At 38.2% G+C, this 144,179-nt stretch overlaps 1 protein-coding gene across 1 annotated transcript; it reads right to left on the bottom strand.

Annotated features, from left to right (window-relative positions):
* Positions 1-56,811: 56,811 nt before the first annotated feature.
* On the bottom strand, positions 56,812-129,781 carry LOC124524331 (uncharacterized). The gene is given in 13 exon segments (XM_047096543.1): positions 56,812-56,921; positions 60,745-60,844; positions 66,546-66,890; positions 67,289-67,532; positions 67,534-68,268; positions 68,270-68,715; positions 68,717-69,321; positions 69,324-71,012; positions 71,099-71,254; positions 78,971-79,090; positions 94,783-94,854; positions 102,216-102,304; positions 129,711-129,781. Coding segments are annotated over 13 exon segments (4,782 nt in total).
* Between the last annotated feature and the right edge of the window lie 14,398 nt (positions 129,782-144,179).

Below are 144,179 nucleotides of genomic sequence, written 5' to 3'. Positions count from 1 at the left end.
ACTGTACTCTTAATCCCCATCACCTATTTCACCATCCCCCCCACATTTGCCCTCTGCTAACCACCAGTTTGTTCTCCATATTTGAGAGTCTGGGATGTTTTTTGTCTATCTTTTTTTTTCTTTGTTCATTTGTTTTGTTTCTTAAATTCCAGGAAATGCAAATCAAAACCATAACGAGATATCACCTCACAACTCTTGGAGTGACAAAAGTTAAAAACAAGATGCTCATCAAGTGTTGATGAGGATATGGAGAAAAAGGAACCCTTGTGCACTGTTGGTGGTAATGCAAACTGATACAGCCAGTGTGGAAAACAGTATGGAGATTATTTGTTTTTATGGTGGCCCTGGGTGCCCTCCATCATAGACACCACCTACAAGTTGACTTTTGATTTCAAAACCCACTCGTGTGTTCTTGGAAAGTCCTCCTTCTGTGCTCCCTTGCAGGGACCTTCACAATGTCTTCCTTGGATGCCTCCCTTTTTCCATCTCTTGTCCTTAGCAGAAAACCTGGAGCATCTTCCTGCCAAAGCCCCTCATCTCATTGGCCAATCATCTTGGGTGAGTTGCTTTTTATTTTAAGGTTTATTTATTTTTGAGAGAGAGAGAGAGAGAGAGAGAGCAAGGAGGGGAAGAGAGAGAAAGAGACCGAGGATCCAAAGTAGGCTCCGTGCTGACAGCAGAGAGCCCGATGCAGGGCTTGAACCCACAAACTGTGAGATCATGATCTGAGCTGAAGTTGAATTCTTAACCAACAAAGCTATCTAGGTGCCCAGAGTGAATTGCATTTAAGATTTCTGGGTCTCAGGAGCTCCTGAGTGGCTCAGTCAATTAAGCATCAGACTTCGTCTAGATCATGATCTCACGGTTTGTGCATTCAAGCCCCATGTTTGGGGTCTGTGCTGACAACTCAGAGCCTGGAGCCTGCTTCAGATTCTGTGTCTCCCTCTCTCTCTGTCTGCCCATCCCTGACTCATGCTCTGTCTCTGTCTCTCACAAATAAATAAACATTAAAAAAATAAAAGTAATAATTTTAAAGATTGCTGGGGCTCCAGATAATACTTAGTCCTTGCTAACTTTTCTTGCCTTATTCTGCCAAAATCAGACAATTCCAGCCAATCTTCTGCCTTCAAAATTATGCATGCAAGAGATAGCCACCAACTTCTTGGTTGGCTTAAAAACTCAAATTGCTGGGAATTAAGAACACTCTTGCATTACTCTTCAGTAGCTGCATGGTAAGGGCTAGGATTTGCTGCTCAACACGCATCCAGTCCAGAAATAGCATGCTTCCCCACTTCTTGCAGGCAGCCCACAGTTGGTGGAGTGATTCTCTTGGGTTTCCTTTCCTTACTTTTAGTAGGTGGAAGAGAGAGAGAACCTCCCCCTTCCTTACCTGGAAGGAAGATAAAATCCCACAAGTTCTTACTCCTATGAGTTTCTCCTGTAGAAATTTTTCTCAGTAAATCTCCAGTCTACTCGAAATATTGTTTGGAGGTAGTGATAGTGCCTACACTGATGGTAGCAGGCTTTAGAACACAGACATTCTTGCTATACATTCTCTCAGCTGAAGTGTTTCAGACAGGAATATGTGTTTGTTTGTTTGTTTGTTTACTTATTTAGAGAGGGAAAGTAGGGGAAGGGTGGAGAGAGGGAGAGAGAGAATGTTAAGCAGCCCCTATGCTCAGCACAGAGCCTGAAGCAGGGCTCAATTGCCCAACTCTGAGATCATGACCTGATCCGAAATCAAGAGTGGGACACTCAACTGTCTAAGCCACCCAGGCTCCCAAAGAAACAACAGGAAAGTAAATAAGAAATAAAAGCGGAATCTATTTTTTTGTTCTTTCTGTTGCTCACTTACTACTACAGCAGCAAAGCCAAAAAGCTTAATATTCTTTTTTCTGCTATGCCCATTTTTCTATTGGCAGAGGAAAAAAAATGTGGACAGAGAAGAGAGAAAACTAAAAGGAATGGGGTACTAAATATATAACAACTTCTATTATCCTACCTCCTGAGATCCAAGACTCCTGGTTTATGAAAGGTTAACCACATTCTGTGATGGCACTATAGAGCACGTGTGAGTACCTTTAATCTAAAAATAGAGTTTTCTGAAGAATGTAGAGCTGCATTCTTAGTTTAATATTTAAGCCTGTGCTCAGTGAGATTCTAAAACCCTGAAAACTTTTTCATCACAGGAAACAAATCAAGAGCCTATATTTAATATCACACAAAGCAGAAATAATCCAACACACACACAAAAGAAAAGAAAGGAGAAAAAGCATTTTACAGATGTAGTACATTAAACAGGTACCCTTGGCTTTTATCTTTAATGAGAGCAATTGAACAGGTGGGAAACATGATTTAATAAGCTTTGTTTTAAATCTACATCAGAAGACACTGGAAGCAAATGTGCACTCTTATCTAATACAGCAACTAAATTTGAACTTACCCACCCAATACTAGAGGTACTGAAATTCATAGCCTATATATAATTCCATTTTGATTATATGCAGAGATAAAATGAATGCAAAATTGTTTTCCATTTATACAGATAAAATAGACTTTCTCTTTAGTGGAACTCATTCTAATGTTGAATAATGTAAAAAAAAAACAGCAAAATATTTAAAGTACTATTTTGTCTGAATAGAGGAACTGAATGCAATTTAACAAATTATTAGTAAGAAACTGGCAATTAAGATAGAAATTTAGTCATCTGAAATGTTTTAAACCACATATGCATTTTAGATATTAGCTGCTTTTAAAAAAATAGTTTGTGTCTCCTGGGAATAGTGCATTCAAGATTTTAATATTTAATTATTTTTTAAGATTGTTGACTTATGACAAGAAAAAAAATATGATTGGTGTTGATATTACAGTGTTGATGAAAATTAAAAATATAGAGATTACTGAAAAACATGCTTTGTTTTTTTGGAGAAATCCATTATTACCCAATGCATTTGAAAAGCAAAGGAAAAAAATCAACAAAAGCGTTTTATTTTTAATTAAGTTTAAGTTTGAAATTACTTTACTTGCTCAGTTTGTAGAATTAAATGGCCCCAGAAATAGAAAAAAGAGTTGAATTATCAGATAATCATAAAAACAAGCTCCAAAAGGATATTATACAGTTAATAGCCTAATCATTTTGACAAAGAACGCTCTTAATTCTTAGCCACCTTTCTATAGTGATGACAACTAATAGAAAAGCAATTACAGTGTTAGAATTATTTTTACACCTGCTGAGCCTGACCCTTTATGTTTCCATAGGGAATCCAATAAGGTTTGTGATGAATTGAGGTGGGATATTACACTAACTTTCTTTGAAGCTAATTGTGTTGCCACATTTACCAGCATCTAGCACAATAATTATCTGACCAAGCATTCTTTGTTATGAGAAATATGTACAAAATGTGGGCAATCAATAATAACTAGAAAATTGAGCTGGCAAAAAGAAATCATTATACATGAGTTGGAGTTACACTCAACTGTATAATAAAGATTTATTCTACAAGAAGACTTGTGTTAGCACAAGACTATGCAAAATATGAAGTTGTACTGTAGTGATAATATTTCAGAACATCAGAAGAAAATGTATCCCTCTTGGTTAATGTTAAATAATAAAGCAACCCTCCACATGTAACAATATGAGCCTTGAAACACATGTGGAATCAATTTCTTTTTAACATGATGTAGTACTTTCTTGAATAGTAACTGTTCTGAAGATGTCCTCATAGGATAGACAGTCAAAACTCAAACGATCATGTACATGGAAGAAAAAAGACTCACTTACTTGCTCTTTTTTCTGCATTTGTGGGGGATTTGAATGGGGATAGGGCTACATATCTAGGAAGCTTGAAAATTAGGAGGGGTTCTGCATAATTCAGGCCCGCCCATGTTATAATAATAGATGTGAGTTTTTGTAAAAAAATTAAAAGTAGGTAGGATAAAGTGATATTTTGTTAGTGTAAGAACATAAACCTTGCCAATGAATGTCATCAAACAGAATGAAAGTTTGGAGGATATTTGACCCTATGATCAAACTGTCCTTTTATCATCCTCCTCATAGAAATTCTAAACTCTACTGAGAAATATTCAAAAATAAGGAATAAAACAAAACAAACACCTAATATAACATAAACGATTGTCAGTCTCAAAAGCCTTAGAGGATAGGAGACAGATTCCAGAGCAAGATGACTAGGGCAGTCTGGGAAGAAAGAGGTGGTTGGAAAGATGGTGATTTCAGGGGTGGCCCCGACAATGGTGAGAGTATATCCGTCAAGCCCACTGAGGAACAACTGGGGTGAGAAATAGCACAGATTCTCCATATTTTCTACCCAAAGGGGACTCTTTAAACTGCACAAAATAATTTGAAACTGGAATAGTGAATAGTCAATGAACACTGAATAACAAAATAGAATAATATATTTTTCTAGAATCTGTGTGTGACAGACACATTAAGAATATCACATTGAAAGATTACCTATGAATGGAAATGTAATTTATTCTTTCTCTCTTTCTGTACCAACAACAAAACTCAAGGTTGTGCTTGCTGGGATTCTTAGGACCAATGTGTAGTGCCTGCTTCTGTGGGGGGCGGGGGGTGCGGAGAGAGAGAGAAGAGGGACAGGATGCCATCAACTATTGTTAGCTCATTTCACAAGAATTATGCATATAGATTCTCTTCTAAATCCACTGGCTTGAGACTTTGCACAGCCTTTATTTTCACCCCTAAAAATGTAATGGAAGTCACATTGCATATTCCTCAGGAAAGTCTCCCTCCAAGATCGGAACCAAAATTTAGTGAAGCATCTGGGGATCTAGATAGTGAATAAACCTCTCATTTTCTAGTGCAGAACATTTTCAATGATTCCATTTGGCCAGCTCCAAATGACACATCAAATTCTATACTTTTGTTCTTACTTTACCTTAGAAACCATTTTTTGTCCATTACTAGTCCATCAGCTCTTTGTGAAATTGTTGGATTAATGTTCTGATTGCTTCACGTATAATTCATTGACATTTCCTAAATGGAGAAGGAAAAAAAAACTACTCAACAAAGGTTATATTGTGTGTGTGTGTGTGTGTGTGTGTGTGTGTGTGTGTGTGTTTTAGTAATTATAGCTTTTACATTGCAGAAGTTCACTATCATCATTCTTGAGTTACACAAAAGAAGTGTTTTTTGTTTGTTTGTTGTGGAGTCTCATTCTTTCATTAAGATTTTTGAAACTCTCAACAGTAATTCATAATGCATAATGAATCTATTCTTAGTGAGTACTGGAACAGTCTTGGAGTATAAGACACAGCCAGCTCTGTCCACTGAAGATTCAGTTACATGCGGTTCTTCAAGTATTCCAAGTACTTTGGAGTCGAGTAAACCTGAATTCAGATGAAAGCTTTACCATTAACTTAAAGTATAATGGTGTGTAAACTCAAAACCTTATTTTTTTTCAGTTCTAGAATGGGAATGCAACATCAAACTCATAAGGATGCTGTAACACTTGCAAGGTCAACCGCTCTCATTGCTCCTGACACTTAGCTCAAAACATTGTAAATAGTAAATTCTCTCTAAAAGTGTGTCTATGAAGGGAGTGAAATTTAGTGCATGAGCTTGAGAAGTTGGTGCATGATTTTGTATATCTTTTGTATTATCAGATCTTTGAATAATTTTTCTTCATTAAAACAGTTTCATTCCCATTATGTTATAAATAATTTCCTTAGAATGTCGAATCCCCCCTTGGCACTTTTTGCTAGCACTTACCACTTTTTTAGATTTATTCCTTTATTGTCCTTTTTTTTTGGTGGAAATTTGTGATGAAGGAAGGAGATAATTGGGTGATAATATTCTATCATGGTGAGCTAAAGGTCTCAATGTTTATTCTAATGTAGGTGGTATCTGTATTTGTCTGGTTTCTTGGATTTGCGAGTATAGTTGTTATTTCAATTATTCTCATTCCTTGAAAGAGAAGGCTTTCAAATTTGGCAAACAAAATGACAATACTTCACAGACAAGAGCCTCTGTAATACGCTCCTAAGTTTTATGAAATTTACCCATCCTTCCAGAAATAAACTGTGGGATTGTTTTCAAAAATAGAATGCATATACAAGGATACACTTTAGTAGTTAAATCTCTAATACATAAAATATAGATATTTGATGATTGAGTTAAATGGTGGTCATGGACACTGACAGAGGATTTACCAGGAAAAGAATAGTTCTTTAATAAGGAACCTTAACAATTTCTGCCTTTAGTACAAAAATGGTATTCTTTCAAGTTCTGGTAAGTAATAAATGTAATGACAGTCCAATTAGTTTGAGTTTACATAAGCGTATTTAATGCCCCATTGTGCTAGGCAATATGAAGAACAGAAAGAGGAAAGGAACAAGCCTTTGTGTATATGGAGTTTGCGGGCAGAGTTGGAGAGCTGTATATACAAATATGTTTTTAAGAAAGAGGAATTAATAAATACTAAATACATTTATTTCCAAATTTGTTTATGCCCAAAGCCAATGTTCTCTATTTTTATGAAGTGAAGATAGGGGAAGTGAAGACAGAGGTTCATGAAAAATTATCCAATTGCAACAGGCATAGAGATGCAAGACACAGAAGTGGGTAGAGAAATAGGTTGAATGAAGGTATCAAGGCATGAGTCTGAAGAACATTATACAATGAGAGGGGCACCTGCTGACTGTTGGACAATCAGGTTGATCTTTTGGCTGTATCTAACTTATAGCTACCTTCCCATGAAAGAGAATGTACACAATTTAGAAGACTAAATGTTACACCTTGAGTGTACATGTATGTAGCATTTGAGCACTAGGAATAATGCCCTAGTATGCCATTTGATGCTGTTAGAGCAAAAAAAAAAAAAATATTTTAAACTTAATTCAGAGGTAAAAAGGCTCTCCAGAGAAGCTTTTAAATACTCAAATCCAAGATATGTTTTTTTTTCTATTTCCAGAAACCAAACCAAAGTTAGGTAATATCATTTTCTTTTTCCTCTCTGACCTTCACTGTCATAGGGATCCTTCCTGTCAAGTCAATCAGTTTTGAGGTGGTCTCATTATCAGGACCTAGCTAGAGTGAGGTTGAGTTGCAGATGTTTTATTTTAGAAGGATAGAATTATGATTCTTAGTTACATCCTTGTAATTAGTTAATTTATTTCTATCCATGATGGGGTAGAGACTACAGCCAATTACATCCAGTGTATTCAACCACCTACTGTACCAACTCAGTTTTGTGTCCAATTTTGTTTTTATTTTATTTTGCTTAATGAGGATCCTCAGAATTGAATAAACTTCATAACCCACAAAACCATGGATGAAGCATAATATCTGAAATGAAGAAATTGATAACTGATTTGGAGGGAAAGAACAGACCCCAAGAAATCAATATGGTATAGAAACCAATGTAACATGAGAGTATTAATATCTCTGGGTTGGAAATGAGAAGACTTAGCTTCTTGTCTCAGAAGTATATAATAGGTGTAGTAATTTAATTTAATGGGCACAATTTCATCTCTTTGAGCTTTGGTTGTGTTATCTATAAAAACAAAAAGGAAATCCAACTTATGATTCCCCAACAGCAGCCCTTAAATTGGCATTCATTCATAACAATGTTTTTAAAGACAATTCATTCATTCACACATGACTGGAATGTTCAGTGAATATCTGCTATATGTCAGGGACTACTAAGTACTAGGGATGCATGGTCTCTGCTTTCCTGCAACTGAGAACCTAGTGTTTTGGGAAGTGGGGTAGGGGTAGAAACATTAAACAAATAATCACCGAAACGCATATACCATTACATACTGTGTTTAAGTACTATGAAGATAAAGTAGAAAGAGTCACAGGAGAGTACAATAATTAACTTTTCTGAAGGAGATCAGATAAAGCTTCTCTAAGAAAGTGTCATTTAAGCTGAGATATGGATAAAAAGGAGGTAAGTAATGATAATGAGAGATTAAAGGAGGAGGCTGAAAGCCTTTCAGGCAAGTGGCAAAGCATGAATAACATCCTGAAGTGGCTGGGAGCAGAGCTCAGGAAAGCAGTGGTCTCCCAATTTCATTTTGATTATGTACAACAATCAGTTAAAAAATTTGACCACACTGTTTATTTGTTTGTTTGTTTATCTAAGAAAAGTGTACACATACTATTGTATTTATATGGTGTGTATACTACAAAAATAACAAAAATATAAACAAACACACAACAAAAACACTGTTGTGAATAGATTATGCGTTTTTATTTTTGAAAATCTTGTTTTAGTACTTTGTGATACAGTGATTAAAAGTCCTTTCTCTGTGACCAGTTTATTTTGATGACTAATTTTAATAGCTATTATAGCTTTAAAACATAATAGTCCACAAAGGAGCATATCTCAATAGGAAAGTTGCATGATTAGCTAAACTCACAAAATTATGACTTTGGTTTTATAATCCATTTGCCCTGGAAACAAAACTTTTGATTAAAGACCATCTAGAAAATTATGATTTCCTGGCTCCAGTCAGTTGTCTGGCAAACTAATCAAAGCATGTTGAATTTTTAATTTTTATAAAATAAATCTAGGGGCGCCTGGGTGGTGCAGTCGGTTGAGCGTCCGACTTCAGCCAGGTCACGATCTCGCGGTCCGTGAGTTCGAGCCCCGCGTCGGGCTCTGGGCTGATGGCTCGGAGCCTGGAGCCTGTTTCCGATTCTGTGTCTCCCTCTCTCTCTGCCCCTCCCTCGTTCATGCTCTGTCTCTCTCTGTCCCAAAAGTAAATAAAAACGTTGAAAAAAAAATTAAAAAAAAATAAAATAAATCTAAAATCCACAGAAATTCTGTATTTAAACATTTTAAGAGATTAGAAAACTTTGCTTCCATGGACATAAGGTGTGTACAGATGAGAATATTTATAGTATACACATACTATATTTTGTGTGCAATCACATAACTTACATTGTCTACATGATAATGATGGAAATGCTATCTTCAAAAGAGCTCCATAACAAGCGTTTCCTTAAAAGAAAGTATTATTAGCTGTTTCACTTATTAAAACATAAAAGTTACCTCAGATAGGTTAAGCAATTTCAGTTTTAAAAAATTATTAATAGGTTTAAAATTAAAGAGAACCATTTGACAGAAATGAGCACTTTTTTTTTTTTTTTTACAAAGAAAACTTGGGAATCCATCATTATGTACAATAATCCTCCGAAGAATTTTGCCATGTGTTAATGAGTGAAGTTTGGACTTCAAGAAAATTTTGATTGTCACTGCCCATCTTATTTCCAAAGATTTAGAAACAATTATATAAAGCATTGTTTTTAAAAAGCCATCTCGATAAAACTTTAGTAAAAGAGAAAACATATTTTTTTAAATATTTATTTATTTTGACAGAAAGAGACAGCAGGGGAGGGGCAGAAAGAGAAGGACAGAGGGAATCCCAAGCAGATTCCAAGCTGTCGGCGCAGAGCCTGATGTGGGCTGGACCCCAGGACCATAAATAAGGTCGTGACCTGAGCTGAAATCAAGATTTGGGCGCTTAACTGACTGAGCCAGCCAGGTGACCCAAGAGTAAACCTAGTTGTTTTTTTGTTTGTTTGTTTGTTTTTACATTTATTCATTTTTGAGAGAGAGAGAGAGAGAGGGAGCACAAGCGGGGGAGGGGCAGAGAGAGAGAGGGAGACACAGAATCCAAAGCCGGCTCCAGGCTCTGAGCTGTCAGCACAGAGCCCAACGCAGGGCTTGAACTCACAAACCATGAGATCATGACCTCAGCCAAAGTCAGACACTTAACCTATTGAGTCACCCAGGCACCCCAACCTATTTTTTTTTAAAGAAAGCCTGTGTTGAATGAACTGTAGTGCTTTAAAATATTCTGGAAATTGACAGAAGAGTATAGTGAAGCCATCTAGCAGTCCAGGTTTTCAAGCACCTGCTCTTTCCCAGAGAGCTCCCCCACCCTGTGTTTGCGCACCCTCTGACCCGAGTACCAGGGCAGTAATCCCTATAGAAAATGTCATTGAAATCTACCTTAACACTTTTGTAGATGAAGGTAAATCAAATCCTAATATTTTCACCATTAACACAATGCAATATTATCTTGTGACCCCCCCTCCCCCCCACACACCCAGTGTTTTCCTTTATCTGTCTTTGTAGACCAAGTAAAGGAAAGTCAGGGAAGTTGGAAGGCAAAAAGCAAGGTGAGTGAGAGATGTGGCTGGTTGAGAAGGCAGGGCAGAATGTGCCCTGGTAGGACCCATTCAAGATTATGTCAGGAGCGATAGGAGCAACAATCAACTTCTGCATTTGGTGAAATTTTTAGAAAATTAACATGTACCTACCAGATTGTCCTTTATTTTGCATTTGTAGTATTATTATTAATATTAGCATTTGGTATTAAATTTTTTGGATCAGTTATAATGTATTTGCTTTTTAATCTTATTGTGGTAAGAACACAAAACATGAGACTACCTCTTTTAAATGTACAATACATTATTGTTGGTGATAGGTATAAAGTTGTACAGCATATCTCTAGAATTTATTTACCTTGTTTAACTGAAACTTGGTACCCATTTCCCCCTTCCTTCAGCTCCTGGCAATCATTATTCCACTCTTTGATTCTATGAATTTGACCATTTTAGACACTCCATATAAGTAAAATCATACAGTATTTGCCTTCTGTGACAGACTTATTTCACTTAGCATAATGTCTTTAAGGTTAATCCATGTTGTTCTATATTACAGAATACTCTTGTCTTTTTAAAGGCTAGGTAGTATTCCATTGTATGTACACACCACATTTTCTTTTTTGTTTGTTTGTTTTTTAAAGTTTATATATTTATTTTGAGAGGAAAAGAGAGAGACAGAGAGACAGAGAGAGAGGGAAAGAGACAGAATCCCAAGCAGGCCCCGTACTGTCAGCACAAAGCCTGACATAGGGGCTGAACCCACCAACTGTGGGATCATGACCTGAGCCAAAGTCAAATGCTTAACTGACTGGGCTACCCGGGCACCCCAACACATTTTCTTTATTCAATCACCTCTGCTTAAAGTGTTTGATTCCATGAAAAACTGACCAGTCTTTGTTCTTTTCCACCTCAAATGTTTTTGCTGTTGTTTTAAAGTTTCAATCTTCGTAATCCAAATGTCTGAGAACCACTAGTCTACATAAAATCTATGATCCCTTTTACTCTCTAAAATTCTGGGTTTATATACTTGACGGAAAAGATTGAAGTCCATTGTGGAATAAACTATAGCATTTTTGCTATGGCTAAGAATAGGAATAAACTTTCCTTGTATAAAATGATTACTTATCATTAAAGATGCCATATAAAGCTATCTGTATGTCCCAAGGGTTTGGACAACCCACAGACTACACAGCTCTTCCTGGTCAGCTTTCTAGCAACTATTACTCTGGATATATTTTTATGTATCCTTCATCAAGTGTGCTGATAATTACTTGAAGCTTTTAGAAAAGTGTAGAGTAACAATATAAAATATTCCAAGAAATTGAAATATTTGTGTACATTTTTCATGTCTCCAAAAATTGATTATTCTAGGAGTTAGAAATCTTGGGAATTGAGTGAAAGCCAGATTTTACTTTTTGCACGTTTATTGTCAGATAGGCATGTCCTAAAAGGTAATGACTCTGAAAAGTGGAAATGTGTTTGTAGAACTCATTCTCTTGCATTATCCATGAGAATAAAACCTCAAACTTGCATAACTTGTTTTCATAGTAACTGATAGTTGTCAAATTGTCAACAAAAGCAAGAAAACCCAAAAACAAAACAAACAAAAAACCAAAATATAATGTTTGATTGGGTTTTGTTTCAACGAATCCATAAATATGATACTTCTTAGAATGAACTTAGATTTTAATATTAGCATTAGTATTTGGTGTTAAATATTTCAGGTTAGTTATAGTAGTGTAGTAACATAATAATCTCAGGTAGGAAGATTTCATTTACACATAGCTAGAATGAGGTCTCATGCAACAAAGACCTCATTATTTTTTCCAACTTATCTGTGACAGGTCCTTATCTAAATGATATCAGAGATAATTAAAAGTAAACTTCACTTGTCAAAAAAAGATATTCAGAGTATAGTGTGTCATAGGAACAAATATAGGAACCACTGTGAATTGTATTTTTTACAGGTGCTTATGTTTATCTTAAACTGCCTTTCACCAAGCTTTTGCAGTTCCCGGCAAAGATTGTCCAGAAACTGTGCCATGACTAAAATATAAACACTCAAATTTTTAAAAGGAGCACAAATTTGTGGTACAAAGAAATCTTAAAAACAATAAATGCATGTATTATTATTAGGTACAATAATAAGATATAATAGGGCTATATCTGGACAAATAGGTAAAAACACAGAGTAAGCTGTGAGCCTTATTGATGCTTTCCATTTCAAATATCACTTTTTTAAAAAGTTACCAAAGAAAAAGTAATTTTTCCTTCTATATAATTATGGACTCAGAAGACATTGCTTTATTAGCTTGGAGTAATAAAATACTTTAAATATACTAAATAAGAATTCCTTTAAAATATCAAGCATTGTAGAAGTAGTGATGCATGTTTTATTGCTGGAGTCCATTCTTCAAAGCATACAGTTGGAAATCTTAAATTCTGTTATGAAAAAGCCCTTGAATATTCTAACTTTTCTAATGGAGAAGTCAATAGAGCCAACAGTTTCTACTGGAAAATGAATAGATTTTATTCATAATTTCATTAATGCAACTGAATTTATAATTACCCAGTTCATGGGCTATACTCACTGTTATAGGTTCCATTTCCCAGGGAGATGAACTATTAGTCTACTCATTGGCAAACTCAATAGTTCCCTTTCACCTAAATTTCACTTTTAAAGTTTTTGTTTTTAATTTGAGAAAGAGAGAGAGAGAGCCCATGAGCAGGGGAGAGGGACACAGAGAGAGAGAGAGAGAGAAAATCTTAAGCAGACTCCACACTCAGCACAGAACCCAATGTGGGGCTCAATCCTCTGACCCCCAGATCATGACCTGAGCCAAAATCAAGAGTTCAATGCTCAACAGAGCCACCCATGCACCCCTAAATTTCCCTTTTAAATTGAATATTTCAACATATTATAAACTTAGGTAAGTATGTGGTTACGGATAAGAATACCTGTGAAAAAGTATTTTAATAAGCAAATCTCAAATTCTACAGCATTTGAGTCATTAGATTTTTTAAAAATTAATATCCACAATAGCAAAGGTCACTTTTTCTGAGGTTGGGTCTCGCCCTAACGAGGTTATGGAAACTAAGGAGCGGAAGTACATTCTACTAAGGAGAATGGACATTTAAATGCTGAGTTTTTAAATGTTCTTCTATAGTCTTAATATAAAATTGGTCTTGCCCTTGGATCATTGTATTTTTCCAAAATTTTAGGTACATTCTCCATCTAGTTCCACACAATACTGAAATTGTCCTTCTGTTTGGTCATATTCATCTTTGCATCTTCTTAGTACAGTATTTTGAAGGACAATTGAGGGACCAATGCTGCTTGAGGACCAGAAGATTGCTTAGTAGTAAATTAGGTCTTTTTCAAAGTCAACAAAATATTAGCCATGAATAGGTTAAATTTCCACTCTTTTTTTAAAAAAAAATTGTTAGGTTTATTTGTTTTTGAGAGAGACAGAGCATGAGTTGGAGAGGGGCAGAGAGAGAAGGAGACACAGAATCTGAAGGAGGCTTCAGGCTCTGAGCTGTCAGCACAGAGCCCATTGTGGAGCCCAAACCCACAAATCATGAGGTCATGACCTGAGTCAAAGTCGGATGCTTAACCAACTGAGCCACACCCAGGTGCCCCTAAATTTCCATTCTTGATGATGCAGGCATTTGAACCAGTCAACTCTGATGTTTGTAAATATAGTATATCACCAGTAATTGTAAATTAAGGTGGACACGGAGTCTGTATAATTTATAATATAATCTGGGAATTCAGTCCCCACAGAGAAATACTTAGGGCTCTTAACACCAGATATATGATACTCCCCTGGTTCTGAAATATAAGAGCTTCTTAACTTTTGTCCATGTTTTAAGAAATAAATGTCATTGCTCAAATTGAACTGCCTTCTCTGGATTTTCTATTCTTTTCCATTGATCTCTGTATTTATTTTTGGGCCAGTGCCATCCTATTTTGATCACTACAGCTTTGTAGTATAGCTTGAAGTCTGAAATTGTGATACCTCTAGTTTTGTTCTTTTTCAAAAATGTTTTGTGGCAGTATTATTTACAATAGCCATATTATGAAAGCAACCAAAGTGTCCATCAATTGATGAATGGATAAAGAAGATTTGGTATATATATACAAGAGAATTTTATTCCGCCATAAAAAAGTATGCGACCTTGCCATTTACAATAAAATGGAAGGACCTAGAGATCATAATGCTAAATGAAATAAGTCAGTCAGAGAAAGAAAAATACCATATGATTTCATTCATATGTGGAATTTGGGAAATAAAATAGATGATCAAAAAGAAAGAAAAAGAGAGAAAATCAAATCAAGAAACAGATTCTTAATTATAGAGAACAAACTGATGATTACCAGAGGGGAGTTAGACGGGGGGATGGGTTAAATAGGTGACAGGGATTAAGGAGGGCACTTGTTGTGATGAGCACTGGATGATATATGGAAGTGTTGAATCACTATATCATACACCTGGAGATAATATAGCAGTTTATGTTAACTAACTAAAATAAAAACAAAGGCTTAATAATTTTTTTAAAGTAACTGTCTTCTCAAAATTGAAAACAATTTTTTGATGGTTAAACTTAGTAACTTCTTATCAACATTCCTCTTTCTTGGTCTCTCTGAAGGCTCTGGCATTATTGATCACCTCGTCTTTTGGAAACTCTCTTGGCTTACAGGATGTTACCGTCTTCTATTCCTTTTTCTTTTTTGAACATTCTTCCTTACTTTCCTCTATTATCACCTTATTCTCTATATATCTATTGAATTATATTTTCCCCATTTTTCTGCATTGGGCCTTAGTTTCTGCTAGCCCCATACATTCTCTCTGGGTGTGTACATAAATGCTGACAACTTTAAGTTATAGGTACACACATTTTATAGAATATACTACTTGAATATATTATAGGCACTTGTAATTCAATAGAACACAGACTTGGCACATTATTCTCTTTCTCAAAAGCTCTTCTTTCTGAAAATTCTTTGAAGACATTATCAAGCATCTAGCAGGTTATCATGATCTTTTTTTTTTTCTGGTCAATACAAAAAAAAATTACATGCTGTCTGTATCTCTAATCCTCCCAGAGAATCTTATTCTCTGCAACCAGGGGGATTTTTCTAAAATATAAATCTAATCTTGTCACACATCTGCTTAAAATTTTCAATTGGTCATCAGAATATAAAGATTTCTGAAATCTTTAGCATGGAATTCAAGGCTTTCATGATGAAGCTCTACTTCTCTTGATCACATTCATTCACTCATTCATTCATCAGTTTGGTTGCACCTGTCAATCTATTAGGCACTAAGAATATGAGGTCAAAAACATTACACAGAGTTCTTTTCCCCCTAGATCTTTTAGGCTTATCCACTTCCACTGTACCTATATGGACTTTTCTACCTCTAAGAATGTCTTGATCTTTTGTGCATCAGACCTTTGCCCCTGGAATTTTCACTTACTTGATTGTCTTTGTATTCTTTGGTCATCTCACAGTGTCCCACCCATCCTTGAAGTAACTGAAACTGCAACATCTTTCTTCAAGTTTTAAATAATTTCTCCTGTTGGAGACAACTCCTGTCCAATAGAATGTTCTCCAAACTGTCCATTAATTATAATTGTAATTATTTAATACTACACAGAAACTAATATATAATATTAAATTGATGTACAGAACTATGTATTACAGGGACTAAAAGAAGGGATTTGGAGTTAGTAAAATTCAGTCTCAAGAACCGATTCCGTCATCTATTATCTGTGTGATTTATTCTAGGAAAATTACTTAGGCTGCCTGTGCTTCCCTTTCTTGGTATATGAAAAAGGCTTAATAGATCTAGTTATATATCTTAATCTAGATACCTAAATTTATGTCTCTCTCTCTAAAAACCCATTTACTGCTGTAATGTGTCTTTGATCAATGCATTTTATTTAAGGGCAGCGATTCTGATATGTAGATAATATATACACAGTTGATTCAATGCATCTTATAAAATGCATACCAATATCCACATATGAATATGCCCAAGTGCCTGTGCTCAACATTGTCCACTTTTCTTGATTAAGGTGCAGACATTAATAGGAATGGTTGTGTTAAATAAACAGCAGTGTTTATAACTAAACAGAACATGTGCTTATGTGGCATTTTAAGCAATGCCTATATGACATTAGGCAAGTCATTTAGCTACTCTGAACTTCAGTGTCTGAATTTATAGAATGACAAGGTAGTAGTATAGTTCTTTTTAGTTCTATATTCTCATTCTGATACTTAATTCCCTAATCTATGGAACTCTGGTTCTAAAAGTACTGTAATAATGATACCAGAAACTCTGTGCTTCATTGATTTAAATTTTTATGTGATTTACCTATTTTATTCTAACAATTTTGTGAGATGAGCAAGTTGTTACTATTATCTTTTAAGATGAGAAAACCAATGATAGCGCTCAAATGATGCAGACACATCAGATAGCTAGTTAAAATTATTTCTTTTGTAGGGGTGCCTGGGTGGCTCAGTTCGTTAAGCGTCCGACTTCAGCCCAGGTCATGATCTCATGGTCCGTGTGTTTGAGCCCCGCATCGGGCTCTGTGCTGACCGCTCAGAGCCTGGAGCCTGTTTCAGATTCTGTGTCTCCCTCTCTTTCTGACCCTCCCCCATTCATACTCTGTCTCTCTCTGTCTCAAAAATAAATAAACGTTAAAAAAATTATTTCTTTTGTTTTCCCCCTGTCATGCTAGCAGTTTCCCATAGGTGAACTCGGGACCCATTGGAGGTCTCAGGGATCTAAATTTTAGATTTCATAAGCCTTAGTAAAAGCAGTCTTTGCATTCATGCTTCTGGGACTTTTTTTTAACACATTGGTTTATTCAATCATAAGAAAAATCTACCTATTCATCTATCTATCTACCACTGACATTTGCTTTATAATTTTATGACAAGTGACACAATGTAGTTTGAAAATGTAGAAAGAAAATCAACAGATGAAGCATCCAAGCCTTTGAGTTTCCATCTCTGTTCTTCCTCCTACTTACATAGTCTGCCTTTTATCTACATCAAATTCCCCATGTGTAGAACAGAAAATAGCAACCACTCAATGAATTCTCCATGATGATACATACATACATAACAGGAAATTAGAGCAATCCCAAAGTCCTATTTTGCCATTAATTTCAATCTTCTAACTTTTTTCCAAGCCTTTTCTTAAGCAGCTTACAAGCAGTAAAGATGCTAATTTATTATGTAAATTAAGGTTCTTACCAATTCTGAAAATGCGAAACTAGACAAGGAACTACAGAGAAAAGCTGTGGCAGGAAATGGAGCAGCCTGGATTACAAACTGCAGAATGTGGCTGTGCCACCAGCACATCTAGTAGAGACATGGATGTCCTCATAAACAGGAGATTTCTGAGTTGTTGTTCCAATAGACCGTGATTTCCTTAAGTAAGAATCTTCTTTTAATTCATCTTTATGTCCACAATATTCCATTCTAGGAAACAGAATAGGTACCTAATTAATATTTTGTAAAAGTGGAAAGAATATGGGATGTGTGAACTTGGGTGAAATACTTAATTGTATCCATTGTAACATGGTACTAATAATAGTTAATTCACAGGATTATTTTAACTTTTAAATGTGCTTGGCATTTGTCTAATGCTCAGTAAATGTTAATTTCCCTTCCACTAATCTTTAATGAGTTAAAGAATAATTGCTATTTTAGTTAGGACATTTTTGAGCAAAGGCCGTAATCTATTAGTGTGCACAGAATATACTGGAAATAGCAAAAAAATGTTTGTGATTACAGTGCAAAATAATTTAAAAGGGTCATTGATGTAAAGAAATAGACTGAGGATAAAACTACATGAATTGAGTGAGGTCATGCTGTTAAAGACTTCAAATTCTGTACTCAATAATTTCAACTTTTCCTTTTAAAAAACGGGAAAGTATTGTAGTTGGCCAGTGCCATACTTAAATTTATGATTCAGAAATAATCCATGAGCAACAGTTTAAAGTTAGACTTCAGGGCTGTCTATGCTCAAACAGGTCCAGACAAGAAACGATGAGCTTTCTTGATGGAAGCACTGGCATTGGGGACGGAGCAGGTAAAGCAAATTTAGGTACTATTCTGGTAGGACTTGGTAGGACTTACAGATTAGATGTAAGGAATGCAAGCGACAGATCTGAGGATGGCTCCAATATTTCCAATTTTAAAATTAGGTGAACAACTGTTGTTGATATTCTCCAAGATAGGAATAACCTCTATGACCATATAACTGGAAGAAGGGTCATTGGAAAACAGTGACAATAATTGCTGAAATACAACTGTCATTTATTAAGCACCTAAACTGTCTCATGCTTTATCTTATTTAACCTTCATACTGCTTCTTTGAGATAGATATTATATTCAACATTCAACATGAAAGAAAAATGAGGCTCACACATACCAAGTGACTTGTCCAAATTCACCAAACTGCACAAGAATTTGAGTACATGTCTGATTCTAAAGATTATGTCTGTAAACTATATGCTACTTTGTGTGTCATTAAAGATTTGGAAAACTAGTTTAAAGAGGAAAAAGCAAAGCATTTGGCATTTTTTAGCCCAGAGAAGTAAGGACATGTTAATAGCAGGAAACCTTTTTAAAGGGAAGATGGAAAACTGCCTTTTTTTTTATAGAACACCAAAAAAAAAAAATCCACAAAAAAAACAAAACAAAACAGAAAAACAGTTCTTTGTTGTTAGATTGAGGCCAAAGCAACACAGATAAGTTATTTAAAAGAATTCACTAAGTCAAAGAAATCTAAGACATTAGAATTGAAATGATAATTAAAAAGGTTGAAAATCACATCTTTGGGGAATGGTGTATACCAGTGTATGAAATGTCCTACTAGATTCACATCCTGAGAATAGTACTGTAGAAAATATCTCAAGAAACGTTTGGCTATTTTTGTTTTGGAAATTGTTTAACATTGTATACATTTTGCTTAAAAACATGCCAGCAGTGATTGTCCTATTTGACAGGAAATAAGCAGCTGTTACACAGATTAATAAGTAAATTAAAAATTGCAGCAGCAAGGAGCACCTGGGTGGCTCAGTCAGTTAAGCGTCCAACTTCGGGTCAGGTCATGATCTCACGGTTGGTGGGTTCGAGCCCCACTTCAGGCTCTGTGCTGATAGCTCATAGCCTGGAGCCTGCTTCAGATTCTGTGTCTTCTTCTGTCTCTGCCACACCCCCACTCATGCTCTGTCTCTCTCTTTCTCTCTCTCTCAAAAATAAACATTTTAAAACATAGCTACAGCAAAATAAGCCAAATAAACCAAGAGAACTTGTGACCAAGCAAGGCATAGGGAAAGAATACAAATGGCTAATACCCATATGGTAAACACCTTACTATTATTAATCAAATAAAGGAAAATTAAAAAATAATAATACAACATTATTCATGAAATTTTCAAACGTATTTCTGATACTATTTTCATATAGTGTAAGGGAAAATAGCTTTTGATGGGAATGTTCATTGGAAATAATAATGACAATAATAATACTAAACACTTCTAAGAGTTTCCTCTTTGGCAGATATTCTTATGATTATTTTGCCTACTTTATATATTAAATCTTCATAGCCATCATATGGAGTATGATGATAAGGTATCCCACTGCACAGATAAGAAAACTCAGCCACAGAGAATCAGCCTGTTGTTACACAGGCAGCTTGACCTCAGAGCCTGCATTCTACTCTCCAAAAGGCTACATTCTAACTGAAGTTACTTTAAATAATTAGTTAAATGTGCAAACCCTTTAACTCAGCAATTCAAGAATTTCTTTTAAAGAAATTATTAAGGCTTTGACAAAAATTGATGTTCAAGAGTAGACAGTATAGCATTTTATATAATAGTAAGAAATCAGAAACAATCCAGTGCCCAGCAATTGAATTGAGAATGAATAATTATAAATCAATACTGCAGATGCAGGGTATTATAATACTTAGAAGATTATTTAGTTTCATGGAAGATGATTGTAATATGTTTAGTAAGCAAATTGCAGAAGAGTCTATATACTATAATTACAATCTTTAAGAACACAAACCTATATAAACACACACACACACACACACCCCTGAAATATTGGTATGTTTCCTCATAGAAATGTTAACATGTTTTACCCTGAATAGTTAGTGATTTTTAATTGCATGTCTGTATATTCTAACTTTTCCATGGTATGTTAAAACAGTCTCTTTTCACAATAACAAGCTCAACACACGTGACTCTTCATGATACACGGGAACTGAACAAATCCAGCAGAAACAGGAAGGGCAAAAAAAATCCGTAACTCAATCAACAGAATCAAAATCTGCATCTTTCAACAAACATCTGAAACGTATCTCAAGGACAAAGGAGACTTCCTCTAAGTTGTACTGACGGGAGTAAACAATGGAAAGGCCACTGTCTTCATTTCCCACTAATGTATCTGCTAACGTTTGCTTTTAGTGGTTCTGAGAGTCTGCCTAATCCCTGTGTCCTAAATGATGGCACTTTCACAGCTTCCTGTGGTAGATAGATTATTCTAAAAACTTACAGTTTTTGTAGTCAGAGGACTCTTTCCTGAGAATCCATTCTAAAGGTTCTCTCCCTCAATTTCCTCTTGCTCAGTCTTCCTTGCCTCTTAGTAATTATTGATTGTTTCTAACTTCTGCACCCTGGCTCATCCTTCAGGTGTTTATGGCAGAAAACCTGTATTGTCAGATATTTCCTTTGTAGTATCACTCATTTGTATCCTCATCACCTTAGTGTGACTTCTCTGTATTTCCTACAATTGGAGTCAAAGCCATATGGTTTTCCATCGTGCTGAAAACTCATTTGTGGTGTCAAGAATTAAAAATATCATTTTAGAAAACATAATAGCTAGTCAGACTATGATTTACACACTCCTAACTTTTTGGCACAGAGAAAATTTATCCAAAATATGAATATAATGAGTTAGCCTTCACTTTGTATAGTAAGCAGAAATATGAGCAATTTATTTTCCGTGGATGATTAGAATGCTTTACTGTGAAGCTTATTGACCTTTTAAGCTGATGTTCTGGCAGACACTGTGACATTCTGCCCAAGCCCTTGATCCATGAGTTTTTCCCCATAGGTTGCTGTTAGGAGGAGGAGGAAGGATAATGTGCTGATGGCACCCAGGGATTGTTTTGCCTACTTTTTGCTGGACTATGTGAAATCTGTCTTATTAGGAAATACAGCACAGGCTTTGGAACCAGACAAGCCTGGTGATAAAGCCAAATCTGCCCTTCAGAAGCTGTATGATCATAGGGGTGTTGGGTAAAGTCTCAAACCTTTGTTTCTTTATTTATAAGGAAAGGATACTAATATATACCATATAGTATTTCTCTGAAGATTAAAGTAATAAAGTATTTTTTTATTCAGAAGATCTTCCATGAAAGTTTTTTGAATAAATTAAGGATGTAATTAGCTTTTGCACTTCATAGTCTTTTGAAGGGTAAAATGACAGCCCTTAAACCTGGATTCAGATCCTCTTGATAAGTGTTCCAGTGATGCTCAGTTTCTTTTTCAATTTTCCATGACTTTAAATGTTCACTTCAATCCAAACGAACAGTATTTCTCAACCAGAAATTACTTCATTTGTTACTAGAATTCGTCATGACAACAGCTGCCATTCAATAAATCTTACTAAGAAAATGATTTCTTATAAACAAAAATAGAAGTACACCTGGGGACTCAGCTATCTCTCTTAATTAGTGGGCACATGTCCCTGTTTATAGACCTGCCACCTGATATTCTCCCACTGTCCTTTAACACAGATTCATCTGTTTGCTTTCTAAATGTTGTCATTAATAAGTCAAATTATACAGAAGTATCTAACTTGACAGTATTCCTTCACTTTCCCTAGACTTTCTTTTTTTAAGTTTATTTATTTTGACAGAAAGAGAAAGAGACAGCGAGAGAGAGAGCACAAGTAGAGGAGGGGCAGAGAGAGAGGAAGAGTCCCAAGTAGGCTCCACGCTGCCAATGCAGAGCCCGATTTGGCGCTCAAACTGAAGAACCATGAGATCATGACCTGAGCCAAAACCAAGAGTCAGATGCTTAATGACGGAGTCACCTGGGCGCCCCTTCCTAGATCATTGTTGACCATTTTGTAACTTTTTATAATATTTTATTCTAGTTACATCCATGGACTTTGTGTTAGGAATACTGGGGTATTTATTCCTAGAGTTATCATATATGTCGTACACATGGATAAGTTACTTAACCTGTCTATATTTAAATTCTTTATCCATAATAATAATCTCTAAGTGATTATTTGAAGTATTTGTTTAGATAATGTTGAAAAAGCATTTAGTACAAACCTTGCCATATTTTAAGTACTCAATTTAACTGTTGTAATATTATTAAAATTCAATTTAAAAAGTCATTTTATATGTATATATATATATATATATATATATATATATATATATAGTTTTGAGACTATGTCACTAAAAGCTCAGGAAATCCTGCCAATTGTGACAGTATCAATGGACCTGAAAGACATTATGCTAAGTAAAATAAGCCAGACATAGAAGGGCACATACTATATGATTGCACTTCTTTTTGGACTCTAAAATAGTCCAACTAAAAGAAACAGTAAAATGGTGGCTCCCAAGGGCTCGGAGGAAGTGGGTACGGGAGATAATGATCAAAGGATACATGGTTTCAGTAATCTGGAGAGCTATTATAGAGCATAGTGCCTATAGCTAATGATAAGCTATTACACACTTAAAAGTTGCTTTACTCATGGGCCTCCTTAACAAAGCCTTAGCAGTGCCGATGTAATCTGCTAACCATACCAGTGTTTTTGCCAACTCTACAACATTCTCCACCTTAGACTGTCCCTCTTTCGCTTGTCTGCAATACAGGTTCCCAGCCTGATAGCATTTCCTCTCCCACTTTCTTTCTATTTGCTCTGAGTTTCAGCTGCAGAGGTTTTTTTAATGGGAAAAAAAATGCAAACCATTTTTATTCCCAGTGATCTATTCAAGATTTTCATGAATAGCAGTTGCTCCCATAAATATGAGACAATCCCGTCCCAGGTTCTCTTTTCCTTTCTTACCAGCTATTTGTCACAAATATTGACACATTCTCTTTTGTTGTGCATTTAGTTTTCTCTTCTCTCAGCAAATAATCTTGATTTTATGTAACAAAAGTGACAGTAGATAGCCAATCCAGGAAACAAAATTTTTTACCCTTGGAATCCTGGATAGGCTTGAAGAGACTGTATATATCCACTAATTAAAAATAGATATGTGTTATTTCTTGTCACATATACATCCATTCTGCTATGGGTGCTTTCCACTATCTTGTAATGATATCATTCCTCATGGAGGATCTTGCCCAGTGTCTCCTTCCTCCTCAAGCCTTCACTCTTCTCAAGTCTTCCGTCACTTACTGATTAACAGAGAGTAATGCTATTTAATATGATACTGTAATTTAATTTGTACATATTCTGACATATGATTACATGTATTTTTCAGTGCTTTCTCTAGCCTTAGAGAAAATGTATTTTCTTTAAACTTACATCCTCCCATAAATTATCTCTCAGCCTTAGCCTGAACCAAAAAGATGATTGCAAAGAGAAATAGAGAATTAACAGGATGAAGATGAAGAAGTCATCTTAAAGGATGAGCAAAAGTTAGCCAGGTTGCCTTAGTTTTAGATCCATCAAAAGCAGAGCCTGAGACTGAGGTTATTTTCAGGTAGTTTGTTTGGGAACTGACCCTAAGCAGCACAGGTAAGGGACAGTAGGAACAAAGCAGAGAAGGTAGGAAAGCCATATGTTATAAGCATTTGTTATTGGGTTGGACACAAAGACAAGTGACTCGTGTTTGATTATGCGGAACTTTCTCAGGAACTTTTCATAATATTCTCAAAACTATCCACCCAGTGGGTGAAAGAGGAAACATTTATTTTTGTCCCCTATTAATCAATAATGGCTATTTACCCAAAATATACAAAAACACTAATTTAAAGGGATACATGCACCCCATGTTTATTGCAGCTTTATTTATGATAGCCAAGATACGGAAGCAGCCCAGGTGTCCATCAATTAATGAATGGATAAAGAATATATATTTTCATCAATTGATGAATGGATAAATGAACATATATTAGTTAGTCATAGTAAAGAATGAAATTTTGACATCTGTGATGGCATGGACGGAGCTAGAGACTATTATGCTAAGCAAAATAAGTCAGTCGGAGAAAGACAGATATCATATGTTTTCACTCATATGTGGAATATGAGAAACTTAACAGAAGACCATGGGAAGGGAAGGGGAAAAAGTAGTTTCAGAGAGGGAGGCAAACCATAAAAGACTTAAATACAGAGAACACTTCAGGAGGGCACTTATTGGGATGAACACTGGGTGTTGTATGTAAACAATGAATCATGGGAATCTACTCCCAAAGCCAAGAGCACTGTATATACACTGTATGTTACCTAACTTGACAATAAATTTTTTTTAAAAATTAGAGGAAAAAGAGAAATAGAGAAACAAAAACACAAAGCAGCTGCTTAATTGTAGGGAACAAACTAATGGTTAGCAGAGGGGAGAAGATAGGGGCATGGGTTAAATAGGTGACAGGTATTAAGGAGGGCATTTGTCTTGATGAGCACTGGGTGTTGTACTGAATTGTTGAATCTCTATAGTTTACACCTGAAACTAATATAATACTGTGTGTTGACTAAGTGGAATTAAAAAAAAAACTTAAGAAGCCAAAAAATGATGAAAAAGGAAAAAAAGAAAAAAAAAGAATGGTCTCATAGGCATCGATTTCTCCTGTACTAATTCATTACCATCAAGCAAATTTCCACAAGCATCTCACATGGTGGTGACATCAGAGAAACCCATGGTAGGATATGAAAGGTACACAAACAACCCCACATTGGAGTCAAACTCCTTGAAGTCACAACAAAACTATTGGCACACAGTGTCTCAAGTCAGAAGTGGAGCCAACAGGGTTTGAAGAGACACATAAGAAATATCTAATTCACAGGTCAAGGGAAGAAAGGTAGCAGAGACATAATGAAAAACAATACAGTGCTGTGGGCCAAGATTGATAAAAACAAACAAACAAAAAAGTAATGCAGAAAGAATACTCATCTGAAACAAGGTAAGGTGAAACAAGAAACTGGAGGGGTACATGGAGTTTTTATGCCATGCTAAGAAACTAAGAAATAATTCTATAATTAATGGGAAATAAATGAAAGATTTAAAGGGATGTAATCATTGCAAGTGTTTCATTCTATAATAAAGCAGTTGGTTGGGGCGCCTGGGTGGCGCAGTCGGTTGAGCGTCCGACTTCAGCCAGGTCACGATCTCGCGGTCCGTGGGTTCGAGCCCCGCGTCGGGCTCTGTGCTGATGGCTCGGAGCCTGGAGCCTGTTTCCGATTCTGTGTCTCCCTCTCTCTCTGCCCCTCCCCCGTTCGTGCTCTGTCTCTCTCTGTCCCAAAAATAAATAAACGTTGAAAAAAAAAATTTAATAAAGCAGTTGGCAAGAATCAAGATAAAAAATAAAGTTTAAAAACAATAAATGGAATGACAGGAAGAAAAATATTTGAGAACTTGGGGTTTTTTGCTTCAACAAATGATATGTCAGGTCAGTGTTTTTAAACTGGGGGAACTTTTGCTTTGTGAGGGACAGTTAGCAATGACTAGACATTCTTGTTTGTCACAACTTGGAGGTTGCTGCCATCTGTATGGAAGATAAGGACCCTGATACATATTCAACACACAGAACGGCCTCCAAAATCAAAGAATTACCCAGCCCCAGTGTCAATAGTACCAAGGTGGAGAAGCCTTAGTGTAGGTATTTTATTTTAGCACAGCCAAAGGATTTAAGTATACATATACATATACATACACATATACATATACATAGCTTGATGGCATTGAAGAAATAACAAAGTAATAAGGAATTATTAGAGCAAGATCCAATGGCAGAAGAAAAACCAAAGAAGGTAAGTTTTTGTTTTTCTTTTTATGATGCCGTTGAAGTAAATTTGGTGAGAACATGTATCTTAATAATATGAGTTTCTTCACCCAATGAACATGATAGATTTCTAACTTATTTATGCTTTTTGAAATCTCTGTTAAGAAATTATTTGCAGCTTTCAAGAGAGAAGGGTTTCATGTCTTTTACAAAATGTAGTCCTAAATATTTTGGGTTTTATGATGCTCTTATAAATACTTTTTTTTATTTCATCTTCCAATTGTTTGTTATTCACATGTGAATAAAATTGACTTTTTGTATTGACCTTAGTAAATTCACCTATTAATTGTAGAATTAAAAACCTTATAAATTTAATTTTCTTCAGTAGATTATTTTTATAATTTTATAATTGGATAATTGAAAGCACTCTGTTGCATCATAAAATTACTTATTCTGATTGTCCAGTTATTTTCAGACATTTTCAGCAGCAAAAACCTTTATTCAAATGAAATTTTAACTGGTGCCCAAACAAACATATCAGATGCATCACAGTTTCTCTGGCTGAAATTGGTTTAAAGAGTTTTTGTGAGATGAGGGAAGGAATATCTTGCCCGCTGAGCCCAGCAACCACCAATGTGGATTATGTGGGAACTTGTCAGAGCCCCCAAGGGATCCACAGAACATAGCTAGGAAAGCAATGCATTTTCTGGGGCCCTTACATATATAATAAGAATTTAAACTTGAGGAAACAGTTCAAATTTATTGAATAATACATTTTTATTGAAAGACAATGTAACATAAACAGAGAAAGAGAAGCATAACTCTGCATATGGGACTACTTTAAAAACTTGGAAAGTGGGGTAACTTTGAGTATAGGCAAGCTCAGAATGGGAATCAGAGATCCAGAGATAGTCTGTTTCTGTTATCCCTAGAAAATCCAAATGTCAAATTAAAGGCATGGAAAAGCAAAGAAAATAAGAAGGGAATACACCACACACACACACACACACACACACACACACACACACACCTCTGTCCCTAGACAGACAGAATAGTGGAAGGTTTTGAGCCCAGTGGTAAAAATTTGAATCCTTGCTCAAATTGATACTACTGTCTGGCCTTGGCCAAGCTCCTTCGACTCTCTAACACTTAATTGGTTTATCTATAAAATAAGCTTTTTTGAAGTGATGGAAGTAAAGTACTTTTCACCAGCAAGAGCTTAATTATGGATTTCTTAAAAAAGAAAAGTCTTCCCCCACCCGCCCTCCATTCAACACCATTCTATATCAGGCTACCTCTTCCAAAAGTGTACATGTATAAACTAAATAGTAATGGTGACCTTGTGCACATTTGATTTTTAGAAATTATGGCATAATAGCAAGAGCATTCATGCCAAATAAAAAAATCGATTCCAGGTAGATTAAAAACCTAAAGGTGAAAGGGAAAACCATAAAGCTCTTAGCAGATAATACTGAAGAATATATTAATATATTTGGTAGAATAGAATTTCTTAAACAAAACACAAAAAGCAGTAAGCATGAAGAAAAAGATTAATAAATTCAACTGTGTTAAAATTACGATCATAATTTCACCTTCTTCAAAAAGATGTCATTTTTAAAAAATGAAGAAGCACCATAGAATGGAAAAAGGTATTTGCAATAAATATAGCTGATAAAGGAATTTTATCCAGATTATTTATGATAAGGAAGAAAACTCTAAAAAGTCAAACGACCAGAGAGAAAAACAAGTAAAAGACTTAAAAGGGCATTTCACAAAAGAGGGAACCAAATTACTAATAAGCATGTATAAAGGCACTAAACTTCAGAAGTCAAGGAAATGCTAAATAATTTCATTTCGTTTAATATTAATCTATGTTAAGGATATAGAGCTACAAGAATTCTCATACATGACTGGAGGGAATGTAATTTGGCACCTCTTTGGTAAAGTTCTTTGTTTACCTCTTTGATAAACAGTATACTATAATCTAGAAATGTTGAAGGTATTATTCCTGGTAGTCAGACATTTCACCCCTGGAACCTGAGGGAGGAGCCAAGATGGCAGAGCAGCATGGAAAGTGTCTGTTTCTTTCATCCCTGAAATGCATCTAAATCAGCCCAAAACCATTTTGCACACCTAGAAAATTTATCTGAGGACTGACACAACAATCTGCATAACTTAAGCCTCAGAACTCAGCAGGTCTGCATGGAGAAGTGTACTGGGAGAGACAGAAGGAACTGAATAAGAAAGGGAGAAAGGAGAAAGGAGAGAGTTCAATACCATTATAAAAACGGGAGCACAGAGTCAGAAACTTCATAGCTTTGAACCTGGCAGACCTCTGGTGGGAAGGGCAAATCCCCAGGTGCAGAGAGCAAGGTCCTCAGGGTCCGCAGGCCACACAGGGAGAGGGGGTTCCACTGCTGGGAGGACATTTGATAGAGGCCATGCAGCCTACACACAAGCAAAGGTCCCAGTGGGCCCCAGATAACAGCCACATTTGCTGGCCTTGGAACAAAGACTCTAGGGTGAGGTGAAGCCTGGCACGAGATGTGTGTTGTGATTTACCATAGTCCCTGAACCCCTGCTGACACACGATCGGGCAAAATTTTTCTGGGGTGGCCTGGCTGCCTGCCTCAGTCTCCAGGCCTTTGCAGCATAAGCATTCCCAGGGGAAGACGGGTACCCAGCCACTGCTCAGAAAGATACTCCCCCGAAGGATCTGAGTGGGTTCAAGTCACAGGGCCCTCAGAAGCGAGGGGTTTGGAAATAACCCTATCTGAGATAAATATTCAGGAGGGAGGTGCCATTTGGCAGGCTGACAGCTTAGTTGCTGACAGTGTAGAAGTGGGGGGTTGATGGAAGCTAGAGACAAAGGAAGGGTACTGATTGTCAGTTGGCAAGAGCAGAGTTCTGAAGCTAGAGACTGGAAAGGTGGGTGATGCCATTTTCACCTCTCTTGTGCATGCATATACACATGCACTCACCACACCGATCCATCACAGTAAGCTAAGCAGAACCAACTAGTGGAGAATGGAACCATTACACCAAGTCTCATCCAACTGCACAAACCAAGCCCTAAAGGATAACCATAAATCTCCCACCGCCCTCACATCTGGTTAGTGTACAGATATAAAGTGATTCATATTTTGACTTCTAGAGTAAATTGGATGTAATTTCTGTTCACTGGTCCATCTGTCCATTTTTTTATTGTCTTATTCTTGGATACAGAAAGAGAAAAAATTATTTTTATTTTTTCTGTTTTTATAAAAAAGATTTTTCTTTAATTTTTTCTACTGTATTTTTTGTTACTTTTCATAAATTTTTTGAGTCTATCTTACTTTCTTCATTTCATTTTATTCTATTTTATTATATACTTTTTTAAATTTTAAACATTTTCTTAAATTTTTTTATCTTTTCTTTTTATTTTTCTTTTCTTTCCCTTTTTTCTGTATTCTATCAATTTTATTTCAACAACCAGACCAAACCACACCTAGGATCTAGCTTCCTTTATCTGAATTTTTTGTGTTACTTTTAATTTTTAAAATTTTATTTTTTAGTTATTATCCTTCTTCCTCCAAAATGGTGAAATGAAGGAATTCACCCCAAAAGAAAGAACAGGAAGAAATGACATCCAGGGACTTAATCAACACAGATATAAGCAACATGTCTGAACCAGAATTTAGAATCACCATAATAAGAATACTAACTGGGGTTGAAAAAAAAAATCGAACCCCTTTCTGTGGAGATAAAAGAGGTAAAATCTAGTCAGGACGAAATTAAAAATGCAATAACTGAGATGCAATCTAGAATGGATGCCATGGAGACAAGGATGTATGAAGTAGAGCAGTGAATCAGCAATATAGAAGACAAAATTATGAAGAATAATGAAGCAGAAAAAAAAAGAGGGAAACTAAGGTAAAAGAGCATGATATAAGAATTAGAGGACTCAGTGACTCATTAAAAATTTGTAGATCACAAATTGGGACACAAATCAATCATCAACAAGTACAAAAAGATCCATATCATACAGCACATATTTTCAGACCACAACACTATGAAACTCTAAATCAACCACAAGAAAACATTTGGAAAGACATCAAACACTTGGAGACTAAAGAATGAATGGATTAACTAAGAAGGTAAAGAGGAAATTAAAAAGTATATGGAATCCAATGAAAATGATAACACCAAATCGCAAAACCTCTGGGATGCAGCAAAGGTGGTCATAGGAGGGAAGTATATAGCAATCCAGGCCTTCCAAAAGAATGAAAAAGTTCTCAGATACACAACCTAACCTTATACCTTAAACAGCTAGAGAAAGAACAGCAAAGAAAGCCCAAAACCAGCAGAAGAAGGGAAATAAAAGATTAGAATGGAAATCAATGCTATCGAAACAAAAGAAAGAAAAATAATAGAACAGATCAATGAAACCAGGAGCTGGTTATTTGAAAGAATTAACAAAACTGAAAACCCCCTTGCCAGTTTGATCAAAAAGAAAAAGGAAAGAACCCAAGTAAATAAAACCAAGAATGAAAGAGGAGAGATCACAACCAACACAGCAGAAATAAAAACAATAATAAGAGAATATCATGAGCAATTATACACCAATAAAATGGGCAATCTGGAAGAAAGGGACAAATTCCTAGAAACATATACACTACCAAAACTGAAGCAGGGAGAAATCAAAAATTTGAACAGACCCATAACAGTAAACAAATGGAATTAGTAATCAAAAGTCTTCCAAAAAACAATAGTCCAGGGCCAGATGGCTTTCCAGGGGAATTCTACCAAACATTTAAAGAAGAGTTAACACCCATTCTTTCAAAGCATTTCCAAAAAATAGAAGTGGAAGGAAAACTTCTAAACTCATTCTATAAGGCCAACATTACCTTGACTCCAAAACCAGATGAAGACCTCCCCCCACTAAAAAAGGAGAACTACAGAACAATTTCTCTGATGAACATGGATGCAAAAATTCTCAACAAGATACTAGCCAACCAGATCCAACAGTACATTAAAAGAATTATTCACCATGACCAAGAGGGATTTATACCCGGGATGCAGGGCTGGTTCATATCTGCAAAACAATCAGTGTCATACATCACATCAATAAAAGAAGGGACAAGAAACACATAATCCACTCAATAGATGCAGACAAAACGTGTGACAAAATACAGCATCTTTTCTTGAAAAAAACCCTCAAGAAAGCAGGGATAGAAGGATCATACCTCAAGATCATAAAAGCCATATATGAAAGACCCACCACTAATATCATCTTCAATGGGGAAAAACTGAGAGCTTTTCCCCCTAAGGTCAAGAGCACGACAAGGATGTCCATTCTCACCACTGTTATGTAACATAGTATTGGAAGTCTTAGCCTCAGCAATCAGACAACACAAAGAAATAAAAGGCACCCAGATCATTCATGAGGATTCACTCTTTCACTCTTCACAGATGAAATGATACTCTATATGGAAAACTCAAAAGATTCCACCAAAAAACTTCTAGAACTGATACATGAATTCAGCAAAGTCACAGGATATAAAATCAATGCACAGAAATCAGTTGCCTTTCTATACTCCAATAATGAAGACACATAAAGAGAAATCAAGGAATTGATCTGCTTACATTTGCACCAAAAACCATAAAATACCTAGGAATAAACCTAACCAATGAGGTGAAAATCTATACACAGAAAACTAAAGAAAGCTTATGAAAGAAATTGAAGAAGTCACAAAAAAAAGGAAAAATATCTCATGCTCCTGGACTGAAAGAACAAATATTGTTAAAATGTCTATACTACCTGAAGCAATCTACGTATTCAATGAAATCCCTGTCAGAATAACACCAGCACTCTTCACAGAGCTGGAACAAACAGTCCTAAAATTTGTATGGACCCAGAAAAGACCCCAAATAGCCAAAGCAATCCTGAAAAAGAAAACCAAACCTGGAGGCATCACAATTCTGGGCTTCAAGTTGCATTGTAAAGCTGTAATCATCAAGACAGTATGGTGCTGTCACAAAAACAGACACTCAGATCAATGGAACAGAATAGAGAACCCAGAAATGGACCCACAAATGTATGGCCAACTAATCTTTGACAGTGCAGGAAAGAATATCCAATGGAATAAAATAATCTCCAGCAAACGGTGTTGGGAAAACTGGAGAGCAACATGCAGAAGAATGAACCGGCCCACTTTCTTACACCATACAAAAATATAAATTCAAAATGGATGAAAGACCTAAACGTAAGACAGGATGCCTTCAAACTCCTACAGGAGAAAATAGGCAAAAACCTCTTTGATCTCAGCCTCAGCAACTTCTTACTCAACACGTCTCTGGAGGCAAGGGGAAAAAAAAGCAAAAAGTGGACTCTTGGGATCTCATCTAAATAAAAAGCTTCTGCACAGTGAATGAAACAATCAGCAAAACTAAAAGGCAGCTAACAGAATGGGAGAAGATATTTACAAATGACATATCAGAAGAAGGGTTAGGATCCAAAATCTATAAAGAACTTACCAAACTCAACACCCGAAAAACAAATAATCCAGTGAAGAAATGGGCAGAAGACATGAATATACACTTTTTCAAAGAAGACATCCATATGGCCAATAGACACATGAAAAGATGCTCAACATCATTCATCATCAGGGAAATGCAAATCAAAACCACACTGATATACCGCCTCATACCAGTCAGAGTGTATAAAATTAATAATTCAGGGAACAACAGATGTTGGTGAGGATGTGGAGAAAAGGGAACACTCTTGCACTGTAGGTGGGAATGCAAACTAGTACATCTTCTCTGGAAAACATTGTGGAGGTTCCTCAAAAAATTGAAAATAGAACTACCCTACGACCCAGTAGTTTCAGTACTAGGTATTTATCTAAAGGATGGAGGTGCTGGTTCAAAGGGATACATGCACCCCGATGTTTATAACAGTGCTATCGATATCCAAATTATGGAAAGGGCCCAAATGTCCATCAACAGATGAATGGATAAAGAAGATGTGGTATATATATACGATGAAGTATTACGCGGCAATCACAAATAATGAAATCTTGCCATTTGCAACAACATGGATGTTACTAGAGTATATTACGCTAAGTGAAATTAGTCAGTCAGAGAAAGACAAGTATCATATGACTTCACCCATAAGTGGAATCTAAGATACAAAACAAGTGAACATAGGGGAAGGGAAGCAAAAATCATATAAAAACAGGGAAGGGGATGAAACATAAGAGACTCCTAAATATGGAGAACAAACTGAGGGTTGCTAGAGGGGCTGTGGTTGGAAGGATGGGCTAAATGAGCAAAGGACATGAAGGAGACATTTGTTGGGATGAGCACTGGATATTTTACATAGGGGATGAATCACTGTATTCTACTCCTGAAATCATTATTGTACTATATGCTAACTAACTGAGATATAAATTAAAAAATAAAAGTAAATAATAAAAAAAGTTTTAAACACAGAAAAAAAATAAATAAAAGAACCTGTGTAAACAAATAAACAAAAAAACAAAAAACAAAAATAAAAACTTGTGCTAGGGACTATTGACATTGGCCAAATTATGGAAAGAGCCCAAATGTTCATTGACTGATGAATGGATAAAGAAGATTTGCTATATATACACAATGGAATATTACTCAGTGATCAAAAAGGATGAAATCTTGCCATTTGCAACAACATGGGTGGAACTAGAGTGTATTTAATCCTAAGTAAAATAAGTGAGAGAAATATAAATATTCTATGATTTCACTCATATGTGGAATTTAAGAAACAAAACAGATGAAAATAGGGGAAAGAAGCAAACCATAAGAGACTTTTAAATATAGAAAACAAACTGAGGGTTCCTAAAGGGGTGTTGGGTGGAGAGATGGGCTAAATGGGTGATGGGCCTCCTTAATAGGAGGGCACTTGTTGGGATTAGTACTGGATGTTATATGTAAGTGATGATTCGCTAAATTGTATTCCTGAAATCATTATTACCCTATATGTTAACTAACTTGGATTTAAATTTAAAAAAAAAAAAGATAAATTTCACCCCTGTGTATAGTCCATAGAGATAAACATACTTACTTGCAATAGATACAAGAATGTGAGAGTGTGATTGTTCATAATCGCCAAATATTAGAAACCATTCAAATACCAAGAAACTTTAGATTGGGAAACACACTAAGGATATATAAATGAAGCAGACCATAGGCATAGCAACATTAGTGTCTTTAAAAGACGTCTTTAAAAAAAATATTATTTAATCTTGAGAGAGTGAAAGCTGGAGATGGGCAGAGAGAGGGAGAGAGAGAATCCCAAGGAGGCTATGCGCTGTCAGCATGGAGCCAGACGTGGGGCTTAAACTCGAAAACCATGAGATCATGACCTGAGCCCAAATTAAGAGTCCAATGCTTAACAGACTGAGCCACCCAGGCACCCCTAAAAGGCATCGTTTTGAATAAAAGAGAGCACGTAACAAATGATTATAGACACTGTGTTTACATAAAGTTCTAAAAAATGAAACTATGTTTAAAAATGTGATGAAATCCAACACCCAGCCATCCCCACCAAGAGAAAGGAAACTCCTCACCTCACTATGCCTCAGCTGGAGCCAAAAGTCTTTCCAGCTTAGGAGCTAGAGCTCCCTCTATAGAGATCCTCCTTGCTCCCATTCAGCCACACACCTGCACATACAGACACGTGTGCACAGTTACAACAAGGAAACGCACCCATACCACACCGCAGTACATGTGACCCCTAACAGTGCACGTATAGGCAAGCTCAGTTGCCCTCTGTTCTGCAGGTGTCTACTCATGTGTAAACACATGTTCATTACCAGCATTGCCCATATGCATCCCTCCCACCCACTTGTACTGGCAGAGAATTTTTCAAACTTGTTCATCATTAAAAAAAAGTGTATACATGAGTAAAATTATAAAAGAACTCCAGGTAATCATTTAAAATGAATTAGGAGATGGGGTGCATGGATGGCTCAGTGGGTTAATGATTGGACATCGGTTTAGGTCACAATCTCAGGGTCTGTGAGTTCAAACCGTATGTCAGGCTCTGTGCTGACAGCTCAGAGTCTGGAGCTTGCTTCAGATTCTGTGTCACTCCAAGCTCTCTGCCCCTCCCCCACTCACGCTCTGTCTCTCAAAAATAATAAATGTGAAAAAGAAATTTAATAATAAAATAAAATGAATTAGAAGAGGAGCGCCTAGATGGCCTAGTCAGTTGAAGGTCCAACTCGTGATTCTGGCTCAGGTCAGGATTTCATGGTTCATGAGTTCAAGTCCCAAGTTGGGCTCCTTGCTGACAGTGCAGACCTGGATTGGGATTCTCTCTCTTTCCCTCTCTCTGTGCCCCTCCCCTGTTCGTGCTCTCTCGTGCTCTCTCTCTCAAAAGAAATAAATAAACTAAAAAAAAAAAATAAGATCAGTTTGCAGAGTAGCTGCCTCTGAGGAGAAGTGAGAAATCTCTGATTTGTAAGGTGTTTCACTCCCAGTCCCAAACAGAGAAATTGCAAACAGCATCACAAAGTTCACTTGGTTATCCTGGCCAAAGCTGGGTCACAGTCACTGGACAAGCAGGAAACATCTCTCCGGGGTGCAGGAGGGTGAAGGTTGACTGATAGACACAGATACAGTTAGGACATCACCTCGTTGAGAATCCTGCATCAGCAATGGGACACATACTTACAGATCATACATGCCAAAGGCAACACACTGGAATAAGAGAACCCCTTCCTCTTGCAAAATCCCTCTATACGCCCCCTACTGACAACACTTAATACTGCATTGACAGAAAAAAAAAAAAAAGGTGAGTTTCAAGGTGAGAGGCAATCAACTGATAACTGGCACAGAGGAGATAGAGAGCCTTCTGTGATGCCAGTAATGTTTTAATACTTCATGGCTGTGACAATCACACAGGTGTTCTCATTACAACTATTTTTAAACTGAACAAATATTATGCATGTTTCTATATGTATATTTCACAATAAGATGTTGATTTTAAAAATCGAATAAACATATATGATTAGCATTTAGCTAACTTAAATTGTACTATATCTCCTGCTGTTAGCTAACCACAACAATTTTGCTAAGCCATCTAATTTTTCTTCATATTGAATCGTTGTCCTTAAAATGGAGATGGTAACACTTGTCCAGTTATATCAAGTGATTCCCATTTTCTAACAAAAGACAAAAAAAAGGAAAAAAGTAAGGTAATATGTACAAAAGTGTTTTGAAAGACATGTAAACATGTATAATTAAAAATAAGAACTTTTAATTTGTCAATAATTTTGGAAACTCTACTTTTTGAAAAGGAAAGTGTATTGCTCAGGATTCTCCAGAAAAACAGAACCCATGAAATATATACCTGAAATAAGTGATTGGCTCACATGACTATGGAGGCTGAGGATTCCAATAACCTGTCTTCTTCAGGCTGGATACCCGTGAAAGCCAGCAGGGTAATTTTAGTCCAAATCTGAAAGCCCGAGAGCCAGGAAAACCAATGGTGTAATCCCAGTTTAAGGGCAGGAAAGGACCACCGTGTCACCTCAATAGCCAAGCAAAGAGAGTTCTCCTTTCCGCCACCTCTTTGTTCTATACATTCCCTCAACTGATTAGGTGATGCCCACTACATTGGTGAGGACCATCTACTTTAGTCTGTTCACAAAGTCAAGTGCTAATCACTTCCAGAAGTTGCATCAATACCATAGCAGACACACCTAGAAATGTTTATCCAAATATCTGAGCACCTCAGTCAAGTTGGCACATAATATAAACCATCATAAAAAGCACATATTTATTTTAAAAGTGATATTACTACCAAAAAGACCAAGAAAAATTCTATTGCTATTCTTCTGATTGAGAATCAAGAGCATATAGACAATTATTTACACAAAAAGTAAATGTTTCTTATTGTCGGAAACATATTTTTCAAGCTGAAAGTGGAGTACAAATTATCTAGTCCATTCCTTAGTTTGTAGAAATGAAAACATCAGTGTCCAAAATATTCATGTTTTCAGTTAATGAATTCCAGAGTTAGAATTAGAATCCAGTCTCCTAACATACAATTTATGTTCATCCCAGAATATTACACTGAGGATCTTAACAAATCACCTAAAGTTGCAGAAAATCTATGAGTATGAAAGGAAACAGCAGCTATGGTCTACTTCCTTCTTTACTCATTTGATTTCTCCTCTTTTGAGTAGGTTTGAAGCTGAGATTTATTACCAATAAGTAGCCTCCGGCGGTGTGAGGAGAAGATGAGCCCGCCATAATGGAATAAAAAATGAAAAGTGTGATAAGATGTGATGAAGTGAAATAGAATCTCTGCTCAATGCCCAAATAAGACCATCACTGTTTGGGTCCTGTAGCCTGTTGGGCTGTGCTTAGGTGGGCACACGTGAAATCAGGACTATGCTGAGTGAACATGCTGTCATTTGAGTCTCTGGAATCACACACTTCTATGAGTTGGTATGAAGAATGAATGGCAAAGCAATGTACATGTTACTATGATATTTAATCTTGGTGAAAATCCAGTTCAAAGAAAATCATTGAAGCAAAGTTGGGCTCTGCCTTGTAATGACTGAGATATTTAAACAATAAGTTCTGAACCAATTCTACCACAGAGTTCATTAATTGGTTATAAAATACACCCACAGTTCTCATTGCAGAGGGGAGGCTGGCTATGGGGGGGGAACTGGGGCAGAGAAAGCGTTTCTTGCCTACAATCAGAAACCCTGAGTTTTTGTTAAGTTTTCACTTGTGTAAGAGTTGAAATAGCTCTGACATCCTCCATTACCTGTGGAATGTAAACTGCAGCCATTCTGCAGCCGGATGACAGTGATAAAGTGCAAACTAATGGTGTTCACCCTCTGCCCAGACCCTGATGTACCTGGCCTTTTCAAAACAGGGAGGCTAATGTCTAACAAGTCATGTAAAAGTCACAGTGAATGAACCCTAAAGTAAATGCAACATAACACCCCTTTGCATTTCAGTTTTCCTTGAAATATCATCACTTTCAGTTCAGAGTCAAAGCCAAAAGCCAACGATTCTGGGCGAGTTTTGAAATGTGTGTTAACTTAACCAGAAAACAATCCAGGAAAAAGAAGGTTGAATCACATGCTGTTGCTTGACAGTTTTAGCACTCACTTTTTGCTTTGGTAATCAAGGTGCTGGAATTGGATTCAAGATACTTTCCCTGAAATTAGAATTCAATCATTTTTTAGTCAAAACCTAAAACAGCGATTTATGAAAGTATAAATTAGTTTCATCATAGAAAATACTGGAAACAGAGGATTGCTTTTTGAATTCCTACTATTTGGAATTGTTTTTGCATATGTTATATGCAAAATAAATATACATAACCTTCTGAGTATATATATATATATATATATATACATATATATTGACGTGGCAACTGACTTCAGAAAGGTAAAAGAATTGTTCAGTCATGAATTCAGTAGGTGACAGATCATAATAAAGCCCCAGATTTGTTCACAATTTTTTTGTTTGTTTTAAATATATAACACAACTCCTGATGAAAATGAGATATTGTGTTAATCACTATATTTAGAGCCATAAGAACTGCATAGGATGTGTTTGGTTGATTAGTTTAACCTGTATGCATCCCCTTGTGTAGTAACATACTGGGCTTACATCACCCTTCTAAGACTAGATCAGGGATAGGAAGCAAGGATATCAGAGAGGAGGTATGAGAGAAGAAAAAGTGATTGAAAAAAATGGCGCACACGACCAGTGAAGTAGAAACTAAGGTGATTTGACTTCCAAGGCACACTACCATAAGAAAATAAAATTAAGAAAAAAAGATTAAACCTTCAGAAAGAAAATAAAATGCTTCCTCAGCTCTGACCTAATCAGCCTAGGGGTTTTATAGTTTTGATTTGTGTCTCTCCACTTCCTCCTTTTAGAGATGTCTTAAATATTTAAAGGCTTGGTGCATTCTCCTTTAAGCAGAAACCTCAATAGAGAAAAGGCTATGGCTTGATCCTTCAATAATTATGAGTTACAGTTTGTGGCCCACATATTTTTCAAACTTTATTGAAATATGATTGACTCATAAAAATCACATATATTGAAGGTGTACGTGATACTTTAGTATGCATGTACATTGTGGAGTGATTAACACAATCAAGCTACATAACATATTCAACACCCCACTTCATTACTTTGTGTGTGTGTGTGTGTGTGTGTGTGTAGCTAGAACACTTAAAATCTAAGAAGATAAGATCTAAGAAGTTCTAATAAGAAAGATAAACCTGCAGGCTTCTACTCCTGACTGGCACTGAGATTCAGCAAAAGCAAGAACAACTGAGAAGGTAATTGGTGTAATATAGATACAGATTGTTGTCACAAGGTATACACCTGCCCTGACCAACTCATGGTCAAATTGAGATCGTATAAATTCAGAATGAAGGCTCCAATTTAATTTCAGGATGAGAGTGTTTTAGAAAGCTGCCTTCATCTTGCTACTTCTCTAACATGAAAAATAAAGCAATATTATCTTCTCATTGGAAGTACTCTGTGCAATAAATAGGTAGTCTAATTTGTATAAATATACACTTTCCCCTTGGGATTCAATAAAGTAAAATAGGATGAATGTGTTTTTGTTACCTGTTAAATGACACTCTACTCTGGGTGTTAGTCATATTTTATTTAATTGTTTGGTGAGTTAAAATAACCATTTATCACCTTCTTAAAGATATATATTTTCAAAACTTTGTATTAAAAGTCAAAAAGTTAGGGGAGTCTGGGTGGCTCAGTCAGTTAAGCATCTGACTCTTGATTTCAGCTCAGGTCATGATCTCAGGGTGGTGAGATGCCCATGTCAGGCTCCTCATGGAACATGGAACCTGCTTAAAATTCTCTCTCTCTCCCACTACTGATTGGGCTCTCTCTCTCTCTCTCTCTCTCTCTCTGTGTATATATATATATATAGAGAGAGAGAGAGAGATTTAGTGACTTTATATATATATATATATTTCCATAAATCGGTTCGCATGCAAAATAAAAATACTAAGTAAGTGGGCACCTGGGTGGCTCAGTCGGTTGAGTGTCTGACTTCGGCTCATATCATGATCTCACAGTTTGTGAGTTCAAGCCCCACGTCAGGCTCTGTGCTGACAGCTCAGAGCCTGAAGCCTGCTTCAGATTCTGTGTTTCCTTCTCTTTCTGTCCCTCCCCCACTTGTGCTCTGTCTCTCTCAAATAAATAAATAAACAAATGTAAAAAAAAAAAATTTAAATACTAAATAAGAGTATAAATAATTAAGTGGGCTATTTAGGAGGGTGGGCCACTCCAGATCTGGATAATAAATTAATCCAGTTTAGTGATAGTCATAAATTAGCATTTCCTGGAAAGTTCCAACATCTTCATAGCATTTTTGTAATGTTTCCTAACTTTTGGTCAATGCTATTTTTCTTTAGAATTACAGATACTGCTATGGAGGAACAGTTTCAGGTTATATCATGATGCAAAGTACATATTCCAAGGTGGTTTTATTTCAGAGAGAAGTGTTTGAATTGTTCTGTTTAGTTAGCTTAGTTTAGTTGAGTTTTATTTGTTTTCAATTGAAGAGAAAGAAAATATATAGATTGCTGTTCCAAAACAGCACAGGGAAAAAAATACAGAGAGATAGTAAGAAGTGCTTGTCAATGGAGGTTTGAGGGATCCAAGTGAATCACCAGCCGCAGCCACAGCCTAGCACATTTTCTACTGCTTTGAAGGGATAGACAAAGCATTAGTGAAAAGGATAGCACAGTTACACTCAGGGTTGTTGATACCTCTTCAAGAAATAAAAATAAACTTATTATTTCTTTCCTCGGTTAATCATTTTCAGTTTGATGTATTGGTTTCCAAACACATACAGGTCCACTGAGAATCTGTTTCTACAGGTTGTTTTCTAGAGTAAAGAGGATCTTGAATCCAGCCTATCGTAGGTAGAAAATTAGGTTTTCAAAGCTCAGAACAAAACTGAATTTGACAATTACAATTGTCAAATGTTGATTTCTTACTTTGGGATAAGTGCCTTGTATTATTTCATTTAATACCGTAAGCATATTAAAACCTATTAGATTTGTACTGTTGCTATTATTTTGTTGATTTTACATAAGAGGAAGCCAAGACATAGAAAATTTAGGCTACTTGCTTCACACCAAATAGCTACTACGTTACAGAGCTAGAATATGAACCCAGGCCCACCTGATTCCTAAACTCACACCTTCCAATGTTTGCTTTCTACTACTTCTCAAGCAACAAGCATGACCATGGATTTCAGTACAAGAAAATAGTCTGGATGATATCTAACAGCTAATGAATTCATTGGAGCAGTAGTTTAGTTTTAATCCTTATTAATCAATTCTATCAAAGAAATTACAGTGATTGCTATGTGAAATTCTTAGGAAATGATGTCTATATAATTGTATTATCAGAGAAGCAAACAATTTCAAGTTAAAACTGGGTTCTGTGTATATTAGGGCAAATTTATCTGCTACAAAAAGCTTTAGGCAAAGCTAGAATCAAAGATTATCTATCTAAATTGTTAGATAAATAAATGGAATCTAACGAGTGAAAGTTAGTTACATTAATTGACATTCTGACTTTTTTCTGCTTTGGCCCTTTGGTATACCAAACTTTCTGCTTTACCCTGGATTCTGACAAAGTGAACATCAGGGGGAAGAATAAAGAATATCCTGTCCCTTCAAAATCCTTTTGGCTGGACCAACCATCAGACTGACTGAGACAGATTAACAGGAGAAAATCAAATGTAATAGTATATATACAGGGAATCCACACAGACATGGAAATTCCAAAGACAGACAGCAAAATGAAGAATGAAGTACGAGAATGAAGTAGGGGTCTGGGACATTAAAGGGAAAGATTGCAATTCACAGGAAGATGAAAAATACTAAATGCTTGATAAACAAATGTTGGCAGGGACACTCAGAAACAATGGGACAGAGGCGTGCCTGGGTGGCTCAGTCTGTTAAGCATCCGACTTCGGCTCAGGTCATGATCTTACAGTTTGTGGGTTCGAGCCCCGCATCAGGCTGTGTGCTGACAGCTCCGAGCCTGGAGCCTGCTTCGGATTCTATGTCTCCCTCTCTCTCTGCTTCTCCCCCACTCATGCTCTGTCTCTCTCTGTCTCTCAAAAATAAATAAACATGAAGAAAGAAAGAAGAAAGAAAGAAAGAAAGAAAGAAAGAAAGAAAGAAAGAAAGAGGATTTTGATCAAACAGACCTTGCTAGGTTCCTCTCTGTCTGTCATGCTTACTATCATAATGTAGTTACCTATGGTGATACTTCTCTTCCTGGAGCAAATCTTTCATCTAAAGAGCTTTTTCTGATTCTGCTGGGTTTTTATTGCTTTTTAACTCAAAATAATCTTCATGCGAAGAGGCCCATTTTGGGCAGCCTGACCCTGTCCCCTACAAGAATATCTGTTCCTACTCTGCACTTCTTTCTTCCTCCACCCCTTAGTCTGTCTTAGAACCCCCAGAAACTACAAACAGATATTACTCCTATCTGCAAGCATCCCCATGTACACCATGAAAATTCCAGATTATCTGTTATTTTCTCACTATGTATTAACAGTAAATAGCAGGCAAAAAGTCACATAAATCTCTTTATATGTCTGATAAACTTTCACATATCATGGCAATAGTAATGCATGTCTCCACTGAAAATATTATAAACACACACTAGTGTTAGGACATGCCAATAAACTTCATCTAGATTTTGTAGGAGGCATAGAGCCTTAGCATAGAAAGACATGTGACTTTTGAAATTTTAAATGATATCAAGGGATCAGACATGAATAGATCATCATCCATCTGGTCTGCTTTTGTGTATTGTCTAAATTTATGTGCCTGGATTGTATGTTTACTTTAATTTAATAAACATATGTGAATATATCACTCAAAATGAAAGCCAGATTCTTTTTTAAAAAAATTTTTTGGGGGCGCCTGGGTGGCTCAGTCGGTTAAGCGTCCGACTTCAGCTCAGGTCATGATCTTGAGGTTTGTGAGTTCCAACCCCGCGTTGGACTCTATGCTGACAGCTCAGAGTCTGGAGGCTGCTCCCGATTCTGTGTCTCCCTTTTTCTCTCTCCCTCCCCTGTTCACGCTCTGTATCTCTAATAAATAAACATGAAAAAAATTTTTTCTTTAATTTTTTTGCCAATTTTATTGAGGTATGTTTTATACAAAATAAAGTGTATCCACTCTAAACATACAGTTGGATAAATTTTGACAAACACATGGTCTTGGGTAACTACCTCCACAATCTAGAAATAGAACACAGCCTCAAACCTGAATAGTTCCTTAGAGCTCCTTTGCAAGATAAAACACTTTGCTCAACCCACCCTGCGCTATGACTTATCTGCTTCTCTCACTACAGTTTAGACTCTTTTAAGAGTTTCATGTAAATGGAATCACATACTAGGTACTTTTTCCCATTTTTTTGAGTTTATTTATTTATTGTGTGTGTGTGTGTGTGTGTGTGAGAGAGAGAGAGAGAGAGAGAGAGAGAGAGAGAGAGAGAGAGCATACATGAGTGGAAGGAGCAGAGGGGCAGAGAGAGAGAATCCCAAGCAGGCTCCATGCTGTCAGCACAGAGACTGACACAGAGGCTTGAACTCACGAACCAGGAGCTCATGACCTGAGTTGAAATCAACAGTCAGATGCTTGGATGCTCAACTGACTGAGCCACCCAGGAGCCCCTCTAGGAACTTTTTTTTCTTATTTATTTCCTGTACCGCAATTTTTTTCTACATCTAATCATTCTGTTACAGGTATCAGTGATTCTAGGTTTCACACCCCTACCAGCAATATATAAGAGATATAAGGTGTGTGTCACTTCCAACACTGGGCACAAACTGTCTTAAAATTTTGCCAGTTTTGCTTTACATGACCCTGACAATAAATGAGATCAAACATCTTCTAATATATTGACTAGCTATATGTATTTGTTTCATTGTGGAATGCATTTCCATGTGCATTGCTGCATTGTTTTCTTTAAGTTGTTGTTACTACCTACTAATTTTAAAGGAGTTTGTTAGCTAATCTTGATAAAAATTTTTTTGACTGGGTCTACTACTGATAACATTTTCCCTTTTACAACACATGATTTCACTTAGGAGTATTTTTTTGCTGAACCAAGAATTAAATTTTTATATTGTCAAATATTGTTAATTTTTGTGCCTAAAATATGTTCACCAATATGTTCTACTAAGATGTTCACAGCTTTTTGGTTCTTTTGTTTTTTGTTTTTTTTTTAATATATGAAATTTATTATCAAATTGGTTTCTATACAACACCCAGTGCACGTCCCAAAGGATGCCCTCTTCGATACCCATCACCTGCCATCTCCACCCTCCCACCCCCCATCAACCCTCAATTTGTTCTCAGTTTTTAAGAGTCTCTTATGCTTTGGCTCTCTTCCACTCTAACCTCTTTTTGTTTTCTTTCCCCTCCCCCATGGGTTTCTGTTAAGTTTCTCAGGATCCACATAAGAGTGAAAACATATGCTATCTGTCTTTCTCTGTATGGCTTATTTCACTTAGCATCACACTCTCCACTTCCATCCACGTTGCTACAAAAGGCCATATTTCTTTCTTTCTCATTGCCATGTAGTACTCCATTGTGTATATAAACCAAAACTTATTTATCCATTTATCAGTTGATGGACATTTAGGTTCTTTCCATAATTTGGCTATTGTTGACAGTGCTGCTATAAACATTGGGGTACAAGTGCCCCTATGCATCAGTACTCCTGTATCCCTTGGGTAAATTATTAGAAGTGCTACTGCTGGGTCATAGGTTAGGTCTATTTTTAATTTTTTGAGGAAACTCCACACTGTTTTCCAGAGCGGCTGTACCAGTTCGCATTCCCACCAACAGTGCAAGAGGGTTCCCGTTTCTCCACATCCTCTCCAGCATCTATAGTCTCCTGATTTGTTCATTTTGGCCTCTCTGACTGGCGTGAGGTGATATCTGAGTGTGGTTTTGATTTGTATTTCCCTGATGAGGAGCGACGTTGAGCATCTTTTCATGTGCCTGTTGGCATCTGCATGTCTTCTTTAGAGAAGTGTCTATTCGTGTTTTCTGCCCATTTCTTCACTGGGTTAATTGTTTTTAATGTATGGAGTTTGGTGAGCTCTTTATAGATTTTAGATACTAGCCCTTTGTCCGATATGTCATTTGCAAATATCTTTTCCCATTCCGTTGGTTGCCTTTTAGTTTTGTTGCTTGTTTCCTTTGCTGTGTGAAAGCTTTTTATCTTCATGAGGTCCCAATAGTTCATTTTTGCTTTTAATTCCCTTGCCTTTGGGGATGTGTCAAGTAAGAAATTGCTACGGCTGAGGTCAGAGAGGCCTTTTCCTGCTTTCTCCTCTAGGACTTCGATGGTTTCCTGTCTCACATTCAGGTCCTTTATCCATTTTGATTTTATTTTTGTGAATGGTGTAAGAAAGTGGTCTAGTTTCATTCTTCTCCAGTTCTCCCAGCACCATTTGTTAAAGAGACTGTCTTTTTCCCACTGGATATTCTTTCCTGCTTTGTCAAAGATGAGTTGGCCATACTTTTGTGGGTCTAGTTCTGGGGTTTCTATTCTATTCCATTGGTCTACGTGTCTGTGCCATTACCATGCTGTCTTGATGATTACAGCTTTGTAGTAGAGGCTAAAGTCTGGGATTGTGATGCCTCCTGCTTTGTTTTTCTTCTTCAAAATTACTTTGGCTATTCGGGGCTTTTTGTGGTTGCATATGAATTTTAGGATTGCTTGTTCTAGCTTCGAGAAGAATGCTGGTGCAATTTTGGTTGGGATTGCATTGAATGTGTAGATAGCTTTGGGTAGTATTGATATTTTAACAATATTTATTTTTCCAATCCATGAGCATGGAATGTTTTTCCATTTCTTTATATCTTCTTCAATTCCTTCATAAGCTTTCTGTAGTTTTCAGCATACAGATCTTTTACATCTTTGGCCAGGTTTATTCCTAGCTATTTTATGCTTCTTGGTGCAATTGTGAATGGGATCGGTTTCTTTATTTGTCTTTCTGTTGCTTCATTATTAGTGTATAAGAATGCAACAGATTTCTGTACATTGATTTTGTATCCTGCGACTTTGCTGAATTCATGTATCAGTTCTAGCAGACTTTTAGTGGAGTCTATCGGGTTTTCCATGTATAATATCATGTCATCTGCAAAAAGTGAAAGCTTGACTTCATCTTTGCCAATTTTGATGAGTTTGATTTCCCTTTGTTGTCTGATTGCTGATGCTAGCACTTCCAACACTATGTTAAACAACAGCGGTGAGAGTGGACATCCCTGTGGTGTTCCTGATCTCAGGGAGAAAGCTCTCAGTTTTTCCCCATTGAGGATGATGTTAGCTGTGGGCTTTTTATAAATGGCTTTTAGGATGTTTAAGTATGTTCCTTCTATCCCGACTTTCTGGAGGGTTTTTATTAAGAAAGGATGCTGAATTTTGTCAAATGCTTTTTCTGCATCGATTGACAGGATCATATGGTTCTTATATTTTCTTTTATTAGTGTGATATATCACATTGATTGATTTGCAAATGTTGAACCCACCCTGCATCCCAGGAATGAATCCCACTTGATCATGGTGAATAATTCTTTTTATATGCTGTTGAATTCCATTTGCTAGTATCTTATTGAGAATTTTTGCATCCATATTAATCAGGGATATTGGTCTGTAGTTCTCTTTTTTTACTGGGTCTCTGTCTGGTTTAGGAATCAAAGTAATACTGGCTTCATAGAATGAGTCTGAAAGTTTTCCTTCCCTTTCTATTTTTTGGAATAGCTTGAGAAGATTTGGTATTATCTCTGCTATAAATGTCTGGTAGAATTCCCCAGGGAAGCCATGTGGTCCTGGACTCTTATTTGTTGGGAGATTTTTGAAAACTGATTTAATTTCTTTGCTGATTATGGTCTGTTCAAGCTTTCTATTTCCTCCTGTTTGAGTTTTGGAAGTGTGTGGGTATTTAGGAATTTGTCCATTTCTTCCAGGTTGTCCAGTTTGTTGGCATATAATTTTTCATAGTATTCCCTGATAATTGCTTGTATTTCTGAGGGATTGGTTGTAATAATTCCATTTTCGTTCATGATTTCATCTATTTGGGTCATCTCCCTTTTCTTTTTGAGAAGCCTGGCTGGAGGTTTATCAATTTTGTTTATTTTTTCAAAAAACCAACTCTGGGCTTCATTGATCTGCTCTATAGTTTTTTTTAGATTCTATATTGTTTATTTCTGCTCTGATATCTATTATTTCTCTTCTTCTGCTGGGTTTGGGTTGTCTTTGCTGCTCTGCTTCTATTTCCTTTAGGTGTGCTGTTAGATTTTGTATTGGGGATTTTTCTTGTTTCTTGAGATAGGCCTGGATTTCAATGTATTTTCCTCTCAAGACTGCCTTCGCTGCATCCCAAAGTGTTTGGATTGCTGTATTTTCATTTTCATTTGTTTCCATATATTTTTTAATTTCTATTCTAACTGCCTGGTTGACCCATTCATTCTTAAGTAGGGTGTTCTTTAACCTCCATGCTTTTGGAGATTTTCCAGACTTTTTCCTGTGGTTGATTTCAAGCTTCATAGCATTGTGGTCCAAAAGTATGCATGGTATGATCTCAATTCTTGTATACTTATGAAGAGCTGTTTTGTGACCCAGTATGTGATCTATCTTGGAGAATGTTCCATGTGCACTTGAGAAGAAAGTATATTCTGTTGCTTTGGGATGCAGAGTTCTAAATATATCTGTCAAGTCCATCTGATCTAATGTGTCATTCAGGGCCCTTGTTTCTTTATTGACAATGTGTCTAGATGATCTATCCATTGTTGTAAGTGGGATATTAAAGTCCCCTGCAATTACCACATTCTTGTCAATAAGGTTGCTTATGTTTGTGAGTAATGTTTTCTAAATTTGGGGGCTTCTGTATTCGGTGCATAGACATTATAATTATTAGTTCTTCTTGATGGATAGACCCTGTAATTATTATATAATGCCCTTCTTCATCTCTTGTTATAGACTTTAATTTAAAGTCTAGTTTGTCTGATGTAAGTATGGCTACTCCAGCTTTCTTTTGACTTCCAGTGGCATGATAAATAGTTCTCCATCCCCTCACTTTCAATCTGAAAGTGTCCTCAGGTCTAAAATGAGTCTCTTGTAGACAGCAAATAGATGGATCTTGTTTTTTTTTTTATCCATTCTGATACCCTATGTCTTTGGTTGGCGCATTTAGTCCATTTACATTCAGTGTTATTATAGAAAGATATGGGTTTAGAGTCATTGTGATGTCCATAGGTTTCATGCTTGTAGAGATGTCTCAGGTACTTTGTCTCACAGGATCCCCCTTAGGATCTATTGTAAGGCTGGTTTAGTGGTCATGAATTCCTTCAGTTTTTGTTTGTTTGGGAAGACCTTTATCTCTCCTTCTATTCTAAATGACAGATTTGCTGGATAAAGGATTCTCAGCTGCATATTTTTTCTGTTCATCACATTGAAGATGTCCTGCCCTTCCTTTCTGGCCTGCCAAGTTTCAGAAGAGAGATCAGTCACGAGTCTTATCAGTCTCCTTTATATGTTAGAGCACGTTTATCCCTAGCTGCTTTCAGAATTTTGTCTTTATCCTTATATTTTGCCAGTTTCACTATGATATGTCATGCAGATGTTTGATTCAAGTTACGTCTGAAGGAAGTTCTCTGTGCCTCTTGGATTTCAATGCCTTTTTCCTTCCCCAGATCCGGGAAGTTCTCAGCTATGATTTCTTCAAGTACCCCTTCAGTACCTTTCCCTCTCTCTTCCTCCTCTGGAATACCAATTATGCGTAGATTATTTCTCTTTAGTGCATCACTTAGTTCTCTAGTTATCCCCTCATGCTCCTGGATTTTTTTATCTCTCTTTTTCTCAGCTTCTTCTTTTTCCATAATTTTATCTTCTAGTTCACCTATTCTCTCTTCTGCCTCTTCAATCTGAACTGTGGTCATCTCCATTTTGTTTTGCAGCTCATTAATAGCATTTTTTTAGCTCCTCCTGACTGTTCGTTAGTCCTTTGATCTCTGTAGCCATAGGTTCTCTACTGTCCTTTATACTGTTTTCAAGCCCAGCAATTAATTTTATGACTATTATTCTAAATTCACTTTCTGTTATATTGTTTAAATCATTTTTGATCAGTTCACTAGCTGTCGTTATTTCCTGGAGATTTTTTTGAGGGGAATTCTTCTGTTTCGTCATTTTGGATAGTCCCTGGAGTGGTGCGGGACTGCGGGGCACTTCCCTGTGCTGTCTTGAATAACTTTTGTTGGTGGGCTGGGCCGCAGTGACCTGATGTCTGCCCCCAGCCCACCGCTGGGACCACAGTCAGACTGGTGTGTGTCTTCTCTTCCCCTCTCCTAGGGGTGGGATTCACTGTGGGGTGGCGTGGCCCTTCTGGGCTACTTGCACACTGCCAGGCTTGTGGTGCTGGGGATCTAGCTGGGGTGGATCGGCAAGGTGCACAGGGGTGGGAGGGACAGGCTCAGCTCTCTTTTCCTTTGGAGATCTGCTTTGGGAGGGGCCCTGCGGCACCAGGAGGGAGTCAGACCCGCCGGAGGGATGGATCCACAGAAGCACAGCATTGGGTGTTTGTGCATTGCAAGCAAGCTCCCTGGCAGGAACTGGTTCCCTTTGGGATTTTGGCTGGGGGATGGGCGAGGGAGATGGCACTGGCGAGCGCCTTTGTTCCCTGCCAAGCTGAGCTCTGTTGTCCAGGGCTCAACCACTCTCCCTCCCGTTGTCCTCCAGCTCTCCCATTCTCCGAGCAGAAATGTTAGCTTATAACCTTCCAGATGTCAAGTCCCGCTTGCTGTCGGAACATACTCTGTCCAGACCCTCCGCTTTTGCAAGCCAGACTCGGGGGTTCTGCTTTGCCAGCGGGCCGCCCTCCACCCCGTCTCCCTCCCGCCAGTCCGTGGAGCGCGCACCGCCTCTCCACCCTTCCTACCCTCTTCCATGGGCCTCTCATCTGTGCTTGGCTCCGGAGACTCTGTTCTGCTAGTCTTCCGGTGGTTTTCTGGGTTATTTAGGCAGGTAGAGGTGGAATCTAAGTGATCAGCAGGACACGCAGTGAGCCCAGCATCCTCCTACACTGCCATCTTTGGTCAAGACCCACAGTTTTTTCTTTTTTAAATAATAAAATCTTTAATCTATCTGGTGATGATTTTATTTTTGTGGATATCCAATTTTCCAGTTTCACTTATCAAATCTTAACACCTTTCCTTAGTTTTGAGAGAGGCCACCTCTGATGTACCTAAATTTCTATGAATTTATGAGTCTAGTTCTTGGTTCTCTGTTTGATTCCATTGGTTAATTTTCTATCCCTGTGCCAGTTACAGACTGTCTTAATTATTACGGCTTACAAAAAGTCTCAATAATGGATATGAATAAGCAAATAATAAATTTTTTATTTTCAAAGTGAAATATGAAGCAATGGTCAAAATGAATGAATTATAGCTAACTGCAGTAATATGTGTGAACATTAACAATAGATTATTTACAGAAAAAAACCTAAATTATTGCATATAGCATCATATACTTCTTAATAAAGTTAAAAACAATGGAGAAATATGTCTTTATGGGTAAATATAACAATTAAAATAAATTATATAAAAAGAAAATGTGTAAGACTGTTCTCCAGTATTATATCAGAAAATCCATAACTATAATTCACCACATTAAGACATTTAAGAGAAAAACAATATGACTATTCAAATAGACACAGGGAAAGCATCTGATAAAATTCAATCTAAATTCATGATTTAAAAAAAAAAAACTCTTATTAATTCAGAAATGGAGGAGAACACCATTGATCTGATGAAAATATTTTTGAAAGAAAAAAAAAGGAAGAGATTACTAAGCCCCGTCCATCTTCTACCAGCCAGTTTAGACAAAAAGGAAAAAACTTAGGCTGAAATAAAAGCAAAATTGACCAAGTGGACTAAGCAATATAATGACACAGCAGCCTGCATCCTGTCTGTAATTGAGCAAGGAGCTGAATTATCTCCAATGAGGAGAGTAATCTTTTCTCAGTTACTTGTAAAAAATGTTATAAGAAGACATACATCATTTTGGAGAGTCATTTCAAGTCCTGAACTAAAGACAAGATGCTGGGGGGGTGGGGGGAAGATTTTTCATTGTACAGAGAGAAACCAAGCTTAGAGTACATCTGCAATCTCTTTTCGAGAAATTCTTGATCACAGTGCTTCACAAGCATAGAGCAAAGTCTTCTATTTGAAAGTGAATAAAGACTATTATGGTTATGTGGCTGAGGTTTCTGTTGGTGTCTACAGGAGAGGGATTGTGGATCAGTCACCACAAGCATACCAACAAACTTTGAAATCAGCAGAAAGGAAATGTCAGTGGACTCATCCTATCAGATGGAGTCTTGTCCTTAACTTTCTTGTATTCCACTATGAGGTCTGAACTCTTCTGAGCAAGCCTGCTCTCTTACGAAGAAAACATGAAATGAGACTATTGCTGACCTTGAAATACTGAGCGAGGGGTCATACAAAGACATTGGGCTTTGTATGTATGACTAAGAGGCAATTTGACCTTGCAGACAGACATTGGATACCCAAGAAGACAAGCACGAGAAAGGGGGAGGAAACCAACTAGCCTTCCAACTTTCATATACCTCATTCTAAAATTTACACAGTAGACCGTTTGTCATCCATGCTATCCCACAGATTGTTTTTTGTTTATGATTTGCAAAATGTTTATGTTACTTCTATTTGAATTTTTATTTTTCTCAATATTAGAGGAGCAGAACCAGTTAACTTTTAGGGAGTTGTCTCTTTTTGGTTTGTATTTATTTATTTTTAATTAAGTTTTTATTTTAATTCTAGTTTACTTGACATAGGGAGTTCTATCAGTTTCAGGTGTACAATATACTGATTCAACAATTCCATACATCACCCTGGGCTCATCATGACAAGTGTGCTCCTTGGGAGGTATTCGTTTTTATTCTGAGGTGCTCACTATAAGGATGTGCAATTTTTTTATACAACTTATGTTTGCCATAGTATACAGTGACTTCATAGGGGCCAGTGTTAAATCTGCCTCCATTTCTAAACATACTGCCTAGTGGTTTGTTTGCTGACAGATGTTGTGGCTGTCATAGAAATAGATATCTCAAGAGATATTACATGCTGAATGGAGTGTATTTGTGGAATACACAATCTCAGTGTGCACACTCTTCTTGAGTACAGTTGACACACAATGCTACAGTTGTGTCAGGTATACAGCATAGTGACAACTCCAGACATTATACTACGTTCATCACAAGTGTTGCTACCATCTGTTGCCATCCAACTCTATTACAATACCATTGACTATATTCCCCATGCGGTACCTTTTTTTCAATGTGCACACTTTTGACTACAGCTACAGAAGTGTTCCTCTACAGAAAGTTGTGACCCATTTTGCTCTGGATAAGGGCAGAAAAGGTTCATATTTCATACTTTGTAAAGTTACCTGCTGTATACCTTCATTATTTTTGCTACACTTACATGCATCCAAAAATTTTAAACAACCTGAGAACAAATGTAGAAGAAAAGAGGCTGTAAAATTGAATTTCCTGATATCCATTATTTCATGTGTGTCAACCACCAGTAAAACTAACAAACCACGTGTTTAACTTAGGGCTTTTCCTTTTTTGTGCTGTACATGCATGACTATAAAAAATAGTTAAGAGAGAAATAACTTAAGATGATGGATAGGTTTGTTTAATTTTTCATGAAATTTTCCATATCAGTTCAAGCGTAATTGTTAAGAACATGTATATTAAGATGATGTAAGTGGACTAAAAGTTTTATGACTTGACTCTAAAAAAAGAAAGGATGGCCCACCATCATCCCTTTATTCACTTTTTTTTTTTTCAACGTTTATTTATTTTTGGGACAGAGAGAGACAGAGCATGAACGGGGGAGGGGCAGAGAGAGAGGGAGACACAGAATCGGAAACAGGCTCCAGGCTCTGAGCCATCAGCCCAGAGCCCGACGCGGGGCTCGAACTCACGGACGGCGAGATCGTGACCTGGCTGAAGTCGGACGCTTAACCGACTGCGCCACCCAGGCGCCCCCCTTTATTCACTTTTATTTGACATCACAGCCAATATAACAAGATGAATAATTATGGGGATAAGAGAGGAGGATAAAACTGTGTTTCTTTACAAATGATGTTACTGTCACACAAAAAACTCAAAACAATCTAAAAATGATTAGAAAGCAGTAAAGTGTTGTCAAGATAACTGGATAATGGTTAGTATGTAAAAGCCAATTGCATTTCCAAACACCTTCCACAAATAAGTCGGATTGTAATTAAGGTTTCTAACAATAATGTTAAAAATATTTAATAACTTAGAGATAATTTTAATAAAGCCAGGCAGGCCTTTTACTGTGAAAAATACACAGCTTTATTAGGAAATGTCAAAGAAGAGCCTACAAAAATGGAGAGATACAGCATATTCACAGATAGAAAGACAAATTCATTTGTAGATTCAATGTAACTTCAATAATAATCTGATTTTTTTCTTCAGAGAACTTGATACACTTATTCCAACATTTAGTTTGGAAAAGTAACATGCCAAGAACAGCCTGACCACTCATATTCTGCTAGGAAGATTTACTACTTTGTCAGGCAAAAATGATCTGGCTAATAGGGCCAGATTCTACTGTGTGTCAAGCCTGTGAGTTCAAGGATGGCGAAGATAGAGGCGTCCTAGGCTGAAGAGACTGAAGCCCCGAAATCCCCACCAAAAGAATTTTCAGCCCAAGGCTTTACCCTCACCGCCCAGGAGAAGCAGCCTTCACTAAGAGGAGTTGCTTCTTAGGTTGTAATTCACCAGCCACGGGAATTTAGTAGTGGGAAGTAGGAAAGGGACTTTCTGACACTAATTAATCTTTACCTATTTTTCTCCACTCTTTGTTTACTCCTGAAAACATCTAAACCAGCAAATGTGTCACCAGGTGAGGGAGTAGACATTTATTGTCTCAAGACAACTAATGGCAGGAGCACCAGCAGAATTCTAAGGACCCTTTATTTTATCTTGTCCATGCTTCCTTCCCTCCTCAGGATTTGAAAGATAAATAGGTTATGGCTTATGGGCATTTAAGAGATTCCTAAAGCAAGAGGAATAAACATTCTTCATTATGTTCCTAATGGCAAATGATATAGAGTACAATACACAAAATTATGGGGACTTCCTGGAGTGGGAACAATTCCCAATAAATTGCCTGCAACCCTCCTACTTCCTCTCAATCAAGAAGGCTTATCAGAATACAAAAAGAAGAAGAAGAAGAAGAAGAAGAAGAAGAAGAAGAAGAAGAAGAAGAAGAAGGTATTTAAGGGAGAATCTTGATTCCAGTCCATTCTTACAAAGTAACTCACAAAGTCAAGTATTTTAATTATTTTTAGTGTGATAGGGTCATAATATACACACAACTCAGGAGAAAAATTGCTTATTTTCAATCACTGCAATTTCATCTTCATTCTGGAGCTCCCATTCTCATTTGGTAATGAAAAAGAAAACTTAAATTTCCATTTGAGATAACGTCACTTCTTCCAGTTTGAAACACCTCGCTGTTTTACTTAAACAGTCCACCAACAGTAATGGGATTTCGTCTCTTTGACTCTTTTTTCTTATTGTGATATAATACAACAGAAGTGTGAATATGTATGTGAGTGTGTATATAGATAGATATAATATACAGATATATGGATATAGGTATATTCAGATAGATTTAGCCATCGATAATAAAATTGAACCTCAATTTCACCAAACATATACCGCTATGTGGAAAGCACTTGCATATTTTTATGTTATGCTATAGTTAACCCCCAAACTGATTTCAAGAGGCACTAGTATCTTATGACCAGCTGTTTAAAAGACAGTGATAATGAACCCTGATATACAGCAATTTATTTTAATGTAAATTAATTCTGGATTTCTATTTCCCTTTTCTCTCATCTTTTTTTTTTTTCCTGGAATAAATTCACATTCTCAAGATGTGGTAACAGCGAGACATAAGTACTGAGCCTTGTTACAGTTGTTAACAGACTACACCTGAGAAGCGAGGTATTACCCCCAAACTTAGAACTGTACTTCTACCCCTCCATCCCCAAAATTTAACACCAAGGAATGGTGGAAGATCAATTCGCTAAGACACTGGGTCCAGCTACTTGGCACTCTCTCTCATTCTCTCTCCTCTAATTTCTTCCCCCAGCACAAAAAAAGAGCATTCTATTTCCCATTTTTATCCAGGAGAAATTTCCCTTAAGTCTTATCTTTTATCCTATCTTGATAGTATTTGGTCTTCCCATTGCTGAGTCAACAAGTCCTAGGCTCAAAAACCAGTCATCATGGCAGAGACAAAATATTAATAAGGAAAAAATCTTATAATATTTCAAAAGGTGATCCCACTACTGCGAAAATACATTTTTTGCAATACATATAACAACTGCTTATGATATGGTCTATGCAAAAAGCTTATAATTGAAAATCACTAAAATCCAACACCTTCATTTTCTAATGAGTTAATTAGGAGCCTCAGAGGGAGTGATTTTTCCAAGCCTGCTTAATTGATTCTGTATTGTCTACCTTCCCCTCTAAGAGGTGTGTCCAGATATGTGTCTCTGGCCAATTGGAGGCAAAATAATAAGATAGATAAAATAAAATGTAAATATGACCAGTCTTCCCACTCCATCAGCTCTCCATCCCTTCTACTTTTTCATCTCTACCAGTGACTTGTGCTCTCAACCTCTGACAACACTTCCCATCACTTTGCCTTCAAAGCATCACGCTAGGGTTAATTCAGTCTTACCATATCACTCCCACAAACTGGAATATATTTGTCAACACCCCGTATCCTAGAAATGCACATTAAATATCCAGGCCTGGCTTAAAACTGAAGGTAGTGCAAAAATATTTACTGAAGCACAGAGATTTTTGTATTCATTTTCTAGTTGTACTCACTTTTCTAACATGATACATTAGCACCACAGATTCAACATAGCCAATTCTAATAAAATAGGAAGTTTCATAATATATTTAATTACATTAATTAAATTGATACTGCCCCAATTAAAATAATATTATTCTTGAAATATGAGAAAGTTCATTTAGAAAACAAATATGTCTGATTTGGAGATAATAGAAAGTACTGTGAATGCTTATAAATTATCTTTTTAATTAATAAATATCTATAAACAAGAAAGTAAGTGGATCTGATTTTATAATAATTACACTAATGAACAAAGCATCTCTACCCTCTTAGACACCCACATGTTTAGGAAATAATTGTTTTTGTGAATGGCTGTGTGTTAATGAAAGAACTAGAGAGCACATTAAATGTGGTGCCTTATAAACATACATTTTAATTTCTCCTTTTCTCACTTTGTCATGTTAATATGATAATCACCAGAAGGAGTCACATAAAAAGCTTAGTCTAATAGCCAAAGTCAAATCAGGCTAAATCGAATATACCCATAATTCCTTAAAAACCTGATTTATGCTGTCTCATATGTAAAAAAGAAGAGTTAAAAACACTTGCCCATTGCTTTTTCACCCTTCTCTTTCCATCATTAGAAATCAGGACCAGTCACGGTGATTGCACTTGTGATTGCACTTCTGAAAGTTGCAGGGGATAAAAGCACTTGACCTACATTTTCCTTTAGGTTCTTTTTTCTGTAACCTGGAAGAAAAAAAATCAGAGTTCACAGTGAGAACAATAATCTTTCCTGCACCACCTACACCTTTATTCGCAGGGTTCTGTAATCAACTGTGACAGCATTTGAAGACACTAATCAGTCAGACTCTAAGATTATTGATTTCAGAAAAAAAAAGTGCATGAATGACTTCCTTTCCAATTCTTCATATCTGTGAGTAGCTCCAAACAGAAAACTCAATAACATCAATGACTCAAAACCTCCTACAAATCGATGTGCTAAGTCATAATACATAATAAAAGTAAAAGGCATAATGGGATTTGTGTAATACTATTAACATTTACGTTTGCTTTTGAGAGTGGTTCTGCTTCAAGGCTTATTGTGTACAACTGCTCTTCCCTACAAAGGACTAAAGAGAATGGGGACTGGAAAGGGTTTAGCTACAAACACTGCAATGCCTTCTTCTGGTTAGATCCTTCAATATGTCATATCTTGAGCCCTACAAGCACCGATCTTTAGCTCTAAAAAGACAACAGGAATTCATGTTTGATTATGCAAATGAGGATAATGTACCCAAATAAATATAAGATACAAAGAATCCAGATAATGAGGTTTTGTTGCTTCCATATGCATGCTAAAAGCCCAGCTTAATTTCAAACATCGCATCCCCATAAGTAGCTAATAATGTGTTATTCGCATGTCTCATTTATCTGTGTATCTCCAGCCCCTAATATAAGCCTGTCACACTGAAAGGACATTAAAATATGGGCTGAACTGAACAAAATAGAGATGGTTTCACATTCTATTGAACTGTGGAGAGTTAAAAATCACAAATATCTCTGTATTACAAAATGCCACCCAATCAATGAAATTATATTTATAAAACTCAATGTAAAAAATTATTGACACCAGCATCCTCCCTAAGGGCAGAATGGGTTATGATTTTTGAGATACTTGTAAGTTAATATCAAACATGAAACAATAATACATAGTATCTGAGACTAAAGTCTAAAATAGAAAGAAAGGAAACTACATGGAAATTCATAAAGTCTACCATTTTAAGTTAATTTATTTTTGGTTCTTTGACCTTTTCTCTGCACAGAATCTGTGTTCCATTTGGTAGGGTTGTTACCTATCTTTAAGGCAGGAACTTCATGGTGCTTTTAAAAGAAAGATTATCTGTAGGCGTTTCTAGTGCTTGGCTTGCCAAGATGGTTGACCTAATAATAAAAGTCTTGTGAATTACACTCATCATGCATTCAGTCATATAATTTTCTGCATCATCAGGGAGGAAAAATAAGTGTTTTCAGAATGGCTTTTCAAAAAAGTTGTTTCTTTCTACCTAGCATAGTTTTAGCCAGCACAGTTTTGAAATAAAAGGTAATAGGAAGGCTTTGGAATTTCCTTTTTTTAAAGTTTATGTATTTATTTTGAGAGAGAGCAAGAAAGAGAGAGAGAGGGAGAGAGAGAATCCCAAGCACTGATCCAGTGCTTACAGCATGGAGCCCGACAGGAGGCTCGATCTCAGGAACCATTAGATCATGACCTGAAACAAAATCAAGAAACAGATGCTTAACCTACTGAGCCACCCAGGCATTTCTAGAATGTCCTTTATTAAGGCCCTTTAGAGTTAAGATAGTCTCTCATCTATCTGGCTTTATATAAAGATTGAAGAAGAAAAGTGATATTTCCTTTAGAAAAACTTTTCTACCCCCATGGTAGACATGAAACTGTACCACCCGGATACCCCTTCCACATAACATTGCTCAGGTACAGAGTACAGTGTGCAGATGGTTTCCAGGTGTCAGTTCCTTCAGGGTCTACTTTAGCTGCAGTGAGCCACTTCAGCGTGAGGGAGAGCAACTCAAACAGGCTCTACTCAATCCAAAGTTCCCTACTCGATTAGCCAAGTCTTTCCTGGGCACCCCCAATGCAATTCCTCCCTCTGTCCAACACACTTCCTTCCTCCTTCCTTTCACAGGTCTCAATCAACAATAAACTTATACCCTACTTTATCTTAGAATCTACTTCAGAGGAATCCAGACTGAGGCAATACATATTAAGACTAGTCCAAGAATGTGGGAAATTAAATAGAGTTCTGGATTACTTACTGTCCTAGTAGAGGAGGCCTCCATTACTAGGGGTTTGGGTGGGGAGGGCAAGAACACACAAACTGTCCTTGACACAAGTTGGAAGTCCAATTGTTAAGACATGAAGTGGAATGGTATACCAATAGGAGGGGACACACTAATGAGTTTGAATATTGGGTTATTATTGCTGAAGGCCACTGATGCATTACAGAAGGATAAAGAACAGCTAAAGATGAGTATCAGGCAATTGAAAAACAAATGTGAAAAACATGATTTCCTTGGTTTCATTACAAAGCTCTCATCTTCTACAGCAGAAGGACAGAGGAAGTTAAGGAGCAGGCCCATGATTTAATGGTCTGAGTGACTTAACTACAAAGAAAATTAAATGCAAGGCCAAAGCAGGTCTGTTATGCCATAGTCAGGGCCTTAGGTGGGAAAATTTGAGACTGACATCTAGGTGGATGCTCCTGCGTGGGATGATGGTATTTGGGTGGATACTCCTATGTATTCTGACTTGCCACCCTACTCTCAAACTTCTGAGCCTAAAGAAGTGCCCTGTTTTTTATCATACACAACCCTCTATAGACATAGACACACAAAAAACAGTATCTCCTGTTTCCATGGTAAAGAAAAATGCTGAGGGTTCTATCTTAAAAGCTAATAGGTCACTTTATCAGAACTTGACCTCATCTCTTGTCTTGGTCACTATGCCAATAACTGGGATTAATTTACAATGTAATTTTCCTGGGGCATTGCTAGGTCTGATATGAAGAAAGGAGATTATATCTCAAAGTAGTTGCAAGACCTAACCAGCACATAATGGCAGGAGCCAAGAGAGTAAAGACACAGCCAGATTCTGAAGATGCTTGATAACAGTTATTAGAACATACACTTGGGTAGGAAAGAAATTGGGAGTGCGCTCACAGGACAGCAGATTTAGCACTGGCAAAGAGCAGGTGCTGCAACTTGATACTAGGATGATACTTAGAAACTTAAAAGAAGTGGTGCCGGCATTGTAGCAAGTAGAAAGGATAGAATTGCTATGGTAAATGGTGAAAGAAGGGATTAAAAGGTTTGGGGAAGTGGCCATTTGGGAATGGGTATGCAATATATGCCCTAAACATCCTCCAGATGATAACATTCCCCAGGAAAGCCCAGAGGACACACTACCTACCAAGACCATAAGGAATGGTGTGGCTTGTGGCTTAAGCACCAGGGGGCAAGGGGTTGCTATTGTAATGACCTGTAAGTTGGGAGTTGCAGCCAATGGGAGCCTGATCTGTAGAAAGCTACCGACACGATGAAAAGAAAACATTCTACCTAAGAGAAAATCGGTGTGTACCTTTCTCTTCAGAAGAAATAAGGATGGGTGACTGAGTAGCTGATGTCAGTCACCCCAATTAAAAAAAAAAAAGTCATGATTCCTTGTCTTATTTGAGAAGAGAACCAGATTTCAGATGTGGAAATCATTGGCTGAAAATGTATCCAAGTTCCTAGGAAGAAGGACATCATGGCAAGTACACCAGTAATGATTTTTATGATACTTTTCAAAGTGATTTATGGCCATTTGCTCAAGTAACTGTAAAGTCTGAAAAAGAGAGATACTCAGAAATTTTGAGAAATGTTTGACACAGTGTCTGAGTTGGCATTGGTAACCAGAACCCTGTCTATCATTAGGGCTCCTATAATAAAGGTATCATATACAAACCAAACAGTAAACGAAGTCAGCCTTGTGGTCCCATTGGGTCTACAGACCTACCCGGTAGCATTTCCCTGGTCACCGTATGTGTATTTTGGAGTGACATGTTTGGCAGCTGGTACAAGCCCCACATTGATATTACAGAGAATGGAAGATAATCCTATAAAAGTGAAAATCCCAACAACATCTATGCAAATTTTTTAATGTTTATTTATTTTTGAGAGAGACAGAGTGGGAGTGGGAGAGGGAGGGAGACATAGAATCCGAAGCAGGCTCCAGGCTCCAAGCTGTCAGCAAAGAGCTCTACATGGGGCTTGAACCCATGACCCATGAGATCATGACCTGAGTGGAAGATGGCTGCTTAACCAACTGAGCCACCCAGGGGCCCTTCTTGCAACCTTTAAAGACCCAGTGGTCAGGTGCATGCTGGATTATCTCCTTCACAAGTAGGAGACAGATAATTGCATTTTTCATATCCTACCATCTAAAAAAATTACAATGCATTTTTTCAGATTCTGGTAGCATTTCTCTGTATGTTTCTTCAGATTAAGGTAGCAGCATGTTCCACACCTAAGCATATTCCACTAAGAATACTTCTCAGGCCCATATACTGAATAAAGTGAAAAGCTTCCCGCTTTGAAAGAATCCCAGAACAGAAAGGGCTCTGCAGCTGATCCATGTTACAGTGCAAGAAGCTCTGATACTCATGCCACATGATTTTACAGGCCCTATGGTGTTGGAGATATCATGGTTAAAAAAGATGCAATGTACGATATGTGGCAAATCCCAGTGTAAAATTCACAATTCAGGACCCTGGGATTCTGCAACAAGGCCATGCCATTCACCAGACAAAATCATGTTTTCTGAAAAACCCCAAGGGTTCTGGAGCAAGATCATGCTAAATAAGGCAGACAATTATACACCTTAAAAAACAGCCTGTGGAATTCTTGTGGTCTAGTAGAGACAGAACACTTGGCCATGGTCATTAAGTGAGCATGGATCTGGAACTACCCATTCAGAACAGGATCTGTCAGCCAACAAATCATAAGTTTAAGTGGTCTCAGCAGCAATTTGACATAATATAGAAGAGGCACATCCCAAATTGACCATGAAACGGACCAAAGGGCACAAAAAAAGCTGCATAGACAGGAAACCTGGACTACAATGGCATCCATCACTGTTGCACTACTGCCTACCCTTAAGCTTACAACTGTGGTCATATCAGGTTCCCCATATGACCTGCTGAAGGAGAAAAAAGTCCAAACTTGCATCATGAGTATGTTGGCTCAATATATGGGTCCAAGCCCAAATTAAATATTAGTTGCATTATAACCTCACTTAGGATGGCCATGTAAGATTGCTATGAGGAAAAAGTCTTCTAATGGGAAGAGTTTGGGGCAGTACCACTGGTCATCCACTTTGTGTTGAAAATAAATGACATGAGATTAGAATATTTAAAGACTATGGGGTAATAGTAAATGGACTGGACAACTTATTAGGGTTGACAAAGGGGAAAATGCAAGGTTAGGGATAGGCAGATTTTGTGTAGAGGAATGTGATTAAACATAGGGAAATGGACATAAAGCTTGACAATCTTAATATTACATACTGATGCCACCAGAAAACATTCACCATGGAAAAACTAAATAAGCACCTGACATTGCCAATGGTTTCTGTCAACAGCCACCTCAAAGTAGATATGATGGGCATTTCATGAAGTTGCCATCATGGCAGATATAGAAGGCTCCATTCAGGCTGATATAGCAAAAGGCCATGGACCGGGTGACTTACAACAGCAAAAAATTATTTCTCACTGTTCTGGAGACTGAAAGTCTGAGATCAGGGTGCCAAGATTGTCAATTGAGAGCTCTCTTCTATGTCACAGACTTCTCATTGTATTTTCACAGAGCAAGTTAATTCTCTGGAGCCTCTTTTATAAGGGCACTGATCCCATTCATGAGATCTCCACCTTCATTATCCAACCACCATTCAAAGACCCCACTTCTAATGCCATAACATTGGGTGTTATATTTTTAAATTATTAATTTTGAGGGGACACAAACATTCAGAAGGTATGCATACACCCAACAATATAGGCTTCCATTTATCAAGGCTTATCTAGCTATTGCCAGAACCTAATGGTCAACCTACTGGCAATAGAAAACAGCTCAGTTCCCACTATGGCACTATTTTTCAAGGACACCAATTGGGCTCCTTGTACACTGGAAGGCCCAGATATTTGCTCTCAAGGAAACAGATACATATTCTGATTTTTTCTCATTTGTCCCAGAACTTAGCACAACTCTGTAAGGTCTTACAAAGTGTATTTATATTGGCATGGAATCCCACAGCATTTCATCAGACCAGGGAAACATTACAGCAAACAAGGTATGAAAGTGGGTTCGTGACCACAGGATTCACTGGATGTATCATTTACTCCACTCCCCAGAACCTGTTGGCCTGATAGAGCATTGGAATGGCTATGAAGGTAGAGATGAAGAGCCATTATTCTTTAAGGATAAAGTATCTTCCCCCACAAGGCATTGAAAGAAAGAACTGCATATGGCATGATGTCACCAAACAGAATGAATATATAAGCCCAGAAATCAAGTGATAGAAGTATGAGTGGTCTCACTTACCTTCTACTCCCAATAACTCACTGGTGGACTCTGTGCTCTCTGTAACTGTAATTCACACTATGAAGGGTTAAAAATCCCACACTACAAAGAGAGCACACTTTCACCAGCAAATACAGCAAGAGCCCCATTGATTATAAACTAGGTGCTCTGATTCTGTCAATACATTTATTTCTATCAGAGTCTGAAAAGAAGCATACATATTGATCTCTCTGTTTCCAAAGACCACCACTTTCTTCTCAGGAAGAGAAGCTCACAGAAATCCTGGAGAAGCTGTGCTCTGGATGTATATGAAGAAGTGGAACTTAGCACCAGTGAGGAGTATGGTAGATATCGGGGACAACTACCAAAATTCCTATTCAAGGAAGGGCTTGCTGTCCAGCTATAAGGAGACAGTCAATAGGCAGACACCAGCTGTCATCTCCTTCAAGGTCTGCCTCTGCTAGAGAAGACATTTGAGGTCACACCATTTTCACTAGTAGCCATCTGGTAACTAAGCTAGGTGGATATATAAAGACCTAGCAATTCTGACACACTTCTCATATTTCTCCATCAGGACTCTCCATCAAAGCTAGGGCTTTGTCAGACCTGCTTCACAATTCAACTGCTCCCTTGGTCCATTTCTTCTTTCTCTCCCTTCTTTCACAGGCAATGATAACCTAATAGATATATAGCACCCCAAACTCTGTCTCAGCTTCTGCTTACCAAGATTCAATCTTCAAAATGCCAACCCCAATCCTCCATTTCTGGTAACTAGCATTACCATTCTTCCATTTGCTGACTCATCATTTCCCAAAATATCATCCTAAGAAATAATATCTTATCAAGATATTAACTTTCATTCTACCATAGTAGAAACGCATGATCAAATGCTGGGTAAGACTAAGTTAAATGTTTTCTTACTGCATGACCAGACCAGACAGTTTAACCTGCAAAGGAACTTATCAGGAAAAAAAAAAAAAAAAAATATATATATATATATATATATATATATATATATTTTCCATCTTGCGAATCCCTAAGACATCAATCTCCCACCCATTGCCAATAATAAAATCTCTGGAAAATAAGTAGTCATGTGGTGACCTTTTTCATATATTTTTCCAGGAGCAGAAATAAGACATCATAAGTACTATAAATCATCAAACATAAAATTAAAAACACCGTTTGTAACAAGAGTTATAAGATTCCTTATGGCAGCTGTGATTTTTTACCCTTTGGAAACTGAACAGAGAGAATCAATGAGCATACAGAAAGTTTGAAGGATACATGAAAGTTTAGTTTTTCACAATTTTTAATATCATCTATCTTCATTAATATTATTAGATAATTTTTGAAACATGTTTGAGATATTTAATCAAATCTAATTTACTCAAGGATTTTAAAATCACATCTTAAAAAATAAAATCATGTTTGAGAATGTGCGTAACAGTAATTTTTCGGTGGAAGATTACCATTTTTCGTATGCTCATTAAAAAAATGGAAATGAGATAATTTGTATGTTACTTTTTTCTCAAGTGAAATTGACCTCTCCTTTAGCTTTAAAAGAATACAAGATAGAAATTTTTACTTAAAAAAATCTAGCTCTTTGTATACATTTTTCTGCCAAAATGGTCTTGGTTGACTAAATGATTAGTCTAAACCAATTACATTCCCCTTGCCACTATATATTTAGAAAAGGGCATGCAATGGGGGCATCTGGGTTGCTCAGTTGCTTAAGCGTCTTGATCTCAGGGGCCTGAGGTCAAACTCTGCATTGGGCCCTGCATTGAGCTCCACCCTGGGCATGAAGCCTACTTAAAAACAAAACAAACGAAACTAAACGATAGTACATGTAACCAAATCCAGGACAATGAGAAGTGAGAGAAGTTATCTGTGAATCTTCTGTGAGTAGGTTCCTGCTGCTTAGAAGTCACAAGAAAAGATGAACACCTCCTTCCAATGGACACTGCCAACTCTATATACAATGCCTGGAAGTTCTAGAGTTGTCTTTCCACTAATTAGCGTGAGTATAAAGTCAAGACCTGGAGGGTAGAGCCAAGAGAAACTGAGCCAGAGCCTACCTCTGTCACACCTTGATTCCATCCTGCACTTCGACTTGCTTTTATGTGAGATAAAACTTATTAAGATTGTTTGCATTGTTTTAAATTACATGAAGTGTACAACATCCTTACTTATAGAAGATTTCTAATTCCTCTAGAAAAAAAATCATAATAACCAAACGCTATTTAATTTCCCACTATGGGGATCCTGGGAAGATGGCGGCGTAGGAGGACGCTGGGCTCACCGCGCATCCTGCTGATCACTTAGATTCCACCTACACCTGCCTAAATAACCCAGAAAACCACCGGAAGACTAGCAGAACGGAGTCTCCAGAGCCAAGCGCAAGCGAGAGGCCCATGGAAGAGGGTAGGAAGGGCAGAGAGGCGGTGTGCGCTCCACGGACTGGAGGGAGGGAGACGGGGCGGAGGGGCGGCCCTCTGGCAAAGCAGAACCCCTGAGTCTGGCTTGCAAAGCGGAGGGGCTGATGGAGTGTGTTCCGACAGCAAGCAGTGTTATGCCCAGAATTCGTGATCCCCAAAGACCACTAGGGAGCCGAGTCCGATGCAAAAGCAAAAGAGCCTTTATTCGAGCTAGCTGGAGCTCAATCCCCTACCTGCACCGACGCAGCGGTGAGATACCAGGGAGAGAGAGTGAGTTTCAAAAGCACAAAGGTTTTATAGGGGTCTAGGGGCAGTTGGTGAGGTAATGGCTGTGGCCTCAGCCGATTGGCTGGGGAAGGGTCGGAGTCCTGTTACGCAGGTCGCTGGGCGTGTTTTGATCAGGAAGTTTGAATGGGTGAGCAGGAGGTTACTCAAGGGGAGGAGGCGTGGTCTGAGGTTTCTGCGATTTTCCCGGGAAAGGGGTCATGTCGGGGACATAGTCACTCAAGGTGGAGGACACAGAACAAGATGGAGTCGGCTGGCATATGCTCGCCCTTTCATTCCCCCCTTGTCATGTAGCTTACGGACCCAATCATGGGACCGGCTGCATTTATGGTGACAAGGGGAACAGAGTTTGAAGGTTTACGCTAAGTTCTGGGAAGCATGCGTCCCTGGGGTGGCTCTGGGAGGTCTGATTAAGTATTGTCCCCGAGCTGGTGTCTATGATCTGCCAGGTGATGTTTTGGGGGGCGTGGGGACTCCCAGCAGCATGAGCAATGACAAGCAGAGTTAACAGAGTTACCAATATTAGGTGGGTCGAATGCGCTGTAGCTTGAGCTTGAGCAGGTTGTGTTGGTCCCGACTGATGGCCCATCGCGTGATGAAGTCCTTCTGGATCCAGGAGGGGTCTGCTGGCCGAACATGGGTGTGATGGACCCAGGTCGCGATGCCATCTACTTTGAGAGCGGTGGGGGTTGTCAGCACCACGATGTAGGGTCCCTTCTAGCGCGGCTCGAGGGTCTCTCAGTGGTGCCTCTTGACATAGACCCAGTCTCCCAGCCTGTACTGATGAGGTGTCCGGGTCGGGCCAGCCTAGTAGATGGCACGGAGGCGCGGCCAAATGTCCTCGTGCGCCCTCTGGAGCCCTCTCAAGGAAAGAAAAAGTTCTTGATCTTTAAACCCAGCAATAAGTTCAGCTCGAAGGCTGGGAATAACAGGGGGTGGCCTGCCAAACATGATCTCGTAGGGAGTAAAACCCAGAGTGTAAGGAGTGTTTCTAACCCGGTAAAGGGCGTACGGTAGGAGAGTCACCCAGTCCCCGCCAGTCTCCATGGTTAATTTGGTAAGGGTCTCTTTTAGGGTTCTATTCATTCTTTCTACCTGTCCTGAGCTCTGGGGCCTATAAGCACAATGTAATTTCCAGTTTGCCCCCACCGCCTTGGCTACTGCCTGTGTTACCTGCGAGATAAAAGTTGGTCCATTGTCTGATCCTACCATGGCAGGAAAACCATACCTGGGTAAGATGTCTTCTAGTAGCTTCTTAGCCACCGTCTGAGCTGTTTCATGCTTGGTTGGGTATGCCTCCACCCAGCCAGAGAAGGTGTCTGTAAATACTAAAAGATATTTATAACCATACTTTCCTGGTTTGACTTCAGTGAAGTCGACTTCCCATTGGGCTCCCGGTCTGGTGCCTCTGAGCCTGGTTCCTTTTTTATTTGATGTGGCTCTCACGTTGGTGAGTTGGCAGGTCTTGCAGGCAGATACAACTTGCTCTATTTTGGTGTCCTGTTGGTGAATCTTGATTCCGGGCCCCCATGTGAGTAGACCGATGCATGTGCTCTAATATTGAGACTCCGAGCTGGTCTGGCAGCACGAGCTCCTTGTTAGGTGTATACCACCATCCCTTTATCTCCTGGGCCATGGGGAGTTTCTTGATCCACTGTAACTCCTCCTGGGATTACTTGGGCTGGTCTGGTAAAACTGGGTCTCCTGGGTCTGGTAGTTGTATGGTCATGGTGGGGACTGGAGTAAGGGCTACTGCCTTGGCTGCCTGGTCAGCCTTTCGATTACCTCTAGCTACTGGGTTATCAGCTTTTTGGTGCCCTTGGCAGTGGATAATGGCTAGCTTGGCAGGAAGCCATAAGGCCGTAAGCAGGTTAAGTATCTCCTGCTTATTTTTTATAGTCCGTCCTTCTGCTGTCAGTAACCCCCTCTCCTGATAAATTGCCCCATGAATACGAGTTGTGGCAAATGCAAAACGGCTGTCTGTGTAGATGTTAAGCCATTTTCCAGCTCCCAGCGTCAGCGCCTTGGTGAGGGCTATGAGCTCTGCTCGCTGGGCTGACGTTCCGGAGGGTAGAGCCTCCGCCCATACGGTGTCTGTTTCGGTGACCACCGCTGCACCCGCATACCTGTGTCCATCTTGCACAAAACTGCTGCCATCAGTGAACCAAGTAGCCTCGGCATCGGGGAGGGGCCGGTCGGTCAGTTCCATCTGGAATCCATGTACTTGTTCCAGGATTCCCGCAGTCATGTAGTGGAGCACCTAGGTCAGGGTCGGGCAGCAGGGTTGCAGGATTGAGGGCTGCACTGGGGTGGAACCGCACTCATGGAGGGTTGAGTAGGAGGCTCTGGTAATGAGTCATACGTGTATTGCTCATCCATCTATCCGGAGGCTGTTTCAGGACCCCTTCAATGGCGTGTGGGGTCGTGATCCAGATCTCCTGTCCTAGGGTCAGTTTGTCTGCATCCTTGACTAGGAGTGCTGTCGCCGCAATAATTCTTAGGCATGGCGGCCAGCCGGCAGCCACTGGGTCTAGTTTCTTAGACAGGAAAGCCACTGGGCTGTTCCAGGGGCCTAAGGCTTGAGTTAGAACCCCTTTTGCTATTCCCTTATGTTCGTCTACAAAGAGGTGGAAGGGTTTCGTAATGTCTGGTAGGCCCAGGTCTGGGGCACTTAAGAGGGCCTTTTTTTAACTGATTAAAGGCAATTTCTTCTTTTTCAGTCCATTTAAATGTTTTCCCCTCTTTGGTAGCTTCATATAAGGGCTTGGCAATCTCAGCAAAACCTGGAACCCAGAGGCGGCAGTAGCCGGCTGATCCTAGGAATTCCCTCACTTCTCTTCAGGAGGTGGGAGTAGGGGTCTTTAGGACAGTTTCTTTTCTGGCATCTGATAACCGCCGCTGTCCGCCCTCCAGGATATATCCCAGGTAACTTACCCTCTCCCTGCATATCTGAGCCTTCTTCCCGGATGCCCGGTACCCTAAGGTCCCCAGGGTAGCCAGCAGGTCCTGGGTCCCTCGCTCACAGTCTTTGGCCATGTCGGCAGCAATCAGGATGTCATCTACGTACTGTAGGAGGGTGAGGCCAGGGTGCTCCCTTCTGTACTCACCCAGGTCCTCGTGTAGTGCCTCATCGAAGATGGTGGGTGAATTTTTGAATCCCTGAGGTAGCCGTGTCCAGGTGAGTTGCCCACTGTAGCCCTCCTCCGGATCATGCCACTTGAAGGCGAACAAGGGTTGGCTCTGGGGTGCCAGCGGCAGACTGAAGAAGGCATCCTTTAAATCTAGTACAGTTACCAGACCCTGGAGGGTGCCAAGGAGCTCAAGAGAGTATATGGGTTGGGAACAGTTGGGTGTATGTCCGTGACCCTCTTATTTACTTCCCGGAGGTCTTGTACCGGTCGGTAGTCATTTGTGTGAAGCTTTTTGACTGGCAGTAGGGGGCTGTTCCAGGCAGACTGGCAAGGAACTAGTACCCCTAGGCTTCGTAGTCTCCGGATGTGTGGCTGGATCCCCTTCCGGGCCTCCTGAGACATGGGGTATTGTTTGATCCTTACCGGACTCTCTCCTGGCTTGAGCTCTACCAGGACTGGGGTCCTGTGAGCAGCTAGTCCCATCCCCCCTGTCTCTGCCCAAACTGAGGGGAATTCTTGTAGCCATCTGTCTATATTATCCTCTCTCGGGAGCGCCTCCTGGTGGAGGCGGTATTCATCTTCCAGTTTCATGGTCAGTACCTGGATGGGGTGGCCCTTGCCATCGGTGACCTGAGGCCCCCCTTGTCTGAAAGTTATCTGAGCTCCAATCTTGGTCAGTAAGTCCCGTCCTAACAGCGGGTAGGGGCATTCTGGTATTACCATAAAGGAATGGGATACCCGGCCTGTTCCCAAATCTACTGTTCTTCGGGTAGTCCATGAATACTGGCTCATACCAGTTGCCCCTTGTACCCAGGACTTCCTGCTGGCTAGTTTTCCTTGTGGGGTGCAGAGGACCGAATGTTGTGCTCCGGTGTCGACAAGGAAGTCAACAGGGGTCCCCTCCACTTTAAGAGTTACCCTGGGTTCGGGGAGAGGGTCCGAACCCCGACTCCCCTAATCACTTAGTTCATCTAGCTCTAGGACTTTTACTCGATCAGTCTTGCTTCCCTTCCCGCCGGCCCTTTTTGGACAATCTCGGGCCCAATGCCCTATCCCCTTGCAGTATGCTCACTGATCCTTCTGCAGCCTCTGCTTCCCCCCCTTGGTGGTTCCTTTACCTTTTCTTGCGTCGTCTGCCAGCTGCCGGAGATGGTGGTCTCGTTCCTCGGGGAAGTCAGCAATGGTAGCTAGAAGTATTCTGGCCAGGTCTTGAGTCTGCTTACTGCTGGCAGCCGCCATGGCACGAGCCTGCTTGTCCTCAGGAGGCTCCCGGTTATTATATACCTTTTCGGCTACCACCAGTAAGTCCTGCAGACTTTTTTCTCCTAGTCTCTCTATTTTCTGTAATTTTCTCCTAATGTCTATGGCCGATTGGTTTACAAAGGCCATGATAACAGCTGCCTTGCTTTCCAGAGCCTCTGGATCCATGGGGGTATAGGTACGGAATGCCTCCATGATCCGTTCTAAAAAGGCAGCCGGAGATTCATCTTTTTCCTGTTGCACATTTCCTACCTTGGCCAAATTGGTTGGCTTTCTAGCAGCCATTCAGAGACCCCCCATTAGAGTCTGGTGGTAGACCCGGAGCCTCTCCTTACCTTCTGCCGTGTTGAAATCCCACTGGGGCCGAGTTAAGGGGAAGGAGGCATCTATCTGAGCCTGGTTGGTGGTGGGATTCCAGTCTGCACCCAGAACTAGTTTTCGGGCCTCATTGAGGATTCTTTCTCTTTCTTCAGTCGTGAACAGGACCTGCAAAAGCTGCTGGCAATCGTCCCACGTGGGCTGATGGGTAAAAAGAACAGAGTCTAATAAATCAATAAGCCCTGCCGGTTTCTCGGGAAACTTAGGATTCTGAGCTTTCCAATTGTAGAGGTCACTAGTGGCGAAAGGCCAATAGTGATGGGCCTGATTCCCCTCCGCATCTGGGGGTCCGGTGGCTTGCAGGAGCAGAATAGTGGAGTCAGCGGCAGAGGCAGATTGCTCCCTCTGAGCCCTTTGTCTGGTAAAGGGCGGGCTTCCCACTGGAGTGTTTCCGCCTCCCGCTCTCGGAGCAGCGTCTGCCTCCCCCGGAGAGGGAGGATGGTGTTCTTCCGGCATCCTAGAGGGGTTATACGGGGGAGGAAAAATTAATTCTTCTTCAGTACCCCCCTGTAAGACAGGGTAGAGGGGTGCTGAAGGCTGGATAAGACTTTTCTTCTTCTTTGTCCCCTGCAAAGCAAGAATGGGTTTTGGCTCCGGAGGGAGCGGGGCTAGGAAGGGCTTAAGCCAAGAGGGTGGGTAGAGGGGTAGTCTGAGCCTGCCCTGTAACGTCCATCCAGTAAGTCCACAGAGCAAAAGAGAGAAACACAAAAACAGACAAACAGAGGGCCCCTAGAAAGTCTTCCAACTCCATGGAAGCAAAACTGAAAGCTAGCTTAGACCTTTGAGGGGATTCCACGTCCCTCCAAAGACGACGGCCTCACGCCGACCAGTGGGAGTGACCCACCTTGTCTCAGACCTTTGAGGGGATTCCACGTCCCTCCAGAAGGGAGAATCGGAACGTCTTTCGAAACTCCCGGCCCGTGGTCCTCCTGTGCGTCCACTTAGACCGCGTCGGGCACTACCAGAATTCCAGAAATAAGCTCACACAGAAAAGACAGAACAAACAGACAGACACTAACCGTGGCCAGTCAGGCTCTCCGGGTCGGGGGTCCCTCGGGGGTCTTGGGGATCCCAGCCGAGCCCCCAAATGTTATGCCCAGAATTTGTGATCCCCAAAGACCACTAGGGAGCCGAGTCCGATGCAAAAGCAAAAGAGCCTTTATTCGAGCTAGCTCGAGCTCAATCCCCTACCTGCACCGACGCAGCGGTGAGATACCAGGGAGAGAGAGCGAGTTTCAAAAGCACAAAGGTTTTATAGGGGTCTAGGGGCAGTTGGTGAGGTGATGGCTGTGGCCTCAGCTGATTGGCTGGGGAAGGGTCGTGGCCTCGGCCGATTGGCTGGGGAAGGGTCGGAGTCCTGTTACGCAGGTCGCTGGGCATGTTTTGATCAGGAAGTTTGAATGGGTGAGCAGGAGGTTACTCAAAGGGAGGAGGCGCGGTCTGAGGTTTCTGCGATTTTCCCGGGAAAGGGGTCATGTCGGGAACATAGTCACTCAAGGTGGAGGACACGGAACAAGATGGAGTCGGCTGGCATAGGCTCGCCCTTTCAAGCAGGATGTGACATCTGGAAGGTTATAAGCTAACATTTCTGCTCCAAGAATGGGAGGGCTGGAGGACAACATGAGGGAGAGTTGTTGAGCCCTGGACAACAGAGCTCAGCTTGGCGGGGAACAAAGGCGCTCGCCAGCGCCATCTCCCTCGCCCATCCCCCAGCCAAAATCCCAAAGGGAACCGGTTCCTGCCAGGGAGCTTGCTTGCACCGCACAACCACCCAAGGCTGTGCTTCTGCGGATCCATCCCTCCTTGGGTCTGACTCCCTCCTGGTGCTGCAGGGCCCCTCCCAAAGCCGATCTCCAAAGGAAAAGAGAGCTGAGCCTGCCCCTCCCACCCCCGTGCACCTTGCCGATCCACCCCAGCTAATACGCCAGATCCCCAGCACCACAAGCCTGGCAGTGTGCAAGTAGCCCAGATGGGCCACACCACGCCACAGTGAATCCCGCCCCTAGGAGAGGGGAAGAGAAGACACACACCAGTCTGACTGTGACCCCAGCGGTGGGCTGGGGGCAGACATCAGGTCTGACTGCGGCCCCTCCCACCAACGCAAAGTTATTCAAGACAGCACAGGGGAAGTGCCCTGCAGTCTCGCTCCAGGGACTATCCAAAATGACGAAACGGAAGAATTCCCCTCAGAAAAATGTCCAGGAAATAACAACAGCTAGTGAACTGATCAAAAATGATTTAAACAATATAACAGAAAGTAAATTTAGAATAATAGTCATAAAATTAATTGCTGGGCTTGAAAACAGTATAAAGAACAGCAGAGAATCCCTTGCTACAGAGATCAAGGGACTAAGGAACAGCCAGGAGGAGCTAAAAAATGCTATCATTGAACTGCAAAATAAAATGGAGACAACTACGGCTTGGATTGAAGAGGCAGAGGAGGGAATAGGTGAACTAGAAGATAAAATTATGGAAAAAGAAGAAGCTGAGAAAAAGAGAGATAAAAAAAATCCAAGAGTATGAGAAGAAAATTAGGGAACTCAGTGATGCACTAAAGAGAAATAATCTACGCATAAGTCGTATTCCAGAGGAGGAAGAGAGAGGGAAAGGTGCTGAAGGTGTACTTGAAGAAATAATAGCTGAGAACTTCCCGGATCTGGGGAAAGAAAAAGGCATTGAAATCCAAGAGGCACAGAGAATTCTCTTCAGACCCAACTTGAATTGATCTTTTGCATGACATATCATAGTGAAACTGGCAAAATACAAGGATAAAGAGAAAATTCTAAAAGCAGCTAGAGATAAACGTGCTCTAACATATAAAGGGAGACCTATAAGACTTGTGACTGATCTCTCTTCTGAAACTTGGCAGGCCAGAAAGGAATGGCAGGAGATCTTCAATGTGATGAACAGAAAAAATATGCAGCCGAGAATCCTTTATCCAGCAAGTCTGTCATTTAGAATAGAAGGAGAGATAAAGGTCTTCCCAAACAAACAAAAACTGAAGGAATTTGTCACCACTAAACCAGCCCTACAAGAGATCCTAAGGGGGATCCTGTGAGACAAAGTACCAGAGACATCACTACAAGCATGAAACCTACAGACATCACAATGACTCTAAACCCGTATCTTTCTATAATAACACTGAATGTAAATGGACTAAATGCGCCAACCAAAAGACATAGGGTATCAGAATGGATAAAAAAACAAGACCCATCTATTTGCTGTCTACAGGAGACTCATTTTAGACCTGAGGACACTTTCAGATTGAAAGTGAGGGAATGGAGAACTATTTATCATGCCACTGGAAGTTAAAATAAAGCTGGAATAGCCATACTTACATCAGACAAACTGGACTTTAAATTAAAGGCTGTAACAAGAGATGTAGAAGGGCATTATATAATAATTACAGGGTCTATCCGTCAGGAAAAGCTAACAATTATAAATGTCTATGCACCAAATACAGGAGTATTCTTCATAAGTATACAAGAATTGAAATCATACCATGCATACTTTCAGACCACAATGCTATGAAGCTTGAAATCAACCACAGGAAAAAGTCTGGAAAACCTCCAAAAGCATGGAGGTTAAAGAACACCCTACTTAAGAATGAATGGGTCAACCAGGCAATGAGAAGAAATTTAAAAATATATGGAAACAAATGAAAATGAAAATACAACAATCCAAACACTTTGGGATGCAGCGAAGGCAGTCCTGAGAGGAAAATACATTGCAATCCAGGCCTATCTCAAGAAACAAGAAAAATCCCAAATACAAAATCTAACAGCACACCTAAAGGAAATAGAAGCAGAACAGCAAAGACAGCCTAAATCCAGCAGAAGAAGAGAAATAATAAATATCAGAGCAGAAATAAACAATATAGAATCTAAAAAAACTGTAGATGAGATCAACGAAACCAAGGGTTGGTTTTTTGAAAAAATAAACAAAATTGATAAACCTCTAGCCAGGCTTCTCAAAAAGAAAAGGGAGATGACCCAAATAGATGAAATCATGAATGAAAATGGAATTATTACAACCAATCCCTCAGAAATACCAGCAATTATCAGGGAATACTATGAAAAATTATATGCCAACAAACTGGACAACCTGGAAGAAATGGACAAATTCCTAAACAGCCACACTCTTCCAAAACTCAATCAGGAGGAAATAGAAAGCTTGAACAGACCCATAACCAGCGAAGAAATTAAAACAGTTTTCAAAAATCTCCCAACAAATAAGAGTCCAGGACCAGATGGGTTCCCAGGGGAGTTCTAACAGACATTTAAAGCAGAGATAATACCTATCCTTCTCAAGCTATTCCAAAAAATAGAGAAGGAAAACTTCCAGACTCATTCTACGAAGCCAGTATTACTTTGATTCCTAAACCAGACAGAGACCCAGTAAAAAAAGAGAACTACAGGCGAATATCCCTGATGAATATGGATGCAAAAATTCTCAATAAGATACTAGCAAATGGGATTCAACAGCATATAAAAAGAATTATTCACCATGATCAAGTGGGATTCATTCCTGGGATACAGGGCTGGTTCAACATTCGCAAATCAATCAATGTGATACATCACATTAATAAAAGAAAAGATAAGAACCCTATGATCCTGTCAATCGATGCAGAAAAGGCCTTTGACAAAATTCAGCACCCTTTCTTAATAAAAACCCTCGTGAAAGTCGGGATAGAAGGAACATACTTAAAGATCATCAGCTAACATCATCCTCAATGGGGAGAAACTGAGAGCTTTTTCCCTGAGATCAGGAACACGACAGGGATGTCCACTCTCACCACTGTTGTTTAACATAGTGTTGGAAGTGCTAGCACCAGCAATCAGACAACAAAAGGAAATCAAAGGCATCAAAATTGGCAAAGATGAAGTCAACCTTTCGCTTTTTGCAGATGACATGATATTATACATGGAAAATCCAATAGACTCCACCAAAAGTCTGCTAGAACTGATACATGAATTCAGCAAAGTTGCAGGATACAAAATCAATGTACAGAAATCAGTTGCATTCTTATACACTAATAATGAAGCAACAGAAAGACAAATAAAGAAACTGATCCCATTCACAATTGCACCAAGAAGCATAAAATACCTAGGAATAAATGGGCAGAAAACATGAATAGACACTTCTCTAAAGAAGACATCCGGATGGCCAACAGGCACATGAAAAGATGCTCAACGTCGCTCCTCATCAGGGAAATACAAATCAAAACCACACTCAGATATCACCTCACGCCAGTCAGAGAGGCCAAAATGAACAAATCAGGAGACTATAGATGCTGGAGAGGATGTGGATAAATTGGAACCCTCTTGCACTGTTGGTGGGAATGCAAACTGGTACAGCCGCTCTGGAAAACAGTGTGGAGGTTCCTCAAAAAATTAAAAATAGACCTACCCTATGACCCAGCAATAGCACTGCTAGGAATTTACCCAAGGGACACAGGAGTACTGATGCATAGGGGCACTTGTACCCCAATGTTTATAGCAGCACTCTCAACAATAGCCTAATTATGGAAAGAACCTAAATGTCCATCAACTGATGAATGGATAAAGAAATTGTGGCTTATATACACAATGGAGTACTACTTGGCAATGAGAAAGAAAGAAATATGGCCCTTTGTAGCAACGTGGATGGAACGGGAGAGTGTGATGCTACGTGAAATAAGCCATACAGAGAAAGACAGATAGCATATGTTTTCACTCTCATGTGGCTCCTGAGAAACTTAACAGAAACCCATGGAGGAGGGGAAGGAAAAAAAAAAAAGAGGTTAGAGTGGAAGAGAGCCAAAGCATAAGAGACTTCTAAAAACTGAGAACAAACTGAGGGTTGATGGGGGGTGGGAGGGAGGGGAGGGTGGGTGATGGGTATTGAGGTGGGCACCTTTTGGGATGAGCACTGGGTGTTGTATGGAAACCAGTTTGACAATAAACTTCATATATTGAAAAAAAATAAAAAGAAAAAAATAAAAGAAAATAATTTCCCACTATGAAAATTGATACATTCCATTATAAAGAATAGAATTATTGAATTTTGATGTAAACATATGACATAAATTACTGATTAAAAAGTACAGCTTTCATAAGAAGTAATGAAACTTAAATAAGTGACCTGTTGTTGTTCTTCCCTTACAAAAAAAAACAAAAAAACTAGATAGATAGATGAACAGAACAAATTTAGGATTTTTATCATTTTAAGAAGCCCTTGGTGACGTCTTATTTAAAGTGTGCTATTGTCTTGCTTCATGTATGAAGTATATATTTCTTTCATATATCATAAAGGTAGGATTGATCCAGCTTCTGAGCTAGTGTCGTGACAAATTGTGGATGATTTAAAACTAGTGATTGTTACTTGAAGATGACAGAATAGGGTTTTCGAAGTGGTCAGTAGCACCATCCCTGACTTTCTAATACAATTCTGCATCCTATTTCTGAACTACAGATCTTCATTCTGATTCAAGAATATTTTCAAGAAAGAAAAGACAGGGGCACCTGGGTGGCTCAATCGGCTGAGGTCCAATCGGCTCTGGTCATGATCTTGCTGTCCGTGAGTTCAAGCTCCACGTCGGGCTCTGTGCTGACAGCTCAGAGCCTGGAGCCTGTTTCAGATTCTGTGTCTCCCTCTCTCTCTGCCCCTCCCCCACTCATGCTCTGTATCTCTCTCTGTCAATAATAAATAAACATTTAAAAAATAAAAAAAAGAAAGAAAGAAAAGACACAATACAGAACAAAAGGGGAAAATGTTATATATAAAATTTTCTTCTCCAAATGGAAGATTGTGATTTGCCATTGCCCTAGAATACATTTAACCTAGACTCTTTATAGTGGATCTGAATAAAGAGTGTGGATGTTGAAATCTTCAATTAGTAGAAGGCTGTAGGTTCTTTGAGTAGTGAAATGTCAGACTGACTGGTGAAAGTCCTCAAGAGACTGTATAGGTAGTCAGAAGCATTATACTAGAGATAGTTCAAGGTAATGCATTAATATAGAAGTAATCAAAATTTTTATAGGAGAAAATAGTCTTGGTTTATCCACTAAAAACGTGGGAAATAGATTCTACTGTTATTATTTGGCAATGCTCCTTGAAGAGCAGGTAGACAGAGCAATCACTGAGTCTGACATGAATCTAAAAGCCAGCACCTTCAGTAAAAAACAAAAACAAGCAAACAAAAAACAAATAGCAAATAACAACTACTGGAACCGCTTCAGCAGTCCAACAATTGAAATTAACTTTGTAAAGGAGGCAATGAGACCTTCAAAGTAGACATCTCTAAAAGCATCATTATGGCCAGAGATGCATTGTAGATAATTCTACAAATCCAGCTGATTTGTTAAGACAAGAATGTTCTCTATGAGTTTGTATGCTCCAAACATACTCTGAAGTGGGCCTCTGGCATCTCTAGGATGATCAGAGCATGCTGTGTTATCATTAATAAAGAAGGCTTTGCAGTTAAATCAACAGATCCATTCCATCAGTAGTTCTTAGAAATGCTCTTGGTCTAAACCTGTGGTCTTCATTAAGTTCTTATAATTGAATACCCCCTGGAGGGATGTGTGTGTGTGTGTGTGTGTTCATGTGTGTGTGTGTGTTCATGTGTAAGTAATCTTTGAATAAGTATATAGTGTGTTCAGCTAATTTCCATTGTTAGAAATAGCAGTGCTGGATCCAGTTTCATGATTTTTATATTGATTTTGTCTCTTCTCACCTTCTCCTTTGAAAATAAGCTAAGAATGTTAGCCATCAGCCAACACTTATTGGCCACCTATATCAGGACTACATCATGCAAAAGTACAATAGGGCATACTATCATATTTCTTACTCTGTGTACTCCTCCTAAAATGGGGAAGTAAACACCCTCAACTTTGTGTCTGTTGTCCCTGGCATACAGAGGTATTTCACACATGCAGAAACTAATGAAACATTTCCTTTTCTCTGTATGCAGTATAGGTCAATTGAGAAGGACGTATGTGTTCTGTAAGGTTATTATATATATGTCCAGTCATCCAGCTACTAATAAATATCCTTATTGTTCTCCTGCATTGATGTGATCTCACATTCTCTCCTCACTCTTTATTTCTGAAGATGGTTATAGGCACACAGAACAAATAGGCTGCAGAATTTCAAAGGCATACTAGGTTGGTAAGACACAGAAATGGGTGACCTAGGTCCTGAAGGAAGGATGGGATCTTGACCGAGAATATAGGAGCAGAGGCCATTAGGTCTCCTGGAGGTGCCAGCTGATGTTGAATTGGAGAATTACGAGAAATTCGTGGAGGACCAGCTGCAGATGTCAGCAGAAATTATTAAATCTGAAGAAATATCTGGTGAAGATTTTCTTCACTGGACATTTCTGCACTCATGTGTTCCTTCATTTTTGTGAGCAACCTAATAAAAGACATATTCATATTCCAGTTTAAAAGAGTACAAGGAATAAAAATATATATTCCATTTTTCCCCAAATTAGAATTCCCTTGCTAAATTTCATATTAAATTCAGATAATTAAATCTCTATACTTGGAGATAATTAAATCAAATAATTGGAGACTGAAGAACATCCCACTAAAGAATGAATGGGCTAACCAAGAAGTTAAAGAGTAAATTAAAAGTATATGGAAGCCAATGAAAATGATAACACCACAAACCAAAACCTCTGGGACACAGCAAAGGTGGTCGTAAGAGGAAAGTATATAGCAATCCAGGCCTTCCTAAAGAAGGAAGAAAGATCTCAGATATACAACCTAACCTTACACCTTAAGGAGCTGGAAAAGGAACAGCAAATAAAACCCAAAACCAGCAGAAGATAGGGAATAATAAAGATTAGAGCAGAAATTAATGCTATCGAAACCAAAAAACCAGTAGAACAGATCAACGAAACCAGAAGCTGGTTCTTTGAAAAAATTAACAAAATTGATAAACCACTAGCCAGTTCGATCACAATGAAAAAGGAAAGGACCCAAATAAATAAAATCAAGAATGAAAGAGGAAAGATCACAACCAACACAGCAGAAATAAAAACAATAATAAGAGAATATTATAAGCTATTATATGCCAATAAAATGGGCAATCTGGAAAAAAGGGACGAATACCTAGAAACATATACACTACCAAAACTGAAACAGAAAGAAATATAAAATTTGAACAGACCCATAACAAGTAAGGGAATCGAATTAGTAACCAAAAATCTGCCAAAAACAAGAGGCCAGGGCCAGATTGCTTTCCAGGGGAATTCTACCAAACATTTAAGGAAGAGTTAACACCTATTCTCTAGAAGCTGTTCCGAAAAATAGAAATGGAGGGAAAACTTCCAAACTCTTTCTACGAGGCCAGCATTCCAAACCAGACAGAGGCCCCACTGAAAGGGAGAACTATAGATCAATTTCCCTGATGAACATGGATGCAAAAATCCTCAACAAGATATTAGCCAACTGGGTCCAACAATACATTAAAAAAATTATTCACCACGACCAAGTGGGATTTATGCTTGGGATGCAGGGCTGGTTCAATATCCATAAAACAATCAATGTGATTCATCACATCAGTGAAAGAAAGGACAAGAACCATATGATCCTCAATAGATGCGGAGAAAGCATTTGACAAAATACAGCATCCTTTCTTGATAAAAACCCTCAAGAAAGTAGGGTTAGAAGGATCATACCTCACGGTCATAAAAGCCATATGCAAAAGACCCAACGCTAATATCATCCTCAATAGGGAAAAATTGAGAGCTTTCCCCCTAAGGTCAGGAACAAGACAGGGGTGTCCACTCTTGCCACTGTTACTTAACATAGTATTGGAAGTCTTAGCTTCTGCAATCAGACAACACACAGAAATAAAATGCATCTAAATCAGCCAGGAGGAGGTCAAATTTTCACTTTTCGCAGATGCCATGATACTCTTTATGGAAAACCAAAAGATTCCACCAAAAAACTGCTAGAACTGATTCACGATTTCAGCAAAGTTGCAGGATATAAAATCAATGCACAGAAATCGGTTGCATTCCTATACACCAACAATGAAGCAACAGAAAGAGAAATCAAGGAATCAATCCCACTTACAGTTTCACAAAAAAACATAAAATACCTAGGAATAAATCTAACCAAAGAAGTAAAAATCTATACACTGAAAACTATACAAAGCTTATGAAAGAAATTGAAGAAGACACACACAAAAAAAGGAAAAATATTCCATGCTCCTGGATAGGAAGAACAAATATTGTTAAAATGTCAATACTCCCAAAACAATCTACATATTCAATGCAATCCCTATCAAGATAATACCAGCATTCTTCACAGAGCTAGAACAAATAATCCTAAAATTTGTATGGAACCAGAAAAGACCTCGAATAGCCAAAGCAATCTTGAAAAAGAAAACCAAATCAGGAGGCATCACAATCCCAGACTTCAACCTGTACTACAAATCTGTAATCATCAAGACAGTATGCTACTGGCACAAAAACAGACACTCAGATCAATGGAACAAAATAGAGAACCCAAAAATGGACCCATAAACAGATGGCCGACTAATCTTTGACAAACAGGAAAGAATATCCAATGGAATAAAGACAGTCTCTTCAAGTGTTGCTGGGAAAACTGGACAGCGACATGCAGAAAAATGAACCTGGACTACTTTCTTACACCGTACACAAAAATAAACTCAAAATGGATGAAAGCCCTCAAAGTAAGACAGGAAGCCATCAAAATCCTCGAGGAGAAAACAGGCGAAAACCTCTTTGATCTTGGCCGCAGCAACTTCTTACTCAACATGTCTCCGGAGGCAAGGGAAATAAAAGCAAAAATGAACTATTGGGACCTTATTAAAATAAAAAGCTTCTGCACAGTGAAGGAGATAATCAGCAAAACTAAAAGGCAACCAACGGAATAGGAGAGGATATTCACAAACGACACATCAGACAAAGGGTTAGTATCCAAAATCTATAAAGAACTGATCAAACACAACACTCAAAAAACAAATAATCCACTGAAGAAATGGGAAAAAGACATGAATAGACATTTCTCCAAAGAAGACATCCAGACGGCCAACCAACACATGAAAAAATGTTTAACTTCACTCATAATCAGGGAAATACAAATCCTAACCACAATGAGATACCACCTCACCCCTGTCAGAATGGCTAACATTGACAACTCAGGCAAGAACAGATATTGGTGAGGATGCAGAAAAAGAGGATCTCTTTTGCATTGTTGGTGGGAATGCAAGCTGGTATAGCCACTCTGGAAAACGGTATTAATGAAAAAATTAAAAATAGAACTACCCTATGACCCAGCAATTGCACTACTAGGTATTTATCCAAGGGATACAGGGATTCTGTTTCAAAGGGGCACATGCACCCCAATGTTTATAGCAGCACTATCAACAATAGCCACAGTATGGGAAGAGCCCAAATGTCCATCGATAGATGAATGGATAAAGACACACACAATGGAGTATTACTCAGCAATCAAAAAAAAAAGAAATCTTGCCATTTGCAACTACATGGATGGAACTAGAGGGTATTATGCTAAGTGAAATTAGTCAGTCAGAGAAAGACAAATATCATATGACTTCACTCACATGAGGACTTTAAGACACAGAACAAACATAGTGAAGGGAAGCAAAAATAATATAAAAACAGGGAGGAGAACAAAAATAAGAGACTTTTTTTTTTAATTTTTTTTCAACGTTTTTTATTTATTTTGGGACAGAGAGAGACAGAGCATGAACGGGGAGGGGCAGAGAGAGAGGGAGACACAGAATCGGAAACAGGCTCCAGGCTCCGAGCCATCAGCCCAGAGCCTGACGCGGGGCTCAAACTCACGGACCGCGAGATCGCGACCTGGCTGAAGTTGGACGCTCAACCAACTGCGCCACCCAGGCGCCCCAAGAGACTCTTAAATATGGAGAACAAACAGAGGGTTAATGGAGGGGTTGTGGGAGGGGGAATGAGCTAAATGGGTAAGGCACATTAAGGAATCTACTCTTGAAATCATTGTTGCACTATATGCTAGCTAATTTGGATGTAAATTTAAAAAATAAAGTTAAAAAAAATAAATAAACAAACATTAACAAAATAATAAAACTTCTAGTCCTTTCATATTACAACTTTTGGTATCTTTTTTTATTACATGGAGAATCCAATAAATTGCTTCTTAAGAACTTGGAAATGTTATGGTCTACAATACATATTTGGTTAGAACATAAAGATATAGATTCACTTAACACATTTAAATCTGTACTACTAGACTAAAATGTCATTAAATGTATTTTCAGACAATGTAACAATCACAAGGGGATTTTACCATGCAGTGCAGGTCTGACCATCAAAGAGAGAGGCAAGAAAGATTAACAGGAAAATGATCATGCAGGTGTAAGAAAGTTTTGTCCAGGCCAATGAAAGATCTGTCAGAAGAGTCTTTCATGTCATGGAAATTGCCCTAGTATCCTTCACACTGATTCAATGACTCCTCAGAGTGGATTAATATATACAAGGTGATGGAATCAGAGTGTTGCAGCTAGAGTCGTCAGTCAACTACAGTCTCCCAAATAGGAGCTCTGAAAGGTACATTTTCATGGCCACCATGCCAAGTCATGTGGACTTTGAGTATATACATGTGATGTTTGCTTTTCAATTTAAATGAATATATTGGCATTCTTAATACAAAGGAAGAGAATGAATTAGCCATGTACTCCTCAGTAATCTGGTTTTTCTTATATGCATCAATGATAATTAATTAATTTTATATTTGTCATTTGAAATTGTTTAAATGTGTACTTTCAAAAGATCCAGGGGCACCTGCGTGTCTCAGTCAGTTGAGTGTCCGACCGGCTCAGGTCATGATCTCACGGCTTTGAACTCGAGCCCCGCATCAGGCTCTGTGCTGACAGCTCAGAATCTGGAGCTCTTCAGATTCTATGTCTTTCTCTCTCTTTCTCTGCCCCTCCCCTGCTTGCACTCTGTCTCTATTTGTCTCTCAAAAATAAATAAACATTAAAAAAATTAAAAAAAAAATAAAAGATCCATTCTACCTGAACTTTGACAAAATGTAATATCTGGGCGTGAAAAGCTAAGGAATAGATTGTAGATAATGATTTACCAGGATTACTGTTAGTACCCTGTGAGCCCTCCTAGAAGAGATGTTGATGATGATCTTTTAATGGTGCATATCTTTGCTGTGATATTGACCAATTGTGAAGATTGCTTGTTTTTCTTGTTAGAATTTTTATACCCGAGACTGCCATAGAATCATTGTATCAACTTTAGAAAAAGGATATAATTGAGCCTGGCCTTCTAGTTGTAGGGGAGAGACCGAAAGAGCTTCACTTATTAAATCAGTTATATAGTGAATTGGGGCAGAAGTGTCACTAAAACTCATAACTCCTATTTCCTGGCCTGATACCCTTTCTGGTACAGACCTTACCGTAATTCCTTTGTCATTCTAGTTAACCTTCTCAAATTTATGAGTTTTGAATACTGTTTCCTCATAATTCTTATACTTTTATTCTTCATTGATGCATTCATTTAACAAGATTCCCAATTATCAGTTATTTGTGACAGTTCTTTACTGCCACTGAAGCAGTCATAAGCCACGTGTGGTTTTTATGCTTTCAAAACGTGACTCATTAAAATTAAGATGTATTCTAAGTGTTTAATGTTAAGAATGAAGGCTTAGCTCCCCCCAAAATGTAAAATATCTAAAAATACTATAGATTACTCAAATGATAATATTTTTTATATATTGGATTAAACAAAATGGATTCTTAAAATTATGGGGCTCCTAGGTGGCTCAGTTGGCTAACTGTCCGACTTTGGCTCAGGTCACGATCTCACAGTCCATGGGTTTGAGCTCTGCGTCCAGCTCTGTGCTGACAGCTCAGAGCCTGGAGCCTGCTTTGGATTCTGGGTCTCCCTCTCTTTTTGTTCTTCCCCTACTCATGCTCTGTCTCTCTCTGTCTCTCAAAAATAAATAAAAGTTAAAAAAAAATTAAATTAAGTTTACCTGCTTCTTTTTAATGTTTAATGTGACTACTAGAAAATTTAAAAATAAATATGTGGAGCACCTGGGTGGCTCAGTTTGTTGATATCAACTCAGATCTTGATCTCAGGGTCGTGAGTTCAGGCCCCGCATTGGGCTCTGCACTGGGCATGAGGCCCACTTAAAATAATAATAACAATTAATAATAATAATAATGATAAATATGTGCCTCACATTTTTATTGAACAGAGCTAGTATAGAATATTGCCATGGGTCATTTATTCATTGATTCAATGAGTATGCAGTAAAGCCCCCCAAGTTGTTAAGTACTGTGCATACACAAAATGTCTTCTATTGTATAAATGTGATGTTTTGTTCTTCTCATTTTAGGTGAGATGATTTAAGATATTTTGGAATGGGAAAATTATTCTCATCATCATTAATTTTACGTAGTTTTAGATAAGGTTGGAACTCAAAGGCATGCTATCATCCCTCTTGGAGCTAAAGTTATCTGAGAAATAAGATCAGGTTTACACAATACTATTGAACTTCTTTTCTTGAGGAAAGTATGGGTCGGCCAGGTCTACAAATGCCTGACCTTTTATTTGTGGACTAAAAATAGTTTCCTTGCTTCTCTGATACCAAGTCAAGCTATGAGTGCGATTTTGGATTATCATCTTGTTTGTGGCTCCTATGTCACTTGTTCTAGTTCTTTCCTTCCTTTTCAGTGAAGGTTTCCCTCTTCCAGAGACATCACTTTTAGGAAGAGTAAACAGGGATGGATGAACTAAGGACAACTAAGTTGCCCAGATGGAGGAGATAATAGAAAACTGTTCTACTATATTTTTATCATTTGGATTTTTCCATAATATTTTTATGATGGCATATATGAAATCACAGTCATATAGTTATCCTTAGGAGGACATTAAACTTTTAAGAACAGTTAATAAAAAAAATGCCTGATGTAGAAATCCATAATAAACTATGAATTGTTGAAATTAAGCACCTTGCAAAGGGAAAAACGTTGAGGAAAAAAATGAAGAACATATAATGCAATTCTCTCCATAAAATTAGAGAAAAGCCTATTAGATTTTGAAACTGAATTAAAGAAATTGTCACTTCAAGAGGAAAGACCCCTATGTAGCAAGTCTTCTTACTCTTTTTGAACTTATGACATGGAGCTTATAAAAAGCTAGCAGATGACATGACAAAATACTCTATTTACTTGTTTCAAATATATATGGTGATGGAAGAAGAATCCAGAAACTTTGTGCTCCTAAATAGGATAAATCAGAAGACTAAATAAGCTGACCCCAAAAAATGAATATTAAAAAAGTGATTGAGTGCTTTACTTAGTCATATGGCTCACCTCGGTGACACTTGAAGAGACAATCTCACTTTTGAAACAACGGGTTAATTGAATTTCTCTGTTATGAGAGTTTTGTAACTCAAGTAGCTCCCTGTGACAGATAAAACCAAAAGTCATAAGTCTCTTAAGATAAATCCCATGGTTATTCTGTTTATTATGTACCTTAAGGGGTTAGAAATATTTCTCTGTGATAGCTTTACATTTTAAAAAAAAAAGAAGGAAATGGAAAGGTATGCTGCTAGTTTTGTGGTCATAGTAATATGAATCATACAAAGTTTTTTGATTTCCCCTTACTTCTTTGGAAAGTTATTCACGGTGCTACTTTACTTGTAGGCTAGTCTGCCTTATGCTAGAAGATTGTCCCGCAAAAGTGAAAACAGACTAGTTTGTTTGTTCACTGCACATATGGTATTGAGGGCATGTTTTAAGTCTATGAAAATTAATATAGTTTCTTCTTGTCTTACCAGCACTGCTAAGAACAAAACATTGGAATGAGTCACCATGATCAGAGGTGCTGCCACCTAGTGAATGGAGTCTGAAGTGAGGAAGGTCCTATTTCTTGAACAAATGGTGATAGAAATCTGGACAATGATATGCAAAAAATAAAATAAAATAAAATAAAATAAAATAAAATAAAATATCTAGGCGCAGACCCTATACTCTTTCCAAAGTTAACTTAAAATGATTCATAGATCTAACTGCAAAATGCAAACTTTAAAATTCCTACAAAATAATAATGGGGAGCAGAATATACTGCCCCCAAATATGTCATTTTGACATATTGATAATTTTAAATTAAAGTTACCCGAGAAACAGCTGGTGGAAGAAGGACATTCTGACTCCCCTCCTTTGTTCCCTTGAAAGCAGGAAATAAATGTCTGTGAAAGGTGCCCTCTGTAACAGGAGAGTAAAAGGTATTCTTATCGCTAGAGATAGGGAATTCAAGTTTGTGAAGGCTATATAAACAAACCTTGTTACTTCTTCATTAATTTGCTACCCCAAGCCCAAAGCCCTTTGTTCTTTCAATTTTTCATAAGTGTATTCTTTATTTGTCTAAGAAGTATAAAAGCTTCCTGCTTTGGTCACTTCTTTGAGCCTCATATACATATGAAATGAAATTTGTTTTTCTCTTGTTAGTCTGTCTTATGTCAACTTAATAAATAGACCAGCCAAAGAACATAAAAAAGAAGAAAGGAAATGTTTTCCTTCTCTACAGTGACATAGGAGAAAATCTAGATGATTTTGGTATGTTGATGCATTTTTACATACAATACTAAAGACATGCTCCATGAGAGAAATAATTGATAAGCAGGCCACCATTAAAATAAAAAAAACTTCTCTGCAAAAGACAATATTGAGAGAATTTGAAGACAAGTCATAGACAGGGAGAAGATATTTGCAAAACTCGTATCTGAAGAACTGTTACCCAAAATATACAAATAAATCTTAAAACTCAACAATAAGAAAGCAAAAAAATTAATTAAAAAATAAGCCAAAGGCTGTACAGACACCTCATCAAAGAAGATATCTACATGGCAACATGCAGAAGAGAACATGCTCCCCAAAAAATGTCACTAGGAAAATGATAGCTAAAACAATAAGATACCATTATACAGATTTTAGAGTGCCCCAAATCTGGAACACTGACAACACCAAATGCTGGCGAGGATGTACAACAATACAAACTCTCATTCATTGCAGGTGGGAATATGAAATGGTAGAGCCACTTTGGAAAACAGCCTGGGAGTTGTTTTTACAAAACTGAACATACTCTTACCATACATTCCAGCAATCATGCTCTTTGGTATTTACACAAAGGAGCTGAAAGCTTATGCCCACACAAAATCTACACCAGCAGCTTTATTCATTATTGCCAAAACTTGGAAGCAATCAAGATGTCCTTCAGTAAACAAATGGATAAATAAACTGTGGTAACTTCAGACAATGAAATATCATTTAGCACTAAAAATAAATGAGTTATCAAGACATGAAAAGAAGCTTAAACACATATTACTAAGTGAAAGAAATCAATCTGAAAAGGCTACATGCTGTGTGATTCCAACTATATGACATTCTGAGAAAGGCAAAAATATGGAGACAATAAAAATAACAATTGTTGCCAGGGGTAAGGAGGAGGTGAGAGAGATGAACAGGCAGAACACAGAGAATTTTCAGGACAATTAAAATATTCTGTATGATATTATAATAATGAGTGTATGTCATACATTTGTCCAATCCATAGAATGTAGGAGTGAAACATAAGGTAAACTATGGACTTTAGGTGATTATGATGTATCACTGTAGATTCATCATTGGTTAAAAAAAAAATAAAGGCAGTTCTAGGGAGTGATGTTGATAATAGAGGAGATTATGTATATGTGGAGTCAGAGGGCATATGGAAAACCTTTTTACTGCCTTCCCAATTTTGTTGTAAACCTAAAACTACTCTAAAAAATAGTTTGAAAATATAATAAAAATAAAATAACAAATATATAAAATAAGAAGGAACCATCAAAGCCCTAAAGCCCAATTTTCAAAGTTAACCCATTCTGCAACATCAAGCCCATTAAAAAAACTAATAATGAAGATACAGATCTCCCACTGTTAAACTTTCCCTTCAAGTTCCAGAAAAGTCTTTTTAATTTCTGGGGGGCAGGGGGAGGTCATGTTGAGAAAAATCATAAAGAAATATCCTCTAAATTGGCATAGTTAATAAAGATGGACCTTGCTGCAAACTAATGGGGCCCTCCTTTATGAAGAAAATATAAATTCCCTTCTTTTTGCTCATTAATGGAAATTGAGCTATGCCAATTTTTTTTTTTTTGTCAGGGGAATCAAGAGTTTATTATTTCTGTCATACCAAGGATTTATTTCTCCAAAGTATAGGATAGTTTCCTCCAAAGCAACTCATTTCTGAAGTGCTGGGTGTAGCTTGGCAAGGTTTTGGCTTTTGCTCAGAACATATTGCCTCACTGCTCAAATTAAGGCACCAAGGGATGAAAGGGAGGGTTTGAAGTGGGAAGAGAAGCCCAGTTACATGCCATATCCTGTCTGGCACATAAATACTGAAATTCAGTTTGGCTACTGTAGTTAATCTGACCAATACAATAATTTGAACACATAGTTGGTACAATAGCTTTTATGCCCTACTCTTCCAACAATCTGAGATCTTGCCAACAAGCTAAGGGAAACTTTTGGAAAATTCACTTATCTGTAAATTGGGGCCCACCTGTAATCTTAGTATGGACATGCACTATGCTGGCATTGACATAGCTGTGGTGTGGACCCTAGTGTCAAACAGAGCTAACTGGCTTCAAGTCTCAGCAATGCCACTCTAGGATTTGCCAACTAGCCAAGTTTATGTAGCTTCTAAACACTAGTTTGTTCATCTGATAATTAATCATAAGAACAGATACACAATCTAATGAGTCACTTTGAGGACAAAATCAGGTATTTGTTATTTAAGTCCCTCTATAAAAAGTAGTTATCCTGGGGCACCTGGGTGGCTTAGTCAGTTAAGCATCTGACTTTGGTTCAGGTCATGATCTCATAGTTCATGAGTCCGAGCCCCACATTGGGCTCTCTGCTGTCAGCACAGAGCTTGCTTCAGATCCTCTTGCTCCACCTCTCTATGCCCCTCCTCTGCTCGTTCTCTCTCTCTCTCAAAAATAAATGTTAAAAAAGTAGTTTTTCTAAAAGGAAAAGACTGTCTGTTTTTTATTATTATATATCTTGAATATAGCTGTATTCTGTATAAGAGAGATATTCGATGAACATTTGTTTCGTGTCAGCTACTCTTTAATCCATGTATCCACAAAGGCAGTCACAGTAGTCACATCATTGCTCTGAGTTTGAAGAATCTATTTTTGAGGAAATAGGTAGCATGGTCTTCTTCATAGACATGAAAATATCTTAAATTAAATAATCTGGCAGCAACATAAAGCTCACTAATGACAAGTTTATATGGTTATAGTGTCAATATGAGATTGCAAGCAGAAGCATTTAATTTTTGAACTTGTCATCAAAAGAGGTGTTGATGAAAATATTGAATAGTTAGATTTTATAACAATACTTCCCTGATAGAAGACAACCCAAATAAAATGCTTATTGTCCGCCAAAATTTCAAAATAGTTTAGGTGAAAAGAGTGAATAAAATTAAATGCCCTGGGATTGCAGATGCTATTTTTCAAACTGAATGTAGGTCATATTGCCTCTGTCTGTGTTAATGCTGTGATTCTAAGGGCAACTTGGTAATCAGAGATGGAGATAGAGGAAGGTGCTTTTAACTGGTCCCAACTACCTGCCACATTTCAAAAATGCAGTAAGCCTGTTCTGGAACCTACAAGTAATTCGTTCTGCTGAGTTCTCCCACACATCGTTTTGTAAAGCATTTCATGGGAAAACAAAATAAGAATGTTTTTTAATATTGCTTTTTTTTAAAACTGAGGGGGCAAAAAAATAAAAATAAAAATAAATTTTTAAAAAAGGAGAAAAAATTTGGGGCGCCTTGGTGGCGCAGTCGGTTAAGCGTCCGACTTCAGCCAGGTCACGATCTCGCGGTCCGGGAGTTCGAGCCCCGCGTCAGGCTCTGGGCTGATGGCTCAGAGCCTGGACCCTGTTTCTTATTCTGTGTCTCCCTCTCTCTCTGCTCCTCCCCCGTTCATGCTCTGTCTCTCTCTGTCCCAAAAATAAATAAACGTTGAAAAAAAAATAAATTAAAAAAAAGGAGAAAAAATTTAAAAAATAACTGAAAGGGCATAGACAAAATTTTGATATGTTTCATATTTTTTCTTTGTATTCTTAGAGATGAGATGGTCATACTTTTCTCTTGGCTTTTTAGGTACCAAGAACTGTGCCCCCACCAATGGAAAAAAAATGTGAACTTTCTTTCCATATTCCTGATTGAAGTGCAAAGGGCTTTACTGAAGGGATTCCAAGGGATAAATCATGGTCTTAAACTTTATCTAAGGTAATCAATTTGCATGTGTTATCCTAGAAAAAAAGTGCCTGTCGATGGATATAACCATATGCCATCCATCCTTGTGGGGGCATGGGGGTGAAATGCCTAGAAGTCTATCTTGGTAATATAGCAGGCTTTTATAGGTACACTTTAATTGTTTTAGCCTAGAGAAATTTCAGTGCTGCTTTATCTTGAAAGAAAAGATATAATAAAACCTTATACTTTAGAGTGCTTTCTTCTCATAATATTGGATGATATGGCACAAATATGACCTGGTTGTGCTTCACAGAGTCATTGAGCTTTAAGTATCAAATACTTTATTCCCCTATTACAGATGGTGAAAAATCATAACTGTAATAACCTCTCATAAGGGGACACAATAAGTTGATAAAGAAACTTAAAACTGAACTCAGATAAGACCAGACATTCTGACTTTTCTTCCATGTGTCAAAAAATGCCTTAATGTATATTTCAGAATTCAGCTTTAAAAAATTGGTGTTATTGATTCCTTCGCTTTCTTTTGTGAATAAGAGAGAGAAGGGGGGGGGGAGGACAGGGAGAGGGAAAGAGAAATAGACAAAGAGAAATCTAGTTCCATAAGAAATTAAGTACAATTATTATATACATATTTCATCATTCTACAATTGTGCAAATTCTATTTACTTAGATTTTCAATTATGAGAACTGAGTTACCTTAGTTACAAATGCCTCTCATTCCACAAGGCTTTTAATGCGGGGGTGTGTGCAGGGATGGAGAAGAAATACATTCAGTTGAATATAACTGTTAGTTTTGTTTAACTGGTAGTTGCACCGATATCTCATAATTATTATAATAAACTTTGAAATATATGAAAATCACCCTATATAAGGGAATTTCCATTAAATGAGCTCATTTATATTACTGTACCAAACAATCACAAAATTGTGAATGTGTGGGAGAGAGAAAATAATTTTTGTAGGTTTAACACTTAAAACATCATTTATTGTATGTTACTTTGTGTGTAAATATACAAATTCAATTCACACTGTTTAAGTAGGTTTGTCTTCATGAACTTGACCAAATTCTACATATGGCAGTATTTCTGATTCCTGACTTTGGAAAGGAGGTGAGTGTAAGGAAAGTAGCCCAAATCTCTATGATTTAGAGTTAGTCTTGGAATCAGTTTCCAGGGAGGGACTAGGATTAGTTTCTTTAATCCAATGAGCAGCAGGTTATACATTCCTGAAGGCCTCTTGGGAAAAGAGCTGGTTCAGAGAAACTCAAAACTAAGGATTGCTAATGAATTTCTCTTAGTTTTGATGTTCTAAAAGTATTACCTTATTTGTATAATAATGTTGAAAAATAGTCCCCACGCCTGAGTGGCTCAGTCAGTTAAGCGTCCGACTTCAGCTCAGGTCACGATCTCGCGGTCCGTGAGGTCCGTGAGTTCGAGCCCCGTGTGGGGCTCTGGGCTGATGGCTCAGAGCCTGGAGCCTGCTTCCGATTCTGTGTCTCCCTGTCTCTCTGCCCCTCCCCCGTTCACGCTCTGTCTCTGTCTCAAAAATAAATAAAACGTTTAAAAAAATGTTTAAAAAAAAGAAAAATAGTCCCCATTATATTTGATTCATTAAGACCTTGTTAAGTTATAAATGTCTATATTTTCAAATATTATTCCGAATGCAAAGTTTCTGGAGTACAACAGGTAATTATTTACTAACAGTAAATCCTTACTCCAGTTCCTTATGCACCAATTTCCTCCTTCTAGGACACTACAATGAGATCCAGATGAGACATCATGCTACCCGCAATGAGGTTTTTACTGCAGGCAAGGAACTCCAGAAATATAAATTTGGGTGCTTATAAAAGACAGGGGCAGGGAGAGCTATCCCTTCTCCCTTATTGCATCCAATTTGAAAAGTTCAAAGACATAATAAAATACAATTACTAAATGGAGGACACTAAAACCAGTACTTTTTGATAAATTCTAGGTATAACAAAGCATTATCGATTCTTTTTTTCTTTTTTTTATCTTCCTTCCTTCCTTCCTTTTTTCCCTCCTTTCCTTCCTACCTTTTCTCATCCCTTCCTTCCTTCTTTCCTTCCTCCCTTCCTTCTTTTCTTCCTTCCTTTATTTTTCTTTCTTTCCTTCCTACTTACCTTTTTTCCTTCCTTCCTTCCTTCCTTCCTTCCTTCCTTCCTTCCTTCCTTCCTTCCTTCTTTCCTTCTCTCCTCCCTTCTTTTGCTTGCTCTCTCTTTCTCTCTACTTTCTCTCTACCTTTCCTCTCTCTACTCTTTTTTATAGAAGTAAATATGTGTTTACTGCAACTTAAATATTCTCGAATGAAAATTCAGTTATGTCACTAAAGATATGGATAAGCATTCCTGAACATAAACATCATAAGTTTCAAACCAATTTGAGGTGCTATAAAGTAGTTTCAAATATAGTATACCAATTCATAGAAGATATTCATGATATTATTCATCCCTACCATTACCACAAAATATGGAGTCATAGATGAGATCCCAAGTTTTATGCATTAATATTTGTGACCTGAGGAAAATTGAATGTTCCTTGTGATTTTTTATTTTGATCTGAGTTTTCCTGTCTAAACATAACTTCCCCCAAGGTTTTTATTTCATTCACCCAAAGGACCCCGCTGCTTCTCCTGTAGGAACAATTCTCTAAACCAACCAATAAACTGTTCCAATTACACTCTCAATTCCTAGGCTGTTAAAATAGAAACCAATTTATTTGGGGTACAGCAGTCAAACAGTGCAACATAGTCACCTCCTCACTATATTTTTTCCAAAGTAGGATATTTTTAACCAACTAAACAGCATGGGACCCTGGATTCTCTGAAGCAGAAAAGAGCAAATGTGAAGGCATCTGCTCCTTACCAGACACATCCAGGATTTCTGTACTTCCCAAGTCAGCAACTGTTGTCTCAGTGAAGGCACAAAAACCTGACCCCATAACTCTTGTATAGTCTGCAACAGCTCTGTCAGCTGATATGGTGCACTAAATATGTACTTTTAAATATTAGAAATTGAGAAAGTTCAGCACTTGGTCAACTCCCAGCATGATATGACTACATGGTGTAGATTAGCAATGACACTTGGGAAGTTCCTTTCCTTATTCTTTATTAGAACTGTCCTTTGTAGACTGTTTCAGTGAGGATTCGTTTGATATCAGCCATATCAAAGAAGCAGCACTAACATGAGTGATATGAGATAAGGGAGTTATTAAAAGGAATTAAATCTTACTCAACTCATGGAAGTTGCTTGCCTCTGCATACGGTGACCCACCTGAAGTGCCTATGTAGGTTATGAAGAATAGCAATCAGAAAGAGAAAATGAGGGGCGCCTGGGTGGCGCAGTCGGTTAAGCATCCGACTTCAGCTCAGGTCACGATCTCGCGGTCTGTGAGTTCGAGCCCCGCGTCAGGCTCTGGGCTGATGGCTCAGAGCCTGGAGCCTGTTTCCGATTCTGTGTCTCCCTCTCTCTCTGCCCCTCCCCCATTCATGCTTTGTCTCTCTCTGTCTCAAAAATAAATAAACGTTAAAAAAAAATTAGAAAGAGAAAATGAGCATGCAGCAACACAAAGTAATAGCAAAGAGGAAGCCACAAGGACAAACTGAAACCACCTTCAATCTCAATGGCACGGGGTAACCTGTAGAAAATCTAGAAACCTCACCATGGAGCTGCACAGGTACCTGGCCCAGAGATAAAAGATGCTCGAGGAGATCCGGTGGAAGCACAGCATTACCTGAAAAGGGTGAGTCAGTAACACAGTGATAATTTTCATGAGTTGCAGAGTGTCTGGTGTCCTAAACAAACCTTCAGTATTGATGCTTCACTTCCACCTTTCACACTCATGCACATTTTCCTTTGGCCAACCCTAACCTGAGACCATACAGAGAAAGGGACTTTAGAAAAGTTTTGGCTTAGCCAAGCTGATACAGCACAAAACATCTGGAGTCCAACCTGGTCAAATTGACATCCATGCAAACATCTTTTGTCTATATCTAATTCCAAGTAAAGACATTAATATAAACCTTGCTTCTGCCCAACTTGACCCAACCATCCTTATACAATGAAATGTATGACTCTTCACGGTGAGAAATTAAATTCCTTATGTCATTATAAAAAATTCTGGAGGTTGTTCATTTCTCTTCTAGCAAAAGCACACACACCCCTTTTCTTAGTGAAACTTCTTTCTGATCCGTGCTTAATTCCAACATAAGGGCAACTGGGAAGCTGTGAATTCAATTTACTTGAATCAAATCCATTTACCCACAGACTCTGAATTTGGTTTTCATTTTGTTTCAAATTTTGACCCTGCAGCTACAAGAGATAAGAGGTTTGTTTTTATTTTTATTTATTTAGTTTTTTTCCTTAAGGGCAGTCATAGGAGGTTTCTGTTCCTTTCTGTGGACCTTGTTCTGGGAATTGAAAGCATTGAGTTGACCATTTTCTTTCCCCAAGTGCTCCAGCACATTTAGAAATAACTAACTAATGCCATCATTGTTCTATTCTTTACCTGTGGCAGCAAATACTTGGTTACCCAAAGACTTTCCTTTCATAGGCACTTGATTTCAGGTATCTCCAGGTTATAATTTAAGTAACTTTTTTGTCGCTGCATGTCATAAATTCTCAGTGTCCCCCTTGTCAGTGGCAACAGGGCCACTGATGCCTTTAACTCTGATCAGATCAAAAATTCCCATTCCAGATAGCCCAGAATTAATTCACATAACCCACCCATAAATATTCTTTCCCCTGGAACCACTTTGCTTATCAATTTCTGTACCAGCTAAGCTTTGATCAGGGAAGCACAATCATTAGAATGGTAAGGAATAAGCAATTTATTAGAGATTAGATTTTACAAAGTTGTGGGAATTGGTGAAGTATTCTGCAGAATGCTCTTCTTTCGGTGCCTGGGTGTATCCCTAAAACACTAAAGGCCTGCAGGGCCAATTCTCAGGAAGCATACCTAGACAGAAAGCAGGAAGGAGAGAATAAGGACAAAGTAGAACCCATGAAGACAAAGTGACACCCGTGTCTATCTTTCACCAGCTCCAATCTAAATAACACAGATCTGCAAAAGAAGCTGGAGATTTTTGCCACAGAACTTCATTCAAGCCTGGTGCAGGACGCAGGTAAGCTGCAGAAGGAGTCCAGGCAGGAGTTGAATTGTGCTCTCCTTCCTTTCTTCCCTTCTATTTCTGTTGTTTTTCTCTAGGCCATTGCTCTCAGAGGATGACAGCATAAATAGTGAAGAGTCTAAGCTCTTAAACCACCTTACTTTCATTGAAGTTTTCTGTCCTTGTTTCAAATCCAAAATCAAATAGCCTATCTGCCTTTTCTAACATTTGCTAAGAAAACAGGACCTTGCATTCATTTGGATGGTTATGATTTTGAGATTCTAGTATTTACATGCTGAAATCCCAAAGGAATATGAACTAAAGCATGCTTGTGGAGAAATGCTGCCTGTTTCTCACAATGTAAAAAATAGTTTTATCTTTTTCACTATAGAGCACAGGTATGAACTTGAAAGAAAAAGGGGCTTCTGAGGCATTTAAAGAAACTAGTAAAGTTTATTTTCAAAGGATTTTAAGTAATTTGATGGTCTGTAAGGGTCCTGAAAGTAAAGTTGTTAAAACTTCTACACATCAAATTCATCACAAGGGGTCCAGAATGCCAGATTTATCATTGAATGGAATTGTAGGTGTGACATAAAATATAATGAATTGTTATGATTAAATCCATATTTGAAAAATCTACCTACTAAAGGGGAAATAAAGCAAGAAAGTACTTGTCAAGTTTAAATCCATAAACTTAATTAATAAATCAAACAACTAAAGTATTAACTTAGCACTGAAATTACTAATATATGGTATTGTGTGAGAATTTACAAAAGTCCTAGACATAGTTCCTGCCTTCAAGCTGGCTCCAATCCACACAGGAAGCAAGATGCTTCCAGGAAGCAACATAGCAACAAAATACACTGTAATGTGTTCCTTTCTTGAACATCCCAATTTGTTTGCTAGCTGGATGATTCCCTTGTCTGTTTTGGTGCTGATGGAATTTTCACTGAAGACAAGATATCTCTTTTCTATGTCAGAAAAGAGTCTTAGTTTTGTTTGCTCTTTGAAATAAAGCAGTGAGGATTCAACTTTGCAAAAACAACACATACTTGAGCTCATATATATATATATATATATATATATATATATATATATATATAAGATTTTCTTTTTCCTTCAAGGGATGGAAGGACTCAAGATAAAAAGAAGTGGTTTCTGTATAAATAGTTGGGCCGCACAGCCACAGATCAAGACTTGGCCTCTTAGATCTCAGCACTAACAAAGTGACACCACTGGCCTCTCATGATTTGTGACAGTCATTGCATTTAAATTGTCTGAAACCAACACTACCCTCCAGCATCCTCCTCTTAAACATGAAAAGCCATTTATCAGCTCTGGCTGATGAGGCCTGAGATGATGCAAATCTTCCGCTGGCTTGTAGACCTCTTGGCGCCTGGATCTGTTCAGTGCCCCTACTCAGCCAATTTTCAGCACAGTTTAGTGTTAGCTGCACACTCTCATTCTTTGGACAGTTCAGACAATAATTTTTAGTGCATTTATGTTTACATATACCTGGGCCAAACCAATGTTGAATGCAAACTTCTAGTGCAACAGTTCATGTAAGGCCCGTGAGTTTCCCAAGTATTGTACAATAGAGCAGCAGTGGGAAACGGAGAAAGAAAAATGCATTGTGTTAAAATATAAGGATGGTGTCAGAGATAAGAGGCCCGAAGACTCACATAAGTGTTAAAATGTTGTTTTTGTGTGTGCTTAGAGAATAGCAGGTATTATCCTTCAGATTTTTACTGTTTGTACGGGTTGAAGTTAATTTATATTTTATTTTCTTTTTTTCTTTTTTCTTGTTTGACCATAAGAGACTCTTTTTTTTTATATATATATATGAAATTTATTGACAAATTGGTTTCCATACAACACCCAGTGCTCATCCCAAAAGGTGCCCTCCTCAATACCCATCACCCACCCTCCCCTCCCCCCCACCCCCCATCAACCCTCAGTTTGTTCTCAGTTTTTAACAGTCTCTTATGCTTTGGCTCTCTCCCACTCTAACCTCTTTTTTTTTTTTTTCCTTCCCCTCCCCCATGGGTTCCTGTTAAGTTTCTCAGGATCCACATAAGAGTGAAACCATATGGTATCTGTCTTTCTCTGTATGGCTTATTTCACTTAGCATCACACTCTCCAGTTCCATCCACGTTGCTACAAAAGGCCATATTTCATTTTTTCTCATTGCCACGTAGTATTCCATTGTGTATATAAACCACAATTTCTTTATCCATTCATCAGTTGATGGACATTTAGGCTCTTTCCATAATTTGGCTATTGTTGAGAGTGCTGCTATGAACATTGGGGTACAAGTGCCCCTATGCATCAGTACTCCTGTATCCCTTGGGTAAATTCCTAGCAGTGCTATTGCTGGGTCATAGGGTAGGTCTATTTTTAATTTTCTGAGGAACCTCCACACTGCTTTCCAGAGCGGCTGCACCAATTTGCATTCCCACCAACAGTGCAAGAGGGTTCCCGTTTCTCCACATCCTCTCCAGCATCTATAGTCTCCTAATTTGTTCATTTTGGCCACTCTGACTGGCGTGAGGTGATACCTGAGTGTGGTTTTGATTTGTATTTCCCTGATAAGGAGCGACGCTGAACATCTTTTCATGTGCCTGTTGGCCATCTGGATGTCTTCTTTAGAGAAGTGTCTATTCATGTTTTCTGCCCATTTCTTCACTGGGTTATTTGTTTTTCGGGTGTGGAGTTTGGTGAGCTCTTTATAGATTTTAGATACTAGCCCTTTGTCCGATATGTCATTTGCAAATATCTTTTCCCATTCCGTTGGTTGCCTTTTAGTTTTGTTGGTTGTTTCCTTTGCTGTGCAGAAGCTTTTTATCTTCATAAGGTCCCAGTAGTTCACTTTTGCTTTTAATTCCCTTGCCTTTGGGGATGTGTCGAGTAAGAGATTGCTACGGCTGAGGTCAGAGAGGTCTTTTCCTGCTTTCTCCTCTAAGGTTTTGATGGTTTCCTGTCTCACATTTAGGTCCTTTATCCATTTTGAGTTTATTTTTGTAAATGGTGTGAGAAAGTGGTCTAGTTTCAACCTTCTGCATGTTGCTGTCCAGTTCTCCCAGCACCATTTGTTAAAGAGGCTGTCTTTTTTCCATTGGATGTTCTTTCCTGCTTTGTCAAAGATGAGTTGGCCATACGTTTGTGGGTCTAGTTCTGGGGTTTCTATTCTATTCCATTGGTCTGTGTGTCTGTTTTTGTGCCAATACCATGCTGTCTTGATGATGACAGCTTTGTAGTAGAGGCTGAAGTCTGGGATTGTGATGCCTCCTGCTTTGGTCTTCTTCTTCAAAATTCCTTTGGCTATTCGGGGCCTTTTGTGGTTCCATATGAATTTTAGGATTGCTTGTTCTAATTTCGAGAAGAATGCTGGTGCAATTTTGATTGGGATTGCATTGAATGTGTAGATAGCTTTGGGTAGTATTGACATTTTGACAATATTTATTTTTCCAATCCATGAGCAGGGAATGTCTTTCCATTTCTTTAAATCTTCTTCAATTACCTTCATAAGCTTTCTATAGTTTTCAGCATACAGATCCTTTACATCTTTGGTTAGATTTATTCCTAGGTATTTTATGCTTCTTGGTGCAATTGTGAATGGGATCAGTTTCTTTATTTGTCTTTCTGTTGCTTCGTTGTTAGTGTATAAGAATGCAACTGATTTCTGTACATTGATGTTGTATCCTGCAACTTTGCTGAATTCATGTATCAGTTCTAGCAGACTTTTGGTGGAGTCTATCGGATTTTCCATGTATAATATCATGTCATCTGCAAAAAGCGAAAGCTTGACTTCATCTTTGCCAATTTGGATGCCTTTGATTTCCTTTTGTTGTCTGATTGCTGATGCTAGAACTTCCAGCACTATGTTAAACAACAGCGGTGAGAGTGGGCATCCCTGTCGTGTTCCTGATCTCAGGGAAAAAGCTCTCAGTTTTTCCCCGTTGAGGATGATGTTAGCTGTGGGCTTTTCATAAATGGCTTTTATGACCTTTAAGTATGTTCCTTCTATCCCGACTTTCTCAAGGGTTTTTATTAAGAAAGGGTGCTGGATTTTGTCAAAGGCCTTTTCTGCATCGATTGACAGGATCATATGGTTCTTCTCTTTTTTTTTGTTAATGTAATGTATCACGTTGATTGATTTGCGAATGTTGAACCAGCCCTGCATCCCAGGAATGAATCCCACTTGATCATGGTGAATAATTCTTTTTATATGCCGTTGAATTCGATTTGCTAGTATCTTATTGAGAATTTTTGCATCCATATTCATCAGGGATATTGGCCTGTAGTTCTCTTTTTTTACTGGGTCTCTGTCTGGTTTAGGAATCAAAGTAATACTGGCTTCATAGAATGAGTCTGGAAGTTTTCCTTCCCTTTCTATTTCTTGGAATAGCTTGAGAAGGATAGGTATTATCTCTGCTTTAAACGTCTGGTAGAACTCCCCTGGGAAGCCATCTGGTCCTGGACTCTTATTTGTTGGGAGATTTTTGATAACCGATTCAATTTCTTCGCTGGTTATGGGTCTGTTCAAGCTTTCTATTTCCTCCTGATTGAGTTTTGGAAGAGTGTGGGTGTTCAGGAATTTGTCCATTTCTTCCAGGTTGTCCAATTTGTTGGCATATAATTTTTCATAGTATTCCCTGATAATTGTTTGTATCTCTGAGGGATTGGTTGTAATCATTCCATTTTCATTCATGATTTTATCTATTTGGGTCATCTCCCTTTTCTTTTTGAGAAGCCTGGCTAGTGGTTTGTCAATTTTGTTTATTTTTTCAAAAAACCAACTCTTGGTTTCGTTGATCTGCTCTACAGTTTTTTTAGATTCTATATTGTTTATTTCTGCTCTGATCTTTATTATTTCTCTTCTTCTGCTGGGTTTAGGCTGCCTTTGCTGTTCTGCTTCTATTTCCTTTAGGTGTGCTGTTAGATTTTGTATTTGGGATTTTTCTTGTTTCTTGAGATAGGCCTGGATTGCAATGTATTTTCCTCTCAGGACTGCCTTCGCTGCGTCCCAAAGCGTTTGGATTGTTGTATTTTCATTTTCATTTGTTTCCATATATTTTTTGATTTCTTCTCTAATTGCCTGGTTGACCCACTCATTCGTTAGTAGGGTGTTCTTTAACCTCCATGCTTTGGGAGGTTTTCCAGACTTTTTCCTGTGGTTGATTTCAAGCTTCATAGCATTGTGGTCTGAAAGTATGCATGGTATAATTTCAATTCTTGTAAACTTATGAAGGGCTGTTTTGTGACCCAGTATATGATCTATGTTGGAGAATGTTCCATGTGCACTCGAGAAGAAAGTATATTCTGTTGCTTTGGGATGCAGAGTTCTAAATATATCTGTCAAGTCCATCTGATCCAATGTCTCATTCAGGGCCCTTGTTTCTTTATTGACCATGTGTCTAGATGATCTATCCATTTCTGTAAGTGGGGTGTTAAAGTCCCCAGCAATTACCACATTCTTATCAATAAGGTTGCTTCTGTTTATGAGTAATTGTTTTATATATTTGGGGGCTCCGGTATTCGGCACATAGACATTTATAATTGTTAGCTCTTCCTGATGGATAGACCCTGTAACTATTATATAATGTCCTTCTTCATCGCTTGTTACGGCCTTTAATTTAAAGTTAATTTATATTTTGTATGTTACTTCAGTGTGGTTACTTCTGTTTTAAGCAGGGAAGTGGATAAACTCCTGATAGAATCAAAGAAATCAATTTAGCAAGTTTTTTAGATTATATACTATTTTTCCAACACTGTGATAGATTCTAAAGGGGATGTAATCACAGTATATATGTAAAAATCCTCCTGGATTTTAAAAAGCCTATGAACCTGGTAGACACTCAAGGTTAATAAACATCAATGTGCAGAGTTAAAAACAATAAAGGACCAAAATACATGGTTCTGAGAAAATACATGCTTTTCTCAGAGAAGGTTTCCACTAGGACATGGGCCTTGAACTTATACTGACCTGGAAGCTGCAAGGTCAGATCAAGGATGACAAAGGTCCACATGTTACTTCCATTTTGGAGTTGCCATGCCACAGGTATCCAGAGTGAGCTGAGCAGACAAAGAAGCAATCAAGAGAATGCCCCAGCAACAGAATGGAGCATGAGGTGGGGGCATAGGTCTCTTTCATTGCTATGGCTTTCTTTGTTCATGACAACCCCCAACTTTGGGTCTTGTGCTGGACTCATGTCCTCTTAGCACCACCGGTCTCCTCCCTTCAGACATGTGACCAGTCCCTGGAGGTTCCTCCATGAGTGTACTTCCTCAGAAGGCCTCCTCCAGGTTGTGGGCAACTACTATTGTCCATTTTCAATCCCTTTTCTGTCTTCTCCTTAGAAACCCTAAATAGAGAATTCCCTGCCCCCTAGTATTCAGATGGTGCCTAATAAATATTTACTGAACAAGGTGTTTAAAGGAATGATGAGTCTATGGTATTTTTTATTTTATTTTATTTTATTTAAAAAAATTTAATGTTTATTTATTCTTGAGAGAGAGAGAGAGTGGGAGCTGGGGAGGGGCAGAGAAAGAGAAGGAGACACAGAATCCAAAACAAGGGCCAGGGTCTGAACTGCCAGCACAGGAGCTCAAGCTCACAAACTTTGAGATCATGACCTGAGCTGAAGTCGGACGCCCAACCAACCGAGTCATCCAGGCACCCCTTTCTGGTATTCTAATTAAATTTTTATTCTATGTTCTTCCCTTTGGGGCCCACAGTGCTCTAGGCTTAAAAATGTCATTTTGAATTAGGGATCAGAATGCAGTTTGGAAAAGAGGACAGAGCGAAGAAGTAACTGACCTCAGAGTTAGAGTCTTTGATGCCTGGAAGACCTCCTACAACTCTGGATCTAAGATTGTGGCAAAACCTCTTCTATCCACACAAAACCCGTTTGGCAAAATATATGATTGTGCTAGATGTTGCTGATGTCCAGTTACATGCTCTTCACCACATGGATGTGACCATCTCCAGCTCCTAAAAATGTGGGCAATCCACATTTATCCACAGTTGCATATTTCCCTTGAGAATGGTCCATGCATCTCAGCCACCTGTTAGACAAATGCCTGGGAAGCTATGCATTTCTCCCAATAGGAGGTCTGCAAGCAATACTGAGTCACAAAGAGTGCAAACATTGCCCCTATTTCCTGAAAGAGGGCCAGTCTGCAGTGCCTTTCATGCTCCATGGTCTCTGTATGATCAGGTGGAGGCTAGACTTCAGCTGGACCAGTGATGGTCACATTTTAGTGAGTAACAGAATCCCCTGTGGGGCTTGTGAAAACACCAATTACTGGACCCCACACACAGAGTTTCTGATTCTGTAGATCTGGGCCTGAGAGTCTACATTTTAGCAGGTTCTCACATAATGTCAATGTTGTCGATCTGGGGGCCACATTTTGCAAATCGCTGAGCTGAACCTGTATCTTTATCTTCCTCCTTCCCTGGTCTTTACCTGCTTCACTAACTCTCTTCTTGTTTTCTCCTAAGAGCACTTTCTCAGTGATTCAGTAGCATAAAAATCCCTATCTCAGGCTCTACTTTTAAGGAATCTGACCAAAAAAATAATCTATGTTGTATTAGACATGCGAGACTTTAAAACAATGTCCTTTTGCATATGTATGTATGTACCCATGATGAAAAGCAGGATTGGGACCTGGAAAAAATGTGTCACCTAAATTTATTGAAGGCTACATGGGCTCTTTGTACACATGAAGTCACATTAGCAGTAATAGCCAGGTTTCTTTAGCTTAACAGTTCTTCCTGGAATTGCTCCTGTGACTCTTGCTCAGCAGGCATCAGCACCAGTGCACTGAGGCATCTGTAGTTGCTAAAGGACATGAAGCTTAAAGAAAAGTATGGGAAAGAGAGATAGGAGTGAAAGCCTCTCTCCCATTTGTGTTAACCCTGTTAGAAGGATCACAAAGCACTGTTACAGGTGACTCCACGTTTCATAGAGCTTATTGAAACTGTTCTTGCAGAAATGAATGTCAGTCCCCTTTTCCTCAAACCCGAGCTCAATCAATGCAAGAACGTAGAAAAGTCACAGTACTGTTCTCAAAATGCTTCTTGCCTCTCACAAATCAGCCTTCCTTCCTGGGTCATGCTTATTTGACTTCTCTCTTTTTAATCTCAGGTTGTGGTTTCATAGAAGTCCCTCATTGCTCATGTAAACGCATGTGGTGTGGACTTACCCTTATGATTTCTCTAAGTCTCTCTGAGATTCAGGCTGGGAACCACTGTACAAACTTGATTTGTACCAGACATGGGACTTCATAGCTTCTTTTCTGTAAAGTACTGCCTTATGCTGATTGTCCTGATTAAAATATATATCTATATATATCTATATCTATATCTATATCTATATCTATATCGATATAGATATAGATATATCTATATAGATATAGATATAGATATAGATATAGATATAGATAGATACATAGATAGATACGTAGATAAATAGAGCACCTGGGTGGCTCAGTTGGTTAAGCGTCTGACTTTGGCTCAGGTCATAATCTCACAGTTCATGAGTTCAAACCCTGCATCAGTCTCTGTGCTAACGTCTCAGAGCCTGGAGCCCACTTCAGATTCTGTGTCTGCCTCTCTCTCTGCCCCTCCACCACTCACACTGTCTCTCTCTCAAAAATAAATAAACATTAAAAATTTAAAAAAATTATAATAAAATAAAAAAAATCTAGATATAAAGTAACAAGAGAGTAAAACTCATTATATGTATTTGTATGTATATAATTATGTGTGCATACATATATATGAATATATATGTATACATATGGGTATACACTCATGTGTATATGGGTATATAAGTGTGTGTATAGATATATACATATATACATATATAATATAGATATAGAATTATATAGAGTTAGTGAAATGTGAATGAATCAAACCCCACAAGGCACCTCACTATTTCTTTTTCCTTCTTATATGACTACCCAAAGCTCTGAGTCCACTCCAAGGATTCAGTGCTAAGAAAGTAAATCTCCTACTCCTCACATGTCAAGAACTCTTAAAAATTACTGCCCTACATTAAGGAGGGGCACAAAGCAGCAGAAATATGACCTGGGTTCATAGAGGGTATAGAGGAATTATTGAAATCTAAAAATAGAAAGGTAAATCCACACAATGTTAGTATGTTTCTGTTTCATTGTGTGGCTGGTTTTTTAACTTCACTTTTTGCAACTTTCTATAAACTTTCTTCTGGACAAACATTTAGGAACCAGTATACCATCAGTTAATCTCCCAATTAATTCACATATATTTGGTTGCAGAACTTTCAAAGCTGAAAACCATTTCCCCTGGGGGAACCATTCCACTCTAAGAAATCCACTGAAATCACTAAGATAGGCTTGCTACCAGACAAAAGGAGCCTTGGGACTGATGTTTTGGTACAATTCAGAACTTGATTACATATAATTTTGTTGCCATCATTTTTAAGCCTTGGCCAGGATTGGAAGATCCAGGCATTCCGTGATATTTGAAGGCTCTAATCAGGTAACAAAAGACTAACCCTCCTGAATAATCTGCTATATGAATGAGAACAATTTAACTACTTGTGACATTTAGCAAGTTTTTATGTCTTAACCACCAGCAGGAGTCTTGCCCTGTTTAAAAGTAATTTGTGATCACATCCTCCCTTTATAGAGTGAATATTATATCCTGTAATAGGTGACTATGCCCTCACACAGATTATAAACCTCCACAGTTTAGGATCTGGAGGAGCGATGTTAGGGTGTCATGGAGTAGTTTATAAAATAAAAGTAAATATTTGATAAAATATGATACTGACAAATAAGTCTTCTTTCACATCGTCAGAAAGTTTGTGAAAACTTCGGCATCTCCCAAAAACGTGCGTGAACACAAGGGTGTGACTTTAAGTCTTCACAGTCTCAGACTCTTTCCGTATTAAGTACAAATCTAAACCATACTGCACCTGTTACCTAATGTTGTTACTTTATTTTGTCTTTCAGAGACTGTTTTGAAGGGGCCATGCTTTATTTAATTGAATTAAATTCTAAATCGAGCTTCTGTATAAACTGCTGACAGATTATGATGTGCTACCTCATAGGCTTTATCTGAGAAGAAACAGGATTAAATTATGAAAAGTATTAGGAAGTAATTTAACATGTCAACTTAGTTCTAGTTGCTTTGGGAAATATTTTGATGTTTCAGTTTACTGGTTCAGTGAAAACATATTTGATGTTCATCATGACTGTTCATAAGCACAGTGCAGGAAAACATGAATTTTCCCTTTTACGGAACAGGATCAAGGGAAAAGATCTCTGGGCTGGGCAGGTGGTCGTGAGACATTATTATCTCATGGCATGCCATCAGTCTGGTCTGAATATCACCAAATGTGGCAAAAACTATTCCCTAAATTTGGAAACTAGCTTAATTTCGCTTAATGTCATTTTTTTATGTGTTGTTACATAAGATAACGTGACAAAGATTTTTTATTACCTCTCTTCTTCTTTCCATTAGTAAATGGATTTAGGAAATCTCTCAAGTGCATGAAAGGCCCTTCAACTAGTTAATTCCTCTGAGAATTTGCAAGTATAATAAGCAGGATTCTCACCACAAACTTGAGAACACAATAGCTTTTTTACATAGGAATCTATAAAGATTAGTGAGCAATTGTTTGTATCAAAGAAAATGAGAGTCTGTTGGAGTCAAATCAGACATTGACCTGTTACTGGTTGGTCACGTTATTAGTCTTTCAATAAGCCCGGCTATGGTGATACTCTTTTACAAATTGATCTAGTTCATATAGAGGAATTTCAATAGCATCATATTGAACATGACATAATATCTATCAATACTATTCAACAATGTCTGTCTTTTAGACTCACAGTTAATAAAATGGAACATAACAAGCTTGCTCAAAGAAAGCACTTCCTTTTTTAAAATTGTCTAAAACCCTAAACTGCTATTTAGAATGTTAATTTTCAAGCCATATGTAATGCCCAAAATAACTAATTGTGAATCTGATGACTTTATAATGCAGCTCATAACTTTGTTATTTTAGGAGATATTTAAATATTTTCAAGATAACAAATGTATCATCCTTCTGAAAAGATTATAATTTTATAAATAGCGGTATATGTTTTATTTAATTCTAAGGGCAACTTATGACTGATAAAAACAAATACCATTGACATGTATTATTCCCTATCATTGTACTAACTATTTCCTTGGAAATTATAGAACCAAATAGTTAAAGATGATAAATAAATCATACAATTGTTTCAAGGATTGGAGTTCTATTTCTAAAAACATGTAAAATGTTTTCATATATCTGCAAAATGTTTAAAAAAACATATTGAACAGTCATGTATAAAAAAATTGACCATGTACCAAGTACTGATATAGGTATTCATGGTCTCTACTTTCAAGGTTTCAGTTTAGTAAAAAAGAATAAAATAGACTTAAAATGGAACAAGTTAATGAATAAAAGAGACTAATATAAAGTGACATACAGAAGATAGAACCATTACAGATTTTCTGGTAAATTTAGAGAGCACTTCACAAAGGAAAGGAATGGCATTTGCGCTTAGAGAAGCAGTATGCTTTATGGTTATGGTTTTGGCCACTTAGGTTACATTTCCAGCTTTACCACTTATAAGCTATACAGTGAGCCAAGTAACAATCTTTCTGTCACTCAGAAACTCAGATGACATTAATAGCACCTTTCTCGTGGGTTTTGTAGGATTAAATGCATCCAAACACATAAAATACTTAGGACTGTGGTTGACACATAGTGTTATTTAAATGCTTAATAATATGGGGCACCTGGGTGGCACAGTCGGTTAAGCGTCCGACTTCAGCCAGGTCACCATCTCGCGGTCTGTGAGTTCAAGCCCCGCGTCAGGCGCTGGGCGGATGGCTCGGAGCCTGGAGCCTGTTTCCGATTCTGTGTCTCCCTCTCTCTCTGCCCCTCCCCCGTTCATGCTCTGTCTCTCTCTGTCCCAAAAATAAATAAAAACGTTGAAAAAAAAATTTTTTTAAATGCTTAATAATAATATTTGGACAATGAGGAATATTTTTTTTGTGAGATAAACATGGGAAGAATACCTCAAACAAAGTCAACAGTATCAACAAAGGTGAGAAGTTAGGTGGCTCCTTAATTCATGAAGGCTCTTTAATCCATAGGATTTTGAGGATTTTGTCTGATGGGTATATAGGTGTCCAGGAATCATTAAACAATTTTCTGGCATGTTAAGAAGCTTATCCTTGAGCCATTTTGCAGCAAAAATTTGGGGGATGTTTAGATTTCAGGCAGACAGACTAATTTGGAAACTGTTGTGATAGTACAGGGGTTCGAATTAAGGGAGTAAGAAGGATGAAAAATTAAGGAAAGTAAAAGGGAGATTTTATAAGTGGAATAAATTCAAGATGATGACTCTTCAGAGTTAGGGGTAAAAAAAAATATAGGAAATATATATTTATTTCCTGCCTACATTCATTTTAAAAGTATAAACAATGGGATGAAATTTTATTTATTAAAATAATTATGATAAAGGATGGAACTGTGACTTCAAAATGTTTCAAAAGAAAATATTTAAAAGATGGCATATTAGTCAGCCCAAGCTGCTATAAAAAAATACCACAGCCCAGTGGCTTAACAACAGAAACTTATTTATTCATAGTTCTGGGGGCTGAAAATTCCAAGATCAAAGTTCTGGCCAATGTGGTTTCTGCTGAGAAGACTCCTCCTGGCTGGCAGATGCCTGGCTGCCTTCTCAGTGTGTTCTCACTTGCTAGAGTGAGAGGATGCACTGGTCTCTTCTTATAAGGACACCAGTCCTATCAGATTAGAGTTCCACTTTTATGACTTCATTTAACCTTTGCCACCTTTTCACAGGCCATTTTCCCGAGAACAGTGACACTGGAGGTTAGGGCTTCAACCTATAAATTTTGGGGAGACACCATCCAGTCCACAACAAAAAGGTTGGCTGAATTACCTTTTTAAAGTTAAAGTTTCTTTTTTTAGTAGTTAGTGTTTAGGAAAGGAAGAATGCATTGGATGGAAACTTCATCCTGGAATCAGACTGGAGTTTTGTAACTTAATATTTTGTTCATACAGTTCATTAATTTGCATGAGTTCCATCATGTAAGTTGAAAAATTGTACTACTTATCATATTGTACAATTGGGACATTGCAAAGAATGAAAGTTAAAATGTTTCTTTATAAATTCAAAATTTTTTAAGCTAGCCACAAAGAAAGAATTTATAAGTAAATGCCATGATTCATAAATGTAATGCATTTTGAACTGGAAAGGACAATTGGGTGTGTTAATTTAAATTAATGCTGTCTACCATTTTACAAGAGGAGAAAGGGAAGCATAGAGAGATTAGGTCACGATCTAATCACATGGTCAATGGCAGCATGAGATCCAACCCTGGAACCAGAATTCCTTGTCTCCTTGTCCTATGCTTTGGCCAGCACACGTCATGCAGCTCTAGCTAAATTATGGATATTTTGATGTGAAATTCCTATTTCCTGCTAATCAAGCATTTCAAGTACTACCTAAAATATTCATTTTAAATGCTCTTTCCATCTCATTCCATCTGCTGTTTGAATGTTTTAAAAACCAAATAGAGTCATTAGAATGTTGACTTACTTATTTCTTTTAACATCATTACCAGGAGATTCTACATTTCTCTTATAATGGGAGATATTAGGCCTTCTCCACCAATAACATTGACATTAATATGGGTCATATTTATAGGCTTGGGGAAGTAACAAAATATACGGCTTCACACCACTGTCGTCTATCATGGGAATAAAATCAAGATTATGTTTTATGTAGTCCCTACAGTTGCTGACACAACCTGTTGGGAATTAGTGTTCCTCAATAAAGAATCCACTGAGGCAGTCCTCTGTCCTTTATGGTGTTCTTTCTGGACGAATCCTGCAGCTAGAATTACATTCAACTCATTTTCCCCCTCTTTAGAGACAGAGGAAAGAGGCAAATGCATTTTGTTTTAAAGTCATAACCATTTCAACCTGGAAACATTGAATTTTTCATTTTTCCTTCCAAATATAAATGAAAATAAATAGGTGGAATTCATGCTTTAAGTCAAATATTTTACAAGCCTATGGAAATGAAGGCAGAGCATAAGCACTTCTATTTTATGTATTTTCTTAATTGCTTAAACTGACCAGATATCAAAACAAATGCCAATGGTCCATCAGAAGTTTGCTGGAGCCAGTGACTCTCACTGCCTTTGGAGAAATGATTGTTTATCATTTCCTCCCAACCCATCTCTTCCCAAGTGTGCTTTCACTGAAGTCACAGTGGCCCCTGAGATTAGCTGTAGTGGGAGTACTTAGTCCATGGACATCTGCAGTTGCTATAAATTAAGATTGTGTTATTATCATCATCATCATCATCAACATCATCAACATTCTTATTACTTAATTTTAAGGAGAGCTGGTTTACCAGCACACCACTGCCCCCAATCCGTAGTACCTGGCACAATGTGCACATATTCTGTCTCACCTTGACAAAGGGCTCAGAATTCCATCATGTAACACAACATGTGTGTTAAATACATAAAAGAGAAAAGTTTCATCTGCTTATGATGCTATGATAGAAACCAGAGCTGTAGAGGCTTTGCTCTGAGACTCAGCAAACAGTACCAAGATTCTTATCTTACTGCACTGTCTACAGCCATCCATTTTATTGGAACAAGAGGATGAATATGGAAGATAAAGAGCATTTGAACTTTATTTTATTTTTATTTAAAGAAGATATTTTTAAGAAGGTTCATGAGTCCTATTTATACCTATTGTATCTATATTAAGAATAATACCTAATATTTGTAGGTAGCTTTGTTCTCTACAGTAGTTAAGATAAACTTTCCTTGTTTAATACTCAGAGCAGTCTTGTGAGCCAGATATTACTGTTCCCATTTCATATATGAATATATAGAGACTCATAAAATGATATACAACATCCAATTCAGAATTTCTATCTTGATATCCAGTGTTTTTTCCATCACAGCACAATAATCAATTACTTACGTTATGTAAATTATGTTATTCAGGGTGTACAAAAAGATTAGTCAAACTCTTACTAATTGGGTGACTGATTCAGTCGGTTAAGTGTCCAAATCTTGATTTTGGCTTAGGTCATGATCTCACAATTGGTGAGATTGAGCCCCATGTTGGATTCCTTGTGCTGACATCATGGACCCTTCTTGGGATTCTCTCTCTCCCTCTTTTTCTGCCCCTCCCCTATTTGTGTATGCTCTCTCTCTGAAAATAAATTAATTAATTAAAAAAACTCTTACTAATAACTGGCACTATCTTTCCTATTCAACAATGTTCTGCAAGACTAAAACAAAATACATAAAATAAGCAGCCCTTCTCCAAGAGTCCTCATCAGAGTAAAATTTGCTCTTGCTAAAATTTCACAAAGTATTGGCATTGTCAGAGCATAACTGAAATGTGTGTGTGTGTGTGTGTGTAGCAACTGGTGTATAGGCATTTTTTGGACACATTAGAAATAGGACTCATAGTTTCTTCTTCATTTCTAAATTGAAATATTTCAGATCTTTATAGTTTAATCTGTTTTGAGACAAATTTCAAAACTCAACTGACCCTCTGTGTTCTGCCATAAGGCATAATATGATGGATGTATGCCTCTTATACTCCTCCTTGTAACTAACTGTTGTATGTTATTTACAGATTAACCTATGTGACCGAATGTTTGCATTTCTTGGGAATTCAGAAGAAGAAGAAGAAGAAGAAGAAGAAGAAGAAGAAGAAGAGAGGGTGGGGAGGTAGGGGGAGGGGGAGAAGAGAAGAAAGAAAGAAAGAAAGAAAGAAAGAAAGAAAGAAAGAAAGAAAGAAAGAATCAAATAAGGTTATCAAAATTCAAGAGAAATATAAAAATTTCTGACAACAGAAACATCTGTGAATCTATAGTCTCTATAATAGAGAACAATCCTTGCCACTGTACAGTTATGCAAAACAATTTAAACCAGGTATTATGACCCTGGGAATTCTTAGATCATGAAAGAGAGTCTTTGGGAATATAAAAAACTCTGGCATTCAGAAAAGTTTTAGTACACCTGACATTTAATATAGATATTAAAAATGTATAATATTGCCAATTATCTATTATGATGGTTTACATCACAACTTAAGAGTAGACCATTAATGACCTTGGAGGTCACTTGGTCTTTCCTCCAGATTTACAGTGAGAATACTGAGGCAAAGAGTGGCTGAAAGTCATAAAGTTTATTTAGTTAAGTGAGGCTCCATTCTTCCTTAATTCAGTGCTCCTTCTTCATTACCAAATGTGACAAGACTGTCCTATTCATGATGTATCTGATGTAAGAAATGCAGAAAAATTGATTAGTTAGTTGTCAGTTAAGTCAGATAATTTCTCTAGCCAAGAAGAGACTTCTAAAGTTAGTATAATTTTTTGGAATTATAATGAAATTTTATTTAAGTTTATTTATTTTGAGAAAGAGAGTTCTCTATTGTGCTCACACTAGCAAGTAGGGGAGGCTCAGAGAGAAAGGAAGAGAGAGAATCCCAAGCATGCTTGGCACCCTTAGTGCAGAGCCTGACATAGGACTTGATCTCATGAACTGTGGGATCACAACTTGAGCCGAAATCCAGTTGGACGCTTAACCAACTGAGCCATTCAGGCGCTCCTGAACTGTAATGAAATTTGAGAAACATAGGCCTGCCAATCAGAAAATCTGAATTTGGTCTTGGCCTTTCTAATTATAAGCTAGGCTCTGAAGCTGTTGAACAATACTAGCTCTGAGGATTGTGAAAATCCAATAAGAAAATGTATATTATGTTGGAAAATTGTTAAGTGCTATCTAGACAAAGGATTATTGCTGATATGATTGCTTTAAAATGTTAGATATTGGGTAAACATTAACACCTACAAAAATACTTGCTAGAAGTAGTCTCTAGAAGCTTTTCATTAGGAGTGGGAAGCCAGTACTTACTCTCCTTTTAGATCCTTAGACAAGCAATGAATTATTATTGGGAAACCAAACATCAGTCAAAATAAGCTAACAACTAGGAGACTTTTGGAACTTTTGTCTCTTGTATATAGGTATCTAAATATTACATTTATCCAAATCATGCATTTAATTACCATTTATAAAACAAATGCTGCCATACTGTTGCTGTTTCAATCAGTTTTTGAAAGAAACTGGTAAGGGAAGGTGGATAATCTAGGTCCCCAGCTTGAGCTTCCCAGGTGATTGTTCCCAGTCTATATAGAATTTGAATAACTTAAAGTGGGACATAGGACTTCTTGGTCAGAGCACACATGCAGCACTATTTCCTTTCCATTCCCATTAGATGGTGTGAGACCTGATAGGGACATATGCTTTCCATATTTCCATCTGACTGAGCTCTGACGTCACTGGTGCATGGAGCTAGAGTAGCCCAAGGAGCTAACTGTCTCCTGTCAAGTTAATTGGCAAAAGGCAAGGGGAGTCAAGTCCCAGGCCAGGCAAATACTATGTCTCCCAGTGGATGCTAATGTCATCATGTGCCCTTTGCCAATCATTCAGTATGAACTCTCCCATTCCTCTTTTGTTCATATGCTGGCTTATTTCATTGTATTCTTACCTTGAATATATATCCAGCAAAGTTCTGGTTTCTCTAGCAACTAACCTTCCAAGGAGAATGCAGTTTGTATCCTCAAAGTCTAGTAAAGAAAATATTGAAAGAAGAGACATGGTAACAGGGATTAAAAGCACAGACCTGGGAGTAAGACCCCTAATGCTTTATTACTCTGCTTTCTGGGTAGCTCAGTGGTGAGGAGGTCTCTGAGAAAAGTAGAGATTTAACCTCTTGTTGCCTTGGTTTCCTCATGTGAAAGTGTGGTTAATAATAGTTCCTACCACATTAGGTAATAATGCACACAAAGCTCTTTTTGTAAAGTGAGGGACATCTAAACCAATCTCTACAATGTCATTTTGAAACCTTTTAGATTTCATAGTGTAATACACAGTGCATTAGGCAATCTTCTAGATCAAATTGCTAATTTGTATATTGTTCAACTTATGAAATTCTGAAGACAGGGTTTGCAAAATAACTTTGTACTATGAATGGCATACTTATTAATATTTAGGCACGTTAAGTCTTTCATCCTTACAAGGTAATGTCCTTGAAAAGCACCTCCTGTAAATATGTGCTAGGAAGGTTGGTTTCTAGACTAAAGTAATTTACACAATAATGCATCTTACTTAATATGTCTTGTGTGCTGCTTATGGAAAATCTATACAATTATTAAAGTGATGAAATGCTTTAGCCATACTGTAGTTACCTTAGGAACTTGTTGCAATGTAGGTTGTAAATAACTGCCTCTTTTAAATTCTGAAGCAATTAAAAAAAGGATCATAACATATAGGCTACTTTAAAATGACTTGAAGAACCCATGTTTTGGTAGTTTAGCTTCATTATAGTAATATTAAGTTAGCTGTAACATACTGCAATTATGGTAATTTAATAGTTACCTTTTCTAAAAATAATTTTCCTAACTCAATTACTTTTTAAAAAGTAAACTCTTATGTATTCATTTGTTGAAAAATATAATACCTAGCATGCTTTGCTCTACAAAGGCACTACTCTAAGAAAAATAATAAAGTGACAACAAACTCCCTGCCCTCTTGAGTTTAGATTCCATTGGAGGAGGTAGACCAAAAAATATTCCAAATACATATTAAACACAGTGATATAAAATCATAGACAGTGACCTGGGGTTTGGAAGTAGGGATGCAGGAAGGTTTACATGGAGGTTTACAAGGGGAATGATGGGAGGTTTATTTAGAGAATGCATCAGAAAGTCCCCTCTGTAGAGGTGGTATCTGGGCATAGATTTGAACGAGGTGAGCAGGTCATCAGAACATGTTGGGGAAAATTACTTCAGACAGAGGAATAAGATATTACAATCTCAGGAACAAAACGAAGGCCAGGATAGCTAGAGTTACTATAGCTATAGATGTGGCATAATCTGGTGTAGTTTCCAAAATTTGTGCTAGTTGTGTGCATAAAGGATGGAGTAGGATGGGAGCAGTGAAGGAAAGAAAGGCAAGTGTGGAAATTTGAGACCAGTTAGGAAGAAACTGCTAGAATCTAAAGAGATATGCTGGTAATCCAGTCCAGGATCATAACAAAAGTTATAGTAATTAGCCTTTGTCAAGGTATGTTTGGGAAGAAAAATTCACAGGTCTTGAGGACTTCCTTAAATCTAGGAGCATGGGATATCTGGAGATCTCCTTTACAAATGACAGCAGGTAGTGTTTCCTGGAGCAAATATCATCAATTTGAGTGTTGACATTGACTTCAAAATCATATTACCCAATTCATCAGCATCCTACCTGCAGGTGGTTATTCAGTCTTTTTGAATACAGTTGTAAGGATATCTTTTATTCTTCTTATATTAAACCTAAAATTGACTAACTGGTTCTCCCTTGCAAAAAGGGACTGGAACACATTTTCTACTTCTTTACAACCATCATTTCTTCTCACAGTGTTATATTTCTTGGCCAGGGTTTTTTAAAAGGTATTCTGTGAAACACTATGGTCGTATCATTTGGGAAAATACTGCATACATAAACTTCTCCAAAAAAGTCACCAGTCACCTTAGCAAAAATTCGAGATGTTCTTCCGTAAAAAAATCTTTCTATTTTGATTAACACTGCATTCCTAAAACATATTCTACCATGGAACACTTAGATACTTTTCTTTTTAGCATGGGACTCATTCATATTTCAGAAAACTTGTGTATATGTCATATTCTTTGTAATTGACAGTATACATCTAAAAATATGGCAGATAATTTAACAAAACAATTCTGATGTGGTCTCAAGTAGCAGTTTTTTCTCCGTGGCTTTTTTTTTTTTCTCATGTAAACCTGAATCTGTGTTCCTTTTGAAGCAACTGAAGACTATGTTAAATGTGTTGTAACCATATCACATCATCAGTCAGGATAAACACAGATGTCCCCTCTAGTGAAAAGTTGCCAAAGCATTTCTTCCCTATGTAGCTGATGTTTTTAGCATACAGGCTGGCCCTAGAATTCTCATTGGATTTCAACAGGAAAGAAGATATTACCAAATATCTCATTCTTGATTCCAGTTTTTATTGGCAATTTCTTTGTGCCATCTATCTCCTTTATAGGTTTTATATTATCTGCATTCCTTATATATGTTGATCCCAGGAAATGAATGGAATTTGAGCCGGAGGAGGAGGAGGAGGAGGAGGAGGAGGAGGAGGAAGAAGAAGAAGAAGAAGAAGAAGAAGAAGAAGGGGGAGGGGTAGGAGTAAGGGTAGGGGAGGGGGAAGGGGAGGGGGAGGAGGAGGAGGAGGAGGAGAAGGAGAAGAAGGAGAGGAGGAAGGAGGAGGAGGAGGAAGTGGAAGAGGAGGAGGAAGGGTAGGAGAAGGGGAAAAGTTAAAGACAAATGTAAGTCACTTTACTAGAGCCCTCTCCTGATATTGATATTGGGTCATTAACAAATCAGTAACACTGAGCATGGTAACACTACCAGTTTTAAACCCAGACAAAATTTAGCCATGTGACTCCAAATGAGGTAACTGGGATTGCTTTTTTCAAAATATAATATTACCTTATTATGTTTTAACCTGATATGTCAGTCACTCTCTTATTTTAAAATGTTTACTCATTGTTAGACAGTATATATACATATTTAATGCTCTCTACACTTTTCTAAGTTTTCTTTTAAATCATTAAGTAAAATCATTTTTTTCTATGATAGTGACCTCTGTTAACCAACTTGTATTTTTCAGGATTCCCCCCTGCTTCCTTTTACCAAAGCAAAACATTTGCTAATTTTCCTTTTTAATCTCTCTCAGGTCTCTATGATTTCTCAGAGTTTTCCAAGGGTAGCCCTGAAGTCACATTTACAAGTGCTTTGATAATGTAATTCTATGAACTTACAGTTTAAATCCCTTTACAACTGAAGCTGGTATTCTGCATGTTGCTATAGTAGTGGTGGAAGGAACATGCACAGCTAGGCAGAAGTGGAAAGGCAATTAGAAGTGAGTCATAATTAAATGATTGCAAGATGAGAACAAAAGATGGACACTTTAAAAGAAAGAAGAAACTGATTAATGTAACTGTTCAGATTTTCACAATGCCAATTATGAGTGAAATAGGCATATCTCATGAAAAGTCTAATAAGGTTTGAGAAAACTCTGCATAAAAAATACCGTTCTGCCTTACCTGAGCTGTAAGATCACTAGCAGCACATTAAGTGTATTATTTTTAGGCCCTGCCATGTTCTTCATCTAAATGCACAATAAGCAATGAAGGAATAAGAGATTATAAAGAATGGTGTTTGAAGGGAGGTCTTCCCAGTCTGAATGGTATTAGGAACCATTAGAAGATTTACCAATTCATAAATTGCTGCATATAAATGAATGTTAGTCACCCAAATCATGGCATATAAGACTCTTCTAATCATGTGTGGCTCTGACACTTCCTATTAGTATAGGTTAGTGATGTGATTGGATACAATAAAAGAGAGGTTTTGATCATGAGAAATTATCTCTATTAATGTGAATAAATTAAAAATGTCAGCATTTTATGTATTAGAATGCTGAAAACAAATCTACCTATAAAATAGCAGATAAACATCCATTTGGTAGGTTGTTTAAATATTCTCCAAGCCCCTACAAAGTGCCAAGAATTTTTTTGGGAACTGGACAAACAAATGTAGTTTTATCTCTACCTTCACAGAATTCAACAAGCAATCTTGTCTAGGAATCAGACATTTAAGCAAGTGCATTGTAATAGTAAATGGCAAGAATAGCAAGAGATGCCTGGGTAAGATACAGAGGTAGTATTTGTGGAACATGATCAACTCTATCAAGTAAGGCAGGGATATTGTAAGAAAGAATATGCTGCATTTGCATTCCTGTAGGAAAGCATACAATTTCAAACAAAATAAAGCAATAATCTCCTTTTAAATGGGTAGTATTTTAAATAGAGGAGTGATATTATGTTATTATAGTTAAAATAAAAGGAAAATGGGAAAAATTGAGTTTTTAATAAATTAGAAAGTAATCCTTAAGTTAACTGAACCACAAGTATTAAGGCCAGATAAATTAGTGTTTGCTAATCATGAATTTTCATTTAAGAGCATGGAACCGATATTTCACATTTCTCTTTCCTACTTAATGTTTTTTTTTTTTTTTCCAAAAAAGCCCATGACCTCATGGCTTCGTGGATTCAGGCCCTGTATCAGGCTCTGCGCTGGCAGCATGGGGCCTGCTTGGGATTGTCTCTCTTCCACTCTCTCTGCCCGCCCCCCCAACCTGTGCTCTGTCTCTCTCAAAAAATAAACTTTAAAAAATAAATTCCTTCATGAAATTTTAAGATATTGAAAAAGAAAGTTAATATAAATCTTAATGCAGTTTGGATGAGGAAGCTAGAAATTTTATAAGTTGGGATTTCTGATGATCTAGGTAAGTATGAAATCAATGGTAGATGTAAAGATGGGGAAAGAAATCTTAGGTGTGGAAGAAAGTGGAGATGTAGGTAACAGGGAGATTTCCCTGAAATGTACAAACATTTTTTTGAGTAGGATTTTGGCACACTTTTTCAAATTACTTTTCGAAAGACCTATTTAATGGCCCAAGAAGAAATATTTTAAATAGTAGAAGATACATTTCCAAATCCCAAACTAAACCCAAAAGATTTCTTTTCTAATGCTGTGGTTAAGGAAAACAGTACAAAATCATCAGTGCTGTTTGCAAATATTACTGTGTGCAGATGCTATATTTCGGGGGTTCTAATTATCTACAATAAGCAGTAACGTAAGCAATGTTCTACGATAGAAGCAATGAACATATATCCTTTCCAAAGATGTTTTATTTGGAGCAAAACTGTACAGGTTAGCCTAATAGTAGTAACATTCTTAAGCTACTGATACAATCTTAACTTTTAGCATTTATACATGTTTCCTGCTTGAGTCAGCAGCTGGCAATGATTGATTTCTATTTATCATAGCACTAATCGTCCTTTGATCATCTCTCAGGTAAATAAAACATACAATGTCACACTGTATGTTTTACATTTGCTATGTTTTTTTTAAGACTGATAAAACAGATTAGGAGGTGTCCCATTCATAGGAGGTACAATGAATTTAGTGGTTTAGTTACTTTTCAGTAAAGCGTTCATAATTTTATCAAGGACATTTCAGGGTAACAAAAGATTAAACATGAAGAAGAATAAAGTCACAGGTGAAACCTACAAATGAGGAGATTTATTTTTGTGCTGACAAAACAACAATAACAAAAAGCAGATCTAAGAACACATAAAGAACTACAAATCAATAAGAAGAGTACAAACAACCCACTAAAAAAATGATCAAGGTACATAAGTAGGCATTTCACAGAAAAGGGAATACTCATGCTATGAAACACGTAGAGATGATGAGAATCATAATTGATCAAAGGAATGAATTCCATACAAAAATATCATTATATACCATTTTGATTGACAAAAGTGAAACTCTGACAATGCCTCATATTGCAGATGCTGTATATTCACATGATATCTTGTATATCGCTGCTATAAATGCAAATTTGTGCAAACATTTTGGAAAGGAATTCAATAAGTTCTTCTATTGTTGAACAAGCCTATCCTCTATGATTCAACAATCCACTTGTACAAGCATAGCAGCAGATATATACAAGAATATTCATAGAGAAATTATTCATGATAGCAAAAATAGAGAAATCACCTAAATGCATGGGAAAGTAGATAAATTGTAGTATATTCATATAAAACAGCAGTCAAAACAAATGAACTAGAGCCAGACTGCAATATATATACAGTATAATAATACATGAAAAATATAAGCTCCAAAAGCTTAAATACAGCAGGATAATTTTTCCATAAAATTAAACAAATAGATTAAATTATCTTTAGAATAAATATGGATATAGAAAAACAAATAACAAGGAAAGTAAATGATGAACATAATATTTAAGATTATATTTGGGAAAGGTAGGAAGATAGGTTAATTATAGGATGAGATGACAAAGGGTTAGAGGTAAATTATTTCTAAGATCCAAACTTCTGTTATACATAATGGATTTATGGTTGTCTATTACATTCTTAAGGGGAAAAATTGTAATTACATTTTTAAGTACGTCTTTTTTATTTTTTTAAATTTTTTTTTCAACGTTTTTATTTATTTTTGGGACAGAGAGAGACAGAGCATGAACGGGGGAGGGGCAGAGAGAGAGGGAGACACAGAATCGGAAACAGGCTCCAGGCTCCAAGCCATCAGCCCAGAGCCCGACGCGGGGCTCGAACTCACGGACCGTGAGATCGTGACCTGGCTGAAGTCGGACGCTTAACCGACTGCGCCACCCAGGCGCCCCTAATTTTTTTTTTAATGTTTATTTATTTTTGAGACAGAGAGAGACAGAGCATGAATGGGGGAGGGGCAGAGGGAGAGGGAGACACAGAATCGGAAGCAGGCTCCAGGCTCTGAGCCATCAGCCCAGAGCCTGACGCGGGGCTCGAACTCACGGACCGCGAGATCGTGACCTGGCTGAAGTCGGACGCTTAACCGACTGCGCCACCCAGGCGCCCCAAGTACGTCTTTTTTAGAACAATGATAAGGGTATGTCATGAGCCAAGGATTAATATTAATAAAATTATATGAAACTATGATCTTGTGTATATACAGATATGTAATAATGAGAATATATGACGCTGATAAATATTCTAGACCCAGCAAATAAATTTATTTGTTAAATTTCTGCTGTTTGGCTGATTTTCCTCTTTTTGATATTCCTGAATATCAATGTTTGATATTCCTGAATATTACTGAATAATTAATTTATTATTAATTCATTTCTGGATTCATTTCTGGATAATTAATTAATTTCTGGATAATTTATTTATTTATTTATTTTTTAATTTTTTTTTTCAACGTTTATTTATTTTTGGGACAGAGAGAGACAGAGCATGAACGGGGGAGGGGCAGAGAGAGAGGGAGACACAGAATCGGAAACAGGCTCCAGGCTCTGAGCCATCAGCCCAGAGCCCGACGCGGGGCTCGAACTCACGGACCGCAAGATCGTGACCTGGCTGAAGTCGGACGCTTAACCGACTGCGCCACCCAGGCGCCCCAATTTCTGGATAATTTAGATTGTTCTGTATTTCATATATCAACCACTAACCTCTCTCTCACATGTCATACCAATTCTTGATGGAAATTATCTGAGTACTGTTAGAGAGACCGACCGGTCTTATTATTATTTTGATGGATGAAAGAAAGAGTAAACCACAATCTCTTTAGTAATAAGGTCTCCTATCATTTAAAACTTTGTGGATTATGTTGCCATTCAACAATTTGAAGTATTGTGAGAAACAAAGGAAAATAAATGGTCTCTAGGATACTGTTGATCAACTTGGCCATGAAGCTAAAACAAGTATCCTCTCTATATCTATTATTTATACCACAGAAACCCACTCAGCATTCCTTTGAGGAGCTTAGGAAAAAGGAAACTAGTATCCCAGAAAAATAAATAAAAAGCATTCACTGAAATTTTACCATGTGTTCATTTTTACTTCCAAAACAATCACTGGGTCAGGCAAGTGGGTCATTGCTTTCTTGATATTTGTCAACACAGTCAGTAACTGAGTCCATCACTATGTTGCTTTATCTCCCCACTAAGAACACTTGTGAGTTGGCACTCTTTCAGAAAGACTCACATTCATCTTACTGTCAGTACACTTCTTGGAATAGAAGCTATCCTTTGTCTTCCTGATGTTTGCAAAGCTTTAGAAAACCCAGCGTCCACAGGCAGAAGGTTAAGGCACGTTATACAACATTCAATTTAATGGTGAAATTTTTCATTGATGCTTTACGCTAAGTTACTGGTTTTAGGACAAAATTTTAGCAACAATTTCTTCAGAATTATATTCCACTAAGAGACCTAATTCTGTGGACATAGGAATATGAAGAGAGAAGTCAGTTAGAATATTTTAGAAACTACAAATTTTTAAAGGTGACAAAACCTCACTTTTGTACCCCTTTGTAACATTATCACCTGTTCTATGCGGCATTGCCACATGAAGATTTCATTATTTTAGACTTCAGATTATATTGTTCATATAATCATACTTTATCGATGAAAACATTTCAAAATCTATTTTTTTGCACTTACATGTATGCAAAACCAAAATACTCTAGTATATTAACATTGGGTACCAGTTAGGAAAGATAAAATTTAAGGACAAAAATGTTTATAATCTGAGACAAAAGAACACAAAAAGTAAAAAAGAAAAAAATCTGGGAAAATTTAAGAACAATAATAAGAAAATGCCTCTTCTATTATTCTGTAAAAATGAACTCAAGCAAAAAATAACCAGTGGCCCAGAATGGATATCTAACTTGAATATTCATTCTCTCTTTAGCTTTCTGTAAGTGATCTCCAATTAACTAGGCATGTTGCCACGCGGCTGAAAGGGAACATTTCCCTTACTCTGCCTTATTGTTTTGGTGACCGAGTGGCTAAAATCTGGGTGAAGATATGTCAGCCAAAGTATTGTGCGGGAACATCCTTGGAGTTGCCTTTTCACCTTTCTCCATCCTACTCTATTTGATGACCGGAGTTTCAGCTGACTTCTTAGATCACAAAATGACCTTAAGAATGGAAGCTAGGTATAGCAGAACAACCACCATAGGGCACACAGTGGAGACACTGCAAAGACCGTGACTGCACACAGACTTCTTTCCTACAAGAGAAATAAAGTATTATATTGCTTAAGAATGATGTTATTCACAACTGAGGCTAGCCATTACTAATGCATGGCCCAATGACAATAACTTATGCGTCCCCAATATAAACAGGATAAAATAATCCCCATATTCATCCCCAAATTCAAAACTCCTTATAGTGTCATTCACATGTAGTTCCAAAAACACTTCCAATTATATTCCTTCACTAATTGTTTTGTCCAACCTCTGTTTCACTTCCTGTGCATGAGTAACCATTGTATGGTCTCACCATATCTTGGTTCATCTAATCTTTGCTCATTTTCTCTATCTCTCCCTTCACTTTCATATTCTTAAATACCACATCCTTGAGAAACCAGTTGCAATCACTTCTCTAAAGTGATTTTATGAGAATGGGCTTATTAATAATACCCCAAGACTTTGAAAATAATGTATCCATGATTTTTGCAATATGTTGTTCTTATCACCTAATTGCAGCTAGCAAGTCTTATCAATAGCCAGCTTCAAGCTGACATTTCTAATCCCACGTCTTTGATGATCTTCCCTTCTGTATTAGCTTGTTGGGGCTTCCATAACAAAATACCACAGACTGGGTATCTTAAACTATAGAAATGCTTTTTTTTCTTTCTTGTTCTTCAGGCTAAAAATCCAAGATCAAAATCGTTTTTGTTTTTGTTGTTTTTCTGAGACCTTGTTCCTTCCTTGCCTTGAAAATGGTTGCAATCTTGTGATTCCGTGCATATGAGCCCCCGATGTCTCTCTCTGTGTCATGATCTCCACTTCTTACATGGGTATCAGAGAGATTGGATCACGTTCTGCCCTACCAGCTTCATTTTAACTTAATTACTTTTATCTTCAAATGTAGCAACATTCTGAGGTACTCGGGGATAGTTGTTGCTTAAGCGTAAGTTTAGACATTTGTCTGTAGTTACCCCAAAGGTAACAAACTCTCTCTCCTTCCTGTGTCTTTTCCTACCTCCTTTCAGCCCTCAATCGATTTTTGAAAACTTTGCATAGGTTAGTGCCTCTCAGTTCATATTTGGGCTACTGCCAAAACTTGTCCTTTATGCTTCTGCTTAGGATGATATTCCTCTGTGTAGGAGCCCCTGACCTTTCCTGACCTTTTCTGTTCCTGTGTTTCCTAAAATGATTTACAGTGTCCTCCTATGTGCCCCCGTGGGACCCTTGATTTTCCTTGGAAGACTCTGAACAACTAGCAAGTCTCAGAGCCAGAAATCAAACCCAAGAGGTTTAACTGCAGACTCTGCAGATTTAACCACTACACACAAATGCATGAACCCAGAGACAAACTGTTTATAAGATGACCATTACTGTCAGGGTTAATTTCAAACTCCTTGGCCTGGTATATGTGCCCCACCGGCAGCTGGTCTCTGGGCAACAACTCTGGCTCATCTCTCAACTCCCATTCCAAGCACTGCTTTATGTTTAGGATTTAGGGAAAAGACAAATTTGAATTAGGGTAGAAATAAAAGTTCTCTATCGGTTATTTCCTTTTTCTGATGTGCAATGGAGAATGCCATTTTGACATTGGCTTTATGAATCCACTGACAGACCAAGAGACAGCGTAGGAAAATAAACACTGCTTCTGTGTAAGAAATAACATGGGCAAAAGTTGTGCAAAGAGAGGACTTTATTTTCCTGACCACATTCCCTTGTCTGATTTCCTCCCTTTTCAAAAATAAAATAAAATAAATTAAAGTCACAAGGGTACCTGTTTATCTTCAGAGGATGGCAAGTGGCAAATCACTGACTGTTAGGTAGTTTCATCAGCAAAACACTCCAAATGCTTAGAGAAACATTTATTCCAAGTCTGTTTTTAGTTTCTGTTTTATTGTTGCATGTGTTTTGAATTAGAAAAGCTAGAATGGTTATTCAATTTTAAGCAAGTGACTTTGTTGCAAACAGAGCATTGTAGTTTAAAATAATGACATTAAGTTAAAGGCAATGTGACACAATGGTTGAAAGCAATAGGTCTGGGTTAAATCCTGGACCTATACTTAATGGGTGTGAGACTTTGAGGAATTGATTAGCTTAGCATTGATTATTAGGAAAACAGTAATATTGCCCAATGTATGTTTCTTTTTCTGAAAATTTAATAGGATAATGTATATTATGTAACTAGCACAGGGCATGGCACACAGAGGATATTTGGTTAATGTTATTGCCATTTGTACAGCTCTCTCTTCTGCATTTTTTTCCCCAATCAAGAGTCATGTACAATTTGTGGCCCAAGAGTCTATGATGAACAGTATATCCGAGTCCTGCTCTAACAGACCTTACAGCCTATACCGAACATTCTAGTGCACTTTAAGGAGCTGGGCTCCAAATCAAGACAGTCAAGGTTCAAACCTTGCACGCACTACTTAATCAGCAGTGTAACCATGGCAAGGTCACTTGCCCTCTTTGTGACTGTTTTCTCATCTGTAGAATGGAGATGATAATAACTAATACTTTTGCTGTTAGTATGAAATGAAGCCATAAATTTAGTTCCTTTAGGATCGTGCCCGGTACATAAAAGATGTTCAGTAAAGTTGGATATAATTTGAATTAAGCCCACAACTTTTTGAGCAATTCATAGGACTGGACTTTTCAAATCAGACTGCTATGAATCAGAGACCATAAGCAGTATCAACCTAAACTAAATAATTTCAAGGATATGAATAAGAGGTTCACCAAGAATGGCTTGCTCTCCAGGTCTTTCCTTCCTATAACAGTTGCTTTACTCTAGTCCAGAATAGAGAAGTAAGGTGTGCATGGCTTCTCACACTGTGGGCAGCATTTAAATTATGAAACATCTCTATTTTATATTTCAGAGTTAGATAGCCGATATGACATTCTCCAGGGAGCCATGCCTTGGTTCTATTCATTATAGGTAATTCATAGTCAGAGCAATCCAACTAAAGACACTTCACTGATAGACCTCTGCTTCCTAGCAAATATCATCAGTCTATTTATTCAGAGGATGTCCAATTGACAAGGAGATTAGACTTGGTCATTTCCTATTGTACACTGAATGTTTGCGACTCTCCTCCAAATTCATACGTTGAATCCCTAATTTCCAAGGTAATAGTATTTGGAGATAGGGCATTCAGGAGGTGATTAGGCTTACTTAGGGGGCCTCATGATGGGATTAGTGGCTTTTATAAGAAGAGGGGACTCTCCCTCTCTCCCCATATGTGCTCATCAAGGAAATTCCATGAGAACACATAAAGAAGGCGACAGTGTAAAGGTCAAGGCAGAGAGCTCTTACCAGGAAATGAATCAGTTGACACCTTGATCTTGGACTTCTCAGACTTCAAAACCATGAGAAATACATTTCTGCTGTTTAAGCCACCTAGTCTGTGATATTTTGTTATGGCAACCTATGCTAAGACACTTCTCTTCACTCTTTGCCCCAAGGTCTCTCTCTAATAAAGAGAGTGAATGAGAAAATGTACCACAGGCCAGATTCTCATCTTTTTCTCTTTCAGTAATGGAGGAGATGCATTTGTTATATTCTTATTTCCATGCAATTCCTCAAGACCACTTTTTTTTTTCTTTTGAGAGGTGAAACTTTCACATGGTTCCAGATACATACATACATACATACATACATACATGAAGTCTTTCCTCAACCCTTGACACCATTTGCCCATTTACTTCTCAACCCTAACTACTTTTACTAATTTCTGGTGTTTTCTCACTGCACCTTGCAATTTTCACCTAAAAAATATCATTAAGCCTTTTCCACATCAGTATGAAGACAACTTTCTTATTCTTTTCCACAGCAACATAGTCTCCTGTGGAATGGATGTACTGTATCTGTACTGTAATGATACAAGGCTTAAAAAATGTTTTGTAACGTGAGTCTCTGGAAGTGATAATTACATCTCTGTAGCATGTTTCTATGCCATTCTATATCCAACGTCCTCTGTGTTCCCAGACTCTTATTTTTATTTTTTAATTGGAGTTGAAACGCCCAACATGAGAGCTACTCTCTTAAATTTGTAAGTGTACAATATAGTATTAACTATAGGCACAATATTTTGCCGATCTCTAGAATTTATTCATCTTGCATTACTGAAATTTTCTAACAGTTTTCCCTTCTTTTTTTAACATAAGGAAATCAACATGGAAATGAACAATGAAAAGTTTTCTATAACTTTAAATTCATGGTGTCCCAATCCCCTTCCCTCAAAAAACTAAACAAAACAAAACTTATATTTGGCATTCTTGTGGCAATAATTCCTAGAAGATAGTATCGTATTTTAAAATGAGAACTACACTGTTTCAATGTTCCACACTTAAACTGATATTGATTATATTGCATTAGTGCTAAGGAATTTATTCTAAATTTGACATATTCTTATATTCCACATTAAATATATATATATATATATATATATATATATATATATATATATATTATATATATATAGAACATGTGGTGCCTGGCTATTTGAATAGAGCAAAGTTGTTAATAGTCCAGGCTTCAGAGTCAAGCGCATATAGATTCTAATCCCACCTCGTGGGGCGCCTGGGTGGCGCAGTCGGTTAAGCGTCCCACTTCAGCCAGGTCACGATCTCGCGGTCCGTGAGTTCGAGCCCCGCGTCAGGCTCTGGGCTGATGGCTCGGAGCCTGGAGCCTGTTTCCGATTCTGTGTCTCCCTCTCTCTCTGCCCCTCACCCATTCATGCTCTGTCTCTCTCTGTCCCAAAAATAAATAAAAAACGTTGAAAAAAAAATTTAATCCCACCTCGTTTGTGAAAATAGCTTTGTGATCTTGGGTAAATTTACATATGCATCAATTTCCCCACAATTTGAGAATATACAATTTAGATCAGAGGGTTATAAAGAGGATCAACTGAGAAAATGTAAATCAATCACATCGTATAGTAGTTACTCAGTAAATGGTAGCTTTCATTATCATCCCCAACATTATTATATGCATCTATTCTGAGATAGATTCTGTACTGGATGTTGGGGGACAGCAATGTATACAATACCATCCTTGCTCCTGGGGCTTATAGTACAGTGGGAAAGGTATGCCAGTAAGCAAAGAATAACTTTAATTTATAACAAGCAATACACCAGTAGATTAAATGCTATCTCCTGGGAAGAAAAGTGATCTGAAAATACATTTTCCCCAGCAATTATCTCGAAGAAATAAAAGGTTCAAGAAAGTCTCCACTGGAAGAGATACCATATACCAACTTCAATTTTCACTTGTCACGGAATATAGGGAAATATATAACACCGGAACAATGAAGTAGTTATTTTAATTTACTGGTGGGATTTGGAGGGCTCCTGGAGTACCTTTGAGCCTCAATAATTTTTTCTTGATAATGTAGACTCATCTGAAGTATAGGGAATGAAGTGAATCCACTGACCTTGAGATTTGATTCTTTTGTTTATTGTCAACTATTTTTCCTCATAAAAGCATAGTGTGAAAAGTGGGAGGGAAAAGTGATTCACACCCTCACATCCTGTTTTGTTTTTTTGTTTTTGTTTTTTGTATAACAATAAATGTGAGTTTGGTTTTGCAATAATCAAGTTATTGAGGAAACTGCACTTTTTGAGAAGTGAATGCTTCTTGAAGAGTCCATAAATCCACAGACCTTTTTATTTCATTGAAGGTGCTTAAATATCAAGAATATCATACCTCTGACCACCACTGTTGCCTACACATCTTGTAAACCAAAAGCTCAAGGTAAGTGAAAAATACTCCTCGGACCTTCCACAACATTTCCCAAAACTATAAGACAACTTTTCAGGTACGAAATGTGTAAAAGTCCTGTTTACTTATTTTAAAGAGAGTCCCTTAGTAGCAGACAGCAGCCTGCACAAAAACAGCAACCAGGAAAGGAATTACAAGCCAGAATCTTTATGAAGAGGAGTAAACTCTGAATTCCAAATTTTCTTTCAAGTCCCTCCACTAAGTCCCTCCACTAAGTTCTGCAATTCTTGTCTAATAGCCACAGTATTTTATTATTAATCTGTAGGCTTATGTCAACAGAAATCACAAGCTAGATGGCCTTTGTCGGAAATAGTTCATTATAACTATTACTGCCACTTCACTTCATTACCAGGAACAGCCGATTAGCACTTATTAATTATGAGTGAGAATCAAAACTCCTAGGAGCATCCAACCTTGTGGCAAGCTGACAATGTACAGATTTACACCGGGTTAAAAAACACTGGGAACATCCTCCACTTGCAATTCTGCAAAAAGTCGGTGTCTGTCCGTGATACATCTTGGAATACTAAACCTAAAAAGTCGCTCCGGGCAAACTAATTCACACAGAAATTAAACGCCTCTTTATCCTTTAGTATCTCACCACCAGATTCATTATTGACTTCTTCACGCAGGCTCCCGGGCTGAGCTTCAAGCTTTTCTCTTAACTGCATCAGAAGGGAAGCCCGTGCGTGGGACCTGCGCGCTCCGATTCCCCCAGCGTGACTGTGTGAGTAGCCTTTTGCACAGACGCAAGTTAGCGAGAAGGTGTTGCCAGAGGTTCCCTGGTTCCGAGGGACAGCATCGAATGATCCATCACCCTCTCAAATGGACAGTCTCCCTTGGTCTCTGCTTCCTCCAGAGTTGGCTCAAACCGAATCCAAAGCAGGTTCTTTCCTGAAATTGGTAGCTATTGGTCCACAGATTCTGCGCGCGGCAAGGCTCACCTTCGAACGCTCTGGATGGATTTCTGAGCTGTGAGTAGCGCCGCCAGGGCTCCTATCAACACAAGTTTCATCTTTTGCACCAAATCATCCACTTGTTCCACTTTTGCGCCTCGGCAACTGTACCTTCGGCTTTGGCGTTCATGCGCTGTCTTCCCGGCAAAGTCGGCTGCCTTTCAACTCGAAGCGGATTCCCAGAGCCAGGCAAGAGCTACCTGAAGGGAGACCTTGGCGGAGCCAGGCGCCCAGAGTGGGGGCAAGAGAAGCTCGCGCCATCTCCTCGCTGCGCAACTTTTTGTGTTTCCTTCCGTCAGGTCCCAAGCTGCAGAGATTCTCGAAGCTCTGGAGTGAAAAAAACCCACAGCAGTCCTCGGCCTGGCCAGCCCTTGGGATGGCAGAGTAACGCTCTGCTGGTGTAGCGACCTCCCAGAGCACAAAGGCGAGCCACGGTTAAAAAAAAATACCAAGAAACAAAAAAACCCCAAAACCCGGAGGGTAAAAGTTTACTTTCGGAGAGCAATTCCAGAATCCCAGTGTGGGTAAGACAAACTCCCTCCCGCTGGGAGTCTCCTTCTCCGGGGAGGAGTGAAAGAGCCTGGGGCGGTTCTGAGAGAGGAGTGTCTCCGGCTTGGGGCTCCCCAGCTGGGTGGCACCCAGTGATCCTTCCCGGCTGTCAGAGAAGAGGCAGAAGTTGGGAAAGGAGCTAGACCGAGAGCAGGACACCTACTCTTGGTGCGAAACGTCGGAAATGGCTGCTAAAGGGGCTGAGTCTCCAGACTCCTAATCCCTCCCCTTCTCCAGCTGAGCCCTTCACCTGCTACCGTCCACTTTACAATATAAGCGTAGACAGTGCATTAGCCCGGTTCCAAAAGCTGGGCGTCACAAATCCCTGGGCAGTTCCTTTTTGAACAATCTACCTGAGTTTCAGGGGCTCCTGGGAAAATGTTACGTGATGGAGTACGCAGGAAAGGGGGCATAAGAGGGGACTGTATATTCCAGGAAAATATGCGTTGGCTCCTCTATTCGAAAGACCTCGGGGAGCCCCTCGGCTCCCTCGCAGGCTGCGGCAGCCACTTCAGTGCTCCGCGAAAGGGGCGGAGGTGGCTCTGGAGGGTGGAGACCGGGACCGGGTTAATCTTTAGTCCCGCGACCTCACGCAGGCTGCCCGGAGAGTAACTGGCTTCGAGGAAGAGAGGCTGGGAGCCGAGATACCTGGGAGGGCAGGGACCAGAGAGGCGGCGGAACGCACTTGAGGGCTGGCGGCGAGGAACTGCCTGCCAGCAGCAATCCGCTAACTAGGGAGGAGTGACTGAGTCTCCCCGTCTCCTGCATCCGGGGAGCCCCTGCCCCGCTTCGCTCCTCGCGACTTCTCGCTAGCCAGTGGCCTGGGGCCGCCGGCGCTGGGCTGGGCGTGCGTGTGTTGCTGCGCGCGCGCGCGGGGGTGTGTGTGCGCAGCCCGCGCGCCGAGCCCGGCCGCCGGGACCCAGCCGCCTGCCGCCCGCCTGCCTGGCGTCCCACCTCCTCGCAGCCGCGTCCTCGCAGGCTCCTCACCTGGCGCCCGCCGCCGGCCGCCCGCTCAGCCCCGCTCGGCTGCCGCTGCCTCCCCTCAAAGTTTCCTCAGAGCGGGCACCTTGGCGAAGGGCTGCCCAGGGAGATGGATTTCTGAAGCTGTGCCTTGGAGTGGCTCTTCTTCCAGTACCTCTCAGCTGTGCTCTACCCCCCCGCCCAAATCCGGGCAGAAGGTAGAAGCTTTCCCCAAATCGGGGGAGAGGAGGGGGAGGGGTTTTCATCCAGAGAAAGGGAGGAGCGGCCACAGCTGAGGATAGGCGCTTCTCTCCTGCCTGATGCCGCGGAACTGACCGATGGGCCTGGAGGGCGAAAGAAGAAAATTAAATAGAAAAGCCAAGTTGACGGAGGAGGGGCTGGGAGGCTTCCGGACGCCGGAAAGGTTGTCCCCGTCCCCGTTTCCACGGGCGTGAAGATTTAGAGGCGCCTCCAGCGCGAGGGCTCTGAAACCGCCATAACCTCCCGATCCCTTCGGAAGGAAAAGCCGGCAGAGCTGAGGCCAGGGGTGGGTGGGTGGGGGGGGCAAGTAAAAGCTTGGACTTGTGTGCAACGCATCCTTGGCTTTGGATTTTAAGGACGCGAACGAGAATTAACAGCGTTTCAAGGTAAGAGGCAGCACAAGCACCGCCAGGAAGAAGAATAACTTAAAATAGATGTTGGGGATGGGGTGGGGGCTTAAACCAAGTTAGGATGATCTCTCCGGGCGTCGCCACGAGATTGCTCAAGCCGCGCGAGTGCCTTGGAGCGGACAAGTCAGGGAGTAGCCGGTGCCGCCGGTGCCCGGGTGGGAGGCAGCTACCGAAGGGAGTGTTCTGGTGTCCTGACCTTACACTTTTTGGAGCCTATTGGAAATAGGTGTGTAGCTGGGTCGACTTGTCTGGGCTGATTTACAGCGTGGATTCGTGCGTGTGTTTCCGGCGAGATTTTTTTTTTTTTTTTTAACCGCCGCTAGCACCGCAGACCCATCCCCTCGTGGCCGCTCAGCGCTGTGGGCACCGGCGAACGCCGCCAGGACGCGGTGGCAGGTGAGCCTGGCGCAGGTGGGCAAGTGGGGGCGGCGGCATCCGGCCGGCGGATCGCGGGGCGCGCGAAGCCCACGCCGCCGCCTGGCTGGCTTCGTGCAGCGGGCGTCGGAGCCCAAGCGCCGCGGGTCTGCTGCGGTTCCCTTCGCCTCCGCTAGAGGCTCCCAGCGGGCGCCGCGGAGCGGGTGGGTGTGGGGGCGCCGGGAGGCGGAGGGGCGAGCGCGGGGAGCGAGCGTGCCCGCGGGGTGGCGGAGCGGGCGCGGCAGGGGGAGGCGAGCCCGGCTAGGGCGGGGGACGAGAGCCGGAGTCCTGGCGCGTCTCCTGGCCGAGCGCAGAGCTGCGGGGGACGCGGGTCCGAATCCGGGCTGAGCTCGGGAAAGCTGTGCCCCAGAGTCGGAGACACTTCGAGAGGGCGATCCTGGCCCGCGCCCTGAGGGCAGTCCCGGGAGGTAACGTCCCCTTTCTCCACTCCTTTCGCCCCGCGCTTCTCCGTACCCCCTCAGCCTAACGCGCAAGGTGGGAGGGAGTGGAGGGTGCGGGTCTGTAGGGTCCATATCTCTTAAAGGTGCCTTTCAGTCCTGTTCCGAGGAGCTCCGTAGAATGTGTATTCGAACTAGTCTCCAATTTCACCCCCCCCCCCCGCCTTCCCCCGAATATTTGACTGTTTTGAGGGAAGTTTTCTGCAGAGAGTGCCGGGTGGCTGGTTTGGGGCCGGGCTGCTCCAAGGTGAGCGAGGGGACCCGTTGTGCTCCCCTGAGCCGCAGTGGACTTGAGTGCGCGACTCCAGGGTTGGGGTGTGGTGAAGAAAAGAGTACCACACCCTCTTCTTTTCCTCCCCTGTCCTTCTCACCTGATGATGAGGTCTCACCATCTCGCATTTAACTGATTTCTTTTCCCAAGGGTTTGGCTCTGAGAACGGATCAAAGCTGCTGAGAGACTTGGAGAGAGAGAGAGAGAGAGAGAGAGAGAGAGAGAGAGAGAGAGAGAGGAGAATGAGAGGGAAGTCATGGCCAGAGCATCAGGGAAGGAAGGAGGGTGAAGTTAAGCTTGTGTATAGGGTGGGGGGTGCTGGGAAATAGCCTTGGAGTTCCAGATTATTTGATGAAGTCTGATTCAGCTCACATTTCACACTGTCTTTGACATAATCCTTGCTCAAGCTACTAACAGAAATCATTTCTGCTAGATATTGCCTTGGGCACGGTGGGCACAGAGTATGTTTGATGATTGTGTCTAGGCCAAAAAAAAAAAAAAGCGGGTATTGTGTGTGCTTTGGCGTGATTACATCGTGTCTGTCAGGCAGCAGGAAATGTATGTGATTTTCATTGTGCTGTGTTGTGTTTGTGCATACCATATGTGGTCATTTTACATTCAGTAATGCAATTTCAGTCTTCCAAAGGTGGCTCTTCACAAACATGACTTGTGATAATAAACCTCCTGCAGAATAACACTGAAGGAAGGCAGGAAATGTGATGGGCCAAGGACTGTCCTAGGAATACTGAATAAAACCTGAGATCCAGCGTTTGTGAAATATTGGGCCACATAGGGAAGGAGTGCGAAATATTTCTTTTTTCAGGGGTGAAGCAGTGGGTAGCATTTTAAAAGAAGGGGATGTTCTGTAGTTACTACCATCATCATCCTGTAGCTTGCCTTACTTCCAATACAGTTAGAGTGTGAGGCAGAAAAACATGAAGCACTTCCTGCTGAAAAACAGTAAAATGTTTTGTGAGATACTGTCTGATATTTCACCCTAAGAATTTAAATGGAATGGACTGCCTATTGGTGAGGACCAAAGTGGTTTGGTTATGTGTCGGGCATCCGTTACTTTTGATCAAGGTAAATATGCGAGTTAATATTATATAATAAGTGTAATTTAGTGCAAGTGAAAACAGGCCAATTTACTGATGTGTCTCATTCCAGAATAACACATGGCATGATCTCAAGGAAGATTTATATAAAGTTTGTCGTTAAATGTATTGCATTGTATGGAGCTCTGGGTAGAAGACAAGAATAAATATCTTGTTGAAATCTCAAAAAGGATGGCTTACATTCTTAAAATAAGCTGTTGTAGAAATCTTATTGTGTGACGAAAAAATAGTTACTAATCTAAATGTACTTATCTGCGTGCATAGATAGATACAAATTGTTTGTTGAATTGAATTAACCAAGACAAATACACAATAAGGGCTCAGCTTTCATTGTGAAAGAGATCTCTGAAACCAGAGGAAGATCTAGTATGAGGAATCTGTGTACATGATGAATAAAAAAATGTTGTGTTTCTTGACACTTAACTGAATCAAACTAGTGAGGCTGGTTTGTAACCTCAGATTCAGTTTTAGGACTCTATCTCCACAAAGAGGTTTTTCTGTCTCTAATAAATATGATTTTAAAAGAGACCAAACACGAAATGTTCCAGGGATGCTATGGACCTGAAAACTGTTTTTGAGTCCTCTGAAACTTCATGTCAAGAATAAGAGGTGATAGGATGTTGTCACAAATTAATTGGCTTGTTGCTTCAATTAAAAACTGATTATTATCTGGCTCTGGTAGTCATTATGGTTGATTTCATTTGGTCTCTAGATATTCTGTGAAAGGACTCTAGGTGGAAATGTTTTCCTGTAGTACAAGGAGAGGAGGTCACTAGATGCAAAAAAAAAAAAAAAAACAAAAAACAAAAAAAAAACAAAAAAACAAGCTTGCCAGTTAGTGATTCTCCAATTTGGTTGCATTTTACCTATAAGGCAGGATGCGGGCTTGGGGGGGGGTGGAAATCCGTTTTCTGAATTTACATGAATGTTTCCCTCTTTGTCATAACCCTCAGCCTGTGGGGACTCCATTTATAATTTTGATGAGGAACTATTTCACCAAGCCTTTTCCTTTTATGGTTTAGGGGCTGTTTCAGTGTAAAGAACTTTAAGAACTATCTAATCATAAAAGATCATATTTCCTGAAAGAAAATCAGTTGAGTTTTAAAAAGATGTTTGATGAGGAAATGAAAAGAGGATAGGAGAGACAGGTTAAATACTCTAAATGCATGTATGTCTATTATTCCTTCTCTCAGCAACGTTTTTAAAAATTTAAACTTAAATGTAATATTAATATTTTTCATTCTGCCCTTCTTCCTTCCTTCTATCCTCCCTCCCTTCTTTCTTTCATTCTTTTCTTTTTTCTTTCTTTTGGTTAAATATTTTCTTCAGAAACAAATCCATGCCAAAATTATAGTTAGTTTACAATGATCAATTCATAAATTTTTTAATGGGATGTAATTTTAAAATATTGACTGTTTTATTTAGTTTTAAAATTTATATAGAAGAAACCTGCTAGAGTGTGGGGTTGATTCTTTAGGGAGTAGAAGTCATCAGCGGGTGGTTCTCTCTTACTTTGTTGGTACTTCTTGTGTCTGGTTCTAGCTCCTTGTTTCTCCACAAGCCTGGATAGTAGTCCCTGGAGGTGGATGGGCTGCCTTGAAACATGGTGCATTTGTGCTTTGAGTGACTTATTTCCATGTAGCTGATATTTTCTCCATGTGCATCTGGCCAATGCAATCAAATCTGAAATGTGCATAGTAAGCAAATAGGTGAGTTATACCTGTCAATTTATACCTGGTCAGAAATTAGTAATCCATTTCGGAAAATCCTTAACTCCATCTACGTCTTTACTAAATGTAACTCTCTTTGTGTCATTCATCAAATACCAGTTGCTAAATAGTTTTTAAATGTCCTCCAAGAGAAAATCTAGTATCCAAAAATCTCCCAAGAGAAACTAATTCAGTGCCACCAGGAGGCAGCATGAAGAAGTAGGAAAATCACTGGATTTGGTTTTAGAAGGCTTGAATTCTGCTTCTCTCTTGCCACTAATGGTGTCACTTTTGAAAAGCTGCCTTATTTTTCTAAGGCTCAGTGTTGAATTCTGCAAAATGGGGAAAATTAAAAGCTACACACTTTCTTCTTGTATTTAAAACTTGACCACACCTAGCTTTAAGCTTTGAAAAGAGAAGACAAAACAAAAAACAAAAACCAAAGAAAACTCCCAAACCTTTCAGGTGCCAAGTAAATATCAGACATTATAACACTTGATAGAAAAGTAAATTAACTCTATTTAAAGAATATCTATCAAACTTCCATAATGAAGCATGGATTTTGAAACACCTTTGATGAGTGTTGTTGTTGTTGTCCCCCCCCCCCCCCCAGGGGACTATTAATGAGTATCATGAAAGTAAAATTTACATTAATATGTATGTATGTGAGATGCTTTCCTCAAAGTTATTATTAATATGGCAAAAATTATGTGATGCCTACTGTGAGAGACATCTGAGCATTCGAGTTGCTTTTAAAGAGGTATGATGATAAAAGAAGAAAAAGAAAAGAAGAGGAAACTATTTTTGAATAAATAAGGTTTAAATGGAGCCCCCCCCCACCTTTTTAAAGCATTCTACATTTTTCTTCTTGTGAATACTTAATGGATTGCAAGTAGCAATTTCCATTGATTTCATTATTATCAGGTTAGTTACCCATTTTGTATGAGAAGTTTAAAAATATTTTGCTTTGAAATGTTGATTCAATGGTTTAATTTGTGATGTTCGACACAAAACTAATACAGTGTCTTCATTTTTACAATGGAATTTTCTCAGGAATGCTGATAGTCCATTTGTCTTATTTTATTGAAAACTAGTAATATTATTTATAGATTATTTTAATCAGGTGAATTAGTAAGAAAGTAAATGATAGATATTACATGACTCATTGATTTGAATAAAACTTTAAAAGCCCCATTGAAATAATTATGTGCTCTTTTGATAAAGTATGGTGCCTGCTAGAATTTGGACTAGAATAATTTTTGTTGCTTTTCTGCATGTAAACACTAGTTAATATTAGGAACAGCTTATCTGTACCAGTTGCAAGGATAAGACAGATACCATTTCTTTCCCTAGAATTTTAGTTTCATTGTTAATATAAACTACAAGTGTATTTTCTCTAATAGTATTAGTAAGACTAAATGTAAACCTAGGAACTTAGCCTAAAAAACAAATTACATTTTTTATTGCAGATGTAATAGAACATAATATCAAATTTTCTGTAGAAAAAAGAATTATTGTCTTTACAAAAATCTTTGCCCAAATCCAGTGTAACGAAAATATATGCAAAAATCTAAGATTCCCAGCACATTTCAGTTTCTAGGTATAGCACTAGAGAGTTTTTGAAATGGATTCTAAATTGGACTGCATAAGAGGATTTTGTGTCTTCATACAATCTCATTCTATTATAATGTAACTATGGTTAGCTGCAAGATATCTATCTAGTAGCCAGCATGAAGGGAAATAATTAGCATAAAAACTGTATTGCTCCTGGTGTACCAGGGGAGCCAACAACAGTGCCTTGTGATAAATGTTGATTTTGAAACGGTGGGCTTCATTTGTCAAAGAGAAAGAGTCTTTATCTTCTCAACTATTTTTTTATTGGACTTTTCTATATATTTTTTTCTCTCTCCCCTCTTTCTGTCTCTCTCTGTATATATACTTTGCATACTATATTTCATATATACTATGCTCTTATATACATTGTATTATATGTATTATATAGTGTATATTACATATATTATGATATATTCATATAATTTACATATATTAGATAGTATACTGCATATTATAGATTATGTATTATGTATAATATGTATTATATGTATTATATGTATTAATATAGATTATGTATTATGTATAATATGTATTATAGATACTTAAATCTCCTTTTAAAAGCAGTTCATCGTCCTTGTGTAATTGTATTCTTGACTATTACCCATTGGTTAAGTATATGATTATGGCTTGCAGATGGTTTTTCTTTATGGTTTGCCATTAATTTCATTGCAGGTAATGAAAAACCCTAGCTTTGGCCTCAGTTAGTTACATTCACATCAGTTAATTCTCAAATACTTACTGACATTAAAGTGATTTTCTTTATGATATTCAGGATTGAATGGTGTATGTATATTATATTTTGTGCTTAAGAATCTTGTAATCTTGTTAAAGACAGAAGGCAAAAAGTGAACTGGAAGTTAACAAAGAACAGTCTGTCAACTCATTCAGAAAATTCTTAAGTATCTATTGTTCACAAGACTACAGAGAGTAATCATAACAATACAAGAGTTGTATAACCAGGCAATTCAGGATAGGGTGAGATGAGAGTGGCCTGGGGAGTTCTCATAAAGAGGGGAGGAAATTGATCTAAGGTGGAGTAGAATTTAAAAGAGCAATAAATATATAACTTCAGAAATAATTGAAACAATGCACATTTACACAATAGTGAGATAGTCTTGGTGATGAGTTAGTACAAAGATGTGAACACTGATAGATTTCCTATGTTGTTAATGGAGTGGGAGAACAGAACTCATATATATAATTGGAGATATTGTGTATCAGTTTAACCCCATTGGAATGAAATGTAAATACTTATTATTTAAATATCTGTTACATTACTAATGTTCATAATAATTGGCTTCATAGTTCCTCTTCTAGGAATGTATCTTCCAAAATGCTCTCATCAATTTACAAAGATTTATTATGTATATAAAAGAAAAACATACATACTAAGTAGCTTCATATCTTGTAGAGAAATTGTGTTAGTAGGTAAAACCTTCCTATGTCAAATCAGCTGATGAGTGGATACAAAAATAAGATATATTCATACCATGGATTAATATTTTGCAAGAAAAAGGAATGAAATACTGATGTATGCTATAACATGAGAAAAACCTGAAAAACATTATGCTAAAAAAAGAAGCCAGACACAAAAGACCACATATTGTGTGCTTCCATTTATACAAAATGTCCAGAGAAGTGAATTTACAGAATTTGCAAGTAGATTAGTGTTTGTCAGGCCCTGGGAGTGGGGATGATAAGTTACTACAAATGGGCATGAGGAATCTTTTGTGGTGAAACAACTATTCTGTAATTGGATTACACAATTGTGACTGTGGTTACACAAATCTATATATTTACTAAAAGTCATTGCATTGTTTACATAAAATGAGTACATTTTATGGTAGATAAATTATATCTCAATACAGCTGTACGAATAACCACAATTCCAAACAAAACAGTACTCCACAAAGTCTTCCCACAAAGTAAACCCCAGGTGCAGATGACCTCACTAATAAAATGTCTGAACACTTAAGGAAGAAATAATACTAATTCTGCACAATCTCTTCCAGGATGTTGTAGAGGAGGAAACACTTTATATTTTATCCCATGAAGCTAGCATTGCCCTGATACCAATACCATGAGAAGGCAATATAAAGAAAGGAAAGGACAGACCAGTACCCTTCATGAACATGATGTAAACAGTATTAATAAAATTTTAACAAATATAAATCAACAGTATATGAAAAGGTAATACATCGTGACCAAGTTGGGTTCATCTCCCAAATGCCGTGGTAGTTAAACATTAGAAAATCAATCCATGTAGTTCACATTAACAGAATGAGAAATAAAAGGTACATGATCATCTCAGTAGATGCAATGAAAGTATTTGAGAAAATCCAACATTTATTCTTGATAAAAACTGTTAGCAAATACTCTAGGTATATAAGAGAAGTTCCTCAGCTTGATATAGAATATCTGCAGTAAGCCTGTAGCTGATACGATATTTAATGGCAAAAGACCAACTGCTTTTGCTGTAATCTGAGAAGGAAGACAAGAATGTCTGCTCTCATCACTTCTACTCAATGTTATATTGGAAATTCTATCCAATCAAGGCAAGAAAAAGCTCAAAAAGGCAGATAGATTGCCAAGGAAGAGGAAGACATGCTCAACTGCTTACTTACTGAAGAACTGAAAAACAAAAGAAAACAAAACAACAACAACAAAAACCCCAGACATCCCTTGGGAATATAGTTCAATAAACTTTGGAGTATGAATACAATGGATTCTGTTGCTGGTTTAATAAGTTAAACGGAGTGTTACAGTTCTTTAAATATCATCAGAGAAAAATCTGCATTATATATTAGAGATTAAGAAGAACAATGCTTAGTCTATGGTAGGTTGATTGATACAGTCAACAGGTATTTATTATATACCTCCTCTGTGTTAAGCACTAGGATAGGCCTTCTGTATATATTATTTGTGGGAAGGGGCAGATATAATTCTTTTGAAAGACTTACAGGCTATTGTGGGAGAGAACTATAATGAAACTGAAATAAATTGAATATGTAATGAGAAATTGTGTTTTATGCAGAAAAGAAACTAAGTAGAATGGTGTGGATTTACCCATGAGGGTTAGGAGAGGGATGGGAATATTTAAGACATGTCTGGTACCTAGTGAGCACTTGGTAGAGAACCTTGTAATAAACTAATTCAAACCATTCTTCTTTCCCACCTCACTTTATTTCCTTTCATATCCAGTAACTTGCCTATCCAGTGTTTAAGAAATACAGGGCACCTGGGTGGCTCAGTCGGTTAAGCGTTGGACTTCGAATCAGGTCGTGATCTTGCGGTTCTTGGGTTCGAGCCCCACATCGGGCTCTGTGCTGACAGCTCAGAGCCTGGAGCCTGCTTCAGATTCTATGTGTCCCTCTCTCTCTGCCCCTCCCCTGCTCATGCTCTGTCTCAATCTCAAAAATTAAATATAAAACATTAAAAAAAAAAAAAGAAATACATACTCAGGGGCGCCTGGGTGGCTCAGTCGTTTAAGTGTCCGACTTCAGCTCAGGTCATGATCTCATGGTTTGTGGGTTCGAGCGCCATGTCAGGCTTTGTGCTCACAGCTCAGAGCCTGGAGGCTGCTTTGGATTCTGTGTCTCTTTCTCTCTGCCCTTCCCCTGCTTGTGCTCTGTCTCTCTCTCTCTCAAAAATTAATAAACATTAAAAAAAATTAAAAATAAATAAATACATACTCTACTTTCTTATCACATTAACTTCCCATGTGTTGTTACATGAATCTCTCACGTGCAGTAATTTTCATATCACAGTCAGCATTCATTGAGCACCCACTATGAACAAATGCATCGCCTTAAATGCTAGGGATTCACAGTTGCTTGAAGCATATCCTTGTTTTTTAGTTAACCTAATTGATGTCTTCTTCTCCATATGTAATTTTAAATCATTTTTCTTTCTTTCTGATTATAAAAGTAAAATACATCATTGGAAGATTCAGCATTACAGAAATAACATAATTTCAAAGTGAAAGAGCTACCTGGGGTCCCCTTTCACAAAGTAGGAAACTATATTGCATAAGAAATGAGAGAAGAGTGAGACTGTGTACTGTGTGGGTAAGAGGCAAGAGGATTAAGTGGTCAGGGACCAGAAAAGATTTGAGAAGACAGATGGTACATGGGAATTTTAAAAATACAGTGTTAAACCTTGTGCAGTGGCATTGCTTCCTGTGATCTCCAAATCTTCAGAGTCGCGTAAGTCTTAGTAACATTAATGCAACTGGATGCCTAGTACAGACTGACAACAGAGTTCATTTCTGTGTCAGAATTGGGGCAGCGAGGCAAAAGAGCCAGCCTGTGTGGGTAAGAGGGTATTAGCAGATACACCACAGATGCCCCTCCCTTCATCTTTTCTTTGAGGGGACTTACCCATCTAATGCATTTACCTGTGTCTTGGATATATGCCTTCCAGCATACCTCCTCCAAGTAATTGTCTAACATGCCTTTAAGTAGTGGAGCCTATATGGGTTGTTTTATGATTCTGTACATGGCTTTAATTGATATTTTTTTATTGTTTGCCATAAAAACTCATTCTACATAACCAAATTAGATTGATGGCATTCCATCTTTTTTTTTTTTAAGTTTATTTACTTATTTTGAGAGAGAAAGACAAGAGACAGAATGAGTGGGTGAGGAGTAGAGAGAGAGAGAGAGAGAGAGAGAGAGAGAGACAGAGAGGGAGAGAAAGAACTCCAAGCAGGCCCTGCCCTGTCAGTGCAGATCGCAACTCGGGGCTTGAATTCATGAACCCTGAGATCTTGACCAGAGCTGAAACCAAGGGCCAGATGCTTAACCAACTGAGCCACCCAGATGCCCTGTTGCCTGTTCTTTCCTAAAGAACTTTTTGACTAAAATTACTGGAGAGCATTCTAGAACATATTCATATGTTAATGATCTTATTTTTGTAGATGCTAAAATTAAGAGGGAAGCATTTACGGTTGGTTCAGTATTCAAGATTCTTGCAGGGTACTATGTAAACTTTGAACAAAAATGTAGTGTATCTTTGGCAGAGAAATTATAATCAACATAAAAAAATGGATTATTTTGTCATTCTCCTTGAAAATATGTATGAATGAGACTGATAAAATTAATGTGAAATATGATATGAAATGAATTGTGCATGTTATTATAGGTGCTTATGGAGCTTAGCAAAAGCTGTTGAGTAGAGGTACATTGGATGACTGTCTTGTTGGACCTGGAACTTTTATTTCTCTTTTCTGTCTACAGGAGAACCTACTGTGCATTTTATAGAGAGAGGGATTAGGGGAGCAAAGCTTAGAAAAAGAACATTCAATGATTATGTTAATGTAAAGTTCAAGGGAGGGTACACAGTTTGATTCAATAGAAATTAATGATTTAAAATTGTAGCTTTAGAATATGGATGATAATCAGAAGTTTTATCACTAGTAATAGTAGAAAAACATGGAGAAGTTTTTGCATTTGGGGGAGATAATCACTCATCTTACCATTTAGTTCTTGTGGGAGAAGAAAGAATGTAGAATCAAGTGTACTAATTGCTTTATAAGAATAAAGTGCTAATGAATTTAATTAATAATTCATACTAAGTTTTGATATGTTGGAAATAGTATTTAAAAGTAAAATAATCTATCTACTTACTGATAAAACTATTTAATTTTTAATGTATCTGCATAGCTTTGCACATTGGGAGCCCCCTACATGAAATATCCTTTTCCAGAATATCCAGGCAGGATCAATAGATCTTTTGAAAACTAGCCTATATCATATTCTCAATAAGGCATTCCAGAAGCCTCAGACAAAATGCAATCTTTCTTCTTTTATAAGCTTCTGTTATTATATGTATTTTTAAAATTTATTATTATTATTATTATTATTATTATTATTATTATTATTATTCACTGCTCTGTGTATCTTTCCAAACCATGATGGGTCCTTGATGGTAAAAATTATACCTTATTTGTCACCATTTTAAAAAATAATTTAGAATACCATCAGTTTTTATTCAATATTTTTGGAATGGATTGAAATGTGATTTTTAGAACATCCTAGACAGTTTTAAAATGTATCCCAAACTATCATAATACTATTCCCAGTTGGTAAAGGAGATAGTGTACAGTGGTTAAAAGTTTAAAGATTTGTTTTCAAATCCTGATTCTGCCATTGACACTATTTGTTGGACGTCAAGCAATCTCTTAGTCTTGTGAAGTATTAATTTCCTAATGTGAAATAGGTGTGGTAACACCTTTCTGCCGTACACATTTTATATGGAGTTTATGGTAATAGAATAGTGAGTGAAAATAAACTTGTATACTCTGTACCTGTACAAATGACATCATTATTGAATTAAATATATATTTAAAAGCCATTGATAAAATATCAAATGCAGTAATGTGAATCACTTTTAGAAACAAAGTGGGGGATTTATATAGAAAACCAAAACCCAAACTTGAAATTGATTTCTTTCTATTGCCTTTTTGTAATATTTCATCAAATTTTCATATACCAATTGTATTTTATAGATTACGAAGCAAAGGTAACAATACAGATTGGACAAGGGTTGTTTAACACTGGTTATAGATGGATTAGTTGATAACTTTCATGCAGTCATTTACAGTTGGATTGAAGACTGTTGAATAACTCTTTTGGTGAATAATCGCTCCAGTGTTTTACCCTCTTTTGAAATTACAATTTACGTAAAATAATCTGT

Source organism: Lynx rufus, unplaced genomic scaffold (assembly GCF_022079265.1).
Source record: "Lynx rufus isolate CCGP_SWC_20201006 ecotype Redwood Valley unplaced genomic scaffold, mLynRuf1.p SCAF_10, whole genome shotgun sequence".
NCBI classification, from domain to species: Eukaryota; Metazoa; Chordata; class Mammalia; order Carnivora; family Felidae; genus Lynx; species Lynx rufus.
The sequence above is the reverse complement of the archived record's forward strand: the minus strand, read 5'-3'. Positions and strand labels throughout refer to the sequence as shown.